This window comes from Pangasianodon hypophthalmus, chromosome 20 (genome assembly GCF_027358585.1).
Source record: "Pangasianodon hypophthalmus isolate fPanHyp1 chromosome 20, fPanHyp1.pri, whole genome shotgun sequence".
Taxonomy (NCBI): Eukaryota; Metazoa; Chordata; class Actinopteri; order Siluriformes; family Pangasiidae; genus Pangasianodon; species Pangasianodon hypophthalmus.
This window is the reverse complement of record NC_069729.1, coordinates 10,069,803-10,191,569: the sequence shown is the minus strand read 5'-3', so window position 1 is coordinate 10,191,569 and position 121,767 is coordinate 10,069,803. Positions and strand designations below refer to the sequence as shown.

Sequence of the window (121,767 nt, the reverse complement as noted above, 5' to 3'; positions counted from 1 at the left end):
CATGATGATGGGATTGAGAATTCTGATGGCGTTCTTTCTAGAGCATTTTTCCAGTTAGTAAACCCTTTGGAGGAGAAAACAGGTTCTGCCTTTTTTGACATAGTACTTTTATGTATAGCATATGTCTTCACACAGTTAAAACAGAGAATCCCCTTCACTGCAGGGCTATAATGCAGCCATGGATAGTCTTTGTACCACCTCTCCTGAAAATGGAGGACCCTACAGGACAGTGTTTGAACTGGGATGTGTTTGGGGTTAGGCTGGTTTGGCTTATTTTCAATGAGCTCCTGAAAATCTCCACTTATACACTGTTCTTCCTCACTCTCATTGCTCCTCTCCCTGTTGCTCACAACAGATGTACCGGTTTCCTTAGAGATAGATCACATCATACAATTAGTCCCACCCCTCATTTTAAATAGATTACATACATTTCCCTATATTTAAACCATAACGATATACTTAATGAACCTCACCTTTGACCCATTGTTTTCAATGGAGCAAATAATGTTGTTAGTTAAAACTGTGCACTACTCCTTATTGTGCTGCTATGCACATGCTTGACAACAGCGCTAAAGTTTAGAATTCTGACGCATCCCAAATCATGTCGGCGCCAGTGGGCATTAGCTCGCCTTTAACATTTATCACGATGCTAGTAGTCCATTGTATCAAAATAGCATTCAGATTCACCTGTGCCCATGCTTCGCTTTCTGAGCTACAACAAGGCTGAGCTGCCTCTGTCACCTGTTAAATGAGACATTCCATATATACAGTCACACAGCTTCACATACAGCCTATCAGGTCACATTCATCATTCACCTGTGACCCTGTCTCTCCATCGCTGTCTGAGCTATTTGTTGGTTCGGTCACCTGACAAAATGGGATAGCCTATGCATGTCAATTAGAATCGTGCAGACGATTAGCCTGTTACACTATATGGTGTGCACCAAAACCCAACGATGTCATTAACGTTATTAAGTTGAACAAATTTCATTAGCGGACTTGACTATAAGTGACTTACAGGTTTCTTTACAAAATAGCTCCTTATATCGACCTTCTTTCTTTTGGCTGCCATCTCTTCGATATCTACGCTACTGTCTCAGTCTGTCGCGCTGCCAACCAAACGTATTGTCACGTGACAGCAAGGTAAGGCACAGCCAATCACATTGCATGTGTTCCTGATAACCCAATCAGAATCAAAATATCAAGGACTTTTGCAACGATAGGAAGATATCTATTGGTAGGACGCCAGAAAGGAACCGAATTTAACCCTTCCTTTTGCACCCAGTGAGAATCTGGTTTTTGGAGGGTATAAAATTATTGGTGGGGACAATTTAGTAATCGCTGAACATTGGTGGGGACGCGTCCCTTGCGTCCATGCTAAAACTACGCCCTTGTAAAGACGGCTTCAAGGATCAGCTTAACCACATTAAACAGATGAAAAAATTCGCTCTCTGTGGTAGAAAAATGCAATTGCAAGGTGTTCAGATTACTTTCATGGCTGTGAGTACTGAGTCAAAGCACATTCAGCAAGTGTTCAGGGCTGTGTCCCAAACCGCATAAGGCACCTACATAATTGCGACACCAGTGGTGTACTATCAAACTGTTTAGTACAGTATGCAACTTAACAATATAATTAAATGTCATTTCATTATTACGGAATCATTACGAGAATAAAAAACATTTGTTCTGCAGTAAATCTCTCATCACACTGCTGAGTTTGCTCCTGTGTGGTGTGTCCAGACCAAATTTAAAGTGGTGGCCCAAAAGTTGCACATAATTGGATATGAAGCAATCAATGAATACTCAAATTTGACTTTGACATTATTATGACAGTTATAGAACAAATATTTACTTCCAACTACTCATGATCTACACTGTAAATGTATGTATCATGTACATGATACCATTATCTTTAAATGTCTATTGTTAATCATGCATTTACATTATACTTGACAAAAAATTTAAATGATTAATTACACATACTGTGGTTTGAAAAGTATTCAAACTCTGTAGAATTTATCAGATTTGTCTGTATTACAAATTACATACATATATTTTTTATATTTTTTATACATGTATTACAAACATATTTTTCCTGTCAGTATTTTTTAACTCATGTTCTCTTACTGTGAATTTTCAAAGTCAAAATTAATTATTGGTCAGCAGATATTTCAAAGTAATTCAAAAATTAAAGGTTCCTGATCCACTGCAACCCTGTCCATGATAAGTCAAGTCAAGCTGCTTTATTGTCATTTTAAACATATACAGCTAGTACAGTACACACTGAAACTAAACAACGTTCTTCCAGGACCATGGTGCTACATAAATCAAGACAGATCTACATGAGACTACACATTACTACATAAAGTGCATGTGGATACAGCAAACAGATAAAGGGCTTACTAAATGATTAAGCAATTATTAATTTTTTAAGTTGTTTTTAAGACTTTGATATTCATGAAAATCCTGTAATTTCGGAAAAACATTATATCCTACTCATGCTCCTGAGTGAGTATAAAGTTACGCATCAGAAGACTTACTAATGTAGACAGGTTACAATGGCACAACGGCAATAACATTTTCAGATAGTGTACAGGATTTCAAAAAGGTACCAAGGAGCAATATAAACAAAAAGAGACTGGAAGGCTATGTAGGAAATTAGCTGTTTAGGTTAAGCTTCCTGCATTCTCCACCAAAATATGTAGGAGATTAGCAGATCAGCTCAGACGGGGAAATTTTTTTAACTTAATATTTTAATATTTATAATATCATTTTGATTCTGATTCTGATAATAGCTGATCAACTATTCGTCCAGCGACAAGTTGAAATTAGTGTATTTATTAATTGTGCATGGGATATTTACCTCCATGGCCACTGGCAATAATATCCTAAATATAGTGAAACACTATATTGAGAGCACAGTAACAAGTTCGGCAGTTTAAGGCAGTAAATTATAAGCACAGAGACACAAGACACTTGCCTTTAAAAATCAGATGAGACTTTATTACTATTCTAAACCACAGAAACTAAACTAACACGTGCACGCACACACACACACGTAAACGGGTGAAAATGGCTTGAAAAGAGAGAATGAAATCCCGAGTTTCTAGCAGTTTCTCAGACCATGACCTGAACGAAGCATCAACTTATCAGTTTAATTTAATCTTCGCTTCGTTTAGAAGGGCATTAAATGTTATATTAAATGCACCAGTTCAGCGAGAATCTGGAGGTACTATACTTGCGTTTGTGTTGCCAGGGTTTCCCTCGTTGCATGGTTGTTTGGAGGGGTTTTCCGGCGATGGTGATTGGGCGGCAGTCAGGTTGGCCTTATGTAGTGTCTCGAAAGACCAATGAGGATGAAAAAACAGAGTGAGGCGCAAACCCGGCGGAGTCTCGTAGGCGGGTTGCAAAACTTTGATGAGTGGTTCACAGCGGTGCAAAGGCAGGAGTTGGAGGTTTTGCAGGAATCAGTCTGGATGCGGAGTCTCGGAGCAGGCGTGATCTCGTGATGACAAGGGGCTAGAACTTCTAAAGCTGTTGGTTGATGAGACTTCCTTCAGATGTGGATGAAGACTCTCGTGAACTGTTAGTTGAAGAGATCTCTCCTGGAGTAGTTTGGTGACGAGAACTCTGAAGATGTTAAAAGAGACCTCTTGCAATATGGATGGATGAGATTCTGAAGGTGTTAAAGCAGACCTCTCACGATATGGATGGATGAAACGTTCTCGGAGATGTTGATGAAAGAGAGCTCCCTGAAGATGTTGGTAGAGACTCACTCCCGAAGATGTTTTGGATGAGACTCTGAAGATGTTAAGAGACCTCTTGAGATATGGATGGATGAGACTCAGAGTTTCCTTTGCGTCGGGGGGTTTTGACCCTTTCCAGTTGGACTGACCCCAAAGTCTTCGCTCCAATCAGCAGGAACTTGGGGCAGGGTGTAAACTGCATTCTCCTCCTCTGACACTAATTAGCATACAGGGCTCTGAGTAATGTGCCTTTTCTAACTTTCCACAAGGTTAAGTTAGAACTTTGGTCAGGAACTTGATAACATGCATGTAATACATTGTACTCAAATTCACGTTATACCAACCCTTATGAAATTCAATGGCGATCACACACATACCAAACACGACATACCTACTGTTATTGATACACTCACGAGCACTATGATACCTGTTAAATGATCAAAAGCATCATAATGGCCTGGTGGCTATAAGCATGATACATATACGGAATGACATTAAAAGAGGCAACAAGTTTTCAAACTATGGTGCATCATCTTAAAAGTCATTGTCCTTACAGGAAATGTAAAGTAGCCTTATGCAGTCTATTAAACCTGGGTTCTGTGGAATGTATGAAGGGTGGTGAACTTTGTGTTCCTGGGGAGAACAAAGGTCTCATTCCATGAGGGTCCTTGGGTGAGTCACCCCCCCTTTTTCCTGAAGTTATCAGTTTTACCATCCTGTTGGGTGAGCCATCTGGTCTTGGCCAACGGCCTAAATCAATGAGTTTGATAGAGGTTCCTCTTGGCTGAGAGGGTTTGTCCTCTGGTCAGGGATGTCCTATCACTTGCCGATTGTTCACAGGACAGTGGAATCTTTCTCTGCTCCTGTGGATGGCCCCACATAGATAGCCCAAAGATCACTGTGAGATTATTGGGAATGTAGACACCCTAAAGTTGGCTGATGTTCTTTCTTGGATAGCCAACAATTGCTAAGAACAGTTTAAATGCAAGTCTAGTTCATTGAACAGTTGATAGCTTCAGCTTGATACAAGAAACTTAAAACTATAATGATGCTCATACTCAAATTCCTTTTAACACACTTAGCACTGTTTGACTTATATTATACAGTTGTAGAACTGGAATGATTTATAATCACACTATCTGGTGTCAACCAGAAGTGGACAGGCTCCCTTCTGAGTGTGGTTCCTCTCAAGGTTTCTTCCTCTTGTCGTCTCAGGGAGATTTTCCTCGCGACTTTCACCTCTGGCTTGCTCATTAGGGATAATTTTAAAATTTTAATTAAAATTTTATGTAAAGCTGCTTTGTGACAACGTCCATTGTTAAAAGCACTATATAAATAAAATTCAATTTAATTTAATATTCTATGCACTCAAACTGGTATAAGATAGATCCTATTAATGAACCCTGTATGCCAATGGAGGTAGCCTCTTTTCATCCAAATGGTCTCTTCATCAAATTGCCCCTTTAATTCCCCTTCCCAAATGCTCCTCAGACTCAACAATGATGACACAGATTCCTTAGACAACAGAGTATAAATCTTTGAGTTTTGAAAATGACTCTTTTTGGCCAGAAGCTCTTCAATCTCTGTCAGACCCAACTGCAAGCTTCCTGTATTAGAAAGGAACTTGAGACCTTAAGATATCTAAAGAAGTCAGATTTAGTAGCATATACTTTTCCTGAATAGGCCAAAAAGTCATTAAAGTTCCCTCGGAATATAAGCAGGGAATCTGAGAAATTCCATACTTGAACCATATTGAAAGACCATTGTTATTTAATTGAGGAGGGACATCTGGGTTTGAGAAGGAGACAAATAGGTATCTTGAGATACATCTTGGCATCCTTCAGAGCCAGAAGTGTGTTAAACACACAAAATGATCTGAGATATTCTGATTTTTTTTTACATTAAAAATTACATGTAAAACTTTTATTTGCAAGGGAGAGTGGGCCACAAATTTCATACTAATCCAAAGTGACAAATAATAAAGCTGCATATTTGGTAGGCCTACTCCACCTTTCTCTTTAGGTTTCATGAGATTAGACTGGGTTTCTTATTCTTCCAAACGAATCTGGAAAAAACGTTTAATTCCTTAAAAAAATGAGTGGGGTAAGTGGCACAGGAGTGACTAAAATAAGTAAAGAAGCCATGGAAGAACATTAATTTGAAACCTACTAAAAAGAGAAATCAGTAATGAACACCACTTAGACAGGTCAGTCACAATTTTATTCACGAGAGGTAGGTAGTTCTTGATAAAGAGATTTTTAAGATCTGGTGTTAAAAAGATCCCAAGATAGGTAAATCCTCTATAGATAAATGAAATGGATAGATTGATACTACAGAAAACAAATTTGCAATATTAAGTGGAAATGCTATAGATTTTGATGAATTGATTTTGTAACCAGTGAGAATACGATATTGGGAGATATAATCTTTAACCATAACCCATAAATATTAGTATTAATCCTTATATACTCTGCAATAGCAAGGGCAAAAACAAGAGGTGAAAGAGGGCTTGTTGTTGTTCCTCTTTTGCCTGCTCCTGTTAGGGGTTGCCACCATGGGTCATTGGGCCATGTATTTGATTTGGCAGTTTTTACGCTGGAGGCCGTTCCTGACCCAACCCTCCCCAATTTTATCCGGGCTTGGGACCAGCACTGAGAGCCGGTGGCTGAGAACCCAGTGGCTGGGGTTGGGGTTGGTTCCCTGGCCAGGAATCGTTCCCTGGCCACGGTGGTGCGAGCACTGTGGCCTAACCACTAGTCCTCCAGGGACTCTCTATATGTGCTATATGTATTGTTCTTGAAATGGTACCATTGGTGTTGAGTGTAGCTTGGGGATCAGAAATAGAGGGTTTTGACTAAATTGATAAAGTTAGAACCCAAATTGAATTTTCCAAGAGTGGCAAAAAGAAAGTTCCACTCCACTCTATCATGCTTTCTAAGCATCCAGTGAAACAATAAAAATAGGATGTTTACATCTATGGGTAAAGTGTTCAGTATTTAATAAATGACGTATACTATCAAACCCATACCATGAGCTTACAAATACAGTTTGATCAGGTTTAATTATGTTTGATAGTACCATCTCCAATCTATGCATGAGCATCTTAGCCATAATTTTACAGTCTTTATTTAGTAAGATTATAGACCTAAAAGAAAAACAGTCCTGTGGGTCTTTTCCTTTAAAACAAAAACTAATAGAAGCCATATTCCATGTTTCAGATACAAAACCATTTGCTAACAAGTCTTGAAATACAGACAGCAATATTGACCTAATTTCTGGCCACCATGCTTTATAAAACTCTAGGTGAATTATGAGATGAAATAGACTTATGAGATGCTTCCAAAACCTCAACAGGGGAGTATTAAGATTTTCCGTGTCTGCATCTGATGCTGTGGGAAGTGATATTTTATCCAAAAAAAAAAAGATATTTCAGTCTCAGGTGCTATATTTTGTGATTTATATGAAGATTCGTAGTAAACACTGAAAGTCCTATTTATGATTAAGGAACCATATGTAATGGAACCATCTAATTTTTTTTAAAGATTTAATAAGCCTCTGATTTTGCAGTTTTTAACTGATGGACAAAAATTGAGCTGATTTATTCCCAAATTCATAATATTTCTGCTTAGAAAACAAAAGCATTTTTAAATATAGTTCGTGTGAGCCAAACTGAGTTTAGCCTTTTAGCCTGCATGGCACAATGAACCCCAGTTTGTGAGCTGTCAATGATGCAAACACTCTAGATTCTGTGCTTCTGTCTCAAAGGTTTGACAGTCCTTTGGCAGTTGCCTCTTCTTTAAGGAAGGAGAATATGAGATAATGTGGCTTGAATTGTGGTTTTGGCAGCATCCCGTGAACAGCTCGTGACACTGGTGAGTGTATATTATCCTCCCAAAAAAGCACAGAAAGAAGTATTAGTAAGGAGTTAAGTCTCCAAGTTCTACTTTTAAATATATTGCTAATATTCATATGCATAGATAGGCAGTGTCAGAAAGTACAATTTAGCCTACCCTACCAAAATGGTACTAAATGAATTTGAAAGGAGGGTATGAAAATATAGCCAATTCATGAATATGAACAATGTGGTGTGGATTCGAATATAAAGAATAATCTCTTACTGAATGGTTTAATTCACTCCAAACCTCAATTCTTTACAAATCTCCATAAGAACCAGAGACAATCTGGAATTTCTTACTAGAAAAGGGGACCTTTCTAAATTCTGATCTAAAACACAATGAAAATCACCAGCCAGCAAAGCAATATCCTTGCGTTAACTAATAAAATGACATCAGAAATACATTTAGGGGAGTCCTCATTTGAAGCATAAACATTACAAAACGCACACACACACACAGACACCAATCAGCCATAACACTAAAACCACCTGCCTAATATTGTGTAGGTCCCCCTTGTGCTGCCAAAACAGCTCTGAACCATCGAGGCATGGACTTCACATGACCTCTGAAGGTGTGCTGTGGTATCTGGCACCAAGACATTACCAGCAGATCCTTCAAGTCCTGTAAGATGTGAGGTGGGTCCTCCACGGATCAGACCTGTTTGTCCAGCTCATCCCACAGATGCTCGATCGGCTTGAGATCTGGGGTTATTTGGAGGCCAAGTCAACACCTCGAACTCTTGTCATGTTCCTCAAACCATTCCTGAACAATTTTTGCAGTGTAGCAGGGCTCATTATCCTGCTGAAGGAGGCCACTGCCATTACGGTATACTGTTGCCATGAAGGGGTGTACTTGGTGTGCAACAATTGTTAGGTAGGTGGTATGTGTCCACATCCACATGAATGCCAGGAACCAAGGTTTCTCAGCAGAACATTGCCCAGAGCATCACACTGCCTCCACCTTCTTCCCACAGCGCATCCTGGTGCCATCTCTTACCAGGTAAGTGACACACGCACCTGGTCATCCACATGGTGTTAAAGAAAACGTGATCAGACCAGGCCACCTTCTTCCATTGCTCCATGGTCCAGTTCTGATGCTAACGTGCCCTTTGTAGGTGTGTTCGGTGATGGTCAGGGGTCAGCGTGGGCATTCTGACCAGTCTGCAGCTACACATCTCCATTATAATATTATAATAATTGCACCTTGCCATGTTACCGCGACATGACAGAGATCAAACATACATTCACGTCAGCTACTGCACAGAGTTTTATCAATAATCTCCCAGATTTACCAACCATGACTGGATCACCGTCTGAAATGAGTCAATGTTCCGCTACACGCTAGATAAGGTAGCTCTACTTAAAAGAAAAATAACAGAAAAAACACACCCACACCTTAAAACAGACCACTCAAAAATTAGAACATAAATGGCACCAAACTAAATTGGTAGTATTTCAAACAGCATTGAATAAGCTCTAGGAAAGCTCTTAGTGCTGCTAGATCAATGTATCTCTCCACTCTACTGAAGATAACAAAAATAATCCCAGATTCTTGCTTAATACTGTAGCAAAATTAACTAGGAATAAGACCACAACAGAAATATGCACACAATCGTTATATAGCAGTGATGACTTCATTAATTTTTTCAATGGCAAAATTGAAAATATCAGGCAAAAAATTCAGACTATTAATTTATAGACAGTTTATAACTAACCCTGTAGATAATAATATAACAATATCAACTCAACAATTAGATTGTTTTACTCCCCTTCGAGAGACCGAACTAATTTCAGCAGCTTGTATACTAGATCCCTTATCTACATGTTTCCTCAAACAGATAATTCCAGAAGCAATTGAACCTCTTCTAAAAAAAATAATCAATTCTTCCCTTAGCATTGGCTATGTACCTAAACCTTTTAAACTAGCAGTTATCAAACCCCTGATTAAAAAAACTGTCAATTGTCCAACTATAGACCAATATCAAACCTCCCCTTTATCTCCAAGGTCCTACAAAAGGTTGTAGCACAGCAGCTGTGCTCATACTTACATAGGAATAACATTCATGAAATGTATCAGTCAGGATTTAGGCCTCATCATAGCACAGAGACAGTGCTGGTTAAAGTGGTAAATGACCTACTACTGGCCTCAGTGTTGTCTCCTTTCTTGTGTTGCTTGGCCTTAGTGCAGCGTTTGATACCACTGATCATGCTATTCTCCTTGATATACTAGAAAATGTTGTTGTTGTTAAGGGAACGGCCCTCTCCTGGCCCAGGTCGTATTTGACTGACCGTTATCAGTTTGTAGATGTAAATGGTGACTTCTCTTCTCATACTAAGGTAAGTTTGGTGTTCCGCTAGGTTGGTGTTCCACAAGGCCCACTGGTCTTTTCTTTATATATGCTACCTCAGGGCAAAATTATTCATAATCTTGGTATTAGCTTCCTATTGGAACATCTACTGGAACATCCAGACAGCAAGGCTTTACAATAATACAACCTAGAGGTAACAAAAGCATGAACTAATTCTTCTGCATCATGTAGTGATCATATTTCTTATCTTAGCAACATGTCTGAGATGAAAGAAAGCTATCCTAGTAATATTATCTACATGAGCTTCAAATGAAAGACTAGAGTCGATAATCACACCAAGGTCTTTTACTGCTGCACATAATGAATCAGAAAGCCTACTTCTAGCTGCATTTGGTCCTATTACAAGTATGTCTGTCTTGTCAGAATTAAGTAAAAAAGGTTAATAAGCATCCAGTGTCTAATGTCCTTAACACATTCTGCAACTTTATTAAGCTGTTGTCTCGAATTGTTTTGCCGGGAGTTTCTTGCCTGAGTCGGCGTCTTAACTATACTGTTTCTTTCTTTTCTAAATCAATAATTTTGCGCTATCGTTTTCATCTGTTGTATTTTTCACATTCTCTTCTACCATATTTTCATTTTTCTTTCTCTCGAAGAGCGCTTTTGTATTTGGTCAAGACAGTGAGCGGAGGCCATCCACACCGGATCCACGCTGTCTAAAATAATATCAACAATCTTCGACTAAGGTGCGTTAAACAACATGTCTAACATTCAGCTTGTTCAGTGTGTTGAGTGCAGGATGTTTAATCACTCTTCCTCTGTCGTTAGTAATAGCTTTATTTGTGATAAATGCATGTTAGTTAGCTCTCTGACGGAGAAGATTGCAGCATTAGAGGTGAGCATCCAGACACTAGAGAGAGTCAGTGAGAGTGAGAGCAGCGTAGTTTCTGTAGGGGAATGTCTGGATGCTTTAGGCGGAGTTAGCAATCCCCCAACTCCGGCATTAGAGCCTTCACAGCGGAGCGAATGGGTGACGACTCGGCGGCATAATCGCAAAGCCAAAGCTAACGCTAAGGCTCGCCCACGGGAGCACCACTCCTCTCCGCTTCACATGTCCAACAGGTTTGCTCTCCTCAGTGAAGCACCCGCTGAGAAACCTGAAAGAGCTCTGGTTATAGGTGACTATCTTGCGGCACATGAAATTAGCTAGGCCTTTAGGGGCACCAGCAGCTTTAGTTAGGTGTATACCGGGAGCCAGGGCGCCGGACATACCAGGTAATCTTAGGGTCTTAGGCAAGCACAGGTTTTCAAAGATAGTTATTCATGTAGGAGCTAATGACATACACCTTCATCAGTCAGAGGTTACTAAGAGTAACATGGTAGAGGTGTGTAAATTAGCGAAGGCGATGTCCGATGCTGTAATATGCTCTGGCCCCATCCCAATGCGGCGTGGCAATGTAGCTTACAGTAGGTTATGGTCGCTGAACTGCTGGATGTCCAGGTGGTGCTCCGAAAACAATGTGGGCTTTATAGATAATTGGAGTAGTTTTGAGGGCAAGGCTGGCCTTTTAGGGCAGGACGGTGTCCATCCCACTCGGGAAGGTGCTGCTCTCATTTCTTGCAGCATAGCACATAGTCTCAGAACAGGACTAGTTAATCGGTGACAATCCAGGGCCAAGGCCAGGGAGCAGACAAGCAGGCTAAACCGACCGTCTGCTAGCTGCACTGAGTCGTCACTCAGGCTCCAAAGTATTGAGACTGTGTCTGTTCCCTGAGCTAAATAAAAATGTAGAAATACTCAGGAAGTTTGTTTTAGTAACCTAATTAACATAAAATTAAATCATACCGAATGCACAGCCAGCACCTTTGATCTGAAGCCAGAACTGTTAAATATTAGATCTTTTACATCTAAAGCACTTATTGTTAATGAAACTATTACTGATCAGGAGTTTGATGTGCTGTGTTTAACAGAAACATGGATTAAAACAAACGAGTTTGTAGCATTAAATGAAGCTAGTCCTCCCAGGTACTAGCCCCGCCTAACTGGCAAAGGAGGAGGCGACGCAGTCATCTATAATGATAATCTAAGCATCACGCAGAAACCTAGTCATACGTTCAACGCATTTGAAGTTCTTTATACTAACATAACACACGTAGCCACTAAAAATAAGTCTACCCAGGTGATTACAGTAATTATTATTTACAGACCCCCAGGGCCATATTCGGAATTCCTATGTGAATTTGCGGATTTCATCTCTAACCTGGTTGTTTCTTTAAACAAAGCATTAATTGTTGGAGACTTTAATATTCATTTTGATAATCCAGATGACCCTCTACGAACAGCAGTTGTGTCCATTCTTGATTCAGTAGGGGTTAATCAGAATGTAATAGGACCCACCCATAGTGGTGGTCACACTCTTGATTTAATACTAATATTCGGATTAAATATAGAAAATATAAGCTCATTTCCACAGTCTGAAGCCATCTCAGATCATTACCTCATCTCATTTAAAATGTGTCTTAATCATAATATATGCACCTTGCCACGTCACCGTGTCAAACATACTTTCACATCAACAACTGCAGAGTTTTATCAGTAATCTCCTAGATTTATCAACTATGATTGGATCACCGTCTGATCCCAAAGAATTTGACCAGGCAACTGAATGCTTAGAATCAACGTTCTGCAACTCGCTAAATAAGGTAGCTCCACTTAAAAGAAAAATAATTAGGGAGAAAAAGCTAGCACCCTGGTATAGCGATCACACATGAACTTTAAAACAGACCACTCGAAAACTAGACTAAAACTAAAACTAAAACTAAATGGCATCAAACTAAATCGGTAGTATTTCAAATAGCATGGAAGGAGAGCCTTTTGAGCTATAGGAAAGCTCTTAGTGCTGCTAGATCAATGTATCTCTCCACCCTAATTGAAGATAACAAAAATAATCCTAGATTCTTATTTAATACTGTAGCAAAATTAACTAGGAATAAGACCACAATGGAAACACGCACACAATCATTATATAGCGGCGATGACTTCATGAATTTTTTCAATGGTAATATTGAAAATATCAGGCAAGAAATTCAGACTATTAATTTAAAACCGGACAGTTTATAACTAACCCTGTAGATAATAATATAACAATATCAACTCAACAATTAGATTGTTTTACTCCCCTTCGAGAAACCGAACTAATTTCACTAATTTCCTCATCAAAATCATCAGCTTGTATACTAGATCCCTTATCTACATGTTTTCTCGAACAGATAATTCCTGAAACAATCAAATCTCTTTTAAAGATAAGTTCTTCCCTTAGCATTGGCTATGTACCTAAATCTTTTAAATTAGCAGTTATCAAGCCCTTGATTAAAAAACCTGACCTTGACCCCTGTCAGCTGTCTAACTATAGACCAATATCAAACCTCCCCTTTATCTCCAAGGTCCTACAAAAGGTTGTAGCACAGCAGCTGTGCTCATACTTACATAGGAATAACATTCATGAAATGTATCAGTCAGGATTTAGGCCTCATCATAGCTCAGAGACAGCACTGGTTAAAGTGGTAAATGACTTACTACTGGCCTCTGATCAGGGTTGTGTCTCCTTGCTTGTGCTGCTTGACCTTAGTGCAGCTTTTGATACCACTGATCATACTATTCTCCTCGATAGACTGGAAAATGTAGTAGGCATTAAGGGAACGGCCCTTTCCTGGCTCAGGTCTTATTTGACTGATCGTTATCAGTTTGTAAACGTAAATGGTGACTTCTCATATTAAGGTAAAGTTTGGTGTCCCGCAAGGCTCTGTTTTAGGCCTACTGCTCTTTTCTTTATATATGCTACCTCTGGGCAAAATTATTCGTAAACATGGTATTAGCTTCCACTGTTACACTGATGATACACAGTTGTATGTTTCAGCAAAGCCAGATGACAGACACCAGCTTACTAAAGTTGAGGAATGTGTAAAAGACATTAGAAACTGGATGCTTATTAACTTTCTCTTACTTAATTCTGACAAGACAGAAGTACTTGTACTAGGACCTCATGCAGTTAGAAGTAAGCTTTCTGATTACATAATAACTCTGGCTGGCCTTTCTGTTTCATCATGTACAGCAGTAAAAGACCTTGGTGTGATTATCGACTCTAGTCTTTCTTTTGAAGCTCATGTAGATAATATAATTAGGGTTGCTTTCTTTCATCTCAGAAATATTGCCAAAATAAGAAATATATTGTCACTACACGATGCAGAAAAATTAGTTCATGCTTTTGTTACCTCTAGGTTGGATTATTGTAATGCCTTACTGTCTGGATGTTCCAGTAGATGCATAAACAAGCTCCAGTTAGTCCAGAATGCAGCAGCAAGAGTCCTTACTAGAATCAGAAGATATGACCACATCACCCCTATCTTATCCACACTGCATTGGCTCCCAATCAAATTTCGTATTGATTATAAAATACTACTATTCACCTATAAAGCACTAAATGGTCTCGCGCCACAGTACCTGAGCGAACTTTTGGTCTTTTATGATCTTCCACGCCTACTTAGATCAAAAGGTGCAGGCTATTTGTTGGTACCTCGAATAGTGCTTGCTACATCTGGGGGTAGAGCTTTCTCTTACAAAGCCCCACAGTTATGGAACAGCCTTCCAGTTAGTGTTCGGGGCTCAGACACAGTCTCGGTGTTTAAGTCTAGACTGAAAACATATTTGTTTAGTCAAGCCTTTTGCGAATAGTTTTTTCTTACGTACAGGGGCAGGTCTGGAGGGTTTCACAGGCATAGAGTGTTGTGGTGAACTGGGATGTTTGGATGCTGTCGCCCCCCCACTCTCACGCATTCACTCAGGTTTGTCGACGGTGGAGTGGCTGGCTGCCTTATGTCCCAGGGTGCCCTCATGTCTGTGTTAGCTTCTGCCTCTCCCTTTTAGTTATGCTGTCATAGCTAGTCTTGCCGGAGTCCCTGCTTGCACTCTGCACACAAAGTACATTGTTCTTAACCATTAGAGGACAAAAGCTTACCTAACAATCTCTCCCTCTCTCTCCATCTCTCTCTCTCCCTCACTCTCTGTAGAGCTACACATGCTACTTCCGAGATGCCAGTGATCCTGACCCCTTCTGCTCCCCCTCGCTGCCTGACCCATCCTGATGCCCCTTCTGCTCCTCCTCGCTGCCTGACCCATCCTGATGCCCTACTTCTGGTTGGAGTTCTCATTGGTTGAGTTCGCTCACTGCTGCTGGGGGTGGCCCCTTATGGACGGCCTGAAGAACCATTTGGATTGCTGGGGATAGTGCCACCTCGGGGCTGTGGAGATGGCTTGGGGATCACATATGGGGAGCTGTACTGTAATGGCTTGGGACTGCGATTGCTGTAGTGGCTTTGGGGCTGCGGTTGCCACGAGCACCTTCGTACTCAGGACTCCATCAGTGGACAGTGGATAGATTTTAACCAACCGGACTTCTTGCAAAAACTGTGATGAATTTATTGGTTGCACAATTGCACTATTTGTCCATATAGTACACAATAATAGAAGAGATTTATTTATAATTGCACTATCCGTTGCACCCAGATGAAGATGGGTTCCCTTTTGAGCCTGGTTCCTCTCAAGGTTTCTTCCTCATATTGTCTCAGGGAGTTTTTCCTTGCCACCGTCACCTCTGGCTTGCTCATTAGGGATAAATTCACATATTTACAATATATTTTTGTGAATCCATTTATTTCTGTAAAGCTGCTTTGTGACAATGTCCATTGTTAAAAGCGCTATACAAATAAAATTGAATTGAATTGAATTGTGGCCATTCTTATGCCTTCCAGACTTTCATTGTGTAATTCCATTTCTATATGTGCTAAAAAACACAAACACTGACATCACTGTCAGTGTTCTTGCAGCATATTATACAAAATGCAATGTCACTTTCTTTGAATTAACCTTTATAGTTCTACAAATGACCCCACTCATCATCAGCTATGACAAATTCATAATTATGCGAAACTAATTTTTTTCCAGTGCGTGTAAAAAATTCATGTACTGAAGCAGACAACTGTCATGTGATATCTGTTTGTGTGTGATTGCTACTACACTAAAGTTCACTTGTAAATGTTATTTGAAAAAGGTCAAAATGATTCCAACACTACACATTTTGGATATGTCCCTAATCTGACAGACCTGATTAAACTCATTAGTTGATTAGTAAATTGATTTAAGAACTTAAATGAATAATTAAGAAAAGGGCAACATCCAAAATGCCTCCAGGAACAGGGCTGGGAAACACTAAAAACATAGTGCAACTTGAGAGTCCTATTATGTCTGAAAAAGATGATGTTAAAAAATCTACAAAATTATTTTCTCATCCATGCTTATGAAACTAAGTTACATAACTAACCCTGCAGTTGGGATTAATTATAACATTTTGTTGCTTGACATGAATATATTCTCAAATAACATGGCAGAAAATATTTGGCTGATATGCATGACCTCTGTTGTGACAACATTGCTGGACGAGCTGAGGAACACACAAACATAACTACTTTTAAAATAGAGATGCAAGCTTTTTTCCTGTAATATTACAGCTAAACTTTTGCTTCAGTATTGTAAACACGTATAACACTACAATAAACCTGTATTTTGTTATGTCTATTCTATGAACTCTTTTGGAAACTGCAAGTTTGTTTCCATCAAAATTTTAAAAGCAGTCAAATTCCAATTGATTACACTAATGTATTTTTAACAAAACGTTGTAAAAACAAGAATGACTCCCATGGTTTTTTTAACCAACAGTCCGTGCAGTATGGGACAGAATTTTAACACATCAACAGCATGATCAATATGGCAATGAGAAAAGGAGAGTCTTGAAATTGTGCAAGTGTTCAAATTTCTTTGGGAAAAGTGTGCACATCAAAGCATATAGCTCGGAATCGTTGGATTGTAATGTTCATTTTGTCATTAATGCATTTTGACTGCAAGTCGTATAGTTTGTAATGTGTTCCTTTAAAATGATGCAATTTCTAGCTCTTCCTGTCTATCAAAAAAATCCCTGTCTATGGTTATAAAAATAAAACTTAGAAATAACCACTAGAGAACGTTCTGTATAAGTTCTTTTTAGGTTGTCCCACAAAATCCTCCTAGTTAGTTTATGGTAATAAATATAGAACATAAAGAGAATGTTAGAAATTGGTTCCCAAAAAAATAACCAAACAGGAACCATATGCTAACATTAGGGGAAGGTTTGGAAGGTGTGTTTGCTGGGAGAATAGGATGGCGGCAAATCCGTGCCAAAAATCTGTAAATTACAACCGCGAGAGGAAAATAGATGTACATGCGTGGAAAGGGGAGAACCCGCATGCTTGTTTTAAACCCTCAAGAAAAAATCTGTATGCACAAGCAAAATCATTCCCCACACTCAGGAGCTGCTTCTTTTCTCAACTATTGCTCCTGCTCGTGCAAATACTTTTTCTTTTTGCCAGCAGTGGGTGGGCCCAACTGGCTTGACTGTAAACTCCAATATGGCTAATTTATTTTTCTGGAAATCAGTTCTGATTGGCTGCCAGCCACTGTGACGAACGGACACTCTCCATGTAAGTCATTTATTAGGTGTTCAAGCGCAAAGCGCTGACACTCTATTGTTTTTGTAGGGATTATTATCATTAGGGGCCAAGCACCCAAGGTGCATAGGCACCTATTGTAATCATTAGTGTTCCTATTATTAGGGGCCAAGCACCGCAAGTGCGTATGTGCGCAGGTTCTTTTTCTTCTTCTTCTTCTTATTATTATTATTAAGATGCATAGGCACCCTGCTGTTATTCTATGCTTTCTTCTTCTTCTTCCGGCTAGGGTGTCTATGGCAGCCCATAGAACCGTCTGGTAAAAAGTTGTGAAATTTGGCACACTGACTGGGGAGGGTCTAAGAAACATTCTGACCAAATTTGGGCCAACTGCTGCCAACGCCCCAACGCCACCATCGGGTCAAATTTGGGCCTAATTTGGAAGTATGCATATAAACATTTATGGTCATAACTTTGGAAGTATTTATGGTCATAACTTTTGAAGTGTGCGCCCAAAATTTAAAAGCCAGGAATCCTTGGAATCCCTGGGTTGAGACGAGAAAATTAGATTTTCTGCCATATTGGATTTTGTCAAAACAGTTTTTCGCTACTGTTCCTCCAAATTTTGGCTCACATAATCTTGAGACCTGTCTGAACAAAAGTTATCAAAAGGAATTTTGATATTCAAAACTGAACTCCCATAACAGACTGGCAAAATGCGTGAAACTACAAATCACTCTTGAATCCCTTTGCATATTTTGATATTCAAACTCGTTCTCCTGTAACACTCTGGCAAATGCAAAAAACAGGATGTGAGGGTGTATCTCAGGAATGCATACGTGTCATCTCAAAACTTGATAAGTAGCTTCAGGACCATGCCCTGGATGTACGCAAGATGTTTTGTGACTGTGCCACCTTGTGGTCAAGAACTATAACTTTAATTTTTTTCCTTAGCTCATCGAAAAGTTTGTGATAAATTCACAGTTCATTTTTCCTATAATTCACTGGAGCATGCAGAAGTGAACACACACCAACAACTGAAATTCAAGTGTACTTTTGGTACTGTCGACCATCTTGGATTTTAAAAACTGTTTTTTCACTGCTCCTCCTATCTCCAATCATCACCAGATTAGGCACATGTCATCTTGAGAGTAAGCCTCACAAAAGTTATCAAAAGAATTTTGAATATTCCAAACAGTTTGTCTGTAATGGGATCTGACGGCGAAACCGCCAAACAGGAATTGAGGCTGTATCCCAGCACTGCGCACTGACACAAAACTTGGTAGGCATCTTCAGGACCATGACCTGAGGCTATGCAACAAATTTTGTGCCAGCGCCACCTACTGGTCAAAAGTAATAATAACATGCATAAAAATGCTTAGACCTAATTGGCATTTTTGCTACTCCACCTACAAATTTTGTCCAATCTTCACCAAATTTGGCTCACATCATCTTGACACCTGTCTAACCAATGCTGCAGCAATGCCACCTTGCCTGCCAATTTGTTCCTCTAGACCTTTCCTCCTACAGTCAGAGAATTCCACCACTGTCCGTGGTCATACACATCATGAATGAAACTACAAATCACTCTTGAAACCCTTTGCCTAAAGTTATGGCTCTGCTTTCCTGTGATTGCTTAGGCATTGTAGCATGTCTGTGAATGTGTGGCTCACCAAGTCTAATGGCATAGGCATCTATTGTACTTGTCAACTTTCTTATTATTAGGGGCCAAGCACCGCTGGTGCATAGGCACCTATTGTAATTGTCAGCTTTCTTCTTCTTATTATTCTGCTTCTTCTTCTTCCACTCTTGAGTCTATGGCAGCCTATAGAACCGTACATCAGAAAGTTATGAAATTTGGCACAAAGATAGAGGACAGTCTGAAAAGTTACCATAGCAAATTTGGAGTAGCTATTTTAAGCCCTCTAGTGCCACAAAGAGGCCACATTTTCACTCATGTTTATGCTAATAAGTTTTGAACCGTAAGGGCTAGAAACAAATTTTTTTTTCTCATGCCAAGTCGATAGCACACAATGGTTTCAATTTCTGATGATAAGATTTTCTGCCATTTTGAATTTTCCAAAAAAAAACCTACTTTTTCGAAACAACTCCTAGACCTTCGTCCGATTTTCACCAAAATAGAATCACATCATCATCAGACCATGGGGAAAAAAGTTCAAGTTGATTAGTCAAACCGTTCTCGAATAACGTGCAAACGAATTCAACAGTAACACTTTCTGTAACAGTAACACTTTCAGCCATGGTCGGCTGAACTTGCTGTCCGCCATTTTGAAATGCTTTAAAAACCTACTTTTTCAAAATCCTCCTAGACCGTTCGTCTGATTTGACAATCAAATCAGACCATGCTGACAAAAAATTATGGAAGTCAAGTTGATTAGTCAAACCGTTCTCGAGTAACGTGCAAACGAATTTGATAGCAAACACGCCAAAATGGACATGAGGCTACACCTAACACTTTAGTGTTTTCAGACCAAACTTAGTATATGTCATGGCTATCATGACTTGAGGGTACCTGCAGAGTTTCGGAACAAGGCCACCTAGTGCTCACAAGATTTGAAACATGCATATTTCTGCTTTTTAGACCCCTTATTTGCTGCTTGCAGCTATATTTATTATTCTGCTTCTTCTTCTTCCACTCTTGAGTCTATGGCAGCCCACAGAACCGTACATCAGAAAGTTCTGAATTCTGGCATACAGATAGAGCACAGTCTGGAAAATGTTACCTTAGCAAATTTGGAGTCACTATTTCAAGACCACTAGTGCCACCAACAGGTCAAAGTTTCACTCGTGTTTATCCTACTAACTTTTGAACTGTACAAAAAAAAAGCTATGCTGATAACTTTTGAACCATACAAAAAAAAAACCAAAATTCGTTTTTCCTCTGATTCCTTGGCTCGTGCCGAGTCGATTGCATACTATGGTTTCAATTTCGGTTTCAAAATCAAATCACATCATCTTCAGACCATGCTGACAAAAAGTTATCAAATTCAATTTGATTAGTCAAACCGCAACAAATTTCCAGGGGTGGGAATCAAAATTTGGGGAATCAGAATATTGTCTTAATCTGAATCGGCCATTCGGATTGTGGAATTTACATGGCCCAATACTAATTAGAATATTGCCAAATTCTGATTAATATCGGAATACTGGTGTGCATGTAAACGTAGCCACTGACTATGTTTACATGCACATCAAATTCTGTTTAAGGTCTATAGTCAGGCTGCAGACATATTCCGAATATGGTATTTATATGCGTAAGGCACTGGAATATTCCTGTCCATGGTTGTTGTAAGTATGCCGATCTACACATGTGCCTTTACTTTCCCACTGTTATTTCCTGGGACATTCAAGATGCTGCCGTTGGTTATACATTATGCTCAGTTTTTGGTTTTACTACTACTTTTTCTTACTAATTTAATTAGGACTAACACTTCTCACCATCAAAAATGCCCGACAGCACCTCCTTGAAACAGAGAGGGTTGGGTAATCATCTGTTTCGCTAAGAATCTGTTAGCACCCACAATTCCTTGCTGACTGAGCACATGTATATATCTCCTTTCAGTGAATTTTCTGAATAAGGTTTTTACATGGAACAAAAACTCCAGTGGTGAGAATCGTAATACTGTCTTAATCTGAATCGGGCAATCGGATTGCGGCGTTTACATGATTCATTTATATCGGAATATTGATGTGCCTGTAAACCTAGCCATTGTTTGATGCGCAGAGAGCAGATGTGCGGTTCTAATGTATATTACTGTATTCTACTGCGCATGAAAACTCAGTGATGAGTACAAGCCAAGATACTAAAAACATTCGGGGCTTACGCCCTGGTAGCCCAGCCCTAGTGCCGCCCCTGGTAACGAGATAATCAGTGTTATTCACTTCACCTGTCAGTGGTTTTAATGTTATGGCTGATCTGTGTATGTTTTTATTTTGCTGCTGTGTGTTCTAATTTTCGAACTGAAAAAACAAACAAACAAACAAAACAAAACAAAAAAAAAACCGCAGTAGCAAGTCGACGAGGGCGGGTTGAAGAAACTGGGCACCTGGAGTTCAAACAAAAAACATTTCCGCTTCCGGTCTTTTTGAATTATTACCGGATGTGCTGGTGAAATGCGTGAACTATAACATAATGTAATCTAATGTTTTAAATGTAGTTACCTATTTATTATACGACTATAACTTTTCACTTAGTTCCTGTAACCATCTCCAGGCTCACCTTCGGACAATTGGCTAGCTAATGCTAATGCTAAAGCGACGCTTCGGTCAATAAGCTGTTAACCTGAGCATGGCACAATGAACAGCGTGTTCTAACCAACTCGTTTAGAAACCCGTCACAGGTAAACTGTGAGGTAAGATTACACGGCTGTTCTACATAGTGTAACTGAAAATGGTAAGTGTTAGCTACGTTGTTTAACTGAACACTCCGTCAACGAAACGATCCAGCTATCTGCATAAAATTGCCTAGGTAGTTAGCCAGCTACTTACTTGAAGCATTCACTTAAGGTTTCTTGTTCAAGTCGTAAAACATGTTCGCAGCAGGAGCAGAGGAATAGAATGCAGTCCAGTCCAGAAATCAAATTCTGTTTGGCTTAACGTAACTTGGTTAACTTCATACACCTAACCTTTAGCGGTTGCTAATATTATAAAAGCGAGATTTTTTTTAGGTATCTGAAGAGAGAACTGTAAGTTTATAAAGGTTGAATTGTTCTCGTTAAGCCTTTTGTGGGATAGACCAGCTTCTAAAACTACTGTTCAGTGATGGAAAAAGTAGGAGAGGAAGACAAGCCGCTGTTCAGCAGCACAGAGACCAGAGACATTACTGACACCAATGTTGGACAAGCCGGAAATGAGCAAGTAAAAAACCTGGATGATCCTTCCGTGGACTGGTTTGAACCTCTGGAGGAGGACTGGGATGACGACGACGATGCACAGAGCTGGGATATAGATGGGGTCAGGGACGCTGAGATGGAAAGTCTCGCTGGAGAGAGTGAGAGAAGCGGCAGTGTAGCTGGGAGTGAGAGAAACTACCGAGGAAGAGGAGGTGGTGGTGCTGTGGGGTATGTTCATATCGGTTTAAGATGAATTTGCTGTCTATTACAGAAAAATTATGAATGTAAAGTGGAATTATTGCTGTGTTAGCTGTTTAGCTTATGGCAAATAAATATATAGGCCCATTCTTTTAAAGGAAGAGGAAAAGGAAGTGGCGGTTCGGCTCCGATGATGGCTGGGAGGATTGTCCTGTTCTGGGAGAGGGCTGGAAACGCAAAGTGGTTCTGCGCCGTTCTGGTGTGAGTGTGGGACAGAGAGATGTCTACTACTTAAGGTATGTTTGACAATTTTATTTGCCAGTAACCATCCTGTGTTCTTCACTGTTTACCTTTATAAATCGATGTGTTACTGTTAACCAGTAATGTCCCTTTGAAGCCCTAAAGGTGAAAGAGTAAGAAGTAAGATCGAACTGCTCAAATCCATTGGGAATACTGTGGACCTGACCAACTTTGACTTCAAAACAGGGATATTTCTTGATGGTGAACCTCTGAAAAGAGGGATAAAGGTGAGGAAACTGAATCTGAAGATATATTTTAATCCAAAACAGGCTTAAAAATATGGAAGCATCCAACTAATTAAAATGTATCTTACAGCCAGTCTGCTAACGTTCAACTTGCTAAACAAAATGGCTTTTTTCCAAAATATATAACTGATTTGCAGTAATGTGCATACTCTAATGTATTATATGGAAAAAAAACTTCATTCACATTATTGTTAACAGTGGGCCTCATTAATCAAGCTGGATATGAATGGATTTGTGTGTAAATTGTTAGTATGAGCATTTACACAAGAAATTTGGTATTCGTGAAAATCCCATAAATTCTGAAAAACCTTCATATCTGGTCCTGCTCCTGAGTGTGTGTAAATTTACAAGACTGAAGAAGAGAAGACTAAAGACTAATGTAAACCTTTACTTGATTGACTTGAAATCATGTAACTTGCATGGATTACTGCACTTTTATATATGGAATCTACTGCTGAATTTAAATTGCTTATTTTTATTACATTTATAGCATTTAACAGACGATTTTTTTCCAGAGCAACTTGCAGAAGTGCTTTGGAGTCTCTTTCAAAATACATCCTCATGCTAGTTCACTAGGTCACTAGACTAAGAAAAGCATCGAGAACACTTTGTTTTATATTATTGGCATTAATTAAAGAATTTGAAAAATGAAGAAAGTGAACCAACACAAACCCATAAATTAAGACAAATAAAAGTAATACTTCAATTATGACAAAAGAAATTGTGCCGTATACATACACACGTGAATACGAAGAAAATCAACGTTCACAAAACTTTCATAAATCCAGCATAAATTTTTTATTTAGCACACCAAATTTAGTTAAAGAAGCTTTCTGGCATGAAAGCATTTGATATTTTATTATATAGCATTTTATCTTAGCATTTAAACAGAATCTTTTTTGTTTGTTTTTTTGTGCATTGTTGCTGTTTTTACCTGTCCGTGCCCTAGTACTGATACCCATATTGCATACTCCTACTGCAAATATTCCTCAATATTCCTAATTCTTATCTAGTTATCAATACATTAGTGCTGCTAGCTGGGTTTAAATATCAATATACTGTATGTAAATGTGTGTGTGTGAGTGTGTGTTTGCTAGGAGCAAAGTACCTAGCAAAAAAATCGTGTTAAAAATCTGATTGTGAGAATTCATAAAACTAAAAACTATAAAGTGTTAAATCCAAAACTCTCTATTGCTGCTAATATGTAATCAGACCTGTTTGTTCTATGTTAATGGACATGTTATGTTTTCATTTCTACTGCATTTAAATTTTTTTCAGTGTAAATGTATATGAAATTTAATGTACAGGCAGGTCCTAGAATGTAAGAGTACACATTAGGGCAGGAGTTCCCAAACTTTGGGTAAACGATCCCAGATGACCATTAAAAATTTTCTGCGACCCCAAGCCTTCACCCCTCTACATTTTTTTAAATTCCAAATTTACAATTTAGGAGTACTCTAATATTTGACCATTTTATTATGCTAGTAACATACATATGTGTAACGTAAGTGGCTAAAGACCAAAGAAATATATTCCTTGCAGTGATTAAAAGTCTAGTGGGAAGTGTTGTGTTGTTAAAGGAAAATAATCCACAACTGGGTGGTGTGATATGGCCCGATTAAGCTAGAAAATCCAGAGGACTGGTACACAAAGCAGACACTTCGGTAGGTTTGAAGGCTACATGAAGGGGTTTTTTTTTATTCAAACACTAATTATAATAAGAAAACCAGTTAGTGTTAGTAGTCATTAACAGTCTAGAATAGAACATTAGTGTCTGATTTGAGACACAACTTTAGTTTGTTTAGCAGAGTTAGATGGACAGGAAAATCTGTCCATTTTTATTGTTGAACTTCATGACAGCAGCGTGTCAGGATAGTGAAAAGATTAAAAAATAGCACATATTAATTTAAATTTGACTTGACTCCAAGTAATATTTAAAATATCAACCCAGAAAATCCATCTTTGATATTTCTAATTATAATCTGTGAAATAAATTAATGAAACTTTTAAAGAAACTATTAATACTTGAATAGTGGATTGATCGAATTAGTATATTTGTAATGCATTAAAGTAGTACAAATGTTTTGACACTTGGATTTTAATTTGAAAATAATACTACTTGCTCCTGTTTTTATATTTACCATGTAGAAGAGGAAGATGGACCACTCTTCCCCACCTGACTGTGGTTTCTCCTCAGAGTCCAGTTTTCACAATGAGGCAGCAGAGGCTTATGACAGGACCTACAGTCCAGGCCCTCCATATAGCCTCAGTCACTTTGCTCAGCAGAGGCTAAGTCCTTCCTCAACTCAAAAGGATGTTCCCAGTGTTCCCAGTCTTGGCACATCTAATGAGAACCCCAATCAGGCTCTCATAATCCAACCAGCAGCTCCGACAAGGCAGAATGTCCCTTCTAATGCAGGCTTTCTTTTACAGACTTTAAAAGTGCCTGCTAACCTGGAGGATGGACCTACCTGTATTCCGTCTAACTCCTGTCTTGGGTATGCTTCCTCCAGATCATATGCATGTATTTGTTTTCTTATGTTGTTTGGTGTAATTTAGTGTAACGATCAGACTACTTAAAGGGCAATGACTGAAATGAATTGATGCATCAGTCATAAATTGATTATTATCAAAAAAGGACAAACAACGTATGTGTGCGTGTAAAAATAATTCATTTTTTAGACAAGTTGATTTGCCCCTAACTCTGATGATTTTAAAATAGTTTTGCTCTATGTCATCATCATTTTCAAGTTAAGAGTAGGCCTACCCTAGATTCTGAACAAAGTTGTTCACATATCGTTTGGAGGCTACAAAATCAAATTGTGTCATTGGGGATTCAGTGGTATAATCAAATTTCAAATTGTTACCTTATGAATCGAAATGATATTGTATCGTGTGGAAGCCTGAGGTTTACACCCCTAGCATATATGTGGTTTGTGTTTTTAAATTGGGAATATTGGGGGGAAAAAAACAGTGCAAAACCTTTGATTCTCTCTTTGCATTCTTTTGTCTCAGCATCTGTGTAAGATGTAGGAACTCGTTTACAAGTGTAGAGGGACAGACTATGTGTGAAAAATGCAGTAAAGCATGCAATGCCTGTAAGTAACTAAATGTTTGTTGTTAATTATAAAAGTGCAACAAGTGGTTATTTACATGACAGCATTTTTATCCAGAAAAGTGCTTAATAATGAATTTGTAAAATACTTCCATATGTTAGTACACCTTAGCACAAAAAAGTGAAAGTTGTTATAAAAAGTAGTGTATCTCTAGCCTTTGTGATTGTTTAAGATACATTTTTTTAACGTTTAGGATTCATTTTGTTTTTCTCCCACTCCCTTTGTGTAGCTAAAGATAACCGCAACATTACATTTAGAAAAGTAAGTAATGCTAAGTGCTTGGCATACTAATTGTTAGAAGTATTTTTTAAGATGCAGATGTAAACTTTGACTCTGTTCTCAGTGGCTTCCCTGTGGGTTTTGTCGAGCATGTCAGCTCACTGAGGACTGTGGAGTTTGTGCCAGCTGCAGGAATGGAAAACAGAACCCTCAGTACCGAAGACCTATTAGGTGCCGTAAGCGGAAGTGCTTGTGTCCATCCCTCAAGGTGATGAGGATTGCTGAAAGAACAGAGGAAAAGATTTGATTATTGTCTTTTAGTTTGTATTTTTTGTTGGTCTTCTCTTTCACCTTCTCCTCTCTTTCTTTTCCAGAGGAGAGCGGATGATGTGCTTCCTCTGGCACAGTGTGGTTCAGTAGTCCATGTATGTATGACGTTCTAATACTGTCCTGTACTGTTAGTGCCTTGACTTCAAGTTTTTATTAATATGAAAGCTGAATAAGTTTTTTTTTTTGAACGAGTATTTGTAATTTTTTAGTAATAAACTGATAACTGATAATTGCAGCACTATTGATTTTGAATATTTAAAAATAGTTTGTGGAAAGTCGCTGTGTGAAACTTAAAAGTTATTGTTTTCTACAGAGACCAGACAGAATAGAAACTATTAACACAGTCTCCAAGGTAAGCAAACCTTTCCTCTCTAGATTTGTCCTCCTTCTATTGATGAGTTTCTTAAAAAGCCAACAGGCACTGGCCATGACACTTTAGTACATCCTGCACTAGTGCAGTAGTACGATTCAACTCTGAATATAGCTCATCGAGTGCGCTAAGTTAATACATTTTTTTCAAATTTGAAGTTGTAAACTTGTGAACTTGTAGGCAGAATTGATGCTTATGTAGCCATGGCTAATAGTTTTCCTCCACACCATGGTATTCAATACCATTTACATCATGGTATTCAGTTTATGGTCTCTAAAAATGTATTAAACAACAATAGCACCCTTTTATTTCATAGATGATTAGTAATTGAAGTTTTTTAGTTAACCTTTTGCATTAGCAGATCAGAGTCAAGTATACAGAATACTGATGCCTGGAAATTCTGTTAATCAAAAGCACTTTGGGCTGTAGAATTAAAATGCATAATCATCTGAGCAAGTATGAAATCAGGTATTTGTATAGTATTCACTGAAAGAAAAAATTGCCTATATAGTGTAGTGAATACTATTCTCCCATGTTAGTTAAATTAAAGCCATAACCTAATATCTTCTACCAAGCTGAGGAATGGAGTTTGCTAAATGGTCGTCTCTCAAATTCTAAAATTTGTAAAACCTCTGATCGCTGTATTGCATTATTTTCTGTTTAAAAAAAACACAATTCCCTAGCTGATGAAGACTGAATATACAAACAGTGCTACAGCTGGAAATACGAAACTGGCTTCTGCTACAGATTTAGACTTTAGGAAAAAGATGTATACCTTTTGTACATTGTACATAATAGTATGAAGATCACTGAAGTTGTCTTTTACAATTCTTTTTCAGCCATCACTGCCAGACTTTAAGGAATCACAGGTGATATTGACATTAATTATTGACAGTTCTTTACTTTGATTATAAACAAAAGAAATATACGCATAATTTGTTCTATAATCAACTTTTGTTCCACAGTACAGTGACTCAGATGATCAGTCACCATTTTATGAAGAAAACGACAGTGAGGTAAGATTTATGCTCAACAGGGAAAGGTTAGTGTGTACTTTCTATGATGTGTGGTTCTTTCAAACTTACTTGGGCATGCTCATCAGACAGACTAGTTGTCTATTTATGGGGGCCAGTATGAGAATACATTTTTTTAAGCTACAGCACATAGGATTTTTCATTAAAACGTTCGGGGTGAGATTGGTGGAAGACTTTCAAACACACACATCACACAGTAGATCAGAAATGTCCTGCGTCATCACCCTCGAAAGCTCTGATGTTGCTGAACAAAGAAAGACTGTGTCATCAGTGATCACATGGGTAATTGACAAACACAGAACTAAGCACACGATCACAATTAAAGCAAAAAATGACTAGTGGTATAAAGCTAACCAAGTTAACATGATAGTAATTGACAAGCATTTGTTGATGGACAGAAGTTTTCCTTATTTGCTTAGTAACTATGCCCTGAATTGCCATTGATCGTGTATTACTTGCCTCACAGCCATCAGAGTAATCTATATGGTGGAGAAGGATGCATCATGATCCATGTTACAAAATGGTATTTCCTGAGTAGTATACAGTTAGGGTTGTTACAATACCAAGATTTTAACTTTGATACCAATACCAGATGTAGTATTTTAATTCTTGAAAACAAAAAGACACTTTGGCCAAAGAAAATTTATAAAACATTAGTTATTTAAAAACAGTCTTGTACACATTCTTCATTTTTCTTAGCTGAATATCGGCTCCTGAGTGAAAAGCATTTGCCGTTTCACCAGTTGTTATCCATCTGTGGCTGGGAGTTCAAGAGAGCCGTTGTCAATCAGAGTGACGCTGACCAATCTGTGAGCTCATGTACGCAGAAGAGGGCAGATGGTGCTTTCCACCACGTGTCTTACACTGCCCTGTGACATAAGAAACCTAAAATAGAACCTTGTGGGATATTTTACTGTATGTTTTTTTAAGCCCTGAAAAACTATTTTATCCTATTAATCCCAAACTGATGTAAACTAGCATTAAATAAGAACCTGTTCCTATTGCTTTCCTTCAAGTTTGAACAGTAACTGGTTGAGAGAAGGGCATGATTGTAGTTATTGATACTTTATTGAATGCTTTTCTGAAGACCTTCAGGTTAGTTTTCCTCCATCTTAACTCACACTCTTGGGAGATTTGCTTGAGGACATACAATTATTCATTGTGCCAAGGGACAATTATTCTAATTATTGTTTTTCTGACACAGGCCGGATCTAGTGTCAGAATTCATGCTCATCTGAAATTTCAAAACAGATAAGACTGATGAGATACAGCTTAGCTCTCGAGTGTGATATTGACACCAAAAGTAAGAGCTAGATCTACCAGTCATTATTCACCTTCTCTCCCCTGCATCATTTAAACCATGGCCTTGCCTCATGACTGCTGAAGACAATCAGAATGAACAAAAAATAGCTGAAGTCACGTTTCACCAAGCACAATCTATGTAGTATAAAATAATTAGAGGTGTATAGAGTTAATACATTTTTAACACACAAAATGTTAAACATTAAAAATTGCCTTGGCCCTTATTAATTAATTAATTTATTTATAAAAACAACATAGTTAGAGGGTTTATAGAATTACCTAATATTATTCTGACCGGTTGTTTTCCAACAAATGAAAGCTACAAAAACAAAGCTATGTACATAGATTTATAGTTTTATAAAATGTGTTTTGAATTGGGATTGGATTGGGAGTGAGCAAAAAGTTGCAAACACAGGATTATCAGATTTAACAGATACCAGTCCATATTTTATTCACAAGCAAACTTTAACTGCTACCAAAAGCAAATTTCTTTTGTACACTCCTGTGCTATTTTTCATTCAAGTTAATTTAATTTTTATTCAGGCAAATTTTATTTGTATGATCATTGGTTGTAGCCTTAAGTGAGTTGCCCGGACATAAATCGGTTTGTTTTTCTTTCATTGATTAAATAGAAAACACCACATATAATTTATAACATTTTGATTATTTATATTGTAATTTGGTAAAAAAAAAATTATATATATATATATATATATATATATATATATATATATATATATATATATATATATATATATTGCAGCAGAAAGAGGTCAGTGTGCCCAGTGTCTGCTTTTGCAGATTTAAAAAAACAGATCTATACTGCTCAATTCTGAAGCAGACTTGTAAACTTCTTAGGACATTGCATCTGTACGTGTGTCCTCTGCAGGGATTGCTGAGGAGATTTCGACGCTCGTGTGGACGATGTAAAGGCTGTGTGGCCAAAGCAGACTGTGGAACCTGTGATTACTGCATAGATAAACCCAAATTTGGTGGAAGCAATAAAAAAAGACAGAAGTGCCGTCAGCGTCAGTGTCAAAGAGAAGCTAAGGTAGGGCTTTTCCCTCAGCAAGTGTGTAAACCATCTCATTCAGGAAATTTAATACCTTTTTTTTCCCGCAAATTTTATGTGTTTTTGTAATGCTGTAAGTTGCTCTATTTAATGTGCTTCATTATTGATTTTTTTTTCTAGATGGTAGATACTTTGATCCTTTTTCAGGGATGCTCTTATTTTTTGCTGATTCTACAATCCACATTCCTCAGGGCTGGACTACACCTGGCAGACCAAGACCACATTATGCCTACACCCATAAAGTCCTGCGACGGAACAGAGAAAAGTGGGACTTCGAGTTCTCTGACAATGAATGCGAGAAAGAAAGAATAGAAAAAGGTTCTGTTGTTGGTGTGCACTATGTGGAGAGAGACAAGCATTGCATCTCAGATTACAATGGACAGGTATGTGAGGAGAGTCCACTGAGCAGTGTGGATTTCTTGTAATTCACTACATGTTCTTTTTGCATCATTTTATGCATGTCAGGTCTATTCTTATGTTCCCAATGAGCAGCAACCAAACATTTTCTCCAGTCTCAGATTCACACCTGGCATTTCCATGTGCATTTATTTTCGTTAATAAAAGACTGTGTAACTTGATGCAGATTTTGCTAATCACGCTTCATGTGCTCTCAATCATACAGATAAATGTAGCTCTTTACCAGAAAGAGGGGAAAGTACAGTGTCCTCTGTTAACAAAATACAATGATCAACCGAGTTGGTGCTGCTAGAGTCGCACATACAGACTATAAGGCTATGAATTCAGCTCATAGTCTGTGCTCATGTTACAAAATGAGTTTCTTTTAATGTCCTTAAAATGAGCTTACTGAGCTTTTAATGAGCTTACTGAAACTTGCACATGCTCAATTTTACTTTCAGTGAATCTCTTAACTTATTGTGCTTAAGTTACATGTCTTAAGTTGTAGAGAAGCTATCAGATTTCATATAACCTTTAGCTACAGATTGTACTTTAAAAATAATAGTGTCAACTTTTTTGTAGTCATTCAAAAAAATGCTTTTAGAGGATCAATTTGTTTTGTGTCTTCTGACCGGTTAGCATGAAGAACAGCTTTCCTTTAGCAATACTGTCAAACAGTTTCATATTTTTCCATTAAAGGTGCATTAGATTAAGGATGTTACAAGAATTTCCACAGTATAATAAGCTAGTGTAAAAATATCATGTTATTAAAGCAACTGTTTAAACAACACACAAGGTGGAGGTGCAAATTAAAGGAAATATTTATAATGAAATCTTTGTTTTCAAGTCTGTTTGCATATCCTTCTATGTACATTCGCTGTTCACTTTATTAGGAAACACTGTACACTAGCACATTCATGCAGTTACCTAATCAGCCAATCATGTGGCAGCAGTGCAAAAAATCCTGCAGATACAGATCAAGGGCTTCAGTTAATGTTCACATCAAACATCAGAATAAAGAAAAAGTGTGATCTCTGTGATTTTGATTGTGGCATGGTTGTTGGTGCCAGATGTACCGGTTTGAGTATGCCATAAACTGCTGGGATTTTCTCAAAACTCTAGAGTGTACACAGAATTGTGTGGAAAAACAAAAAACATTGAGTAAGCAACAGTTCTGTGGGCAGAAAAGCCTTGTTGATGAGAGTGGTCAGGGGGAAATGGCCAGTTTGTTTAGAGCTGCCAGGAAGAATATAGTAACTGAAATAGTCACTCTTTACAACCACGGTGAGCAGAAAAGCATCTCAGCATGCACTAAACATTGAACCTTGAGGTGTTTGGGCCAAAGCCGCAGAAGACCACATTAGGTTCCATGCCTGTTAGCTAAGAACAGGAAACTGAGGCTGCCATGGGCACAGGCTCACCTAAACTGGGCAGTTGAAGATTAGAAGAAAAAGAAATCACCTGGTCTTTTTCCAGTCTTCAACTGTCCCGTTTTGGTGAGTCTGTGCTCACGACCGCCTCAGATTCTTGTTCTTGGCTGACAGGTGTGGAACCTGATGTAGTCTTCTGCTGTTGTAGCCCATCCACCTCAAGGTTTGATGTGTTGTGCATTCTGAGATGCCTTTCTGCGCACCATGGTTGTAAAGACTGCTTAATTGAGTTATTATAGACTTCCTGTCAGCTCAGACCAGTCTGGACATTCTCCCCTGAACAAGGTGTTTCCATTCCTATCTGGTCGTTTTCCTCTGACCTCTCTTATCAACAAGATGTTTCCACCCACAAAACTGTCGCTCACTTAGTGTTTTTTGTTTTTCAGACCATTCTGTGTAAACTCTAGACTATTAGTGTAAACACTGTTGGGTGTGAAAATCCCAGGAGATCAGCAATTTCTTAAATACTCAAACCAGCCCATCTGGCATGAACAATCATGCCAGGGTTAAAGTCGACAGAGATCACATCTTTCCCCATTTTGATGTTTGATGTGAGCATTAACTGAAGCTCTTGACCAGTATCTGCATGGTTTTATGCATTGTGCAGCTGACATGTGATTGGCTGATTGGATAACTGCATAAATGAGCAGGAGTACAATTGTTCCTATTAAATTGGATGGTGAGTGTAACTTATACTTGCATAAAACAATACAGAAGCACGTTGTGTGTTGTGCTGCCAGTGGCATAACCAGAAACAAATTTCGTGAGGATGAGGAAATATATAAATCACAATTATTTTTCTCATCTCTACAGTTAAATAGGTAAGTGTGACATGCTCATGCATTTAAGATGGATGTCAGACAGCAGTAGGAGCAGTAATGACTAGAATTTGTTATTTAATCATTTAAGGCACAATCTATCTCAAAAAATCTTTCCATATTAATAATGTTGCCATAAAATGCCCTTATGATACTGAAAAAGTTCTAAAAAACATGATAATTATTGGAGGAAATTATGCCATATTATAAATCCTGATCTACTTTTCTTATAATGCAATGCATTGATATTGCAGTCTTACAGTTTGTAATGATAACAGTTGTACCACTGCAATATGTTATTACAAAATAAATGTACTGAAATTTTATATTTTATGTGTGTTAATATCATTTCTTGTTAATATTGTGAAGTCTGTATAGGGATATGTCTAGCGTTGTGGCTGCAGTGTATCACCTCATGCCTCATGAGTATTCATCAGATCATAACCTGAAACAGAAAGTGGCTTTGAGGAAAAGCATGTCAGTGTTCAGTGCTGCTTAGCCAAAAATAGAACATTGTTTGGTTTAGTTGTGGTCAGCAATGGCATGTTTTTCTGCGTGTATGATAGCTGTGTATGGTAAACTTAACAGGAAGACGCCGATACACAGAGATGCAGTTCAAAAAGTCAGCGATTACTTTTTGAACCTTCTGATCTTGTGATCACTGTGAATCTGAGAAACCGGAACAACCCTAACCAAGATTAGTTACTGCTCTAGCAGTAGGTGAAGTACATAAAAATTGGAACAATATTTTTTACTCCTTGAACTTGTCTCATGTATGTGTTCCCGCTCATGTAGAATGCCACATCCCCAGAATCTACAGTGTCCGGTGGTAATTAAAGTTACCATTACTGAGGTAGGCTGATGAGGAATGCTGTTTATTAATGGTTATTGCCTTACTTCATTAGTTCAATATAAATGATAAAATTACCTAACTTTTTTTACCTAATGAGCAAAGATGACATTACTTCACAAGTAGATTGTGCTAATGTAGCTTGATAGGAGAACCAAATGCTCGATATAGCCTACATGTCATTAGAAGAATTGATCTTCGGTCCTCTCATAGCTAAAACAATTTCATGAATTCTTATGGTGAATATTAATAGTACAGTGAATAGCCTATGGTGATAGGCTAGTTTATGTAAGAGTGCTTGCTTTCATGACCCGAGCTAGAAGATGAGCATCATCAGAGAGCTCCAGCACTCCTCTCCCTTCAGCAGATGTTCATTTATTGCTCTTTGCAATTTATTATCTAGAGCGACTTATCATCTTATCATATTACCTGAGTTCTCTCTTGGTACAGCAGCATTTTGGCATCAAGCTCCCTTCTGTTGGAACATGGATCCAGGTTGCAGTGAACTGAAAGTGTCCAGATTCAGAGTTGCTGCTAAACCCTGACACACAGGGCAGATTTCACAGGGTTGATTTGTTCAAGCCTGGAAGAGTGGGTGGCGGTAACCACAACTGGGGCCTTTTAGTAATCCAGATTGGCTCCTTATCCCATCCTAGGGCGGTTGATGCTAGGAATGAGATCAATCAGCTCCCCCAGAGAGAGGGATTAGCTTCTGCAGATTGAATCAGTTATTCCAAAGCTATCAGTAAAACAGCTGATCTATTACCAGTGCATGCCACATACAATGCAATATTATATTGTTGCTAGAACATCACCAGGGCATCTGTATTCAGTGCTTAGGCACTGGACACTGCATCTGGATGTAGTGCTTCGTTTGATGAGACCACCAGTGATGCGATAAAGGCATCAACGACAGGCAATTTGACCCAGCTCAAATTGCCTGTTATCCAACATAATAGCTAGAGTGCACACCACATGGCTCAGATGTGTGCCTTTGAATTTTGGCTCTGTATTGCTGTCTGTTCAAGTCTTTCTTTATAGCTCTCTGTGAAATCCTTGCACTGTGGCCTATGTCCCACTGTTTTTTTTTTTTTGGGTTTTTTTTTAAAGTTTGTTTGGTTCCCACCCACCAGACAGTTCTCCCCAACGATATAACTGTTACCATCCGGGGAAGTGAAGGCTAACATGCTTCCTTTGACACATTTTAAGCCAGCCAACCACATCTTTTAGAAATGCTGTTAATGCTATGTCACAGAGGTGTGTAACACAATCACAGCAAAGCTTATTTGCATACATGAGCTCACAGATACTCACGATTGGCTAGTGTTGCTGTGATTGACAGGGGAGAGAGAGTATGACTCCCACCAAGAGAGCATAGCCAATTTGCTCCCTTTGCTCCCAGCCATGGATGGCATTGGCATCCTCGGGATTTGAACTTGCAATTTCCCAACGTGTCTGTCAGTTTAGAGACAAACTCTGACTCACGTACAGATGTTGCTGAAGTCGTAGTTGAACATGGTGGTTCAACTATCATTGATGTCATTATCAGCTAGAAAGACTCTCCTGGAAGTGGCCATAGACAGACTCTGTCAAATTCCTCTGAACAGGGAGCATGACCCATCACTAGACTGTTAAGAGGGATCTGATTAAGGGCATGAGCCTCTGTGTTGCATGGTCTCAGCTTCTGAATCATTGCTGTCAGCTGAGCCATCTCTACAAGGTCAATTCGTCTAGAAAGTAAATCTGATTGCTTTCTGTGATCAGGGATCTGGAATGTTTCAGTTATCACTGGACATGGGAATTTGTGACTAATGAGCTGTTCAGGCTGTTTGGTTAATAGCTGTTATCTCTGTCTGCCCAGTGTAACTGGCCTGTTGCTTTAAAATAAGCAACTGCATCATCTTTATTTCTATAGAATGCAGAAATTGAGACAAGCCAGGCACTTTCTGAGGATCATCTTTTGCATCTGTTCTGCGATGAGTGGACTAGAGTAAATGATAGGAAGTGGCGACGCCCCCCAGCAACTGAACAACATGCAGAGGAGCCTGATGAGGATGAAATGGAGCCAACGGTGAGCACAAAACTCACAGACCGTATGTAGGTGTATGCATGTGGATTTCTGTCTATATTTCAAACTTTCAGTGGGACTTGGATGACCAGTGCAAATAGGCCTTTCTGCACTAAATTAGGATTTACATCTGGGTACATTGTGTTAAAAATCAATCTACTGCTAAGTCTTAACTAATTGGAAGAGCCAATCAGATTTTGTCATATTATCAAGCTGAGTTATCAAGCTGTGCAACATAATTACCTCCATATTTTTGTGCCAAAACATCTTTTATTTACTGTCAGCCGAATGGCATTTTTACCAGCTTATGTATTCCCCCTTCCCCCATGGTGATTGTATATATGTACATGTGCTTCCTCATATTTTTATATCATGTCAAAGGCAAGAGTTCTTGCAGACGCAGCAGTGTTAGTTTGAATGAGGTGACAAATGAAAACCCTAAAAGTGCAACGTAAGTTATGATTGATACTTTTTTCTTTTGCTAGAGGATTCCAAACACTCGTTAAGCACAGGCACACTTGCATTGAACAAAATGGAGATTATGCAGACATCACTTTTGCGACACCTGTTTGCAGTAAACAATGCAAAATTAAAAAAAAATTATTTGATTCACCCTTGTGTTACCTATCCAGTAATAAACTTTTTTTTACAGATCACACAAATCTTTAGCCTGGGGGGCGACAATGCTACTGACGATGGCCTGGACCTGGAGCTGCTGGAGCTCTTGGCATCCCTGCGTGACGCTCCACTGCCTGTGCTGTGGTGTGCTGTGCTGGCTGAGGGCCCGCGCCTGCAGCTCCTTCAGTGTTCCAAGCTCTCAGCCATGGCGGACACAACGGTGCAGATTGAACCAAGCTTTCGTTACCACATCAGTGTTCAGGGACAGCCTCTGCTGCCTACACACTGGCTGTATCATGCTCACCCAGCCCGACTCACCTCAGTGGCGCAGGTTGCCACCCTGCTGGAAGACCTAGAGCGTTACTCTGTGTGCAGAGGCTTTAAGAGTGAGCCTTCTTTTGGCTCTGAGCCTATTGTCCAGGTCCGGGCAGCCACCTGTGAATTCCTTGTGGTGCCAGAGACCCAGTGCTGTGCCAGGTGTAAGAGTGCACAACAGAAACACTGAACATACATTACTGGTTGACTACAGGACACTTAACCTCGTTTCTGCTAGCTCAGATCAGTGTCAAAGTAGCATCAGGATCTAAATCTGGAACAACTGACATTTCAACATCCTGATAGTTGGTAGAATTGATGCTGTGTTTCTTAAAGAATTGTCAGTGTGCCCAGTGATAATGAATCATGTTACTAGCATTATGCTGCACAGAATGCACATGCAGTGTGGACTGCACAGCCTTGGAAGTTCTTACCAAGCCCGTTCCATTCAAAATAATACTGTATTGATTACTCGTAGCATTTTCTAATGCGGTACATATGGTTTAATTTGTTTTAATTATGACTATTTATTTACCCTTTCTGTCTAATACTGTCTAATACTACAGAGAATGTGCGTGAATTGTGTGGCACTGTTTCCCACAGAGTAGTTTGAATCATCCAAAGAGACCAGGCAAATAAGACCATTTGTGTTTGGTTAATGTTGTGCAATTGGGCTCAAAGAATTATTTGATGCAGTGAAAACAAAACTGTTTTTCTTTCGTGGAAACTGTGTTGACCTGCAGTCATTTCAAGAAAATAGGCTGTGTTGTGTGGGCTTAAATTGCTGTTAGGGTAAGGGCATGTTCATGTTAGCATTTTTGTTCTTCTTTCACCAAGAAAACATTCCGCTGTATCTTGCCTAATGATATGCTAGTGGTTTGGGTCAATTTGGGTTTTAAAAAAAAAAAAAAAAAAAAAAAAAAAAAAAAAAATTTATTCAGCAAAGACATGTTGCAGTGTTGGTTTTACAAATGACACTACTGTATAATGAAGTCACAAAAATTTTATCTGTAACACTATGGTATTAGACGCCTGTTGTGGCTTGTCCTTCATTTTCATGATTTTAATGTTCCTATTCTTCTCAGGGCAGAGATTTCAAAATGCAAAGCGCATGACCTACAGAAAGCAAAACATGGTTTTTATGATGCAGGAAAAAGCTACTTTTCTTTGGCCAGATGATAACTTTTGTTACAGATGTTACAGATAAATGATTCAATGTGAGAGACAGCAAAAGATTTCTATAATATAGTTGTTTTTTTTTTTTTTTTTTTTTTAGTAATGTTCATCTTTTTTGAGCTTTGTGCAGAAGCAATTTGAACATGTAACCAAGTTATGATTTAATAAATCATTAATTAATCATAAATATTGTAAGAAATCTAATGTTTAAAAAAAAAATCTGATAACATTACTTCTGTATGCAATGTTTGTGCAAGTAAATATCTGTAACAATAAGAATCTGTTACACTAAATAAGTTACACTGTTGACTTTGGGCACATGTGAGGTGACACCATCAAAAGATCTCAGTTTATCAGAACTCTCTATGCCAATTAACCCTTAAGAAAAAAGCTTGACTAAACAAAGAGGTTTTCAAACTAGACTTGAAACTGTGTCTGAGTCCCAAACAAATTCGAAGACAGTTCCAAATTAGACTTCATTATTCTAGGTATTAATAAAAACAAAACTTGCATCTTTTGATCAAAGCATATGTGGCAGTTCGAAAGAGACCAAAAATTCACTCAGTTACTCTAGAGAGAGATCATTCAGTGGTTAATTGGTGATGTGTTGTCCAGCCATATTAGCTATATAATAAATCTGCATAAACACAGCAGTGATTACACAATGAATTGAAACATACATGTTTAGATCGCATGTTCATGCTTTAATTTCACCAAGGTTTTACTCATCAAATGACTTCTCATCTAGGCATTTTTAAAGTAAGGCATATTAACAGATTATCATCCAATGATTTTATTTATATCTATTGTTTAATTGGCCTACTTAAGATTATTAGGGGTCAAGCCCTTGTATTCGGTAGTGTTCTAATTATTATTATTCTTCCGCCATGGATATCTATGGCAGCCCATAGAACCGTATGGTAAAAAGTTGTGAAATTTTGCACACAGATAGAGGATAGTCTGAACTGTTACCACAGCAAGTCTCAACTCAGAAAATTTTTCCGCCATTTTCCGGCGACAGGGTCATGGGCACCCAAGGCTCACTGATGTGCATGGGGAGTGAAGCCTAGCCAGTCTGGTCTGATCCCACAGAAGAGCTACTGTAGCACGAATTGCTGAAAAAGTCAATGCTGGATATGATAGAAGGGTGTCAGAACAAACAGTGCATCGCAGCTTGCTGCATAAGGGGCTGCATAACCGGTCAGAATGCCCATTCTGACCGCTGTCCACCGCCGAAAGCGCCATCCCAGAAGAAGAAGGTGGCCTTGTCTGATTAATCCCTTTTTCTTTTACATCACGTGGATGGCCAGGTGCATGTGTGCTGCTTGCCTGGGGAAGAGATGGCACCAAGATGCACTATGGGTAGAAGGCATGCCAGTGGAGGCAGTGTGATGCTCTGGGCAATGTTTTGCTGGGAAACCTTGGTTCCTGGCATTCATGTGGATGTTAGTTTGACATGTACCACCTACCTAAACATTGTTGCAGACCAAGTACACCCCTTTATGGCAACAGTATTTTCTAATGGCAGTGGCCTCTTTCAGCAGGATAATATGCCCTGACACACTAGAAAAATTGTTCAAGAATATGCTGAGGAACATGACAAAGAGTTCAAGGTGTTGACTTGGCCACCAAATTCCCCAGATCTCAATTTGATCTAGCATCTGTGGGATGTTGCTGTACAAACAAGTCTGATCCATGGAGGCCCCACCTTGCAGCTTACAGGACTTAAAGGATCTGCTGCTAATGTCTTGGTGCCAGATACCAGAACACACCTTCTGAGGTCTTGTGGAGTCCATGCCTCAAAGGGTCAGAGCTGTTTTGTCAGCACAAGGGGGATCTACACAATATTAGGCAGGTGGTTTTAATGTTATGGCTGATTGGCGTATTTGCAGTTGTGAGAGTTTCAACATGCTGTGCATTCTGAGATGATATTCTCACCACAGTTGTAAAGGGAGGTTATTTGGGTTTCCATAACCTTGCCGTCACCTCAAGCCAATCTGGCCATTCTCCTCTGACCTCTTTCTTCAACAAGGCCTTTCTGTCCACAAAACTGCTGCTTTCTGTGTATACTGCGATCACATTTTTCCCATTCCCCAAGCATTGAAATATAAATTTTCCTCCCATCTCGTATTTTTTTCATCACCATGTTCCCTTAGTGGCTCTGTATAAGGTAATGTTCACATAACACTGAATGGGAAAAACCACAGTAACGAGATTTTAAAAACCCGATTTTTAAATTATTTATTTATTTATTTATTTTTTAAAGAAAAATAATCAAAATTAATAACTTTTTGATTGTAGGAGATATACATGTAAAACCAAATGCACTATGATACAGTTCATTATTGCTACCAACTACAGTAAGTAGATATTAAAAACTAATTTTTGTATTTTTTATTTTTATGTTATTTACTTTGCAAAAAAATAAAGAAATATTAAAATTCAATAACTTTTAAGCTCCATAGGAGTTACACATATAAAAACCAAATGCACTATGATACAGTCTATTATTCTTATCAAATACAACAAATACATAAAAACTCAGTTTTTTTTAATTATATTTTTTTTTTAAAAAAGAAAAATAATTAAAATTCAACAACTTTTTTAATGTAGGAGTTATACATGTAAAACCAAATGTGCTATCAGCTACACTATATGGCCAAAAGTTTGTGGATACCTGACCATCATACCCATATGTGGTTCTTCTCCAAACTGTTGCCACAAAGTTGTAAGCACACAAAATTGTCTAGATTGTCTTTGTATGCCGTACCTTTACAATTTCCCTTCACTGGAACTAAGGGGCCCAAACATGCCCCAGCATGACAATGCTCCTGTGCACAAAGCAAACTCCATGAATAAATGGCTTGCCAAGGTTGGTTTGGAAGTGCTCAAGTGGCCTACACAGAGCCCTGACCTAAACCCCACTGAACACCTTTAGGATGAATTGGAATGCTGACTGCAGCCCAGGCCTCCTTGCCTGACATCAGTGCCTGACCTCACTAATGCACTTGTGGCTGAATGAGTGCAAATGCCCACAGCCAAAAGTTCCAAAATCTAGTGGAAAGCCTTTCCAAAAGAGTGTAGGTTATTATAGCAGCAAAGGGGGACTAAATCTGGAATAGGATGTTCAAAAAGCATATATGGGTGGGATTGTCAGGTGTCCACAAATTTTTGGCCATATAGTGTACAATAAATAGATTTTAAAAGCTAAATTTGTTTTTTTTTTTAATTATAATGTTTATTTTGGAAGAAATAACAAAAATTTAAATTCAATAATGTTTTGACTGTAGGAGTTACACATGTAAAACCAAACTCAGTATGATACAGTCTACTATTCCTCTCAACTACAGCAACTGCAAGTGTTGTTTTTGATTTAACAGATTTTTTTTTAATTTTTGCAAAATAAAAAAAATAACTTTGAGTGCAGGCATTACATGAATGTAGTACCTTACACTCTATTATTCCTATCAGCTACAGCATCTCAATTAATTTTTTTTCCAAATGTTTTTTGTCCAAAAAACAATTGAAACTCAACTTTTTAATTGATTTAAAGTTACCTTTTTCCTGTCTCACCTACACAGTAAAAATACACACGACAGTTGCTACTAACTACAATACGTTAGGAGAAGCTATTATAATGATTCAATTCTGAAATATGTATTTTGTGTAATCGTGTTGTCACATCACTGCATTTCTTACTGGTATTTGTTATTTGTTATCAATCTTATTATTGCAGCTTATTCCAGTAGCTACAAAATAAATAGGTAAAATGAATTATGTTTTTATTATTACTAAAGTTTGATTGTATGTAACTGTAGAGGCTACAGATGCAAGACAATCTGCACTAAGTCTCTTCCATATTAGAAGATACTATATGGTGAAGAATTATAAAAACATTGCTGTGTTGCATTTTTTAGAGTACAATGACTCATTAATTCCAAACGCTTAGACTACAAAAAAATCAAATTTTTATAGGTCAACATTTTACTACTACATGTCACAGAAGCTACATTGTGAAAATGGATAGCATATCATAGCATATCAATTTTGGACAAGTACTTCGGCATATTTAAACCCCAATTCAACAAGCAGGAAAAAATAAGAATTTTTCAAGGGAGGTGTGGGGTGAGATATTTTTCCAATGACATTAAGTGTAGTAGCAATTTTAGACAGTACATGAATGTGTTTGCATTTTTATTTTTATATACTGTAATCTGAAAACTACATTTTGTATTTACTTTTTTAAGAATCCATTTTGCAATTTTTTTGAAACTTACTGTCACAAAAGTAAAAAAAACGATAAAGACCTAGTTAGCAATTAGTCTTATGCTTGTCAACTTTTTTACAAGTTCAACAATATGAAAATCAATGGAATGCATTTGGTTTCAGGGTGAGTATGTATGTGAATATGTATGTGTATACACACACACACACACACACACATGTATATATATATATATATATATATATATATATATATATATATATATATATATATGTGTTTCATTCTTTATAGATTGTAATAATAGTAAAGCCTATAATGCATCTGGATTGTATCATTTTAATTTATGTACTTTCAGTTACTCAATAAATTATTGAATTTTGATTATTTTTCTTATAAAAAACAACAAAAATTAAAATAAAAAACTGGTTTTAAAATCTCTTTATTGTACTTGGTAGCGATAATTAACTGTATCATGTTGCATTTGGTTTTACATTTGCAACTTGTAGTCAAAAAGTTATTGAGTTATGGGACCATGCACCAAAGGTGTGTAGGCACCCTATTGTTATTCTACCTTTTTAGGGGGCTCTGGAGTATGCTGAAGTGAATGCACACCAACATCTGAAATTGAAGTGTAGTTCCTGTTGATCATCTTTGATTTCGTTAAAAACTGTTTTTTCAATAATCCTCCTACAAATTTTGTCTAATCATCACCAAATTTGGCATATATCATATTCAGACCAAATTGGACAAAATATAATAAAATAATTTTGATATTCTAAACAGTTTGCCTGTAATGTGCCAAAAAATCTGATGGCGAAGCCATCAAATAGGAAGTGCGACTATATCTCAGCAACGACCTTGCACACTGACCTTGATCTTGGTAGGCATCTTCAGGACCATGGCCTGAGGCTATGCAACAAATTTTGTGACAGTACCACTTACTGGTCAAAGGTTACAATAACATGCCAAAAATGCTTCCATCTAACTGCCATTTTTGCTACCTGTCTAAACTTGCACAAAGTGGAGAAAAACGGCCCAGACTAATGAGAAAAAAACATCAATACCTTAGATGTTTTTAAATTGCAAGAAGAAAAAAAATTTAGGTCAGAGCAGTAGCAATCATGACCACAGGTCAATGTAGCAACAGGCAACACCACAGGTCACAGCAGAAGTGACAGTTGCAGCAGCAATGCCACCCTGCAGCCAATTTGTTCACCTAGACTTTTCCTCCTACAGTTCAAGAATTCCACCACTATCAGTGGTCAAAACATACACATCATGAGTGAAACTATGAATCACTTTTGAAGCCCTTTGCCTAAAGGTATGGCTCTGCTTTCCTGTGATTGCTTAGGCAACAATTGTAGCTTGTCTGTGAAAGTGCAGCTCACCAAGTCTGGATGCTTGGCCCCTGAAATTGCCTAATTTGGAGGTATGTTTATGGTGTATGTGTGTCCAAAATTTAAAAGGCATCCTGTGTCGAGACAAATTCAACGCACCCTATGACGTCAATTTCCGCCTAATTAGATTTTTTGCCATCTTGGCTTTTGTCAAAAACTGTTTTTTTTTTCACTACTCCTCCTACAAATTTTGTCCTATCTTCACCAAATTTGGCTCATATCATCTTGAGACCTGTCTAAACAAAAATTATCAAACAAACTCTGAAACCGTTCTCCCATAACGAACTGGCAAAATGCGTGAAACTACAAATCACTCTTGAATCCCTTTGCCTATAGTTATGGCCCTGCTTTCTTGTGATCGCTAATGCAACAATTGTAGTGTGTCTGGGAATGTGACCGCGTCTGGGTGCTTGGCCCCCAAAAATGCTGCTTGCAGCTTTAATTTTGATTATTTTCTGTTAAAAAAAAATTTAAATTAAAAAAATTAAAAAACTGAGTTTTTAAAATCTATTTGCTGTAGCTGGTAGCAATAATGAGCATGCATTTGATTTTATATGTGTAACTCCTACAGTCAAAAGGTTGTTGAATTTTGATTATTTTTCTTTAAAAAAAAACTAAAATAAACATTCGAGTTTTTAAAATCTATTTACTGTAGTTTGTAACAATAATTAAAAAATTTGATTTTACAGGTGTAACTCCTACAGTCAAAAAGTTATTGAATTTTGATTATTTTTCTTAAAAAAAAACAAACAACAAAAGTAAAAAATTAAACAACCGATTTTTAAAAATCTACTTACTGTAGTTGATAGCAATATGAACGCTATCATAGTGCATTAGGTTTTACATGTGTAACTCCTATGGACAAAATAAAATCTTAAAAAAAATTTAAAATCTATTTGCTGTCTTTGGTAGCAATAATGAATTGTATCATAGGGCATTTGGGTTAACATGTGTATCTCCTATGTTAAAAAAGTTATTGAATTAGGGCACAAGCCCTGACAGTGCACAGGGCCCTACTGTTTTCCTAAGGATCATTAGGGCCCAAGCACTGAAAGTGTGCAGGGCCCTATTGTTTTCCTAAGGATTCAAAAGTCATGGTGGTCAGTTTTACCTACAGTCACCAAACTCGGTACATAACTGTTACACTGTAATTCAAATCAAATCACAAACTAGGAGAAACGCACATAAACAGAGCTATGTTGCCCCTTAAATGCATGTGCTCACTACACATTACTTCACTACAATTAATTAATGTCTAATAAGGATAACAACATATATCTCTTATCATTTTCAATTCAATTCAATTTTATTTGTATAGCGCTTTTAACAATGGACATTGTCACAAAGCAGCTTTACAGAAATAAATGGATTCATAAAAAATATATTGCAAATATGTGAATTTATCCCTGTGAATTTATCCCTAATGAGCAAGACAGAGATGATGGTGGCAAGGAAAAACTCCCTGAGATGATATGAGGAAGAAACCTTGAGAGGAACCAGGCTCAAAATGGAACCCATCCTCATCTGGGTGCAACGGATAGTGCAATTATAAATAAATCTCTTCTATTATTGTGTACTGTATGGACAAATAGTGCAATTGTGCAACCAATAAATTCATCACAGTTTTTGCAAGAAGTCCGGTTGGTTAAAATCTATCCACTGTCCACTGATGGAGTCCTGAGTACGAAGGTGCTCGTGGCAACTGCAGCCCCAAAACCACTACAGCAATTGCAGTCCCAAGCCATTACAGTACAGCTTCCCATATGTGATCCCCAAGCCATCTCCACAGCCCCCAGGTGGCACTATCCCCAGCAATCCAAATGGTTCTTCAGGCAGTCCATATGGGGCCGCCCCCAGCAGCAGCAAGTGAACTCACCCAATGAGAACTCCAACCAGAAGTAGGGCATCAGGATGGGTCAGGCAGGTCCGGGAAGCAGAAGGGGTCAGGATCACTGGCATCACAGAAGTAGCTTGTGTAGCTCGACAGAGAGCGAGGGAGAGAGAGCGATGGAGAGAGAGGGAGAGATTGTTAGGTAAGCTTTTGTCCTCTAATGGTTAAGGACAATGTACTTTGTGTGCAGAGTGCAAGCAGGGACTCCGGCAAGACTAGCTATGACAGCATAACTAAAAGGGAGAGGCAGAAGCTAACACAGACATGAGGGCACCCTGGGACATAAGGCAGCCAGCCACTCCACCGTCGACAAACCTGAGTGAATGTGTGAGAGTGGGGGGGCGACAGCATCCAAACATCCCAGTTCACCACAACACTCTACGCCTGTGAAACCCTCCAGACCTGCCTGTGTACCTAAGAAAAAACTATTTATAAAAAGCTTGACTAAAGAAATATGTTTTCAGCCTAGACTTAAACACTGAGACTGTGTCCGAGCCCCAAACACTAAGTGGAAGGCTGTTCTATAACTGTGGGGCTTTGTAAGAGAAAGCTCTACCCCCAGCTGTAGCACGCACTATTCGAGGTACCAACAAATAGCCTGTACCTTTTGATCTAAGTAGGCGTGGCAGATCATAAAAGACCAAAAGTTCGCTCAGGTACTGTGGCGCAAGACCATTTATTGCTTTATAGGTCAATAGTAGTAATTTATAATCAATACAAAATTTGATTGGGAGCCAATGCAGTGTGGATAAGATAGGGGTGATGTGGTCATATCTTCTGATTCTAGTAAGCATTCTGGACTAACTGGAGCTTGTTTATGCATCTACTGGAACATCCAGACAGTAAGGCATTATAATAATCCAACCTAGAGGTAACAAAAGCATGAACCAATTTTTCTGCATCATGTAGTGACAATATATTTCTTATTTTGGCAATATTTCTGAGATGAAAGAAAGCAACCCTAGTTAGCTGGTGTCTGTCATCAGGCTTTGCTGAAACATACAATTGTGTGTCATCAGCGTAACAGTGGAAGCTAATACCGTGCTTACGAATAATTTTGCCCAGAGGTAGCATATATAAAGAAAAGAGCAGTGGGCCTAAAACAGAGCCTTGCGGGACACCAAACCTTACCTTAATATGAGAAGAGAAGTCACCATTTACGTTTACAAACTGATAACGATCAGTCAAATAAGACCTGAGCCAGGAAAGGGCTGTTCCCTTAATGCCTACTACATTTTCCAGTCTATCGAGGAGAATAGCATGATCAATGGTATCAAAATCTGCACTAAGGTCAAGCAGCACAAGCAAGGAGACACAACCCTGATCAGGCCAGCAGTAAGTCATTTACCACTTTAACCAGTGCTGTCTCTGAGCTATGATGAGGCCTAAATCCTGACTGATACATTTCATGAATGTTATTCCTATGTAAGTATGAGCACAGCTGCTGTGCTACAACCTTTTGTAGGACCTTGGAGATAAAGAGGAGGTTTGATATTGGTCTATAGTTAGACAGCTGACAGAGGTCAAGGTCAGGTTTTTTAATCAAGGGCTTGATAACTGCTAATTTAAAAGATTTAAGTACATAGCCAATGCTAAGGGAAGAACTTATCTTTAAAAGAGGTTTGATTGTTTCAGGAATGATCTGTTTGAGGAAACAAGTAGGTAAAGGATCTAGTATACAGGTTGATGATTTTGATGAGGAAATTAGTGAAATTAGTTCAGTCTATTCAAGGGGAGTAAAACATTGTAATTGTTGATCTGGTATTATTATATTATTATCTACAGGGTTAGTTGTAAAACTGTCTGGTTTTAAATTAATAGTCTGAATTTCTTGCCTGATATTTTCAATATTACCACTGAAAAAATTAATGAAGTCATCGCTGCTATATAATGATTGTGTGCGTGTTTCCATTGTGGTCTTATTCCTAGTTAATTTTGCTACAGTATTAAATAAGAATCTAGGATTATTTTTGTTATCTTCAATTAGGGTGGAGAGATACATTGATCTAGCAGCACTAAGACCTTTCCTATAGCTCAATAGGCTCTCCTTCCATGCTATTTGAAATACTACCGATTTAGTTTGACGCCATTTACGTTCTAGTTTTTGAGTGGTCTGTGATCGCTATACCAGGGTGCTAGCTTTTTCTCCCTAATTATTTTTCTTTTAAGTGGAGCTACCTTATCTAGCGAGTTGCAGAACGTTGATTCTAAGCATTCAGTTGCCTGGTCAAATTCTTTGGGATCAGATGGTGATCCAATCATAGTTGATAAATCTGGGAGATTACTGATAAAACTCTGCAGTTGTTGATGTGAAAGTACGTTTGACACGGTGACGTGGCAAGGTGCATATATTATGATTAAGATACATTTATGATCTTAGATGGCTTAGATGGCTTCAGACTGTGATCTTAGATGGCTTCAGACTGTGGAAATGAGCTTATATTTTCTATATTTAAACCGAATGTTAGTATTAAATCAAGAGTGTGACCACCACTATGGGTGGGTCCTATTACATTCTGATTGACCCCTACTGAATCAAGAATGGACACAACTGCTGTTCGTAGAGGGTCATCTGGATTATCAAAATGAATATTAAAGTCTCCAACAATTAATGCGTTGCCTAAAGAAACAACCAGGTTAGAGATGAAATCCGCAAACTCGCATAGGAATTCCGAATATGGCCCTGGGGGTCTGTAAATAATAATTACTGGAATCACCTGGGTAGACTTCTTTTTAGTGGCTACGTATGTTATATTAGTATAAAGAACTTCAAATGCGTTGAATTTATGATTTGGTTTTTGTGTGATGCCTAGATTATCATTATAGATGACAATTAGACGGGGCTGATGTATGTAACTGTACCCGGGAGTACTAGCTTCATTTAATGCTACAAACTCGTTTGGTTTAATCCACGTTTCTGTTAAACACAGTACATCAAACTCCTGATCAGTAATGGTTTCATTAACAATAAGCGCTTTTTCTGTAGTTGCTAAGACAATCATTTTGCTGTAGTTGCTAAGACAAACCCTGAGTTTTATGTCTTGCAATGAGTTTATGTCTAATCACTCATTTTAAAAAAGTATATCATTAATAATAATTAATAAATTATAAAAATAAATAAATAACATTTACTACAGTACTCATACAGTAATGTAATGTAATATAATGTAATATTGCACTTCTAGTGAGTCTTATGCCCCACTACTACAACCTTCGGAATGTGGAAATTTCAATTTCTGAATTTTTAGTGATTCTTTTTTTATATATATTATGATTTTATTACTGTACTTCTTCTGTAAGACTTTTGTGTAATATTGCACCATTGAGTCTTACATCCCACTGTACTGAATCCATATTGTATCCTTATTGACTCCATTATTATAAAGCGCTGGAGCCCTACGTTTCTGAGAGTTTAGCATCTGGGGGCTTTAACGGGAGAAAATTTTAAAATAAATTCAATTGTATTTGGTTCTCTGTCCACTCCAATAAGAAGATACACATTTTGTCCTTTTTGTGTGTTTATTTCTTGAGAAATAGAAGAGAAAATCTCGAATGTACAGTGAATGTCCAACATACAACCAACTTTACTGGGGCGAGGAGTCCCACCCCTTCTGATAGACTGGCCACGCCCCTGTATTAGAATTTTAACTCTCTCAGCGGCAATGCTTTTTCCGACCTGATTCTAGCCTTGATTTGTTTTTTGCTGTTAACAACATGGTGATATTCGCTTAAATAAGAATTTCGCTAGGTAACCTGAAAGTGTTAATCTGTCCCTGTTGGTCATGTTATTCGGCCTGATTAGAAGCTGAACTGCACTTTTGAGTCGCGTTAACGGCGAGAATCAGGAAGATGGTAGTTTTATCGCGATGGTGATGCAGATGGAGAGATTCTGCAGGACGGAGCGATGAGCTGATGCGTGTTTTTGGAAGCTTTCTGCGATTTTCACCGCCATTGATGTCAGTGTCATGAGGCGTTTCCTCCGTTAACATAACTGCGATGCCATTTTAAAATGGACAGGGTTATATGATAAAGACTTCTCAAATTTTTTTCAAAACCACGCCAGTGTAAGCACCTGATCCGTGTCCTACTGCGTTCCCTCTTCGGGAATTACAGGATTATACCTCACTGCCGATGCTCGGCATAATCACCTGCTCTTCAGATATGGCACGTGAGCTTGATTCAGATTTTCCCCATGTCTCATTCCACCTTTCTTTCCATTCTGTATGAAAGGACTGCAGGCTAGTCTCATTAAGTCATTCTTTGCTGAATGTACACGCAGATCTGGTTTTATAAGTGTAGTTCTTGGTGTATTTTGGATGAAGATAAATGCATTTTTACTCTGGTCTCCAGATTAACTTTTGCGAATTTAATATATTCCACTGAGGATCTCTTCCCCTTTCGAGGCTTCATTAGCTAGCGTGATGGTGTCTCATTTATTACACAGTACACACGCAGTATAAATTGCTGGTTCATAGCCCTGCCAAATTGCTGCCAATTTGAGTCTTTCAATAAGCCAGTGTTGGATCAGTATATAGCAGAACATCTTTAAATAATTTGACACACACTGCTGTGTCATGTGTATAACCCAGTGTGCTGAGTTTCTTTAACTACCAAAAAATTATTCCAGCGATGGGTAGTCTTTTACCTTTATTTCTGAATTGTTCTTTGTTGTTTGTTATCTACTCGTAGTAAATATGAATCCCTTTTAACAGTAATAATAATAAAAAACATTAATTGGATCATTGTTTACCATGCATTTAATTTAAAGAATGTTTGCAAAGATTACAGTTATTATCTTTGTGCTTCAAGGCCAGTTAAATAATGAAGTTAATATTAAAAACCGAAATCACAATTAAACTGCTAGGTTAAATATGTCAGGGCCAGTTGACAACCAAAAAAGAAAAAAAAAAGTTAGAAAATTTCTAACTGTCTTATTGTTGTGTTATTTTCTAAAAAATAACATGTCTGTATTCAGAAACCTTTATAACAGCACTGACCAGCTGGCAAATATGTTCTGCCAGTTTGACCAGCTCAAACTGTTTTGGTAGCTAGTAGATTCTTAAACCAAACTGGATTTTTGAGCAATGTTAGATAAAGTCTTGTCCAGAATGTGTACATTGTTGTCCTCAAAAGATCCTTGTCTTTAACTTGTAGATACAGCTGGGTCCTGACCTGAGGAAGCATTTGAAATACAACGTTCAGTACATTAATGCTAAGCAAGTGTGTGGGTGTTTAGCAAGCTGTTTAAATTCCATTATTCTAACTGCTAAAATTGACCTCCCTTTGTATTTAGCTGGCTGTAGCTATTTGATGGTGATAGATAATATATCTAGTCTGATGTTAGCTAATATCAGATGCCAAACTTGAGTAAATTTAAATAATGATAACTAACAGTAATTTATGATGCAACAAAATTCTCTTTGCTGTAAGTAGTCAGATAACAAGTAACCTTAGTCAGGTAACCTAAACAGTCTTTTTAGAAATATTTTTAGTAAATAGGCTGGTTATTAGCTAGTTAACTAGATGGCATTAGCTAAGCTTACACAACACCTTATTTTTCATAATTCTAAGGTTATCCACGTACAGTATATAGCCCTGATATGTATGTCCCTAGCTTCTTTCATACATAGGTGGTTCTTACATACACAAGGTTGTGAAGGCGTTAAATTTTTGGGTTGTCTGTCTCTCTGCCTGAGATTTTTGTTAGTGTGATACCTCAAGAACAAGTGGTTGAATGTTTGTAGGATTTATTAGGGCCCAAGCACTGAAAGTGTGCAGGGCCCTGTTGTTTTCATAAGGATTATTATTATTATTATTGTTATTATTATTATTAATATTTTTTAATTTTTCAAGGTTTCGGGGGCATTTGGGGCCCTTGGTAAATTCCAAACGGATTTTTGATATCTCGAACGGTTTCGCCATGGCAAGGCAATAAATTTATGGTGAAAAAGGGAAACAGAAAGTGTCTCATATCTTTTGCATGCATGAAGTGATTTAGATGAAACTTGAGCTGTATGTTTGGTAATGGGGGCTGAGCATATGGATGTGACTGTTGTGAGTCATGGTCATAGAGCTACCAACTAGCAGCAGGTAGTGTGCCAATTAAAACAGGCTTTTAAATAGTCTTCTTATATTTACCCAAATTCTTCAAACTTGATCAGAGTAATGTCGAGACAGGGCTGAAATAAAATTGCAAATGGCATACTTAAAATTTCATGAAAGTTGGCACACTTGTCAGCGTTGTCACCGGTTAGATGTAGGCAAAAGCTAAGACATGAGCATGGAGAGGGGGCTCTGTAGCACCCCCTTTTGCGGTGGGGTCAGTTTGACGTACAGTCACCAAACTCGGTACATATATTGTTCTCATCAAGCCGGACAACATTCAAACTGACACCCATTAGCTCACCCCAACAGGAAGTAGGTCATTTTGGTTTTAATATGGATTTGTTTCAAAAACCAATCTTTTTTGAAAAGACATATAGCTGTAATTACACTCAATCAAATCAAATCACGACCTAGGAGAAAGGAACTTAAACAGAGCTACAGTATGTTACACCCCCTTAAATGTATGTGCCCACTCCACATTACTTCACTACAATTAATTAATGGCTAATACGGATAACAACATATATCTCTTATCTTATATCTATTATAATATATCTACAATATATCTATTATCTCACCAAATATGAGCTGTATGTTTGGACATGGAAGCTGTTGTAAAGCTTAGACCTGGGCTTAACCTAACAGATCAGCGCAAAACAAGTTACTCTACAGCGCTCGCTTCACTATGCATTGTTTTCATACACCCACTGGGTGGTGATGTCACCGTAGTGCTTGGGCCCATCATCGGTGCTTGCAGCTACATTTATTATTTTATTATATTTATTATTTCTTAAGGATTTTTATTAGGGCCCAAGCACTGAAAGTGTGCACCTACTTCCTGGTTCTGCAGTGCCCCCTTTTACACGGTACATAAACTTGGTGCATTGTACTTGTACATATGTGTATGAAACTCAGTACACACATTGTTCTCATCAACCCGAACAACTTTCACAATGACAATCATTAGCTCTGCCCAACAGGAAGTTGGATTTTGTGAAAAGTGCATGTGGTGAACTTTTAAATACATCTCCTAGGGGATTCCTAGGGGATTCACGTGATTGTCACATTGAGGATGCTAAATTGCGAAGGGCTTTTTGATATCTCGAATGTTTTCACCATGGCAAGGCAATAAATTTATGGCAAAAAAAGGGAAACAGGAAGTGTCTCATATCTTCTGAGTGCATTGAGTGGTTTAGATGAAACTTGGGCTGTATGTTTGATACTGGGAGCTAATCACATGGATGTGGCTATTTTGAGTCACGGTCATAGCGCCACCAACTGGCAGCAGAAAGTGCGTGACTTACATCAGACTTTGCAATAATCCTTTTATATTTATCCAAATTGTCTCAAAATTTGTCAGAATAATGTCAAGACACGGCTGATGAAAATTATGAAAGGATTTCTGATATCTTAAATAATGTTGCCATAGTAATGCGTCAAACTTTGATACTCTTTAAAATTTCAAAAAATCAAGCCACATAGCTTGCAAAAGCTCCGCTCAACAGGAAGTAGGTCATTTTGGATTTAATGTAGATTTCTGAAAGTTGCAGGCTCTGAATTTTTAAATACTCCTCCAAGGGGATTCATGTGAGTCTTGCCAAATGTCGTCAACACTATGCCAACGCATTGAAGACGCTAAATTGTGAACGGATTTTTGATATCTCTATTTTTGATGATAGAGTAACATTAGTAGTAATATTGATGCTTTCCTGCAGGGTTTATTAAGCAACTGAATGGAAGCCTAGAGACGGAAACCTGTCAGTCTGGCAGCATTACTTTATCAGTGTAGGACTGTGGAAGTTACCCGAGTGAGTGAAATGAATTACCCAGTTTTGAATGCAAGGTAATGTATGGATGTTGTGTACAATTTCATTTTTTCCATACTTTTGTAAACTACAACTTTAAGATCTAACATTTTTGATATTTCAGGATGTAACGGTTGAGAATGCAATATTATTGGCATGGTACTGTGAGTCACATCCTATGGAGGTCAAAAGACATTGGATCACTACCATGGGTTTAGGTGTACCTGGTGAGTAGGGGTGTAAAGATACAATTGCATCTTAATGCAATAGATTTTTGTTACAGCAAAAATAAATATTGCCTAAATATGTGTCTTAGGTATTTATTTTCAGTTTATTAAAGCAATTACCTGTATTGTGTAAATCATTCAGACTCTTAGCAACATATAATTAAACAAAATTTGTGGACTAAATTTTAACAAAATTAAAATGGCTTATTAAACTCTCTGGCCAGGCTTTCATTGAGGTGACTCCTTTCAATGTCTGAAGCATGGGGTGCGTTATTTCACATTCTGCTGTTAGGTAGTTGTGTTGTGTTGTGAGTCATATGCAGCTCTCTGTATCTCAAGCAGGTTTTTGAATCCTTGTTGTACACTATGCCGAGTAGTCTCATATCTGCAACTATGAACGTTCCAATCACCGGCTGATATTATTTAACCCAGATTGAATCTGCATGTTAAGGCTGTCTAAATACAGCAGAGAGAGATGTGTGTGTGAGTGTGTTTCTTTGTGCTTTCACAAAAGTTAGGTCACTGGCCATCATTGTCTTAACTTACTGGGAAGTAAAATTCTCCCATACAACAGTACTTAATAATTGGCTGCCATTTCTGTTTTTCTTGACCTAATTGAGAGCCTAATATTGGTCAAAACAGTACGATGTGTCATATCATTACAGCCATACCAGTGCGTTACCCACCTTTATTCTTGAAGGTTTTGTTCCCTTTATGTGCTTGATCTAAGCTGGAGGACCCCCAAGATACTCTATGAGAGCTGTCCTTTTAATTGGGTATTGTTTTAATTTGGACAAAATTGTATGTAGATATTACTATGTAGATATTGCTTGCATAGATTTCATGTTTATACTGTTTTTGTGTGAGTTTGTCCTTTGTCCTGTAAGCGCAGTGTGTTCCTGTGCAGAATTCCAGGGCTGCCAGAACAGCAAGCTGCAGGCTGAGAGGATCTCTGACCTGCAGGAGAAGAAGCGAAGTCTGCAGACTCTTTTAAGTAGTAGACAGAAGGAACTACGACAAGTGTGTCTGCTGGAGGCAGTATGTCAGTTTATATTATAACTCCAAATATACACCGATCAGCCATAACATTAAAACCACCTGCCTAATATTGTGTAGGTCCGCCTTGTGCTGCCAAAAACTCTGACCGACTGAGGCATGGACTCCACAAGACCTATGAAGGTGTGCTGTGGTATCTGGCACCAAGACATTAGCAGCAGATCCTTTAAGTCCTGTAAGTTGCGAGGTGGGGCCTCCATAGATTGGACTGGTTTGTCCAGCACATCCCACAGATGCTTGATGGGGGAATCTAGAGATCAAACTTTTTTTTTTGTCATGTTCCTCAAACCATTCCTGAACAATTTCTGGAGTGTGGCACAGCACATTATCCCGCTGAAAGAGGCCACTTCCATTAGGAATAGCGTTGTACTTGGTCTGCAACAATGTTTAGGTAGCTGGTACATGTCAAAGTAACATCCACATGAATGCCAGGACCCAAGGTTTCCAAGACCATCACATTGCCTCTGCTGGCTTGGCTTCTTCCCATAGTGCATCCTGGTATTATCTCTTTCCCAGGTAATTGATGCACAAGCACCTGGCCTTCCACATGATAAGAAAATGTGATTCATCAGATCAGTCTGATGCCTGACTGCTCTGTGAGACCGCACCAGACAGGCTAGCCTTCGCTCCCCACACACATCAGTGTGCCTTGGGCACACATGACCCTGTACCCGGTCATAATAACCACTTCGGTGTAGGAACACCCCACAAGAACTGCCACTTTGGAGATGCTCTGACCCAGTTGTCTACCCATCACAATTTGGCCCTTGTTAAAGTCACTCAGATCCTTATGCTTGCTCATTTTTCCTGCTTCCAAAACATCAACTTCGAGAAGTGACTGTTCACTTGCTGCATAATATATTCCACCCCTCGCAGCTGTCATTGAAACAAGATCATCAATGTTATTCACTTCACCTGTCAGTGATTTTATTGTTATGGCTGATCAATGTAACTGAATGTTATGAGGAGGAACCTTGAGTATGATAATGAATAAACTGAGTATATTAAATATATATATATATTTTTAATCCATTTATTTCTGTAAAGCTGCTTTGTGACAATATCCATTGTTATAAGTGCTATATCAATTGAATTGAATTGAATCATAGTCATATATAATATATATATATATATATATATATATATATTCACAGCTCTGACCTGTAGAGGCATGGACTCCACAAGAACTCTGATGATGTACTGTGGTATCTGGCTTGTTAGCACCAGATCCTTTAAGTTCTGTAAGTTGCGAGGTGGGGCCTCCATGGATCGAACTTGTTTGTCTAGCACATCCCATGATGCTCTATTGGCTTGAGATCTGTGGAATTTGGAGGCCAAGTCAACACCTTGAACTCTTTGTCATGTTCCTCAAACCATTCCTGAACAATTTTTGGAGTGTGGCAGGGTGTATTAACCTGCTGAAAGAGGCCACTGCCATTAGGGAATACTGTTGCCATAAAGGTGTGTTCTTGGTCTGCAACAATGTTTAGGTAGGTGATGCATGTCAAAGTGTCATCCACATGAATGCCAGGAACCAAGGTTTCCCAGCATCACACTGCCTCCGCTGGCTTTCCTTCTTCCCATAGTTCATCCTGTTGCCATCTCTTCCCCAGGTAAGCAATGCACATGCACCTGGCCATCCACATGATGTAAAAAAAAAAAGTGATTAATCAGACGAGGCCACCTTCTTCCATTGCTCCACGGTCCAGTTCTGATGCTCACTTGCCCATTGTAGGCACTTTAAGTGGTGGACAGGAGTCAGCATAGACACTCTGACCAGTCTGCAGCTACACAGCCCCATACACAGCAAACTGCAGTGCACTATGTGTTCTGACACCTTTCTATCATATCCAGCATAAACTTTTTCAGCAATTTGTGCCACAGTAGCTCTTCTGTGCGATCAGACCAGACAGGCTAGCCTTCGCTCCCCACATACATAACTGAGTTTTGGGCGCCCATGACCCTGTCGCCGGTTCACCGGTTTTCCTTCCTTACGTCACTTTTAGTTGGTACTAACCACTGCATACCAGGAACTCTACAGAGGACCTGCCATTTTGGAGATGCACTGACCCAGTTGTCTAGCCATCACAATTTGGTACTTGTCAAAGTTGCTCAGATCCTTACATTTGCCCACTTTTCCTGCTTCCAGCACATCAACTTCGAAAACTGACTGTTCACTTGCTGCCTAATATATCCCGCCCCTTGACAGGTGCCATTGTAAGATAATCAATGTTATTCCCTTCGCCTGTCAGTGGTTTTAAAGTTATGGCTGATTGGGGTTTTATATATATATATATATATATATATAAAATGTATATGTATATACACACATATATACACACACATCATGCTTTATGACAGATACTAAGTAAAACTATAAACAAAGAAGCACATGATTCTCATTTGAAAAATACACTGAAAAGTGATCAGATATGCACTTTGACAGTCTACTATTTGCTTTATTATTAGTATTAGTATTAGTAGGTATTATAATAGTAATAATAATAATAATAATAATAATAATAATTGTGTTTGCAGGAACTGACAGGGAAACTTCCATATGACTTTCCTCTGGAAGTGGGTGAACAGCCCCCAGTTGTTCAGCGCAGAGCTGGAAAGGCATTAAATGCAATGTCAGAGGTAGAGGTAAGTGAAAAACCTTAGCAGTGCTGTTCAATCAGTACAGTGTGGTAGTTATACTCACCTGAAATTGACCTTGACAAGGATTAAATCACTGTAATTATAATATAATAATAATAATCTGACATAGTAATATATAGTAATAATAATCTGACATTTGTGTAAAAGATTAATGTTTCTTCTAGTGTAAATGAAGTCTAAAAGTAGATTCTGAGGGGACATTGTTTAATTTCAATTTAGTCTTGTTTGTCAAAACAGCAACAGCGAGTGTTTTTTTTTTTCATTCAGTAATAATATAATAATAATAATAAACTTTATTTTATATAGCACCTTTAAAGGGCCTCTCAAGGCACTTTACATAAGAGTATATAACAATAACAATAATAGTAAAAACAATAATTTAATAACAAAACAAAACAAAGTAATAAAATAAAAGCACTCCTAAAAAAATAAGTTTTAAGAGAATATTTAAATGTACTAAGAGATTGGGCTTCTCTAAGATCAGATGGAAGGGAGTCCCACAGTTTTGGAGTGTAAGATGAGAAGGCCCTATCACCCATAGTACGCAAACGAGTCTGAGGGACAGTTAAAAGACCAGAGTTGGAAGAGCGGAGATCACATTTTGGGGTGTAATAGGTTAAAAGCTCGGTCAAATACTGGGGAGCCAAACCATGCATTGCCTTGTAAGTCAGCAAAAGAATTTTAAAATCTACACGAAACCTGACAGGGAGCCAGTGCAAGGATTCCAAAAAACCCTAGGAGTGATGTGCTCACTTGTCCTGGACCTAGTCAGGATTCTAGCTGCAGAATTTTGTACATACTGCCGTTTATTTATCGTAGACTTAGAGACCCCAGCAAGGAGCACATTGCAGTAATCAATGCGAGAGAAAACAAAAGTATTGATCAACTTTTCAGCCACAGAAAAAGATAACATAGGCCGCAATCTTGCAATATTTCTGAGATGAAAGAAAGATATTTTAACAATATTCTGCACATGTGGGTCAAAAGACAAACTTGCATCAAATATAACTCCTAGGTTTTTTTAATTTTGTTTGAAACTCTAAAGCAGAGCCATCCATGGTTAAATTTAAAGTTCCAGCTTTACAAAGTTGGTGAGGAGAACCAATGAGCATCACTTCATTCTTATTACTGTTAAGACAGAGAAAGTTTTGAGCCATCCAAATTTTTATCTCAGAAATACAATGTGAAAGAAGAGTGACTGCCACGTTATCACCAGGTTTAGAATTGAGGTAAATCTGTGTGTCGTCTGCATAAAAATTATAATTAAGACCAAAAGATCTTAAGAGCTGACCAATAGGAAAAATATAAATGCTAAAAAGTAAGGGGCCCAAGATTGACCCCTGAGGGACACCACACTGCACTGAACCCATTTCTGACCTGCATCCACCCAGAGACACAAACTGCCTACGATCTGAGAGATAAGATCTGAACCAATTTAAAGCAGTCCCTGAGACACCAAAGATAGTTCCAAGATGGGTAAGTAAAAGAGTGTGATCAACAGTGTCAAAAGCGGCACTGAGATCAAGAAGGATGAGAATAGAAAGAGAACCAGAATCAGAAGCTATTAACAAGTCATTAGTGACCTTAACTAAAGCTGTTTCTGTACTGTGGAGTTTACGGAAGCCGGATTGAAGGGGCTCAAAAAGATTGTTAGCAATGAGGTGATTGTGTAATTGAGAAGCAACAGTGCGTTCTAGGATTTTTGAAAGGAACAGAGGGTTAGATATGGGACGAAAGTTGTTAAAGTTATCCAAGTCAAAGCTAGTCTTTTTGGGTACTGGAGTTACAGCAGCAATTTTAAATGCTGCTGGCACAACACCAGTGCACAGGGAGTCATTTATTATACTCAAGACTATAGGGCACAAAGAGGCAAAACTAGATTTAAATAAACTAGTTGGTAATAATGCACGTGGTAGCCTTCATACATGATCTCATTACCTAGAGTAACATGGTGAAGTGGAGAGAAATTTGAAAGAGGGGTGCCAGAAAAGCAGGAGAGACTGAGAGAGGAAGCAGGGGAGACAGAATGAGTAGTAAGAATGGATTTACAAAGCTCAGTTGAAATAGCCAAATTGGTGGAGCAGTTACACTTGATCAGTCTATTTAAAGTATGAAAAAGTTGTCTGGGATTGTTTTGGTTGTCAGCAATGATCTGGGAAAAATAATGAGACCTGGCGGATAACATTTCTGCTTTATAATATTGCAAGTGGTCTTTCCAAGCCTGGTAATATTCGTTCAAGCCAGAAAGCTGCCACTTGCGCTCCAGTTTACGACAAACTGCCTTCATTGAGCGCAGATTGTCGTTATACCAAGGAGCGGAACGCAAAAAGGAAATGGTCCGTGATTTCAAAGGAACAAAGGAATCCAAGCCAGATATGAGAAGGTTATTTAACAGAGAAATTTTGTCATCGAGGGGATCTGATGGAGAAAAACAACTTAAGGAAGAAGTAAGAAAGTGAAATCTGGCAGATCAATGGATTTCCATTTGCAAAATTTTATAGTACGGTTTGAGGAGACATTTGTGTGTGGTAATTCCATATTAAAAACATAGCTAGATAGTCAGAAAGACCTAAATCAGCAGAGGAAAACTCAGACACAAAAGAACCATTTGCAATAACTAGGTCTAATGTGTGACCCCTGTTATGTGTAGAACAGTCAACAAACTGACTTAAATCAAAACACTCCAATAAAGACAGAAAGTCCTTTGTTATCACTGAGTCTTTTGAGTCAATGTGGATGTTAAAGTCCCCCAAGATGAGAATCCTCTTAAACTTGAGGCACAGCATAGACAGCAAATCAGCAAACTCAGACAAAAAGGCTTCATTAGTCTTTGGAGGTCTATAGACTGTAGTGATGATGGTAGTGAGAGGGACAGAGACACTCAGAACGAGGCACTCAAAAGAAGTAAACTATGGTACTGACACTGGGCTTATGTTGTGTTGTAGGTTATGAATCACCATAATACCCTCTGCCAGAGAATCGCGGGAGATCAAACAGCCCATGGCCTGTGGGGGTAATTTGATTAAAGAGGAGTCCATCACTCTGTGCCATGTTTCTGTTAAGCACACAAGGTCCAGTTTTTTTTTCTGTGATAATGTCTGACAAAAGCAGAGCCTTGTTATTCACAGAGCGTTTGTTAAATAACGCCGCTTTAACCGGACTCACGGACACAGAGGATAACGGGGAAACTCAGAGCGAGGAAGTGCTGACAAGTTTTTCAAGTTAATGCCAGTACAAAACAGTCTCTCAGCTTTATGCCGAAATATTGGAGCAGAGATGGCAGGAGAAGACGAGTGGATAAAACTGCACCTAGAAGAGCAATGTATGTAGCGCTTTGGTCGTAATATTCCAGTATTACGGCAGAGCTTATAAGTGTCACTCACCAAATAGAAGTTCCTGTTTAGGTTCAGTAGCTGGCTTACGGTGTACCTTAAAGCCATGCTGAGGGAATCCACGTCCACAGTGACCTCGCAGTAGAGTAAATCCTGAGCTGGGCAACAGCAAGGTAGACTCCACCAGAGAAAGCTCACAGATAAAAACAACAGTCTGAAGTTTAAAAAGTGATCCCGCATTGCAACAAGGCAGTTACTAAGACAGTGATCAGGCTGTAAGAGCTTAAAACTTAAAAGCTCCAAAACCCCACGCTACCATTCAAAGTAAATAATCATTAAAAAAACAAGGAAAACGGTGAGAGGAGCGGCAACCAAACGCACCAGCGTTCCCAATCAGCCGGAACAAGTATGCATACAGTCAAATCTGTTCTCAAACCGAGCGTATGTAAATTCCACCAATAGATTCCTTATTAATCAAATAATGTTCGGTCACAGTGTGTGTAAATTTGAGTGTAACATTTTGACATCATGAAATGATTTGCAGTTAAAAATCAATACCAGTAATTAATACAAGTACATTATATAGTGTAGTACACTACAATATGTGAGAAATAACAATAAAAATGTAGCAGTGAGCAGTGATTTGCTGGGTCCAAGCACCCTTTGCAAATAGTGCCCCAAGTGGCTATTTCTTATCAAGTTATGTAGAACAGAGACCACAGCTGAAAATACTTAAGTTGTGATCATAGCTCAGTGATAACTGAAAGCTGATCAGGCAACAGTGTTTTTTAAAGTAATGCAGTCATAATTTAAAAATCCACTTACAGATTGGCACAATGAAGCAGTACACCAAATTTCAGTTTGATTGGACAGCTGTTTGCACTTAACTCTCTCTCCTATTGATGACTACACCCCAAACTTAGCAGTCCTCCTCAGAAACTTGTAGTAAACATGCAATTCAAGTTTCTTGCAAATCCATGTCCTGAGCTGTTGATTAAGCTGTTTAAGTAACCCAAGCTCTGCCCCTTTAGGATAGATTGACATGCTGTGGCCATATTGTTTACAAATTTCAAGATGTTGTGGATAATTACTGAGGTTCATACTTTGATGAGTTATTTGACATCAGCTTTGTGTAGACAGGGCAAAAATCCTGCAACTAATTTGCAAAAATAGGTTTTTATATTATGCAAATTATTGTAAATGTGAGTGGGTGGGGATAAATGCTCCAAAATGAACATTTTTATTGTTTCAGCCAAAGAATCAGCACAAAAAATATACCTTATTTTTAACAAAAGATATGCTTATTTTAAGTGTAAAAACATGAATGATGCCGAATTTCAGTGAGACTGCATCAGTTACTAGAGGACCCTTCACTTTTTGCCTGGACCCCTAATAATAATAAGAACTAACAATTAAAATACATGTACATCGTAGTTGAACCCCTAATTACACTGGTAATCACAATTGTGCATGCAAGGATCCCATGCTACAATATAGTTAAAGAGGTTCAGTGTCAACATGTAATTTGTAAATGTGAATGAGATTTGCAGATGTGGATGTTTATGAGCTTGTATCACCATGAAGCATTGACCAGAATGAGGAGTCTCGGGCAGCCAGGCTATACAAAGATATTGAGAGATGCTTTCGTGCCTTTTTTTAGGTTATTATATAATTTTGCAAATTTTATTGCAGCACGTCGGCCTAGAGACTTAAAACAGTTTTAAAATAGCAGTTTCCTTGTGTGTAGCACTTGGTATCTACGATCACCTGGGTACAGTGTAGATTTTTCTCTCCATTTTTTTGTCATACAATTTTCTTTTCACCTCACTTAATTCACACCTAATTCTATAATTTCTTCACACCTTTTCTATAAATTGTCTCTAAATTTTGACCTTTTCAGGTATTGTTACACTGCTAAATATTTTTATTGGCATAGAAATGATTACATTTCTTCCTTTCTGCATTTTCTTTTACCGTAGTAATCATTTCGTGCACTTGACCTTTTTTGGGATTTTGTGGGTGTCACAAAGTGTGAGAACACACATTGCACTTTATGAGTGATCAACATACGCATGCGGGTACAAAATAAAAAATCAGCATTTCCGAAACTTTTGTAAATCCAGCAGAAAATTTTTGTTTGGTTTGGCTCACGCAAACATTTACACAAAAAACGTCAGTAAAAGATTGATAAATGAGGCCCAATGTGTATATTTTATACTATGTTCAACAGCCAGAGCATCCTTTATTACTGAATCTTGGGAATGCTGAGCAACATTACGATCATAAACTGTACTTCTCACTGTCCATTTAATAATCACACTTGGATGAGTTTTTGCTGAGATGGCAGTAATTTAAAACTTAAAAACACATGCAGCATGATTACAAAGATGAACGCACTTTTCATATGCATATAACTTTGGATTGAATTATATATTGTCCATATAAAACTTCTTGCTCACATGGACAGACTAAAAAAAGATTACTGTGGATGGTACCACATAGAAACCATAAGGATGGCTGTAGATGTTCTTCCTTGTACAGCCTTAGGACAACAATTGCTAAGAACAGATTGCACTCAAGTCTCCATCACTGAACAGTTAATAACATCAGTTCGATACAATTGACTTTAAGTTAGAGCTATAATGAATTCAGAAATTTTTGACTATAACTTTGAAACTTTTTGACTATATAACATAGAGTTATAGAAGATAAATTATTTATAATCGCACTATTCAGTGTCACCCATGTGAGGATGGGTTCCCTTTTGAGTCTGGTTCCTCTCATGTTTTGTCCTCATGTCATCTCAGGGAGCAATTCCTTGCCACCTTCTTTTCCTTTTGGGCTTGCACATTAGGGATAAATTTAATATTTTTTTCCGGAATTTTTATATTTCTGTGAAGCTGCTTTGCGACAACGTCCATTGTTAGAAGTGCTATACAAATAAAATTGAATTGAATTTGTCTGCAGATTGCCCAGTTTAGGATACATATAAACTGTTTATTCGGCATCTCCAATCAGAATGAATTCATACATACGTGCTCTGCTTGTAAACATAGCCAGTGTTCGTGCTTTTTGCATCAGATTTCACTGTTGACAATAAATTGGATGACTTCTATTAAAGATAAAACTTTTGGCTCTTACTTTCTTTCTGTGAAAAATTACTGGATGTTATTGTTTCTGTGACACAGTGACAGTGAGTTTGGTTCCTGCTCTCCATCCTGTCACAGGTAGAAGCAGAAAACTCAATTTTTTATCCTCTTCAAGTTACTGAGGATGGAAGCAGGACATCTGCATTGTAGGTACCTGGGCAACACCATGTACGCAATGTGTCGACACCTGACAATCACACCCATATATGGACCGTCCCTAAAATGTTGCCACAATCTTTGAAGCACAGAATGTAACGTGGCAGGTGCCTTCTCAGGCAGATCCGCGGCCACCTGCACGGGCTTTTATAACGCGGCGATCTCAGGAAGGTAATCAGCGTAAACGTACAGCACCTGGCCGTGCCTCTTTATAAGCCCTCTGATTGCCTCACTCCGCGTGCGGACATAGATCTGTGCCAGGTAACAGAGCAGCGCCACGCTACTCTGATCGGTGATTTTGATATGTAAAAAAAAGAAGAAAAGAAAAGAAATAAAATAAAATATTTAGGTTTAGAAAGAAAAGGAAAGGGAGAGAAATTATTGAGGGAAAGAAAGAAAAGGGAACTCAGGATTAAAGAGGAAGTAGGCACAAAACTAAAGAGGAGGACAGACTGAGAGTCCTCACTCCCAGATAAAGATTCAGCCATCTTAAGTTAGAGATTTTTTTGTCTCATTTGGTGCCTTTAAGTTCGGCCAGGAGGAAGGCCAGTTTTGAGTTGTGTCTTTCCGCCGCGCTGCGGCGCTTTGAGTTCAGCCGTTGGATCGGAGCTTCCCGATCCAGTTTCACAAGCACTGCAACACTCACAAATCCCATACAATAGAATTAGCTCAGTGGGTAATGTTATGGCTTGGGGTTTACAACCTCTCCGGTTCGTGTCCTGCTCTAGGCGGCTGCATTTTAGGCGGAGTCTTTTGATCCGTCTCCGCACTTGGCTCCTTTCACACCATATATATTGTCCTCCCGGGCAAGTGGGGCCTGCGCGACACTTTTGAACATCTTATCGCCTAGCCCCATAACAGTATGTCCGCACCAACACTGGAACCAGCGGGTTTAGGATGGATAGCGGAGATTGTGGCCGGTCAGGCCACTGCTCTGGGGAAGCATGAGCAAGCTCTGGCGGCACTGTTTTCAGAAATTCGGGGTGTGTCTGAGCGGGTTGCACAGATTCAGTCCATGTTGCAGCCCCAACCCACTTCCCCAGTGGATACAGATCAAGAATCGACCCGTGGGTCGACTTCCCAACCCCAGCCCATGACTCAGTCTCCCTTTACCCCTGCTCACACAAGGTTGCCCGCTCCCCAGCCCTATGCTGGAGATGCAGGGAAGTGTAACTCTTTTATAATGCAGTGCTCACTGGTGTTCGAAATGCAGCCCTCCCAGTTCCCATCTGAAAGGGCGAAGATCACCTTTATGATTTCTCTCTTAACTGGAAGAGCGCTAGCATGGGCCACAGCAGTGTGGCAGGATAGATTAGCTGACCACCCCACTCTGGATTCATTTGTGTCAGCACTAAGGAGCACCTTTGACCATCCACTCATGGGGGGAGGCATGACAGGGAACGCCGTTCAGCCACAGGGAACATGCTGGCTAACAAGTACAGACAGGCTTCCATAGGCCTCTCCCGTGGGCCCGAGTCTGACGACTCTTCGGTAGAGCCTATGCAGTTGGGCGCCGCTGGCTTGCCTCCTCACGAGAGGGAAGCTCATAGAAGTGAGAATAGGTGTTTGTATTGTGGGCAGATGGGTCACTGGCGTTTACGTTGTCCCCGCCATACAATTTTCTTTTCACCTCACTTAATTCACACCTAATTCTATAATTTCTTCACACCTTTTCTATAAATTGTCTCTAAATTTTGACCTTTTCAGGTATTGTTACACTGCTAAATATTTTTATTGGCATAGAAATGATTACATTTCTTCCTTTCTGCATTTTCTTTTACCGTAGTAATCATTTCGTGCACTTGACCTTTTTTGGGATTTTGTGGGTGTCACTACATGCATATGAGCTGTGATGGGAACACACTTTGCACTTTATGAGTGATCAACATACGCATGCGGGTACAAAATAAAAAATCAGCATTTCCGAAACTTTTGTAAATCCAGCAGAAAATTTTTGTTTACGTTGTCCCCGCCTGATGCCAAAAGGCCAGGGCCATCCCAGGAAGAGGGACCTGTGATGGCCCCAGGCACTGTTCCTCACCCGTCTGGCCTATTCATTTCCGTCGTCATTGATTGGGGAGAAGGCAAAGGAACCAGTCTGCAGGCCTTCATTGACTCAGGGGCGGCTGGCAATTTCATGGATGAGACTCTAGTCAAGAGACTAGGGCTCCCAGTAGACCCACTTCCCCATCCCATACCCGTCTTCGCACTTGATGGGCGGCCATTAGGCTCGGGACCCATAACCACCCAAATGTCACCTGTCACTCTACAGTTAGGCCACCACACAGAACGACTGACCTTCTATGTGCCTCGGGTACCTGAGTTGCTCCTAGTGCTCGGGTTCCCTTGGCTCCAAGCACATAACCCCCGCATTGACTGGTCTACCAGGTCCATTTCTGTTTGGGGCTCTAGGTGTTCCCAGAGCTGCCTCAAAGGAACACACACCCTACCTCCAACTACTGTGGAACCAGTAGATTTATCCCACGTGCCCCAAGATTATTGGGACCTCCAGGAGGTCTTCTCCAAACAAAAGGCCCAGACACTGCCGCCCCATAGGTCCTTTGATTGTGCGATCAACCTACTCCCAGGAGCTGCTCCACCTAGGGGCAGGTTATTCTCCTTGTCACCCCCAGAACACCAAGCCATGGAGGACTATATTAAAGAAGCCCTGTCCTTGGGGTTTATCCGCCCATCCACCTCCCCTGCGGGGGCGGGGTTCTTTTTTGTCAAGAAAAAAGAAGGGGATCTGCGGCCTTGCATTGATTACCACGGCCTTAATGCCGTGACGCAGAAGGATAGGTACCCACTGTCTTTGATGAATTCTGCATTTGAGCACCTGCAGAAGGCGAAAATTTTCTCAAAACTGGATCTACGAAGCGCCTACAATCTGATCCGCATCAGGGCAGGGGATGAGTGGAAGACTGCGTTCATCACGCCGTCTGGGCACTATGAGTATTTGGTGATGCCCTTTGGCCTGATGAACGCCCCCGCGGTCTTCCAGCGGTTCATTAACGAGGTCCTCCGGGAGGCCCTGAACCATTACGCCTTCGTCTATCTAGACGGCATTTTGATTTTTAGTAGCTCGCTGGAGGAACACGTGGTTCATGTATGCCAGGTCCTTCAGCTCCTCCTCCAGAACCATCTATATGTCAAGCTAGAGAAGTCCCAGTTTCATGTAACCACTGTCTCCTTCTTGGGCTTTGTTGTGTCCCAAGGGAGACTTAGTATGGACCCAGACAAGGTAAAGGCAGTCACACAGTGGCCACAACCCACCTCAGTCCGGCTGGTACAACGCTTCCTGGGGTTCACAAACTTTTTTCGATGCTTTATTCGGGACTTTAGCACCCTGTCTTGGGGTCATACATCTCCATTTGCAGGGCACCCTGGGGTCACCAGAACCCTGGAGTTTTTGCGCCGACGCTTCTGGTGGCCCAATATGGAAAAGGACGTCCGGGCCTATGTGGCTGCCTGTCAGGTCTGTGCGCGGAACAAGGAGCCACATACTCGCCCATCTGGTTTGCTTCATCCCCTACCCATACCCTCCCGCCCATGGTTCCACCTTTCACTGGACTGCGTTACAGGTCTCCCAGGGGATGGCAGTTATACTGGTCATCGTAGATCGGTTCTCAAAGGCCTGTAAATTCATTCCCTTACCCAGAGTCCCTTCAGCCAAGGAGACGGCCAAGCTCCTACTGCAACATGTGGTCCGGGTCCATGGCTTTCCGACTGACTTGGTCTCTCTCCGGTTCGTGTCCCGCTCTAGGCGGCCGCATTTTAGGCGGAGTCTTTTGATCCGTCTCTGCACTTGGCTCCTTTCACACCATATATATTGTCCTCCCGGGCAAGCGGGGCCTGCGCGACACTTTTGAACATCTTATCGCCTAGCCCCATAACACAGAATTGTCTAGAATGTCTTATGCTGTAGCATTAAGATTTCCCTTCACTGGAACTAAGGGGCCCAAACCTATCTAGCACGACAATGCCCCTGTGCTCTGACCCCTCTGACCCCTTGGGGCATGGACTCCACAAAACCTCTCAAGGTGTGCTGTGGTCATCCCAAAGACATTAGCAGCAGATCCTTTAAGTCCTGTAGGTTGCGAGGTAGGGCCTCCATGAATCAGACCTGTTTGTCCAGCACATCCCACAGATGCTCCATCGGATTGAGTGAATATCATTGCCAATTTATGAAACAAATCAGATTTACCTTTTAATACATATCTCAGTTTTTCCAGAGGTATATCTTCTTTTTTAATCAAAATCAGCCAGTCCTTGATTAAAGGTGGTTTAGCAATTTGATCATAACTGCTTTTCTACCCAACGTCAGTAAGGTTTTAATAACACCTGTAATATTCCGAGTAGATACATTAGTGAGGACGCTTTGACCTTCTGCTTGCATATAATAGATAATTTCTCGCAAACATTATTCCAAAAATCTGCAATGAATGAGCATTCCCAGAGGCAGTGAAAAAATGTGCCAGTACTTTTATGGCATTTGGGACACTGGGGGAGCAAAGCTGTTTATCTTACTATATTTATTTGGTGATTTATTAATTCTATGTATAATATTAAGTTGCATTTCTTTAAATCTGTTACAGACTGAAATGTTTAATGGCAGACTAATAATATCCTCTTATCTGTCTTATCTTATCTGTGTCTTATCTGCAAGTATTTAAAGAAGTCTGTTTTAAGAATATGATACTTTGCCTGTAGCTCATCAGATGACATCAAAACATCCTTCTGGAATAGATCATATATCCTGTGTATACCTGCATGAGACCAATTTTTAAATTGCGAGCCCATATTGGTGTTGCGGAAATTTAAGTTTGCCAGTCAATGTTGATAGGATAGGTAAGCTATAATTGTATCGAATTTTAATCTGCAGCCATGTTTGACTAACTCTAAAAATAAGTGGCTTATCTTTCACATAACTAGGAGTTTGGATTTTCTGATCTAGTAGGTTTATCAGGGAAATTGGTTCAGAAAATTGTTGTTCTGTATCTATCCGTAGAGCATCTTTTGGTTTATAAATCCGGTTTAAGAAAGATCCTGGCCTGCAAAGCCCATACATAATATTTAATATTTGGAAGTGCCCAACTGCCTTTGTCTGCGGGTAATTGTAGGGTCCGCAATTTAACTCTGTCATTTATTAGCCCAGATAAATTTAGACATGACACCTTTAAGGTCCTGTTAAATCCGCATTTGTCATATTTAAAAAGGTCATAACCAATGGGTATAAAAGCTTTGGGAGTATTATCATTTTTATAAGGTTTATTCTACCTGTGACAGTTTAGGTGTAATGCAGATACCTAAGTATGTAACTCCTTTAGGCGACCACTTAAATGGTTTATAAAATTAGGCTCAGACCTGTTTTGTGTTCCCAATGGCATCATTTCTGATTTATGGAAATTAACTTTATATCCAGACATAGCTCCAAATTGCTCAGTTAACACAGGTAAAGAAGCTTCTGGATCTGTTATAGTTAATAGAATGTCATCAGTGTAAAGTATAATTTTATGCTGTTTACTACCAATACAAACACCGCCAATTTTTTGGGTTATGTCTGATATAAATTGCTAAGGTTCTACTGCCATGGCGAATAACTGTGGGCGCCCCGACGTGTTCCTCTATGCAGCATGAACAACTCGGAGAGAATGCCATTAGTTAATATGGTGGCTATAGGTGAGATATAAAGTAAGCTGACCCATTTTATGACATTTTCACCAATACCAAATCTGGTCATGATATCAAACATATAGCTCCACTCCACCCTTTCGAATGCTTTTTCAGCATCCATCGCAAGTAATAGACCGGGTGTGGAGCTACGTTTAATATTAAACAATCGCCTAGTGTTACAATAAGAGTGATGCCCTTATACACCTGGACCAAAATCCTGTTTGGTCCAGGTGTATAATATCTGAGATTGCACTGTTAAGGTGTATGGCTAGAATTTTGGCCAGGACCATTAGATTGACATTTAGCAAGCTAATTGACCTGTTTGAACCATGTTCCTTAGGATCTTTTCTTTTTTGGGGTATTACAGTGTTATTAGCTACGTTCATTTGATTAGGAAGTTTCAACACTTGAAATGATTCGTTAAAGGCTTTCAGAAGATAAGTTCCTATTTTATCTTTCTTAATTTAAAAGAAATTCTACTGGGTATCCATCCTGCTTTGCTGGTTAATGATTTGTTTAACTGTGCCCTTGATTTTTTACTTTTTACTAGAGTATGCTATTATCATTCCTCTAAGATAGGCCTTATAAACTTCTCATACCAAGGATATCAAGGATCAGTAAATGGGTCAGGGTGGCTAGATAGATACAGTGACATGTGCGTGATCTGATAAAGTTATAGGGCCTATTTCAGATTTATCATCCAGACTAATCATGTGATTTGAGAAGAATATGTCTAATGTGTGTAAGAATAAAATGTGAAAGTTTTAGCTGTTGAATTTAAGAATCTCCATATATCAGTCAGGCCGTACTCCTGGCAGGAGGTGTTGATAATGTTAGCAATTTTTGGAGCTGTGTCAACTGCTGGTAATTTATCCATAACTGGATTAAGGTAGTAATTAAAGTCACCTCTGAAGACTTAATATTTTAATTATGATATTTATCAGTAGGCACCGGTTGATTACTTGTCTGTGGAAATCTGTTAATTAAGTATTTTCATTGTTTTTTGGTGCAATCAAAATACTTTCCTGAGTTATGGGTCTCCCATAGCTAAATTATTGTCTTTGACATTCTTATATTTTCAAATGGGTATGTTTGTTCATGTTTTATGTCACAGGAACACCAGGCTCTGTCACCAGCAGTCAGCGCCCTCTTTCCCCAGAGTACTAATCAGCACAACCTGTCCCCAATCACCACACTCATTAGCGCTCTATATAAGCACACACCTCACATTCACTCTTTGTCTGGTTTCAACAAGGAATAGACCTCTTAACCGTGATTACCTGTCCAACGTCTCCCTATGTTTACTCCAGCGTGTTCCCTTTGATTCATGTGAAGTGTGTGCTCCTTTCCCTCATTTGCTATCCTAGTGACTTTATCTGAGTTAGCCACCAACCTGCAGTACTTATCTTTGTGTTTTACCAGTCATCACATACCCGCTGTTTTGCCACATCCACTAATAAATCTGTGTTGGATTAGATACTCATTTTCCCCACCAAACCGGCGATTGTACCAGAATTCACAAATAAAGTTTTTCAGCCAATTTCTGACATCATAAGCTCCTCTGCTACCTTATCCCTGTCCAATACCCCATTTGAACCATGCATTTGCAATGCAAATCGGGCAGGTAACATGGATCGGTTATCCTGTATCCTAATCTGTTTTTGTATCCGTATTTCTTTTAAGAGGGTAGAAAATATTGGTAAGATTACCACACATTTTTCTAAAACCATACAGATTAACTTGCAGTCTGTGCAGGTAATATCTCAGGACACCTAGATAGAAAGAGCCAATCAGAGATCATCAAGAGAAAGTAGGCCAATCATTACTTGTTGGACAGGTCAAACCTTCAGAGTAAACACACATACACATTTCACTGCAAAATTATTATTAGGGGGCCAAGCACCGAAGGTGCACAGGCACTCTATTGTTATTCTATGTTTTCTTGTTCTTCTTCTGGCTAGAGTGTCTATGGCAGCCCATAGAACTGTCTGGTTAAAAAGTTGTGAAATTTGGCACACTGATTGAGGAGCGTCTAAGGAGCATTCTGACCAAATTTGGACCAAGTCTTGCTAGTACCACCATCAAGTACATTTATGGTCACAACTTTTGAACCGCGTGTCCAAAATTTAAAAGCCATCCCTGGATTCCCTGGGTTGGGACGAGTTCAATGCACCTTATAACATCAATTTCCTCCAAGATTAGATTTGCACCATATTGGATTTTGTCAAAAACAGTTTTACAAATATTCCTACAAATTTTGTCCAATCATCACCAAATTTGGCATACATCATCATCAGAGTAAGCCTCACAAAAATTATCAAATGAATTTTGAATAGTCCAAAGGGTTTGCCCGTAATGGGCCAACGAATCTGACAGTGAAGCCGCCAAAACAGGAAGTGAGGCTGTATCTCAGCAACGACTTTGGGCACAAAGCTTGGTAGACATCTTCAGGACCATGACCTGAGGCTATGCAACAAATTTCATGCTAGCCCACCTCCTGATCAAAAGTTACAATAATATGCCAAAATGATTACATCTAACTGCCATTTTTGCTACTCCTTCTCCAAATTTTGTCCAATCTTCAACCAATTTAGCTCACATCATCTTGAGACCTGTCTGAACAAAATTTATCAAAGGAATTTTGATATTCAAACTCGTTCTCCTGTAACGCTCTGGCAAATGCAATAAACAGGTGGTGAGGGTGTATCTCAGCAATGAATCTACGTATCATCAGGACACTTGATAAGTAGCTTCAGGACCATGCTCTGAATGTACCCAAGAAGGTTTGTGACTGTGCGACCTTGTGGTCAAGAACTGTAGTTTTTTTCTAATATCATTTGAAGAGTTTGTGACAAATTCACAGTTCATTTTTCCTATAATTCGCTGGAGTATGCAGAAGTGAACGCGCACCAACATCTGAAATTCAAGTGTACTTCCTGTCAACTATCTTGGATTTTGTTAAAATGTTGTTTTTTTTTTTTTACTGCTCCTACAAATTTTTCTCCAATCACCACCAAGTTTGGCACACATCATCTTCAGAGTAAGCCTCATAAAAGTCATCAAAAGAATTTTGAATAGTCCAAAAGGTTTGTCCATAATGGGTCAACGAATCTGACAGCAAAGCTGCCAAACAGGATTTGAGGCTGTATCTCAGCAATGACTTTGGCCACTAACACAAAACTTGGTAGGCATTTTCAAAACCATGACCTGAGACTATGCAACAAATTTTGTGCCAGCGCCACGTACTGGTCAAAAGTTACACCCTACACACAAAACACTCTAGCAACAAACTGGAATATCATAGAAACCACCTAGAAACACCCTAACAATCAACTGGGTTAGTCTAACAACCACTTAGCAACACCCTAGCAACTACATTGGTTTATCATTTTTAACAACAAATGCAGTCTTCACGGGCAAACCCCTTGGCTCAAACCAAGAACAGACATTCAGAGCTATTTATTGTTTAAAAATCAATCTAACAAGACATGCCTGGGCAACAAGAAACAGCTGTCAGTCACATGTTCTCATATTTTTAAATCACTCGATGGATGGATGTGTTCAAACAAAAGGTGGTATGTTCTAAGTTGTTTACAGATCTAGGTGTAAAAATCAGGAAAAGCTGATATTCTGATCTATCGTCTCATATTCATCTACCCAAATCAAACCCAAATGTCTTCAGTATATAGCAAAAACAAAAGAATTGGCTTTGCCATCCCAATACTTTCAGGGGGGACTGTATATATATACTGTGTGTGTGTCACTTCCCACTATACATATAAATGCATTGTCTCACTCTCTCCAAATGTGCATAACCCAAACATCTTTGCTACATTAAATAAAAATAAAATAAACCCACTGAAATATTAGCATATAGAGGAATCTAATATGAAATTCTGCATACATGTAGCCTTCAATACAACTGTCCCTGCAATCATATCTATACTAAAAAATTTGGACCAAGTTTAGTCTATACACAGCAGTGGTTGGACCTTGACACAGTAGAAAATGTAGTTACCAAATATTCACTTATTATATATACACGAAAAAAAATTCAGCTTCAGGATGCTTTGGCTTATATTGGGTTCCACAGGGAATGCCATATCTATTTACCAACAAGTGGAGAAAAGAAAAGGCATCCAGAGAAACAGAAGGCTTGTATTTGGCATGACAAAAATTCTACTTACATTCTACCTATGTAATGTAACTTGCTTATATGCAAAATTATTGTGTAGCCTAGATGCAAGTATACACATATTGTAAGCGTTATATATGGGTTATATTCTAACCATAAGAGTGTGAAAACAAATAGCTGATTCAGAGATTTGACACAGGCAGTTAAATCCATTATCAAACAATAAAGCATTATAATATAGTTATGGTTACGTTATATATGATGAACTGGTACTATTTCACACTTAAAATAGTGGTTAATATAAGGACATAATGAATGTAGGCTTTATTACAAAAGTTTGTTTTGTATTTTAATACAAATGCCACTTGAAATCAGTGAGAGAGAACTAGTGAAGAAAATGTATCCATGATGTAAAACTAAAGAGCTCTACAACTTCTTCCAGTGTCCTGCATTATATACAAAACAAACTACATTGAACAGAAGCACACAGCACGATGTGAACTGTGATTTCCATGTCTTAACATATCTCCAGAGAACGTCCACATTTTGAAAATACCGTTAGCATTCTGCGTTACCATATGACTTCCAACCCCAGTTGTGTTTGTGGTTACCTGTTCCCTGCCCAATACCAAAAAGATTGGAGACTACCAATGTTGAATACAAAACTGAAGTAAAACATGTGGTGCTTTTTGTGTATGCACATGCAATGGATGAGCAAACACACACACATTGGACAGTGTTCTCCAATTTACTTCTGCAAACTGCAATTTTGCTGCCAGGCAACTGAGAAAATCAGCAGAATGTGCCACTCCTACAGCCATCGTCACTGTGGTCAGACTTATCAGCCACACCAACTAAATACTCTACCTCCTCTGGCCCTGATGAGAGAGTTAGTGGTACACTGCTACAAAAGCTAAGGGAAACTGGACCAGACAGAGCAGCACACTCACTCACTGGCAGAAAGTTTACCAACTACAAAAGGTTGCAATGAACCACCTTTTCTTGGCTTGTAGCAGGATTCTGGATTCTATATGTGTGAGTGGCTGGAAAGAGCAACTTTCCTCTTAGCCCTCTCAGTATTGTTTGCCAGGAGCATCTGATCACCTACATCCATGTCGAGCCCGTTCTTCTTGCAGTTGTAAAGAGCTGCATGTCTCTTTTGCTCTTTCGGTCATGTGCTGTCAGTAATGCCTCTTTAAAATCTTTGGTGAGAGTTTCTACAAATTTGCCATAGCTAGACACAGCTGGATCATTCAAAACTGAGCAAAAGAGTATGATGAATAAGATGAGGCACCCGCCCAAACATCAGGTAAAAATGCACTTTCCCAGTTGTCTCATGAGTGGTGCAATTATACAGGAATGTCAGTGTCTGCAGCTGCCTAGGCCAGTCTCTCTTCACATCTGATGGCAATGCATGGATCATGTTGCCAAGAGTTCTGTTAAAATGCTCCACACTTCCATTAACCGCAGGGACTCTTGCCTACCCCAGAGACTCTAAGAAGCTCACTGATTAACCTTCTCTCAAAGCTTCCACCTTGGTCACTATGAATGCCTTATGGAAAGCCATAAATTCAAAAAAACTTGTCCCACAGAACCTTGGCAACTTGGCTAGCAGACTGGTCTTGACACACCAACGCTTGTGCTAGTCTTGTAAAATTGTCGGTCACAACTAAGACTTGTTAAGGGAGTCCTCTGCTGACCAGAAATCAATGCAAACAAGCTTTAGTGGTCTACTAGATGATATACTCTCCAGTGGAGCTCTAGTGGAAGGGTCATTGGCTTTGCTTATGACACAGTGCTGGCAGTGACGCACATGGTCCCGTAATTTGTGATCCAAGTTTAGCCAGAAAAAAAGCGTTGCCATGCCAGGCTGAGGCTCCTAGATTGGCCCTGGTGATCCGCATTGTCATGAACCCCCTTCCAAGACCACACGCACTAGCGATTCTGGAACAACAAAAGCGCTTAGTTTTTGATAACTGATCACAAGACACTCTGTAAAGGATACCATTCCTCACAACTAGCTTCTCACAATGTTTGAGATAACGAATAACAAGCACAGACTCCTTCGATTTTTCCCTTCTCAAAGGTCTACCATGACACTCAACATAATACAGGACTCTTGATAATTGAGCTGATTCTCACAAAGTTCCTGTTCTGAGTATGACAATGATTCCTGACCTACAGACATTATCTGCGGTAAATGGTCAATGCCTGATATAGCCCGGGCCCTAGCACCAACTTCCCACTCTGCATTCGAGTTTAGCACGGCAGAGATGTCTGCCCTGTGCATGGAAAGACCAACCCGTTCAGGTGGGCTGTTGGGTACACACTGCTAACTGATGAATAACACCCTTTCTAATTTCTGAATCACTTGAAGCCCAATTGAATGCATTCCACACTGAATTAATAGACATACCTTTTGCATTCCCAGCAGGGCCCCATAAGACTCTCTGAACAACCTGTGTGTGACACTGGTACTAACTAAAGAAACTCGGCTAATGGCAACAGCAACCACATTCTGAGAACCAGGCACCTATTTTATATCAAAGTTGTAACTAGCCAGCTTAGCTACCCAAAGTTGCTCACAACAATTGAGTTTAGGCTTCGTGAGTATATGAGACAGGGGATTGTTATCAGTCCAGACAGAGAATTCGTGACCCTTGAGCTAGTGGCTAAATTTCCACATATCGACCATTTCAAGGCTAGGAATTCTAAGTTGGATAGTTATGCTGCGACTGTGAAAGGGACTTGCTTGTGAAAGCAACAGGCCTGGCTTTTGTTTCTTCCTCCTTGATTTGCAAGAGAATGGCCCTGATTCCATCTAGAGAGGCGTCCATGGCCAGGATGAAAGGGCGAGAGAAGTCAGGGTGAGTGAGGATGACGCTCTCAACCAAAGATGGCTTTAAACTCTCAAAAGCCTGCTGCTGTCTTTGAGTCCAATCAGTGAGTTTCAGTTTCCTGTTCTGATGAGCACAGGACAGCTTTTTCCCATTTTTCACCCTTCCTTTCTGACCTTTCAGTAGATCAAAGAGTGGCTTCGCATTAATGGAGTAGTTAGGGATAAAGTGCTGGTAATAATTGACCATTCTCAAAAATGAACGGATTTTCTTTTGGAAGGATGTTGTTGCATCAGCCTCCTTCAGGTCAAAACTGGTAATTTTGGGAATGCTGTCAACTTTACTAGTATCCATGGAGACACCTGTCTGGTCAATGGTATGTCCAAGGAACTTCACTGATTTACTCAGAAGGTCACACTTTTTGGGTGCTAGTTTCAGACTGTGGGTATGAAGTCTGTCAAAGACCATCTTCAACCCGATCAAGAGCAGTCTGTACATCATGGCCAAAAACCATCAGATCATCTAGATAACACAGCAGACTCAGGAAGCTCTGGTCACCAAATATGCTGGTCATCATACACATGAAGCTGCCAGGACTATTACATAGGCCTTAAGGTAACCGATTACTCAAATTACTCAAACAAACCCACAGGCGTCATGAAGGCAGTGTACTTGCAGTCCTTCTCATGCAGCGGTATGTTGTAGAAACCTGACAGTGCTGAGCAAGTGCTGAACAAGTGCTGAACAAAACGTTTCCACCAAGTTCTGCCAGACAGTTAGACTGGTGCGGAAGGGGATACCCATCCTTTAGTGTTCTCCTGTTCAACCAATGGAAATCAGTACAAATGTGTAGGTCTCCACATTTTTTCCCACACCAGGACCTGTGGGGATGCATACTCACTGGTGGACCATCATATTATTTCTTTTTCAGTACCTGGCATAGCTTCTGGTATTGACTAGGTGCCACTTGTCTGAAAGGAAGCCTGAAGAGTCTGGGGTCTGAAAGATGCCTTGGATATGTTGTACAAAACCCCTAGCTTCCCTGCAATCCAGATGGTTGCGTGAAAATATGTCCTCATATCTCAGGATCAAATTTAACAGTTGCTGTTGCACTGATCCAACACATCACACAAGTCAGTGTTTAGCTCGTCCAATATTACTGATTTCAGCCTCTCACTCAAGGATTACACATTGGCCACTTATTAATCACAGAAGCTTGTGGGACAGCTAACCAATGAGGGCTTGACTGTATTGATGTTATCAGTGTCTTCAAGTGCAACGCATGGGTAAAGATCTGCTAACTTAGCGTCTCCATCTCAGCAGCACGGGACTGCCTGTTGTGTTGATGAGCTTCAAGGGAACCCATCCATCTCCCCACAAAGACGTAATAAGTCTGGCCACCACCATCTCTTTGGGAACAGAACAAGAAGCTGTGGGGTCGGTCATAACAGCACTGTCTGGGGACATGACAGCAGATTAAGGCAGTTTCCCCCACACTAAGGACTTGCGGCCAGGCTCCAGACTGGTAGCTGTGTTATATCTGACAGTTCCCAGTTTCTTAGGCATATTCCCCTCTCCACCGGTTCAGTCCAGCAAGCATTGACACAAAACTTTCACATTCAGGGTCCCTTGAAGTATGACTAGTGACAGCTTTCCAGAAGCCCCCACAGTGCTTCAAATTGTGAATAACGTGCTTAATGTTACTACCAATTATCAACGCTATAATACGTAGCTTAAGAATCAGTATCACTAACAGCTTGGGAGTTGCAAGGAAGACCTGTACTGCCTCCCACCGAATGCGGATCTGCTAGTTTCCCTCAGAGTGTGTCTGGGCAACAGAATGTTTGGGACAATCATGCTTCCTGTGTCCAGGTGAGAAATATGTAAAACATAACTTGTCTGTCATGCAGTGTGTCATGGTGGTATGCTTACGGTCACTACAAATCCAACAAGTGTTTCTGACACAACCACGTTGTGGCCTTGATTCACCTCGGGATGGGAACGTTGCATGCCTGAACTTTATCTATAAGCTGCTCTATCATCTCCGTCATACATGCGAGCATTAGACCTTCAGACTGCTGTGTGTTTCGTATTACGTTTGATACAGGGGACGGAGTGGAGGGGTGACATGGCTGAGTGGGACTGGTTGTGGACGTAAGCTCAGGCTGGCGACCCACCCGAGTGTCAGATGAAGAACTGAGTGATGGGTTGGAAACATCGGGTTGGACCGTCATCAACTGATCATACACAGCACACTCACCACTGAACACTTCAGTGTTGTGACTCTGTACATTCATGCTTATACCTCCACAGCCTCTAAAGTCTCTCTGGTAATAATCTATCCTGCTCTGTACATCTTTAGCACTCCATTTATGGATAGGTTTACATCTAAATATGCTGACTAAGTGGGGTCAGGGCAGTACTTGACAAACATCTGTGTCACTTCTTCACCCATGTTGTCCAACTGTTTCCACTATCTGTGGAGGCCCTCATTAGCTAAATCAGCCACCTTACTGATCCATATCCAATAGTCCACAGGATTCTCTCTAGCTTTGGGGAGGGTGGCATAGAAATCCACCAATGGCAGGCATGCTGATGTCTTGCTGAAGTATTGCAGCAGAATACCATAAATCAGCTCAGGATTTTGTTTGATGTTGAGAGTATGATGTTGAGAGTATGCAAACTGACCTTAACATCCCTCGCTTTCCCAGCAAGCCTGCTCATGATCTCTTCAGACTGGTCTGGAATAGGGCACCTCTGCTTTCTTATACAAACTTTGGTTCTATCAACCCACTATTGAATGCAATATTTGTCAGATCTATTGCCTCTGAATGTTTCATGTTCTGACTTCATGTGTATTGTCACGTTCTGTTCCATCACCACAGAAAACTGTTCTGGGCATGTCTCTGTCCGAGTGTAGCTGAGTGAGTTGTCCTGGTGATCAGTGTTAATATTAAGTAGACCTGCAGACACTAGTTTTGCCACTATTGACTTGCCAATCTGTGAACCCAACTGGCTTACCATGCTAGTGAGGTGACTGAGGGCATCATTATCAGTACTACAACACGCCCAACAGGAGTGCAACCCAGGGTCTGATTTAATCCATTACCCCTACCAGTGTCAGTAAATGACTGAGATTGTCTAATTCCCCTCCCAACACCTTCGCTGTAAGTACAACCACCAGTGTCAACAATAAGCCAGCCACCTTTCCCCTGAGGGAAACCCGATTTACCAACATGTGTAACATCCAAATCAGCATCACAATCGAAGTGCTCAGCCATCATAAACATTAAAACATGTAAATAAGAGAAAGAAATACAGGCATGTATGTAAAAATTACAGTGACTGTCAGAAAACTCCCTTAAAAATTATATATGTAATTTAAATCATAAAATATTACAATAACAGAGATGGCACAGAGATGATGACCAAACTGCATTGTGCATATAGGAAAAACAACTACACAGTTCTGACCACACCATAAGTGTATGTGTTTATTGTCCCCATCCATGGCGTAGTAGTCAGCCAGGAGACAAATATATCCTGCACACAGCTACCACAGCTGATCTGCATCGAGCTGATCAAGGAGATCCAAAGAGTCACGGCACCATTGTAACAGATGAGCAAACAGACACATTAGACAGTGTTCCCCAATTTATTTCTGCAATCTGCAATTTTAAACAGAGTAGTGTGAGCATACAGGGCAAAAATACTGCGGACATTCTTTGGAAAAACCACAGCAGTGGCAGTTGATTCTGCTGTTAACAACACAAGCATAGCTGACTTATCAAAGGCTTGGCATATACAAAATATAAACATAGTATAGTAACAACATACCTGCAATTTTGAACAGAGTAGTGTGAGCATACAGGGCAAAAATACTCAGACATTCATCAGAAAAACTGAAACAAAAGAAAATAGGCATTCACTCAACCATGTGCTTGCCTTGCTAGAGCACGGCACGAAGAGAGAACAAAGAGTACAAATGCTCACAAAAATGTCATCATTCATACAAAAACATTACATGCATAATATACTTGAGGACATACCTATGCACTCAATTTATTACATAAAAATGGTCTTAGAACATATTTTTCAAATTATTCACTTAATATGGACAAAGCATGAGCAAAGCATGAGTACACGTACCCGCAGCAGTGGACATCAATTCTGCTGTAGTATGACAAGCAAGAAGGATATAATATATAACCCCTGTATAACCCAGTACATTAGTGGCTGCTAGGGGGCTCTTGAACGCCACTGAGCATTACTGAATATTACAAACTGCTTAGTTTCAGTTTAGGCTTTATTAGACAACATCGTGGGCAGATATAATAAAAAAAAATAATCAAAAATAATAACTGCAGGACTAGACAAACTATCTGAAGGAGCAGGCTTAAGTGGGATTTATTGGAATTTTTTGTAACTGGAACTTTACACATTTAATACGCCTACAATAGGATATGTCTAATTTCATCAGGCATTTTAAAAGTTAGGTAATTGGCTTTGCTGTGATTTTTCATGCTTTAAACTTTCCAACAAGTGTGGCACAGTGTTGTGTAAATTACTTTGTTAGCTGCTTAATGCCCATGTACAACACAGGGCTCACAGAGGCAGAATAAGGATCCATTTGCAGGAGTAGATAGTGAGATGTTACGCAATCCCAAAACACAATCCAAATTGTAGTCAAATAACAGGGCAAGGTCAACATACCAGAAATCAGAGGTTGTATCGAAAGAGTAGGTAAAAGCAAAAGGCATAGACAAGATCAGACTAGGCAAGGTCATACACAGAATAGCTATTCAAGATATACAGGGCTCAGCACTCACAAAACTGACTGGCAAACTGCAAGGCTTGCCATTCCTCAAATGCTGCTTTTATGGCAAGAAGCTCCTAGTTTCCTAAATCGTAGGTTCTTTCTGCTGAGTGTAGCTTTTGAGAGTAGAAGGCAGAGGTACACCTTAGTGGGTTTACTTACCTGTGACTGGACCACCCCAGTTCAATTTTCAGAGGCATCTGCTTCCATAATGAATTGTAGGTCAGGGTCTGGGTGACAGAAGATGGCAGCAGATGTGAATCTCTGCTTCAGGGTGTCGAAGGCCCACTGTGTTTCCGAATTCCATTTCACTCTCCTTCTTAGCAGGTCAAGATGTAGATGTACATAGATGTAGGTCAAGAGGGCAGACACAGTGCTGAATCCTCTGATTCTGATGAATTGCTGGTAGAAGTTGGCAAACCCAAGGAAATGCTGTAGATCTTTGGCTGTTTTGGGTTCTGGCCAAAAGCTTCTACCTTAGCTTGATCCATCTCCACTCTGTTTTCATCCAGGATGTACCCAAGGAACATAAGACTTGTAAAATTCACACTTTTCTAGTTTCACATATAGATGGAGTTTTTTGAGAACGTTTTGTACCTGTATCATGTGTTCCTCTTCAGATTTTGAATAGATCAGGATGTCCTCAATGTAGAATATCAGAATCTCTTTATTTTAATACAAGGAATACAAGGAATTTGTCTTGGGCAGTGCACACATGTATGACATGTAACATACAAAACAGACCAGATAAGTGCACAGACTATCAAAACAAATAGACATAGAAAATCGACATTTAACTAAGGGAAATTTTAAATAAAAATAGAATAATAAAATAAATGATTAGATATAAAAAAGCAATTGTGAAAGTAACCAAAAGATGAAGTAAAAATATATACACGTAGGGTCGTAAGTAACAGAAATAAAATAACTATTGTTCATGGTATGTTACTGAATGATAAACATTTACTGTTGTGTAGGGATGCATTGTGCTGAAGAGGAGTAAGAGCTACAGTAATAGAGGCAGAAACAAATTTGGTTCAGTGTGCAAGGTGTCCACTGCTGTTAGTGAGCACCAGAGCTATGGGGGAAAAGCTGTTGGTGTTGTGCTGGCTTTGATGGCCCAGAGACTTCTTCCAGAGGAAAATGGCTGGAAGAAGGATGTCCAGGGGTCAGCTGTAATCTTGCCAGCATGCTTCATGACTGTGCTGTTTTAAATGTTCTGAAGCGTTGTCAGACTGATGATCTTTTCCACTGTCCTGATTATGCATTGCAGTTTGGCTCACACTTGTGAGGTGGAGGATCCAAACCAAGATAGTTATAGATGTAGTGAGGATGGACTCGATGATTGCTGTGTAGAACAGTGCCTGTGGCAGGTTGAACTTATTCAACTGCCTCAGAAATAACATTCTCTTCGGCGCTCTCTTGGTTATGGAGACAATATTCTTCTCCCATTTCAGGGCCATGGATATGGTGGTGCCAAGGAACTTGGGTGACTCCACAGTGGAAACGATGGAGCCATTGATGTTGGGGGGGGAAGGGTTGCATTTGAAATCCACCACCATCTCCACAGTCTTTTGGGTGTTCAGCACCAGGTTGTTGTGACTGCACCAGGACATCAGCTGCTGCTCAACTTCCTTCCTGTAAGCAGACTCATCATCATTGGTTATGAGGCCAACCATGATAGTATTGTCTGTAAACTTTAGGATCTTCACAGATGGTTCCTTGGAGAGGCAGTTATTGGTATAGAGGCTGAAAAGAAGGGGCAAAGGCACACAGCCAGTACTGAGGGTCTGGGTGTCTGATGTTTTCCTAGCTGTACCCGCTGTCTCCTATTCGATGCACCAGCAGATGGGACATGGCACAGGTAGCTGGGACAGTTTGACCTGCAGGAGCTCTGGCACTATGGTGTTAAAAGTAGAGCTGAAATCCACCAACAGCACACTAGCATAGCTCCCTGGACTGTCAAGATGCTGCAGCATGTTGTGCAGGGCCAAGTTGACTGCATCATCAACAGACCTCTTTGCTCTGTATGCAAACTGCAGGGGGTCCAGCAGGGTGTAATAGCCTTCAGGTGGGTTAGGACCAAAGAATTCAAAGACTTTCATGAATACAGAGGTCAGGGCAACTGGTCTGTAGTCATTCAGTCCTGTTATGTTTGACTTTATGAGGTCCAGGTTGGTGGTAGAGATCTAAAAGGATGTGGAAACAGAGCAAAATTCCAATCATTTGTTGAATATGGCTGTGAAAACTAGGGCTAATCATTCATAGCAATGTTTTAGGGTGGATGGGAGCCTAGATCTGGGCCTGGAGCTTTTCTCACCTTTTGTCACTTGAAAGGCCTGTAAATGTCCTGCTCATCGATAGTGCAATGAGCAGGGGAGAGAGGTGTGAGAGACAGGGTGGGGGAGGAGGGCAAGAGTGTATCCATTGCATTTTCAGATCTACAATAGAACTAATTTAGGTTGTTGGTGAGTTGGCAGTGATTCAGGAGAAGGAGATTTCTTCTCATCTTGTAGTTAGTAATCTCCTGGAGACCTTCCCGGACTGACATTGGGTCATTAGCAGCAATGTGGCTTCTGAGCTTGTCTGAGTATTTTCTCTTTGCTGCCTTGATCCCTTTCTCCAGCCTGTATCTGGCCTCTTTGTAGAGAATTATATCCTCACTCTTGAAGCTATCTGAGTGCAGCTGAAAAACATGGTTATTCATTGCTGTACCTGACCTGTGCTTTAGCTGAGATACAGTTGTCTTCGCAGAAGGTGATGATGATGTCATTGTAGAAGCCTAGTGGTGGTAGTTATGTATCTCAGGACTTGCTGAATGTGTGTGGAGTGACACTGGAGAGATGCCCAGACAGGTGTTAAAAGAGGCTTTACTCCAGGCAGTGAGCTCACCTTGTTACATGTTACCATGTGACTTGCATGCCCAATTCTGTGTGCCGACAAGTTTAGACTTTATAGACAACATCGTGGGCAGATATAATAAATAAAATAATCAAAAATAATAACTGCAGGACTAGACAAACTATCTGAAGGAGCAGGCTTAAGTGGGATTTATTGGAATTTTTTGTAACTGGAACTTTACACATCTAATACGCCTACAATAGGATATGTCTAATTTCATCAGGCATTTTAAAAATTAGGTAATTGGCTTTTCTGTTATTCGGTCAAGGTCCCATGCCAGTATTTGAATATAGTGCTGTGATTCTTAATGCTTTAAACTTTCCAACAAGTGTGACACTGTGTTGTGTAAATTACTTTGTTAGCTGCTTAATGCCCATGTATAACACAGGGCTCACAGAGGCAGAATAAGGGTCCACCTTGTTTCCAGGAGATGTGGGGGTGATGGGTAGACAGCCAGGGGAGCCTAGAACAGTGGGGACTTGGTGATCATGAAAGAGAGGGTTTCAACATGGAATATGCCTGTGTGCATTTGAAGGGGAACTATCCACTTCAAAACCTTTCTCCCTCCTAAAGGCCATCTAGGGCAGTCAAGGTGCCTATGAGAGTAACAAGAGGGATATTTAACATCTGAGCCATGGCTTCAGCAATAAAGTTACCAGCCTCACCAGAATCAACAGAACACCAGGATAACGTGACAGGTAATGTGTTTGCGCTCAATCATAGGTGTAAACATACAGCTCAACAGTTATAGGTTCTTGTTTTCAGGCCTGAGAGTGCAAGTGATTCAGAAGTGTCCTTTATTTCCACAGTACAGGCAGAGCCTGACTCATCTTTGATGCCCTTTTTCATTATGAGAGAGGTTGACTCGAGCAATCTCAATAGGTTCAACATCACTTGTGATTTGTTGTGGTTGAGGATTAATGTTCAAGTCAAGTTTGGGTTTTTGAGACTTTAAGAGATTGTCCATTCGTGTGGAGAGCTGAATAAACTGGCTGAGGTCTCTGCATGCTAGTTCCCATTGTAGACCATCAGGCCTGACCGGAACACAGTTTTCAATGCAGGCTTGTTCCATCCGCTCTCTGCACCCCAAATACAGAAAGTTAGGGCATAAATTTCTGCAGATTGTCTACCTTGATTTAATGACAGAAGCCTCTCTCCAGCATCCTTTCTCAGACTCAGGATAGTCAAAAATATCACAGAATTTTTACTCGAAACTTGAGTAGGGTTAGTTTAGCGTCATGGGGTAGCCCTGGTGAGTAAGGTGAGCACTTGGCAAATTTTATCTGTATCCCTTAAAAAATGAGGACACACTAGCAAACAGAATGGCACACTGCATGAAAAATCCTTTACATTTACCAGGTGAACCATCATCATTTTCTGGACGAGCAAGAGGAATGCATTGTGGGTGCAGTTCTGGACCCTCTGTGTTAGGTGAAGCCTCTGTAACACAGGGACCACTGAGTAAGGATCCATTTGCAGGAAGTTTATTATCAGATAAGGTAAGGTCAAAACAGTGTTGGCACCAAAAAGCTTGAGATGACAGACAATTCCAAAACACAATCCAAAGCGTACTCAAAAAATAGGTCAAAATCAGGGGTCATATAAAAAAAATAGGGCAAGGCAAAAGGCAGAGACAAGATAATATGAACAAGGTCATACACGCGATTGCAAACAGAATTCACAAGATTGACTGGCAAACTGCAAGGCTTTAAGTGGGTACAATGGTCCATGTGTTTTTTTTTGTGTGTGACAAACAGGAAATTAGTAAAGTAAGTGAAGAAGTGACTCAAAATTCAGGAGAGTGTGCCCTCTAGCAGTATGGAGTCTAGGCAAGATGTTACACTTGTATTCTGCTTGTATTCTGCTTTGCTGTAATAGTGTCTGGTCATGTTAAGCAGATGTAGACTGTTTACAGATTATTAAGTCTGTGGGAGAATGTACATGCAAATACTTTATTTGTAAAGGCAGCGTGAGTAGGGCCCAGATGTAATGCTAAATTGCATTTTTCTGAACCCACCGCATAAAGCATTTATTAGTCGATAAATGAAATTTTATGGTGTCTGGGTAACTTTAATTGTGTGCAGGATAACCTGGGCCAGCAACGACAGGAGAAGACTGGGTTCAGTGGCACCCTCCTTCAAAGCATCGAGTCAGACAAAAACACTTTACAGAACAAGAGGACTGTTCACCGTGGATGTCACACAGGTGATGCATCTACATAAAAGAGATGTAATTCAAGATCAGACTTGAGAAGTTACAGTTTTGGCATCCATTGTAATAGTATCTAGTGCATGGATTGAATATAACACATTTAATAAAAATTGCACATCTAGAATTTACACTGCTCAAAAAAATAAGGGAAGACTTAATCATTACAGTATAACACTAAGTCAGTTAAACTTTGGGGATATCAATCTGTCTAGTTAGGAAACATAAGTGATTGTGAATCAGTTTCACCTGCTTTGGTGCAAATGAAAGTGACAACAGGTGCACTGGAGAGGCAACAGCAAGACAACCCCCAAAAAGGGAATGGTTTTGCAGGTGGTGGCCACAGACAATTGCTCTCTCTTTATCCTTCCTGACTGATTTGTTTCTAGTTTTGTGTTTTGTTAGGGTCCTTGTCACTACTTGTTGCATGAGGCAGTACCTGCAACCCAATCAGGTTGCACAGGTCCTCCAGCTCTTCCAGGATGGCACATCCATATGTACCATCGCAAGGAGGTTTGGTGTGTCTCCCATCACAGTTTCAAAAGCATGGACGAGATATCGGGAGATGGGCCATTACACAAGGATAGCTGACAGGGCTGTAGAAGGGCAACAACCCAGCAGGACCAGTATCTGCTCCTTTGTGTGAGGAGGAACAGGAGGAGCACTGCCAGAGCCCTAAAAAATGACCTCCACCAAACTGTCAGAAACAGACTCCATGAGGATGGCATGAGGGCTCGATGTCCTCTAGTGGGACCTGTTCTCTCAGCCCAGAGAACACCAGAATTGGCAGGTCTGCCATTGGCACCCTGTTCTCTCCACAGATGAGAGTAGGTTCACACTGAGCATATGTGACAGACGTGAAAGAGTCTCGAGATGCCGTGGGGAACGTTATGCTGCCTGCAACATCATCCAGCATGACTGGTTTGGCGGTGGGTCAGCGATGGTCTGGTGAGGAATATCCTTGGAGGGACGCACAGACCTCCACATGCTAGCCAACAACACCATTACTGCTGTTACGTACCGGGATGAAATCCTCAGAGCCATTGTCAGGCCTTACGCTGGTGCAGTGGGCCCTGGGATTCTCCTGGTGCATGACAATGCCCGGCCTCATGTGGCCAGAGTGTGTAGGCAGTTTTTGGATGACAAAGGCATTGATGCCATTGACTGTCCCTCACATTCTCCAAACCTGAATCCAATTGAGAACCTCTGGGCCGTTATGTATCAGAGCGTCTGAAGCCGCCAAGTAGCACCACAGACTGTCCAGGAATTCAATGATGCCCTGATCCAGGTCTGGGAGGCGATCCCCCAGGACAGCATTCGCCATCTCATCGGCATGCCAAGGCATTGTCGGGAGTGCATAAAGGCATATGGGGGCCACACACACTATTGACTTACATAATGAGTTGCCGTGATGAAATTCATGCAAGTTGGATCAGCCTGTAATTTAAATTTTTGACTTTGATTTTCGGTGTGATTTTGAATCCAGCCCTCAATGTGCTGATGACTTTGGCTTCCATTGACCACTGTGACATCATTTTGTTCTCAACAAATTACACAATGTATATAAGTAAAGATTTTCAACTTGAATATTTTGTTCATCTAGATCCAATGTGTGATTTAAGTGTTCCCTTAATTTTTTTTGAGCAGTATATATTAGGAAATGTATAAACTAATTTAGCTTTCACTGCTCTTCACTCAGAAATGGGTTTGTATATGTGTGGACATGCAGTCAGGTCCATAAATATTTGGACATTAACAAATATATTGTAATATTAGCTGTCTACTAAAATATATTGGGGTGCTTTTAGCTTCATTCTGAGTGTATGTACATCCAAATCTAATGAATGGTGTAGGAATTACAGAACTTTGTGAACCCACCTTTTAAAGGGACTAAATGTAATTGCACAATTGGCTGCTCAGTTGTTCCATGGCCAGGTGTGTGTTATTCCCTCATTATTTCACTTACAAGTAAGCAGATTAAAGGTCCAGAGTTGATTTGTGGCATCTGGAACACCAAAAGACCAGACCATGGAAAGCAGCTGTGGTGGATGACAGAAGAATTATTTCCTTACTAAAGAAAAAAACCCTTGACAACAAAAGGCCAGATTAAGAACATCCTCCAGGAGGTAGGTGTATCTGTGTCAAAGCCAACAATCAAGAGCAGACTTCACCAGAGTTAATAGAGAGAGTTTATCATAATAAGCCTCAAAAACAGGAAGACCAGATTAGCGTTTGCCAAAAACATTTAAATAGCCTGTACAGTTCTTGAACAACATCCTTTGGACAGATGAGACAACGATTAACATATGATCACAAAGATATTAATACAGCCTATGTTCAGAAATCCTGCACTTTTATGCATGTTTTCTATTTTAACTTGATATTCATTAACCTAGTTCATTAATTGTTCACCATTTAAACTATTTGTAAGTGTATTAATATTTATTTTAGGCCTGTTAATTTTTTGTTTGCATATATTTATTTAATTTGTGTTGTAGTTGGTGCCTACTGTGCAGTGTCTTTGAAAATAAATAGTCAAAAGAGTTTAAACAGTGAATTTGGCATCGTGGACATCAAATGAGTGTAGGGCTGCATATGGGGCAATGGGCTGCTCAGATGACATTCCCAGGCTGAAAATCTGTCCCACTCCGGCCCTGATGGGAAGAGAAGAGTATGGAGAAGGGAAGGAACTGCTCATGATTTGAAGCATACCACTTCATCTTATATGGAACTGGTTTCCTTGTATTTATTGGTGGGCTATATCCACCCATTTTCCTTTTTTAAGTGATCAGACAATATTTTCTTGTGGCTATATTATCTGTTCAGATTCAGGCAAATGCTTCAAAAATTATTGAGTGGCGCTTCACAGTGCAGATGGACAATGACCCGAAGTATATTTAAAAAGCAACTTTATTAAGGCAAAGAGTTGGAATGTTCTGCAGTTGCCAAGTCAGTCACTTAACCTCAATCCAACTGAGTATGCATTTCACCATACTGAAGACAAAACATCCCAAGAACAAGCAGGAACTGAAGATGGCTGCAGTACAGGCCTGGCAGAGCATCACCAGGGAAGAAACCTAGCGTTTGGTGAGGTTTGTGGGTTCCAGACTTCATTGACAGCAATCAGTGGCTGTAGTCATTGACTGCCTTTGCAACCAAGTATTAAAAATGTCAATTTCATGTATGATTGTTAGTGTGTCCAATTTCTTTTGGTCCCTTAAAGAGGGGGCACATACAGTCTCCTCTGGAAATATTAGGAGACTGAAGGAAGAAGCCCCTTCTGACACAGCAAGACCGTGGAGGGCTGAACACACATACAAAGAGGCAGCAAATGTGGGGGAACGTGCTCTTTATTTCCTTTTTGAGAGAGGTGAGAGGAAAGGAAGTGAGAGAGAGTGGATCTGGTGAAACTGTGTAGGTAGTGAGGTCTCAGGCTTAGCGCGGTGAACGGGCAGTAGCAGTGCAGTGGCGAGACGGCAGTGACACGGCAGACGTTCTCAGGCGGGGGGGTGGTCGGCGTGCAGAAGCAGTGGCTCGTCTTCCTCGCTGATATCAGCATCTGAGAGAGAGAGAGAGAGAGAGAGAGAGAAAGACAACCGTTAGTGAAGATATCAGCTTTACCTACCTTTCTGGCTGGAGAGTGTCTGCAAGCTTTTTTTTTTGCAGCTCCTCTTCTTCTCCCAGAGAGTGAATTGGAGGCACGCCACTCATTGCCCGCCAGCCGTGCGGCATCTAGTTGCGCCGCCCCACAGCCACGCGCACTCTGGCTGTCCAAAACAACGAGGTGCTGAATGGCGCTGTCTTTTCAGCACCGCACCGTCAGCCATGCAAGGAGTGTTAGACGTCTTCTGTGCGTGGGCTGTCGGCCTGCCATCACACCCCCAAAACAACTGAAATAAGCTCCAGTACTGGAAAGATGAGTAGAAGCCTGGAAAAGCATCTCAAAAAAGAATGCAACAATTTGGTGATGTGAGTGGGTGAGTGGTGATACATTTATTGCAAGCAAGAGATATGCAACCAAATTGAGTGGTCTGCCAACAAATGTGCCATGTTATAAGTTGTTTAACACATCTAGATGTAAATATCAGGAAATGAAAGCTGAAATTCTGATTTATCTTCTCATATTCATCTTTTGATCTCAAACAGAAATGTCTTTCGTATATAGCAAAAACAATAGAATTGGCTTTGTCAATACTGTAGGAGGAGACTGTATACACCATTCACCCGATTTTGATGTAAATACCTTTAAATTAAAGCTGAAAGCTTGCACTTTGATCTCATATTCATGATTTAATTTCAACCCCATTATCCTGTGGTTGACAGCTAAAATAACAATAACTTTGTCAATGTCCAAATATTTATGGGCCTGACTGTATATGACGGGAAATAATGTTTAAGATATTCACATAGTGGTTGTTTTTGTGGCGTCATGCTTTGCCAGTATTTCTGATCTAACCTAATCTAATCCAACCTTTTTGTTCTTAAATTCAGATTTGATTATTTTATATTTGCAGAGGAAACAGTTAAATCAGAGAGCAGTTCCATGTCGGACTCGACTCACTCACAAGATAACGGTGAGTCAGGAATGACAAGTAACTTTGTTTTCCGAGAATATTCACAAATATAGTCAATTTGATGATGAGTGACATCCTTGTAGAACATGCTAAAAAAATACATTTTCCACTCAAACAGCTGGAGAAACTACAAAACTTTATCATCCTTGAAAGATTTATAAAATATTTTTTAAGTTGCTCCTCAACTCCAAAAATGTACACACTTGAGATCTCATTGACAATCAGGACCATAGCAAATAAGTTGTGGAATGTCGGGAACATTTGCCAATTTGCCAGGAGAGGATACATGAGTAATGATTTATAATCTCACTATCCAGTGTCACCCAGAAGAGTATGGGTTCCCTTTTGAATCTGGTTCCTCTCACGGTTTCTTCTTCATCTTCTCAGGGAAGAAACCATCATCTTTGGCTTGCCCATTAGGGATAAACCTAAATCTACATCTATACACACCGTCCACTTTAATAAGAACACCTGCTCATTTATGTTCATCATGCGGCAGCAGTGCAATGTATAAAATCATGCAGATTGAGGTCAAGTCATCAAACATCAGAATGGGAAAAAAGCGATCTCTGTGACTCTCTGAGTATTTTAGAAACTGCTGATCTCCTGGGAATTTCACACACACCAGTCTCTAGAGTTTACACTGAATGGGGTGAAAAACAAAAAATATCCTGTGTGTGGAGGGTCTCCAGGCTGAAACACCTTGTTGATGAGATAAATCAGAGAAGAATGACCACACTGGTCTGAGCTGACAGGAAGTCTACAGTAACTCTTTACAACAGTGGTGAGCAGAAAAGCATCTCAGAATGCACAACACATCAAACCTTGAGGTGGATGGGCTACGTCAACAGAAGACCACATCAAGTTCCACTCCTGTCAGCCAAGAACAAGAATCTGAGGCTATCATGGGCACAGGCTCACTGAAACTGAACAATTGAAGACTGGAAAAAGACCAGGTGATTTTTTGCCCTAATCTTTAACTCCCATTTTGGTGAGTCTGTATGTCTCACCAAAAGTCTGTGCTTTTCTGCTCACCATGGTTGTAAAGACTATTATGTGAGTTACTGTGTCCTTCCTGGCAGCTCGAACCAATCTGGCCATTTTCCTCTGATCTCTCTTATCAACAAGGCATTTCCACCTACAGAAATGTCTCTCGCTCAGTGTTATTTTTTTTTTTTTTTGCATCATTCTGTGTAATCTCTAGAGACAGTTGTGTGTGAAAATCCCAGGAGATCAGCAGTTTCTGAAATATTCAAACCAGCCCAGCTGGGACCAACAAACACAGAGTCCCAGAGATCACATTTTTCCCCATTCTGATGTTTGATGTGAACATTAACTGAAGCTTTTGGCCTGTTTCTGCATGATTTTATGCATTGTGCTGCTGCCACATGATTGGCTGTTTGGATAACTTCATAAATGAGCAGGTGTACAGGTGTTTCTAATAAAGTGGCCAGTGAGTGTATATCTGGTTTATTTGTAAAGCTGATTTGTGACAATATCCATTGTTAAAAGCACTATATAAATAAAATTGAATTAGTTAATAGGACATACTGCCAATTCACCCCAAGTCACACACAGAGGAGCATGGTGAGTTTAACTGTTAAATGTTTAACTGATTCTTGGGGTCGTCACTTTACAAAATCAGTTATGCCACCTTCAAAATAACAGCTATTTTGTGTTGTATGAAATAAGCGTGTTGTATGAAATAAGCTGTTCCTCAGAGAAACCTATAAAATGCTGCAACTTTGCCATTTTGGACCTGTACATCAGGGTACTCCACTTCGTTTTGTTCACTTTGTTCGCTACATAAAAATCCAGTTCTAGAAATAATTCTGTACACCGAAACCATTACTACACTTACTGCAAGCCGTCAGTCTCTCTGTGTATTGGAATGGTATGCTCTATACAGCTGTGGCTTCTTTGCAAACTTTTTGTTTTGTTTTGTCAGAACAAATATAAACAAAATATTTCGCCATTATTGTGTCTAAAATGTCAGTTACTCAATATTAATTTCTTAATAGAACTGTTGTATAAAAGCTCACACTTGCAGTTGTGCTGTTGTACTGAATATCTGCGCAGCTATGATTATCTATGATTACCTGTGGCCTTGTGCCTGTGGTTGAATCACAGCCATACTGATATTCATATGACAGTACTCTGCTTGTGCAATATTACTTAATTATACATGCTATTTGTGTCTTTAAAAAAGTGTTCTGCTCTTAAAGCAGCAAAAATGTTATTAATATTAGTGCAGATACTTTTACTGCTCTGAGAAAAGCATAAGGTTATAAGTTTTTAACAAACAGACTTGGCCAAATTGAAATTTTGTATAGAAAGTGGAAAAAACCCAACTTACTTTGAAGTGCTGAAATAGGTCCAGAGCAGCACAGAATGGCTCATGCACTGTCACCCATAATACCGTGTTCAATCCAGTAACGCATATGAACATCCAGTTGTGTTTTGTTTTTTAGGTTGATTTAGGCTCTCGTCAAACATCACTACAAATTTGCTACCATTAACTTTTGGGTTAAGCTCTATTTTAACGTATGGAGCAAAATGAAACCTTTCCATATATGCTGTCTTATCCCTTCTGAATGGAAACGTCTGCACTAATTCAGAATCTGGGAACACTGCTTTATGTACATCATCTATTCCATCGGTGGATCTGTCCAAGAAGTGGTTTGTCACCATTCTAAACCCCAAATTACCTGTGCTCTTAGTGTTGGCATTGAACCACAAATAGAACAAATGCCAGATGCTGCTGATGATGATGATGACGATTGACAGCAGTGAATGTTTGCTCGGGGTGTCATGGCAAATACTTCTGCAAATCAGAATAAGAAATATGAGTTACAAAGACAAGGGGTTCTGGATGCCAAAAATCTATAGACTTTATTGAATCAAACAACAAAGCTGAGATGGTCTGCAGAGCATCTGATTTACATAGTCGTGGCCCATGCTTTTATACAATTCTAAAACAATAATCTCATTGAATGGAGTTTTCTCTTTTTTCTTTTAATCACACATCTGCCTCTCGTCACAATTATTTCACTATCCCCTTATCTTAGTTTTAACCACGGCGAGAGTTCAGTCAGTTTATGTTTCAAAAACAACATTAGCCTTCACCTTAAAAAACTTCATCTACACGGTCACACCAGTCTGTTCTCACAGAAACATCCCTGCAGGATCACAGGCCCAAAGTCACCCTTCCAAATGCACCAGAAATGGTACAGTGTAGTATATAAATGAAGCTCTAAAATTTAATACATGAGGTGATTTAAGGTCACTTTTCAATACTGTTGCATAGATACAGATTGATATAATACTGATTAACAAATGATATTGATATAGATAACAGGAAATTCCTCCAAAGGGGCAGTGGCAGAAGTCAAAGTAGGTCTGTCTGTGTAAACTGGCGAGCAAAAGTCGGCAATAGAAAACTAACTAGCTTTAGCATAGCTTCTGTGCTGCCTGCTCTGCATGATTCAACTGCATTGATTCCCACTGTACAGAGTTTAACTGTAACTGGGCACAGTGTGCACACTGGTCTTAGCCAGCATACTGTAAGTATTTGCTGTTCTCTAGCCACTTTGGCTTAAATTGACATTTACCCATGTCAACAGTGCTTGTGCATGCTAATGTTAGCTCAATGCATGTCCCTGTGTTGTGTAAGTGACCGACCCTTAATATGTGTGATGTCAGGTGTTTTTTACATAAACAACACAAGACAAAGTTAAATAAAAGATACCTTTCTGAAGCATAAAATTTAAGACCATCCAATTTCAAATTTAAGACAGTTTAAGCCTAATTAGGGCCTTAAATTTGAAATAAAATGAATTTTCAGACAAATTAAGACTTTTTAAGGACCCAACATTCAGAAACCAGGTGGGGAAAAAATAAGTACATCCTGCAACATGTAGAGCCACCTTTAGCAACAGTGACTTGAAGTAAGTGTTCTGTAGGAGTTTATCAGTCTCTCACATCGTTTTAGAAAAATTTTGGCCCACACTTCTTCTTCAGTTCATTTGTTTATGCACAGTTCTTTTAAGATCCCACCACAGCATCTCAGTGGGGTTGAGGTCTGGACTTGGACTTGGCCATTCCCACACCTTGACTTTTTTCTTATTTAGCCATTCAGATTTGCTGGTGTGCTTGGGATCACTGTCCTGTTGCGTGACCCAATTTCAGCCCAGCTTGATTGAAGGGCTTTTTCCTAGCCACTCTTCCATGAAAGCCATATTTATTCAGTCTTTTTATGATTGTGCTGTCACAAACATAAACATTTAATGTGCTTACAGAGGCCTGTAGGTCACATGATGTAGCTCTTGGGTTTGTCTTTAAATCTCTGAGCATTAATCGGTCTGACCTTGTACTGAATTTGCTGGGACACCCACTCCTTGGAAGATTGGCAACTGTCTTAAAGGCTCTCCATTTGTAAATAATCCTTCTCACTGTAGGATGGTGAATTTCAAATTGTTTGGAGATGGCCTTATAACCCTTCCCAGATTGATGAGCAGCAAAGAAGGCATGACTGTATTTCTTAAAATGCAGTCGTGGATGAGCAGGTTGCTTAGCTGAAATCGCTGATTCTGAATCTGAGAGCTTGCAGCACCCAAGCTCCTGTCACACTGCAAAGATTTTATTTAAAGGGACATTCCCCAGCCAAACTAAAAATTTAATCTCTTCATGGCCACAATTGACCCATCTTATTTCCACCATGATAATGCACCATGTCACAAAGCAAAAGTCTTCTCAAACGGGTTTCATGAACATGACAGTGAGTTCAGTGTTCTTCAGTGGCCTTCCCAGTCATCGGATCTGAATCCAATTGAGCACCTTTGGGCTGTGATAGAACGGGAGATTCACAGCATAAATTTCAGTACTTGACTAATGAGATGCATTAAAAGAAGCAAGTTATGCAATATGGAGTTGGTCCAGCCAGGGCAGAGGATCAAGGGGAGGCAAGGCGGGGGCATCCCAGGCTCCCTCCACAGCATCTCATAATGAGTTCACCCACCTCCAGTACCCCAAGGGGGCCAATCCCACTGCAGCCCACCAGAGGTACAAGGCTAGGGTAAAAGATTTGCTTAATGAGCCTTAAGGCATCAATCAATATTTAAACAGGGGGACAAAAAAAAAATTAGAACGATAGGCTAATAATAATTACGTATCATGATAACAGTGTTAACAATGCTAGGCACAGCAGCAGCCTCTGTAATAATAGTAATATTGATAACATCAATAATAATTAAGGAGGTGAACAAACACATGATCAAATAAGCAAATATAAGCAATATAATATCCTATTACTAGAAGAGTAAAGTTAAAGGGGATAGAAGAAAAAAATTAAGTAAATTAAAAAAAAAAAATAACAATAATAAAATGACTTATTATTATTAATAATACTAATAATAATTCAACAAAAAATAAAAATAAAACAATGTCTAAAAAAATAAATAGAGATGTATGTGGCATCAACCTGTATTTATTTTAACGTTTGAAATGGTTTAGGAATGGTTTCCAGTTTTCTTTGAAGGGCAGCATATAGTTTTTATGGAGAGCTGTGATTTTTCCATAGATATATACTCAATTAATAGATTATTCCACTGATTTAAATTGAGTAAGCACTCTGACTTCCAGTTTTGAAGAACTGCTTTCATGGCAATGGTTCAAGAAATCAGCAAACTATCCTGGTGTTTGGCTGGTATATTGATCAGTGTGAGGTCGCCATGCAGACAAAGGGATGGAGATGGGGGGATTTCGCAGCTCATGATAGCCGATTGGGAGATTGAAGAATTAAGTGATTGAAACTATGTTTCTGTAGGCATAACAGAAGGTGCATTGAGAAGCGATAATTAATCTGAGGGAGAATTTCCATTTTGATACTTGCTATTCGTCCTATTAATGAAAGAGAAACATTCGTCCAACATCTAAGGTCATCAGCTATTGTTAAGCAGTGGAGTGTAGTTAAGTGAGAACAACTCTGACAGCCTGGAGGAGATGTTAATGCCTAAATACTTAATACTTCCAACACAGAGTGGAAGAAATTAATCCTGATCCTGTGGAATCCCAAGCCTCATCAGAGGGTGGAAGTATGGTATATTTATTACAGTTTATAGTGTAGTTATTTGAAATAGATATTTTAAAACAATGTATTGATAACTTTAAATGTTTCCTGAAGTGAAGATTTAGGGCTCTGCAAATACAGTAAGATATCACCCGCATAGAACCTAATTTTATCTTGTGTGTTTATGGTATGAATTCCGTTGATTTTACTATTCTGTCTTATAGCTATTGCAAGCGGTTTGACAATGGCAAACAATGAAGGGGAGAGTGGAGATCCCGTTTGTGGTGACTGTGGCTTTTGGTGCAGTGTACAATATTTTTATCCAATGGATGAATGACTCCCCAAAGCCATATTTGTGTAATGTGTGGAATAGAAATGTCCAGTTGACCTTATCAAATGCTTTCTCAGAGTCCAGTGATACAATTATTGTATTAATTTTGGACTGTTGAGAAATATTTATCAGGTTAAATAATCTACAGATGTCATCTGAAGAGTACCTTTTTTGATCAAGCCTGTCTGATTGGGGTGGATTAATGTGAGGGTCACTGTTTGTAGTCTGGTGGCTAAAACCTTTGTAATTATTTTCAGGTCTGTATTCATTAATGAGAGGGGTCAGTAAATGGTGTGTTGTGTGGGGTCTTTAAGTAACTTTAAGAGTTCAATTTAAGTATCACTGTTATAGCTGCCATGTTCATATGCAAAGGGTAGATGTGTGTTTGATTTCCTTTGTCAGTCTATTGAATAATGGTGATAATATGTCCCAGAAGTGTTTATAAAATTCAGGAGGGAAACCATCAGGTCTGGGTGATTTATTATTTGACATCTGGAACAGGGCTTTATGAAGTTCTTCTGGTGATAGAGGAGCATCGAGACTGTTAGCTATTTCTTTGGAAAGTTTAGGTATATCTAGGTTATCTAAGAATGATTGTATTTCTCCTAGAGTTGGTTCTTGTTCTGATGAATATAAGTTACTGTAGAATGTGTGAAAGGTATTGTTTATTTCTAGTGGATCTTGGGTGATTTCTCCTGTTGAGTTTTTTGCTCATGGGATTGTTGTTTTATCATTTTTATGCTGTAAAAGTAAGTATTTACCTGCCAAGTATTTACCTGATTTATTGTTGCTTTAAAAATTATTATATTTGATTGTATAATAAACTGTTTTTTTTTTATATATATATATAATTTCTTCCAGTTGGTTTTGGGCATTCCTTAATTCAGATAGTGTTTGATCATCTAAGTTCTTAGTGTATATAACTGATAATTTTTTAATCTTCTGTTTCAGTCAATCACTTCCATAAAGGATGTACACTCTCTTCATCTTAATGTAATAAATTCTGGATCTTTGAGTAGTGACATACTGAGGTGCCATCTAGGAGAAGGTTTTGTGTACGGTTATATATTTCGAGTTAGAAATACAGGTGCATGGTCACTGATTATAATTGGGTACAGCCCCTCGGGATCTGTAGTAATTGAATGTAGATTAAATGTTAATCTTTTATGCACCAGAATTGAAACACCTTGTTGTCTACTGTTATATGTTGCTGAGAATATCTGATCATATTGTTCAAATCTGATGCACTGTAATTCTGAGTTTGACAGATTACAGTTTCCTGTAATAAACAAATATCTGAGTTTAACATAAGAAGATAGCTGAGGATTTTGTCCTTTTAGCTTGAGTACAAATGCCACGCACTTTCCATGTTACCAGGTTGAGTGTTGGAATTGTTACTTATTAAAGCTAAATCTATGTTTGTAAAATGTTTATTTGAATACTGTATGTGAAATTTTTTCCCATTTCTCAGTTAGCCCCATTTTGTCCAACAGATGACTAAAGTTGTGCTGTAGAAAGTGGTAATAATAATAATAATAATAATAATAATAATAATAGTAATAAAGCTAAGTATTCAGCAAAGAGGAAGCAAAGTAGGTATAAAAGAGAAGAGCAGATAAGAGGAAGAGAAAGGTGGGACAAATAACCTGACATTTGTGTAAATGACAGATGTGTGGGTAGTGAGAATGTGGATGAGAAACAAGAAAAAAAATCATGTTTAGTCCATTATGAGAAGGAGAAGGGTAGAGAGATGTAGTGTATGTATGTTTTTGTGTGAGCAGGGGGCAGAGGGGGAGACATAGTCCATGTGTCCCTATGAGAGGACCAGTATTTAGAGGTTTTTATAGTCATCATCAATATTGTTCTAATTCTTGGTCTAGAAGAGCCATGGGGTGATCTTTGAGTTGCGGAAGAGCTGTCCTTCAATAGAGAGTCTATCCACAACCAGATACGCACATTTATTGTTTTTCCTGTTAGGTAGAGTCAGGTAGAGTATTTTCTGCCATTTGTTTATTTCTCTTGGAAATTGGCCGCTGATTCTGTATTTTGTTCCTTTTAATTCTCTTCCTTTGCTTTTCACAAGTTCTTTCTGTTTAAAGTGTTCAAATTTGGCTACAATGGGTGTGGGTCCTTTGTGGGTTCTTGTACCAAGGCAGTGGACTCGATGGAATGTTATATTATTGACAACGTCTTGTGGGAGTTTTAGCTGTGTTTTCATAGTTTCCTTCATTAGTTTATTTTTTTTATTGTTCCAATTTGTTCAGTTAATGAGACGACAGTAGACTGTAGTTCAGTGTTTGCTTTCTCTTTTTTCTCTAGGTTTGAATGTGGTTATGTGCACAGAGTTCTTTGTGTATGGATGTCAGTAAGTCGAGTTTCTTATTAATACTTGCCAGGAGACTAACCTCTATCTCAGTGGTCTGTACATCCTCTGTGTTGGTGGATGAGTCTTTCTTCTTTCTTTTGATTGGGTTTTTTGCAGTGTGTCAGCTGTGTAATCCATATTGTGCTGTTGGTAGTAGTGGTTTATAAATGCTTCCGTCAAGTCTGTTAAGTCTGCCACTGTACAAAATTCTTCATCTATATTCAAACTGCACAGGGCTTGCTGTTATGAAATTGTGTTTAGATTTACATTTTTGACCCTTTTTTAATTTCTAGATTAATAGCGGTAAGTCCATTCCGGTGTTACCAGCAGGGCGCTGCCATGATTGCTGTATTTTCACCTCCAGGTCCACAGTCTCGCATTACTCACAGCACCTTGTGCTCTCTACCAGGTGGCCCAGTCTGATGAATCATGTTTTCTTTTACCTCATGTGGATGGCCAGGTGTGTGTGTGTGTGTGTGTCACTTACTTGGGGAAGAGATGGCACCAGGATGCACTATGGGAAGAAGGCAAGCTGGCGGAGGTAGTGTGATGCTCTGGGCAATGTTCTGCTGGGAAACCTTGTGTCCTGGCATTCATGTGGATGTTACTTTCACACGTACCTAGCTCATACATGTCAACATTGGGATTTGGAAATAAGGGAAATCCCCCGAACCCCCACACACACCAAGATTTTTTATTTTTTTTAATTGATAATTGGATTTTAACAGTGAAAGAACAAACAACCTGTTGTGAGAGATTTAGAGTATTAACAGTTAAACATAAAAAAAAATTACAATGCAATAATAATTATATAAAAAACTAACTGATAATACATAAATAGAAAAATACTACTAATAAAAAATAAAATATGTTTACTTTTCATTTTGACTAAATTGGGGGGTCCACACACACCAAGATACTTGCAGAAAGTTTTCGCCTTTTTTGCAGGTACTCTAACGCCATCTCTCTCACGTTCCTCCATCCTCGGGATGCTGTTCTTCTTCTTCTACCGCTATTCTTCTTCTACTTGTTTTATTGGCGGGTGCCATTTGAGTGAGTTCTGTAGATGTTACAGCTAATGTTCTGTATACTACCACCTGCTTTACCGGAGGCGAATGTAGCAAACATATCAATTACACCCAGTGGGATTTCTTTTTATAGAAAGATTAAAAATACGGGAGAAATACCGGAAAATATTTAAACGAGATGATAGCGGGATAGAATGGTAAAATACGGGAGAATCCCGGAAAAAACGTGAGGGTTGACAGGTATGACCTAGCTAAACATTATTGCAGACCAAGGACGCCCCTTCACGGCAAGAGTGTTCCCTAATGGCAGTGGCCTCTTTCCGAGGGATGATGTGCCCTGCCACACTGCAAACATTGTTCAGGAATGTTTTGAGGAACATGACAAAGAGTTACAGAACTACAAGGGACTACATAAATTTATATATAAAGTGCACTAGTGCAAATGTGCAGACAGCATAAGACAGTACAGTGACTACTGAGATAGACAATGGGCACAGTAAGTCCCAGTGCAGCGCCGACCAGTACACAGTTCTATTAGAAAGTGAATCCCGTGACAATAGTGCAAAGAGAGTACAATATAAGTTGCTGTAGGTGTAAACATAAGAAGTAATGTGGGGACGTGCAAAAAAAATTGGATGGAGGATGGAGGATGTATAGTTGTGTATGTGTGTGTTCTTTCAGTCCAGTTTCTGAGTATTGAGGAGTCTGATGGCATGGGGGAGGAAACTGTTGCACAGTCTGTGCGTGAGGGCCCAAATGCTTCGGTACCATTTGCCAGACGGCAGGAGGGTGAAGAGTGTGTGAGAGGGGTGTGTGGGGTCCTCCACAATGCTGGTGGCTTTGCGGATGCAGCGTGAGGTGTAAGTGTCTGCGATGGAGGGAAGAGACACCCTGATGATCTTCTCAGCTGTCCTCACTATCCGCTGAAGGGTCTTGCGATCTGAGACAGTGCAATTCCCAAACCAAGCAGTGATGCAGCTGCACAGGATGCTCTCAATAACCTGGTTGCAGTGATGCAGCAGTGAATCAGCACTTGCTTCTGCTGCATCTACAAATTCATGACAAGAATCAAAAGATGCTCTTTTAAAATGTGGTCCTCCAATGGCACCCTGACAACATGGGCCATTCTGACTTTTGTCACATTGCCCATTTATTTTATTAAACCCATAGTCCATTAATGTTATGTAAAAGAAGACTGCAAATGGATTTTATTTGTATTTTTCAAATGTGAGTAAAATAAATTTTGATGATAGTCATTTAAATACTCTAGTGTTATGGATTTAAATTTGCTGCAGTACAACTAAGGATGTCTTCTGATGCATGTTTATGAACATTCTTGTTGCCACCTTGATATTTGATGATATTGCAGATATTATTTATTTCAAGGAAAAAACAGCAAATAATAGTAAAAATTTATTGTACATTTATAAATGTCAAAATGTTTTGGGAAATTCCTTAAGCACAATCTCTCCTGTCTATTTTTCTACTATCATTATGAAAATAGGCCATAAATCCTAGGATTAGTTTACAAAAATGTGTTTTGCATATTTACGTGTATGGGCATGGGTAAATGATTCAGAAGGGATTTTTCATGGCTTGGACCACTGAATCAGATCAAATAAGAATTTACACGAGCACCTTATGTTACAAAATATATGCTTGTTCTTATGTGCTAATCAGATATACTGATCCTGATTAACAATTTTTTAAATGTAACTTTGTCCACTCCAGGTGACCATACCTCAATCTTGGCAGATATCCTCAAAACTTTATTGTAAACCTTTCTTTCATCTTTTGTTCAAATCCACCAAGCAGTTCTGAATTATAGCTGTTTGAGTAAATGAAACTCCATCCCTCTGTGATTGATGCGGCAGCCATATTACTCAGAAATTTCAATATATTTTGGAAAAATATTGACTTTTGACCTCCCATGAGTAATTTGTGAAGGTAGGCCAAGAATCCTCTGAATATTTACAAAAGTAGGTTTCACATATCATGCAAGTTATATATCATATAAATTATGCACAGCAGGACTAAATGCTGTGAAGGCGAATATTTAGATCATGTGACACTGAATCAGGAATTGAAAGATATTTCACTGCACATCCTTTACCAAAAATATTTTGTCAATTTGCAGATTCAGATACAGCCATTTCAGTAAATTAGGCTCAGCCTGGCAAAAGTTGATTGGCTTGGGACGGCCATATTTTCATACACTTTTCAAAAACAGTCTCCCCTGAGTAGTTTGACACCAATATCTTGAAGATAGGTCAAAATGCCTAGGACTAGTTAGCAAAAGTTGGTTTCACATATTATGCAAATTATCATGAGTGGGAGTGGCTATGTGATCCAAATAACATTTACATTTATGGCATTTGGCAGACGCCCTTATCCAGAGCGACTTACAATTATCTCATTTATACAACTGAGCAGCTGAGGGTTAAGGGCCTTGCTCAAGGGCCCAGCAGTGGTAGCTTGGTAGTGCTGGGATTTGAATGCTCAACCTTCTGATCAGAAATTTTTATATGGTTTCAGCAACAGAGAAGAGAAATACATTTTCCCAAGAGAAAATCTTGTTTTTTGGGCAAAATAATGAATAAATGTGTGTGAAATTTGAAATTGCAAGAGATTGTATTGCCCTACCAAAACCTACCATTCAAGTTTCATCATGATAGCTCAGTAGGAACCCTGTCAACCCTGCCTACTGGAAACTGTTCGGCCAATGGTGCCCATGTTTTTAAGTAATTGAGTCATCTTTAAAAATCCACTTACATATAAGCACAAAGATGTATCCTACCAAATTTTAGCTCAATCAGACTTATTGTTCTTGAGAAAGAGTTACCTGAGTTTAGCTCCACCCTCTGTGTAAGACCACACCCCAATCTTTGCATCCAGTCTGCGGGGGCCAAGCACCACGTGCAGCTCGCACCACAGTTCTCACCAAATGGCACAGAACACTAAAGCAACCATAGATGAACATTAAACATTTGCAGTTAAAATTAGTGCCCGTGTTCTGCGCAGGCACATTTGGATCAGGATGCACTCCCTCTAGAAAAAATGATCAAGTAGGACAACACAGTTGATGTTACAGATTTTAATTTATTTAAAATAACTGTGAGATTGGATTGGGTGTCAAACTAACATGGAAGCAATAATGAGTTACAGCTGTTTGGGTAAAACTTGACTGATATGTGGTGGCCATATTGTTTACAAATCTTACCATGTTTTTGATAATTGCTGAGGTTCACACTCTCCTGAGTAATTTGACCCCAAGTTTGTGAAGATTGTCGAAAAGTCCTAGGACAATTTCACCAAAGTTGGTTTTGCATATTATGCAAATTAGCAAAAAATCCATCATGGCTGAAATGACTGGAAATTAGTTAAACCAAGGAATAAGTGGAAAAGGAATTTTGAGTGTAGGACTTGAGGTTCTTGAGGTATGGACCAAAATGTAAATGCTTCAGGCTGATTGGCCCATATCACTTTCTACCTGTTGATCAAATTTCATGAATGTAGGACTTATGGTTTGTTCTGCACAATTCATTTCAGCAGAGAATTGAAATAAGTAGAAGTAGTAGAAGAAAAGTCGTACGTTAAAAAATCCTACACTACGTGCTTGGACCCCTAAAATCCTAACAAAAACAATAGGGTTCCAGCACTCTGTGCTTGGACCCTTAAGGATCCTAGAAATTCCAATAAGGCTCCAAGCATCTTGCCCCCCTAAAAATCTTTAACCTTCTGGATACTTTGAAATCCTCTGAACAACACCAAACCTGTCATTCTTGTGGTCCACAGAGGACTTGTCTTCCAGTGTGGTTTCTGAGCATCGCTCACTTTCTCACCCTCGCCTGGCCTCAGGCAGTCCTGACAGCCGCCTGTGTAAGAATCTGTCTCCAGTGGAGATTTACTACGAGATGAGGACATGCCATAACTCTGCCTCTAGCTCTGTCAGGTAAACATGATAATCTTTTCCTGGCAGCATCTTGCCTGGCATCTTTGTGCTGTAGGTAATAATTCACGCATGATCGTTAACCTAGCCCAAGTCATTCCCTGCCAAGAAGTGCATCCAATGTGGATGGCATGAGTGTTCCAGCTACACCTATACTATCTCAAAATATGCCAGTCTGCGTTCATGTGAGGTATAGTGCTTGATTTTTTTATTATGCCCAAACTCTCCACTTCTGCTACGTAATTTAATGAAGTAATTATATATCAGCTGTGGTTACATGCATGTGGTATTGAGAATGTGTATGCAGAAGTACAAGTAATGGTTACTAAAATTGGATTTAAGATAATCCTCGTTCCGACACGTTTATTCACAGCAGCATCTCTTTTATCACTATCAGGTCTGATATGTCTAGTGATGTAGCACTAAAGCAGTGGAATGGAAGTCCGGACATTGCTCAGTTTGTTCCACTGGCATCTCTGGAGAGTTCTTCCTCAGAGCGTATGAGTTACATATTCAACTCTCTTGCACGCCGTAGCAACAGCTCTGAGGCATTGCTTGACCGTTCCAACCATCCTCAGCTAGTGGCTCCCCTAAATGGCATGCCCCCAAGAACTGGACCCTATAAGAGCTCAGAGTGCTTGACTGATGGCAAGCTGAGGCATATGTATCATGGGAGCCCAGAGAGGCAGCTGGGTGGATCTAAAGAACAAGGCCACATGCATTCATCAGTTAACAAAGGATGCGGGGCAGGCTATGATGAGACACTGATGGACTGTATGAGCAAGCCACAGAAGAGACCAGTTCAGTCCCAGAAACACTTTTCAGTAGAGCACATATGGCCTGACCTTTCTGCTCTTCCCAAATCTGGGACCTCAGCTCATTGCGATGTTTTTCCTCATTCCCAGATGCACCTAGCCTCTGCCACACCCTCATACAGTCCCATATTTGTGCAGAGTTACCAGCCTAAACCACGTCGAGTCAAAGTCACACGGACTAAGTCCTGTGGGCCCTTTACCCCTCTCCAGCAGCACAGCCTGGATCATTTACTGGTATATGCTTACGAGCCTACCAACCTTTTATCTGGCTCCAATGCTTCATCCTTTCCCAACCTACTACCCAACCAAACAGAGATGCCCAATTCCACTGTCACTTTCAGTAGCAAACCTGGACCCTTCTCCCTGCCTGCCCTGGATGACTCTACCCGCAGCCTACACAAGGCTCTGGCATTGGAGGGGCTTCGGGACTGGTATCTGAGGAATGCACTGGGATACCCCACTGCAACCAGGGGGCAAGACGGACTTCGCCTGCGCCCCCCGCCCCACCTGGTGCGCCTTCCATGGTCTGTCCCGCTGGGCCCACTCTACTCACAGATCCCCCAGTCGACCTCCTTTCATGACCACCCACTGCATGGCAGGTAAATCACAAATCTTGCTTATTGTGTTTCTTTTTGAGAGTGTGTACGGTCATGGCAGTGTCCTCTAACTATGTCTAAAACTGGTCTCTCGCTCTGTCAGGTCTGTGGAGCTCTCTCTCTACCCAAAGCAATTTACCTCCAAGGAAACCACTCAGAAGGAGTCTAGCTCAGATCCCCCTGCCCCTGGAACTCTGGTATAACTGCCAGATCACGTTACATTTAAAAACCTACATTATGCTATCTAAAACCATAAATTTGTATGGCAATTTTCAGAAACCAAGCTCAAGTCATACAGTTAGGACGAAGGATTTTATAAAGAGAGATAATGCCCTATGCCCTACTACATATGTGTACTACTGAAGTGCAGTACAATTATATTACAGTTACATTTATATATGATTTGGGAAGCTGTGATAAGCTTATCTTTCAATGACCTTCAGATATATTTTCATGGTTATATAGATGTAGATGTATGCATTCAAAATTGCTATTTTGAAACTAATATGGTTACAGAATTATGAACATGAGTTCAATAAATAATGAACTCATGTATTTTAATGTATTATAAAACTGTGAATGTGTAGAATACATTTTGGTTTAATATCTTTATGTACCAGTCAACAGAGAGAACCTCAAAACTGAGGAAAATGGTCATTGGGTAAAATGCTTTTATGAAAACCTAGGCCTGCAAGCAGGCTAAAAAATTACTACCATGTTTTCCAGATAATAATGTACATTGTTTTGCCTTGCATCATGTGCTGCAACATTTAATGTGATTTTGTCTAATTTGGTATTAGCATAATTTTAATATGCCTACTTGTAATATTTGTTAGCATTTTAATGGTGGGCTGCTTATTTGTTAGGGTTGATATTGGTATGCAAGCCAAAATCTTCAATAATTGTGTTTGCAAACAAAACACAGTTACGAAAGCAAGTAGAACCTGTAGCCATATTGAAACCTCCTGTCTTATTATGACTGAGAGACATGTAGCTTTGAGAAGCACTGACTATACTGAGCACCTACTCTAGAAATCTTTACTATAGAATTCATTGTAAACCTTAAGTATTCCAAAAAATAATGTCATAGAGACACACTATATGGTCAAAGGTTTGTGGAAACCTGGTCATCACACCTTCAGCAAACTGTTGCGACAAAGTTGAAAACACACAGTTGTATTGGATGTATTTGCATTCTGTAGCTCTACAATTTCTCTTCACTGGAACTAAGGGGCCTATCCCAAACCTGTTCCAGCGTTACAATCCCCCTGTGCACATAACAAGGTGCATGAAGACATGGTTTGCCAAGGTTGGAGAGGAAGAATTCAAGTGGCCTACACAGAGCATTGGTAGTGGCCTACCTCAACCCCACTGAACACCTTTGGGATAGGTTGGAACACTGACTTGCATGACATCAGTGTCTGACCTCATTAATGCTCTTCTGGACGAATGAGCAGAAATCCCTACAGCCATGCTAAAAAAATCTAGTGGAAAGCCTTCCCAGAAGAGTAGAGATCATTGTAACAGCAAGTGGGGACTAAATCTGGAATGGGATGTTAAAAAATTCAATTTCAATTAAATTTTATTTGTATAGCTCTTTTAACAATGGACATTGTCATCACAAAGCAGCTTTACAGAAATGAATATATTCAGGATATAAATTGTAAATGTATGAGTTTATCCCTAATGAGCAATCCAGAGGCGACAGTGGCAAGGAAAAAACTACCTGAGACAATATGAGGAAGAAAACTTGAGAGGACAGAGACTCAAAAGGGAACCCATCCTCATCTGGGTGACAGTGAAAAGAACATGTGATGTGCACATGAGTGTCATGGTCAGGTGTCCACAAACCTTTAGCCATATAGTGTATCTGGCATCATTGAAACACTGGATTCATAAGGCCAGTAGTGGAAAATAACAATGTAAAAGCATTACAAGACAATTATGAGGTTTTAGCATTTTTTTTCCTAAGCAGACAAAATTTAGTAGGTATGTCTTGTAGTTTATGGTGTGTTATTGTTCAGAAAATACTGTATTTTTTTTTATTTTATTTCCTATCTTATTCTACTGTGGTGATGTTTTTTATACTACATAATGTATAGTTTAATAAAGAAAGAGCAACATCATCTGATAATGGTCATTTTTGGGATTAATGTTATGTCTTGGAAACCAGCAATTAATACAAGAATGTTCTTGTAAATGTAAACTTCCAGTCATATTTCGAGCTGAGTTATGTGCACGTAGTGAGTTAATACTAAATTTGAGCATGTCTGTATTCAGACCTCAGACAGAACCAGGGACCTGCATGTTGCTTGGACAGTTGTGCCAGAGATGTGAGTGCAGATATTTGCAATTCTGAGGTTGAACCTATGTCAATATTTCTTGTGTTAATAAATATTGATTCCAGCCCCACTGTCTGACAGTTTGTTGTAACCACAATATGTCATGTAAATATTCATTCATCTGCATAAATGAATTCTTAGGGCTGATTTCAAAGTTGGCAACTTTTTAAGTTTAAAAGTTAGCATCAATATGTCTGCAAATTCAGGTAATTTTAAAATTACCTGCATATAGTTCGCCTCTCCATGGTTGCATGACTTTCCTTGAGTATAGTTCTTGGGATGTTTCAGTTGTGTCCAGACCACTACATTTAAAGACAAGCACTTTCGATTAAGAGATAGAAGTGGGATAGAAAATGTGGACTGACTGAACAACTCAACTGTCAACTGCAATATGATGTAGCATAAAATCTATTTTAAAAATAGAGATTAGAATAATATGATAATATAAAGATTAAAAGTAGTCAAAGATTAAAATAAACATTGAATTGTAGTTGTCTAGGCTGACTGACATGAGTAGGATGTAGAAAGGTTTTAATATACATTTAATATATGTTTCACAACCATTCAATTCAATTTTATTTGTATAGTGCTTTTAACAATGGACATTGTCACAAAGCAGCTTTACAGAAATAAATAGATTCAAATTAAGTTAAACTAAAATAAATTGTAAATATGTGAATTTATCCCTAATGAGCATGTCAGTGGTGACAGTGGCAAGGAAACCATTTATTGCATACAGCACATCCGTTTTGCACGATGAACTAGAAGTAGCCTGTTTTGTACCAACAGTGGCAGAAAAGGTGAAGCTTAGACTGGAATAAAAATACAGAAGTCACTGAGCTGGTATTGAAAACAGTTATAATTTTTTTTTGTGCTGACGTAGTAAATCGGACACACAATCCAATGTGATAATGAGGTACAAAATTTAAGTTCCATTGTGTGTGCGATCTACATTTTCATGCTTTTAAACAGTTAATTATTATTAATTATTATAGCCTTAGAATGTCATTCCAAAATTTATTATAGAATATTTGAAAATATTTGATTATAACAAATTGCCAGTGTATTTACAAGCTTATCATTGTTCATTTAGAAGGGTACACACCTGAAGGTGCTGTTTTCCTTATGGTTCTTTTTGGGTTGCTCTGTGGAATAAAACTGTTTCATTGAGGGAAATGACTTTGACAAATTATTTACAGTTATTCATGTAAAACTCACTGCATATCTGTGTTGGATTTAACAAGTGGTGCTGGACTTAATATTGCTCCATGTTCAAAGCCGATACTGCATAAGAAAAACATGCAGTGTCAGAATCAAGAGTAACTGAGACACATCTCTGTTTTTGGCAGACTCTGTCCTGTGTGCATTTCCCGCACAACAGAGAAGTATGCAAATCTGTAGTCACATCTGAGGTCTAGATATGGATATGTGTAAATACTTCAGAAGACTGTGTAGCCTACTCTGCTATTGGGATCAAGAGCTCTCTTTACAATCATAGAAAAAAATAAATGGCAAATTACTTACATATCTGTGAACAGATGATTTTTTATCTTTCTCATGACTTTTATGAGTCATGAGAAATGACTTTTTAGATGACTTTTATCTTTCTCATGACACATCCTTGTGAAACACAACAAAGTTGGTTCTTATATTAAAAATGCCTCCAATCGTATCTACAAAATGCCAGTGTGACTGCAGGTTGTCCAGCAAAATGAGCCACACCTTATAGTTGTTGGAAGATCATCACTGATTGATTAAACAGCAAGTTAAAACAGCTCACATTTGTTAAGTAAGCTTCCGCTCTGCATTAAATCTTAACTCTTGCCAGCATTAAGTATGTTCTGGAGAGATCTAGAAGTTTAATTTGACAGTATCAGGATATGCTAGAACACAGACCATGTCTATACAACCATTTTTTGCTGCTAATCTTGCTCCAGGGCAGCATCAGATTGCCTGGGGCCATTTACTGCAACGCTACTGACCACAACATTTTTACACTACACTGTGCTAAGGCCAAACCTGGACTCAGGATTTAATCAGTGTTGTAAGCTTAATCTGTGTGCATCATCCATGAAATAAGAATTCACACTTATGTTCTGTAACCTTAAATTACACAAAATGGCTGCATTTTACACTATCATCATATGTGGCAGGCTGCACCTTTCAATTGTTAAGTCGGCTTTAAAGACTGGTCTAGTGGACAGTTCCGTGAGCATTATGTCATTCTTGTGTTTACCAATTTATTATGTCAAGACTTTGTGTGTAACATACTGAGGATTTACATAGGCAGGTATTCTGTCAGCACTTATCTGCATTCTCTTGTTTGGTCCATAACTTAAAATTTGATTTAGCAGTTTTGCTCTTTTTTCCAGCAAACTGGTTAGTTATTTATCTGTTTGTTAACACACATTTCACTATTCTCACCCTTTTAAATTTGGTATTTCTTTCTCTTAACCTATTAACTTTGACATAACTGTATGACCTTATTAATATCATTTAGATAAAATGCAGTATTTTAAATAGATTTCTGAAATAATTAATGTCTGACAAACAGACCACACAAAAAAACTCCACCATTCATCTTGTTACACACACACATGTGGTCTTTCATTAAAAACGTTTCCCCAAAATTGGAAGCAAACAATTGTATAGGATGTCTTTGCTGTAGCATTACAATTTCCCTTCACTGGAACTAAGGGGCCCAGCCCAAACCTGTTCCAGCATTACAGTGCCCCTGTGCATAAAGCAAGGTGCATGGAAACATGGTTTGCCAAGGTCGGAGTGGAAGAACTCGAGTGGCCTGCACAAAGCCCTGACCTCAACCCCACTGAACTGGAACACCCCAGGCTGTTGTGACTAAATGGGCAAATTCCTACAGCCACGTTCCAGAGTCTAGGGAAAAACCTTCCCAGAAGAGTTATAACAGCAAAGGGGGATTAAATTTGGAATGGCAGGTACAACAAGCATATACATTCATGGGAAAAAGAAAGTACACCCTCCTTCAATTCTGTTTTTATTTATCAGGGCCTAAATAACAGTTGGGTGGTCCTCACCAACTTCTATAAACAAATAACCTTAGGTGACAGATTTCAATATTTCATCATTTTTCATCCCAAAAAGTAAACCAACATTCAGAAACCAGGTGGGAATACCCTTACTACTTCCACAATCAAGAGAGTAATTAACAGCCAGGTTTTCTGGAGCACTCAGGTGTGTGGCTACATCATGCCAAGAAGAAAGGACATCAGCCATGACAAAAGAGAAGCAATTGTTGCTGCGCATCAAACTGGGAAGGGTTATAAGGTCATCTCAAAACAGTTTGAAATTCACCATTCCAAAGTGAGAAGGACTGTTTACAAATGGAGACCCGTCAAGACAGTTGCCAGTCTTCCCAGGAGTGAGTGTCACAGCAAATTCAGTCCAATGTCAGACCATTTAATGCTCAGAGATATAAAGGAAAAACCCAAGAGCTATATCAAGTGACCTACAGGCCTCTGTAAGCACATTAAATGTTTATGTCCATGAGAGCACAATCATAAAAAAACTGAACGAGTATAGTTTTTATGGAAGGATTGTTAGGAAGAAGCCCCTTCTCTCCAAAAAGAATATGGCAGCATGACTTAGGTTTGCAAAATTGCATCTGAACAAAACACAAAAGTTCTGGAACAGTATCCTTTGGACTGATGAGACCAAGGTGGAGAAGTTGGTTATTATGCACAGTACCATATTTGGTGAAAACCAAACACAGTGTATCACCACAAACAACTCATACCGACTGTCGAGATTGGTGTTGGAATGGTGATGATTTGGGCTTGTTTTGCAGCCACAGTACTTTATGGTCATTGAGACAATGAGGAACTTCACTTTATACCAGAATATTCTTGAGACAAATGTGAGGCCATCTGTCCACCAGCTTAAGCTGGGCCGAAATTGGGTCATGCAAGAGGACAATGATCCCAAGCACACCAGCAAATTGACATCTGAATGGCTAATGAAGAAACTTACTAACCTTTTGAAAAAATGACTATGTATTCAAACTTGACAGAGCTCACAGAGCCAAGCCAAAGTTGGGAGAGAGACCAAGAGCTGTAATCATCCGTTTCCATCACTACCAAGTCAAGGCGTGATTCATGAGGCCCGCAAAAGAAGAGGTATGCTGCAGTACTGGGGCAAACCAATCTCCATCTGTGATGAATACAGCCCAGAAGTTCTGGAACTATGCACACAATACCGAGGTGTAACAACGGAGCTTTACAATCTGGGCTTCAAGCCATCTCTTCTGTATCCTGCAAGGCTGAGGAACTAAAGATGGGGAGAAAAAGCTGCTCTTGTCGGTGGAAGACGCAAAGAAACTCTTGATGGCCCATCACAACACCCCATAGCAGGTAACGAAGGTCACTGACTGAAAATCTCAGGTTGATTCATAGTTTTTGTCATTCTTCATATTACAGGGAGGTTCTGTTATGTGATCCAGGGCACTACAATGTGGACAAAATCTGTGTTCTCAGGTAGTTAGTTGCTTGTTTATTGTTCACCTGTTGAGTAATATGTTAATCTGCTAATGTTCTGACGGTAATACTTGGATTAAAGATGCAGCATTTGGACTTTTTGTTTATGTAAAACTGTGAGATTGAGTGGATATGTTTCCTTAAGCAAGCATCACCATATGCTCATAACCTCCTCAGATGATGTTGCATTAAGGCGCCTATCTAGGTTGCCGACTTCTTGTCCTTGTTGGGACTGACTTGATACATTCTCTGTTTCATTCTAATTATTGTTATTACTATTACTACTAGTATTATTGTTAGAGTTGTGGTTATTTTTTATCTGTTATTTTTTGTTTGTTTGACTTTTATTTTCTCTTCTTTTATGATAAACTTTTGAATTAACTTTACAGGCTTGAGGAGGCACAATTTTAGTTTTAACATGTAAGCTATGAACATCCGTTAGTTAGGCCTTTGAACTGTTCATATTATAACCCGGGAAACTGATATACTAACACTGTTCACATGTTTTAATATAGGCCTTTATTATTTTGGTCTAAGGGACTGAGGATTAAAATAAGTAAGGTGAAAATATGGAAGTGTGTGGAATATTTAGTTAATATTTTTTGCTGTATATTGCAGTGATTACTGGGGTACATTATGCTGACTTTGCTTTTTTTTAACATAGGATATTTTTTGTTTTTATGTAACTTTTTTATTTTCTGTAGTTTTATCCCTGTTTTGGCTTTAAGGGTCGACAGTCTGTGCTGGATGTAACGTTCTGGTAGGGTGGACAAAAATCTCCTTTTCCGACTACAGTGTTCCGACATTTATATTAATTGGTAGAGAAGATTTGTGAGCTGGAACGTTAAGGGCTTAAACCATCCAGTGAAGAAAAACAGGGTTCTTTCTCATCTTAAGCAACTGAAAACAGGGGTGGCTTTCCTGCAAGAATCCCATTTACGCAGTATGGATCACTCACGTCTCAATCAAGGGTGGGCGGGGCAGACCTTCCACTCATCTTTTCAGACAATGGCAAGATCTTGGCCATCTTGATTGATAAAATATACCTTTCACACCAACTAGCATTATGTCAGATAAGAATGGGTGTTATCTAATTGTTGTAGGTAAACTGCAGTATGCAATACTAATGTAACTTTGGCCTATCTTTATGCCACAAACATTGATGATATTAGTTTTTTCAAACATGTGTACATCACACTTATTCCCAGATTGATTATTTTTTTCTCAATAATGGTTTGATTCCTAGAGTTCAGTACTGTGCATATCAAAGTATTGTTTTATCTGACCACGCTCCTTTAACTCTTGATCTGACTTTATTGAACTTGCCCTTCCCTAAGAGAAATTAGCATCTTAACACCTCACTCTCAGCAGACGAGAACTTTCTCTCTTTTATAGCTGAACAAACTCCTCTCTTTTTAAGCATTAATAAAATGGTGGATGACTCAGATTCTAGAGTGCGGGAGGCTCTTAAGGCATATTCAAGTGGCCAAGTTATCTCTTATGCCGCCAACAAAAGTAAACCTTCCTGGCAATGAGATTTCTCAACTAGATGAACAATATGCCATATCTTCTACACCAGACCTGTATAAAGAGTATCTTAAACTTAGAACAGGGTATGACTTGCTATCAACTAAGGAAATAGAGCACCTATTGAGAAGAACTAGTAGAGATTTTTATGAAAATGGGGAAAAAGCAAGAAAGTTACTGGCTAATCAGCTACGTGGGATCTGAGCAAAACAAATTATCATTGGTCTTCATCTAGATAATGGGGAGATCACAAATGAATATAGCACTATAAGAGACAAGTTTAGAGAATTTTACTCTATATTGTATGCTTCAGACTCCACTTCCAAGCAGGATGCCATTGAATTCTTTGGCCAATTAGCTATACCTATTCTATCTTCTGAACTTTGGAACCACTTGGAAGAAACTATTTCTCAAGCTTCTATTGCATTACTACTTAAAAAGGATAAAGACACCTTGGACTGTGCCTCATGCAGGCCTATCTCTCTGCTTAACTGTGATGTTAAAGTTCTAACCCAGGAACTTGCTTCAAGGCTTGAAGATGTCCTCCCCGCTGTTGTTTCCCCTGACCAAACCGGGTTTATAAAGAACCATCGATCCTTTTTCAATATCCCCATTTGCTTAATGTTCTCTTTTCTCAGCAACAGGTCATTCTAGAGTGTGAAATCTCTTTAGACACTGAGAAGGCATTTGATAGGGTGGAGTGGGAGTACCTTTTTCAGTTCTGGAAAAGTTTGGATTTGGCCCAGTTTTTATTTCCCGGATTAAGTTATTGTACAGCGCTACCTCCACAGTAGTTCGAATCAACAATAAATACTCAAGATCATTAAATTTGTACCACGGACTAAACAGGGGTGCCCTTTGAGTCTGTGACTATACGCTCTAGCCATCAAGCCTTTAGCAATTGTCCTAAATGAATCTCAGCAGGTTATTGGTATAAACTGTGGAGGTACTGAGCACAAGGTGGCTTTATATGCAGATGATTAAGTACTCTTTGTTTCTAATCCACAGACTTCTTTGCCTACAGCTCTATCCTTGATCGAACACTTTGGTCAGTTTTCTGGATACAAGCTTAAAATGCACGAGTGAACTCTTTTCGATTAACAATGCAGCTCTGCAATTTGTGGAACATAATCAGAAAATACATTTTATATTTTCATATTATCTATTTTATACTGCATATAATCCATTTTATAATGTTGGTCTTAATGTGACTCAATAAGCAACTCTGGATTGTTGCCTATGTGTGAAGAGCAACTTAACATCAGAAAAACAAGTCTATTGTTATCAAATGGCTTTAATTCCTAGGACTTAGAGTGGAACTGCACTTCACTATTAGATGAAGAGTAGAACAAACACATTCCATTGCTTATGCAGGCTCCAGTAAGTCTGTCTAATAAGTTAGACAGGTAAGCGATGCACACGCACCTGGCTGTCCAAATCAGACCAGGCCACCTTCATTCATTGCTCCATGTTCCAGTTCTGATGCTCACTTGCTCATTGTAGGAGTTTTCGGGGGTGGACAGGGGTCAGCATGGGTTCTCCGACCGGTCTAAGGCCCCATATTCAGCAAGCTGCGATGCACTGTCTGTTCTGACACCTTTCTATCATAGCCAGCATTAACTTTTTCAGCAATTTCAAGATTCAAGATTCAAAGCATTTATTGTCATGTGCACAGTCAGGAAAAACAAGTTTCCCTGTACAATGAAATTCTTTCTTTGCTGTCCACATTGAATGCCAAGACAAATGCAAACTATGTAAAAAATAAAAACAGACATACACATACATACAAACAAACATAATAAAGTATAGCTATGTTGCAGAAGTAGAAATATAGATTATGTATATAGAAATATGTATGTGTGAGTGTGCAATATTGACTTGTGCAATCAATTTGTGCTACAGCAGCTCTTCTGTGGGCTAGCCTCACTCCCCACGTGCATCAGTGAGCCTTGGGCACCCATGACCCAGTCACTGGTCCACCGGTTGTCCTTCATTGGAACATTTTTTGTAGGTAGTAACCACTGCATACCAGGAACACCCCACAAGACCTGCCGTTTTGGAGATGTTCTGACCCAGTCGTCTAGCCATCACAATTTGGCCCTTGTCAGATGCTCAGTTGCTCAGATCCTTATGCTTGCCCATTTTTCCTGCTTCCAACACATCATCTTTGAGAACTGACTGTTCATTTGTTGCCTAATATACCCCAGCCCTAGACAGGTGCCACAGGTTTATCAATGTTATTCACATCACCTGCCAGTGGTTTTAATGTTAGGGCTAATCGGCAAGGGCACGGGCAAGCGTAAGGATCTGAGCGACTTTGACAAGGGCCAAATTCTTGGGAAGGCCGCAATTGTTGCTGTCTTATTAATTTGGGGACACACCTGCCCATAGCCCAAATGGAAGCGCAGATACCATACTTCCACCCATCCAATTGCACACTTCTTAGGTTTGCTGTGAGTCCCACCTGTTTCAAGGATCTCGGAACAGCCCTCAGATTCTGAACGTGTTGTTGCCATTCGTTTGCCAGGAGTTTCTTGCCAGCGTTGGCAGTTAAACTATACTAAAGTCTGGATGTCTTAGGCGGAGTTAGCAATCCCCCAACTCTGGCATTAGAGCCCTCACAGCAGGGCGAATGGGTGACGTCTCTGCGACATAATCGCAAAGCCATAGCTAACGCTAAGGCTTGCCATCAGGAGCACTCTTCTCCGCTTCTCTTCTCTCCTTATTGAGGCACCCACTGAAAGAGCTCTGGTTATAGGAGACTCTTATCTTAAGGCATGTGAAATTAGCTAGACCTTTAGGGGCACCAGCAGGTTTAGTTAGGTGTATACCAGGAGCCAGGGTGCCAGACATAGCAGGTAATCTTAGGGTCTTAGGCAAGCATAATTTTTCAAAGAAAGTTATTCATGTATGAGCTAATGATATATGCCTTCATCAGTCAGAGGTTACTAAGAGTAATGTTGTACAGGTGTGCAAATTAGCAAAGTCGATGTCCGATGCAGTAATGTGAACTGAACTGAACTGAAATGCTGGATGTCCAGTGGACAATGTGGACTTTATAGGGCAGGACAGTGTCCATCCCACTCGGGAAGGTCTTGCTCTCATTTCTTGTAGCATAGCACATAGTCTCAGAACAGGCTGACTGTCTGCTAGCTGCACTGAGTCGTCACTCAGGTTCCAACATATTGAGACTGTGTCTGTTCCCCGAGCTAAACAAAAATGTAGAGATACTCAGATCGTTTGTTTTAGTAACGTAATCAACATAAAAATAAATCACACCAAATGCAGAGCCAGCCGCTTTGATCTGAAGCTAGCACTGTTATATATCAGATCTCTTACGTCCAAAGCACTTATTAATGAAACTAATTAATGTTAATGAAACTATTACTGAACAGGAATTTGATATACTGTATTTAACAGAAATGTGGATTAAACCAAATGAGTATGTAGCATTACTACATACTAAACGCATACTAAAGTAAAGTGTGGTTTACCACAAGGTTCTGTTTTAAGCCCACTGCTCTTTTCTTTATATATGCTACCTCTTGGCCAAATTATTCATAAACATGGTTTTAGCGTCCTCTGTTATGCTGATGACACACAGTTGTATGTTTCAGCAAAGCCAGATGACAGACACCAGCTTAATAAAGTTGAGGAATGTGTAAAGGACATTAACACTGGATGCTTATTGACTTTCTTTTCTTTTCTTAATTCTGACAAGATAGAAGTATTTGAACTAGTACCACATGCAGTTAGAAGTAAGCTTTCTGATTACATTAAAATTCTGGATGGCCTCTCTGTTTTTTTATGTGTAGCAGTAAAAGACCTTGATGTGATTATTTGCTCCAGTCTTTCATTTGAAGCTCATGTAGATAATATTACTAGGATGGCTTAATTTCATCTCAGAAATATTGCTAAGATAAATATAATGTCACTACACGATACATGATTAGATTTTTTTAACAAAATTATTTCATGCTTTTGTTACCTCTAGGTTGGATTATTTTAATGCCTTTCTGTCTGGCTGTTCCAATAGGTGCATAAGCAAGCTCCAGTTAGTCCTGAATGCTGCAGCCAGTGTCCTTACTAGAACCAGAATTTATGCCCACATCACCCCTATCTCATCTACACTGCACTGGCTCCCAGTCAAAGTTCCTATTGATTGAAATACTACTAATGCCCTATAAAGCACTGAATGGTCAGGTGCCTCAGTACCTGAGCGAACTTTTGGTCTTTTATGATCCGCCATGCCTACTTCAATCAAAAGGTGCAGGCTATTTGTTGGTACCTCATATAGTAAAGGCTACAGCCTTTACTATTTGTAAATAGTAAAGGGGTAGGGCTTTCTCTTACAAAGCCCCATAGTTATGGAACAGCATTTCAATTAGTGTCTGGGGCTCAGACACAGTCTCAGTGTTTAAGTCTAGGCTCAAAACATATTTGTTTAGTCAAGCCTTTTGTGAATAGTTTTTTTTCTTAGGTAAAGGAGCAGGTCTGGAGGGTTCACAGGCATAGTGTTGTGGTAAACTGGGATGTTTGGATGCTGTCATCCCCCACACTCACGTGTTCACTCAGGTTTGTTGACAGTGGAGTCAACACGTCTGTGTTATCTTCTGGCTCTCTCTTTTAGTTATACTCACAGTTAGTCTTGCCTGAGTCCCTGCTTTCACTCTGCATGCAAAGTACATTGTCCTTAACCATTACGGGACAAAAGCTTACCTAACAATCTCTCACTCTGTCTGTCTCTCTCTTTCTGTTGAGCTACACATGCTATTCTTGATATACCAGTGATCCTGACTCCTTCTGCTCTCAAAAGGGATGGGTTCCCTTTTGAGTCTAGTTCGACTCAAGGTTTCTTCCTCATATCGTCTCAGGGAGTTTTTCCTTGCCACCATCGCCTCTGGCTTGCTCATTAGAGATAAATTCACACATTTACAAATTATTTTGATTTAATTTAATTTGAATGTATTTATTTCTGTAACGCTGCTTTGTGACAATGTCCATTGTTAAAAATAAAATTGAATTGAATTCCTATAAATAATAATGTCAACCAGATAGGCAGTGGCATAGGCAGTGTGTGGATGGAGGATTCTTTCCATGAGTTTTTGGAACTTGGCTGGGGCTCTGAATAACCCAAAAGGGTCAAAAAGTGGTGTAAACCAATTCAAGTGGAAAAGGGAGTAAAGGGAATCTACCAGCATCCCTTTGTCAAATCCATTGTCGATTAGAAGCAAGCTGCACCTAAGCGATCAAGCAGTTTGTCAATGCGGGGCATTGGATATGTGTCAAATTTAGACACTGTGTTGACTTTCCTAAAGTCCACATAGAACTATCTGCCTTGGGCAGATGGACCTCTGGACTGGACCAGTCACTGTGAGACTCCTTGATTACACCCATACTGAGCATGGCTGTGAGCTCCACCTGCACCACTTGTTTTTGTGGTCGGGCAAACGTTAGGGGCCACTACCACTACCCCGGGGGCATCTCAATGTGGTGTTCTATGAGATTAGTGCAACCTAGTAGATTGCAAATTGGCAACCTCTGTGATTTGAAATGGTGAGAAGTGGTCTCCACAGGGGGCTGGGGTGGACTGAGCCGCACATTTCAGATTCACCTCCTGTGTTAGCTCCTCCCTCTCCAGAACAACTGACGCCAAAACCACGGAGACCACCTCTCTCCGTGGTTTGAGGAGACTGAGGTGGTATATCTGCTGTGCCCTGCCTCTGTCCATTCGCTTTACCTCATAGTTGATGTGTGCAATTCACCATGTGACCTTGAAGGGCCCTTGCCACATGGTAAGTAATTTTGATTTTGATGTTGGTAATAATACAAGCAATTTGTCTCCCTGTGAAAACTCACATAACCGAGTGCCCCTATTATACAGCTGGGATTGACATTCTTATGCCTGTAGCAAATTCTCCTGTGTTAATTGCCCCAGTGTGTGGAATTTTCCTCTCAGGTCAAGAACGTACTGAATTTCACTCTTACTCTCTGAAGGTCCCCTTCTCTGATGACATTTAAGACGCTGCAGGGCCTGCACCCCTATAGCAATTTAAATGGGGAGATATCCCTGAGCCACTTTCCCAATTCTGAGTGTTCTCATGCACACACTTCCAAATCATATTTTTAAGGGTCTGATTAAATCGCTTGACCAGCCCATATGTCTGTGGATCGTAAATTCTGGTATGAATAAATTTTAATTCCTAAGAGTTCATATAGGTGCCCTGATCAGTCAGAATCTCTTTCAGGGTCCTGACCCTGGAGATAATTTGAAGACTGTTTCCGCAACATTGCCTGCTGAGATGTTGTGAAGAGGCATGGCTTCTGTGTATTGCATTGCATAATCCAGCAGGACTAACACAAAGCAATGGCCTTATGCAGTCTGTTCCAATTGCCCGACAAAGTTCTTTCAAAGGGGACTCCATTAATGGAAGGGTGTGCACTGGCACGTTTGTGGTGGCTGCTCACCACAAACCAGCTCACATTCGCAACGTTTTACACCTGATTGAAGGCATGCCTGAGGGTTTTGTCTCATGTGTGCTCCAAGGGGAAAGCCCCACCCCCTCCGTGTATTCCTGACATGGAGCTGATATTGACAACGCCTCCCCAACTAACACTGCACACATCCCACACCGTGCTACAGGATGCATCCACACACATTCCCCTAAACAACATCTGAAATGCAGGCCAATATTTTCCCAAAATCAGTGGATGGGTGAGGTGAGGAATAAATGATACCTCTATTTTATGGTTTTGTCCCCAGATTTGAATGATGACAGCCACTAGTATATATTTATGCACATTCCCATGCACACATCTCACATTCACTCAGCGTACTGTGCCTTACTTTTAACCAGGCATTGATGAATTGAGGTTTGATTACAGCCCGAATCCACCA

The 121,767-nt window shown here is 39.5% G+C and overlaps 2 protein-coding genes across 7 annotated transcripts; both read left to right on the top strand.

Annotated features, from left to right (window-relative positions):
- The first annotated feature begins 20,691 nt into the window (after positions 1-20,691).
- mbd1b (methyl-CpG binding domain protein 1b) lies at positions 20,692-37,953 on the top strand. Of its 3 annotated transcripts, XM_026935411.3 has the most exons (16): positions 20,692-21,856; positions 22,224-22,564; positions 22,693-22,830; positions 22,932-23,061; positions 25,228-25,577; positions 26,095-26,177; positions 26,425-26,456; positions 26,539-26,682; positions 26,789-26,839; positions 27,058-27,096; positions 27,954-27,983; positions 28,080-28,130; positions 30,340-30,501; positions 30,714-30,905; positions 35,932-36,087; positions 36,737-37,953. In XM_026935411.3, the coding sequence occupies exons 2-16, from the start codon at positions 22,266-22,268 to the stop codon at positions 37,205-37,207; spliced, it is 2,328 nt and encodes a 775-aa protein (XP_026791212.1). In that variant the 5' UTR covers positions 20,692-21,856; positions 22,224-22,265; the 3' UTR covers positions 37,208-37,953. The 3 variants fall into 3 exon arrangements, with proteins under 3 accessions (XP_026791212.1, XP_053082909.1, XP_026791213.1); XM_053226934.1 differs by lacking the exon at positions 36,737-37,953 and adding an exon at positions 33,962-34,019 and having other exon boundaries at positions 20,692-22,564; positions 35,932-36,066; XM_026935412.3 differs by having other exon boundaries at positions 20,694-22,564; positions 25,513-25,577.
- Positions 37,954-53,528: 15,575 nt separating this feature from the next.
- Positions 53,529-108,901, top strand: ccdc120b (coiled-coil domain containing 120b). Of its 4 annotated transcripts, none has more exons than XM_053227183.1 (10): positions 53,529-53,619; positions 53,741-53,843; positions 54,751-54,881; positions 57,438-57,545; positions 86,644-86,764; positions 91,282-91,341; positions 104,928-105,084; positions 105,170-105,271; positions 105,479-106,495; positions 106,596-108,901. In XM_053227183.1, exons 2-10 carry the CDS (start codon positions 53,795-53,797, stop codon positions 106,693-106,695), a joined length of 1,845 nt encoding a protein of 614 aa, XP_053083158.1. In that variant the 5' UTR covers positions 53,529-53,619; positions 53,741-53,794; the 3' UTR covers positions 106,696-108,901. The 4 variants fall into 4 exon arrangements, with proteins under 4 accessions (XP_053083158.1, XP_026791226.1, XP_034170234.1 ...); XM_026935425.3 differs by having other exon boundaries at positions 53,529-53,654; XM_034314343.2 differs by having other exon boundaries at positions 53,529-53,654; positions 53,741-54,881.
- The last annotated feature ends 12,866 nt before the right edge of the window (positions 108,902-121,767 follow it).

What these genes read in the sequence shown, in the direction of transcription:
- ccdc120b (XM_034314343.2), top strand. Translation starts at nt 54,597, where the DNA reads ATGAGAGCTGTCCTTTTAATTGGGTATTGTTTTAATTTGGACAAAATT. An exon ending in AAGTGTGTCTGCTGGAGGCA is followed by an intron (nt 54,882 to 57,437) that starts GTATGTCAGTTT and finishes TTGTGTTTGCAG; the next exon opens with GAACTGACAGGGAAACTTCC. An exon ending in ATGCAATGTCAGAGGTAGAG is followed by an intron (nt 57,546 to 86,643) that starts GTAAGTGAAAAA and finishes AATTGTGTGCAG; the next exon opens with GATAACCTGGGCCAGCAACG.
- mbd1b (XM_026935411.3), top strand. Translation starts at nt 22,266, where the DNA reads ATGGAAAAAGTAGGAGAGGAAGACAAGCCGCTGTTCAGCAGCACAGAG. An exon ending in CCGTCTAACTCCTGTCTTGG is followed by an intron (nt 25,578 to 26,094) that starts GTATGCTTCCTC and finishes CTTTTGTCTCAG; the next exon opens with CATCTGTGTAAGATGTAGGA. An exon ending in CTATTAACACAGTCTCCAAG is followed by an intron (nt 27,097 to 27,953) that starts GTAAGCAAACCT and finishes ATTCTTTTTCAG; the next exon opens with CCATCACTGCCAGACTTTAA.